Source organism: Dunckerocampus dactyliophorus, chromosome 10 (assembly GCF_027744805.1).
Source record: "Dunckerocampus dactyliophorus isolate RoL2022-P2 chromosome 10, RoL_Ddac_1.1, whole genome shotgun sequence".
NCBI classification, from domain to species: Eukaryota; Metazoa; Chordata; class Actinopteri; order Syngnathiformes; family Syngnathidae; genus Dunckerocampus; species Dunckerocampus dactyliophorus.
Genome location: NC_072828.1, coordinates 23,804,535 through 23,920,642, shown reverse-complemented (window position 1 = coordinate 23,920,642; position 116,108 = coordinate 23,804,535). Strand labels below are relative to the sequence as shown.

General features: G+C 41.0%; 5 protein-coding genes and 1 long non-coding RNA gene across 12 annotated transcripts; 2 read left to right on the top strand and 4 right to left on the bottom strand.

The window, feature by feature from the left end:
• Positions 1–480: 480 nt before the first annotated feature.
• Positions 481–14,641, bottom strand: gtpbp3 (GTP binding protein 3, mitochondrial). The gene is made up of 11 exons (XM_054789735.1): positions 14,336–14,641; positions 13,847–14,112; positions 13,494–13,580; positions 12,884–12,966; positions 12,359–12,478; positions 8,092–8,164; positions 6,972–7,115; positions 5,414–5,579; positions 2,006–2,136; positions 1,734–1,917; positions 481–1,341 (listed from the first exon to the last, which is right to left on the bottom strand). Exons 1-11 carry the CDS (start codon positions 14,398–14,400, stop codon positions 1,110–1,112), a joined length of 1,551 nt encoding a protein of 516 aa, XP_054645710.1. The 5' UTR covers positions 14,401–14,641; the 3' UTR covers positions 481–1,109.
• Positions 14,642–17,347: 2,706 nt separating this feature from the next.
• Positions 17,348–66,187, top strand: ano8b (anoctamin 8b). 2 transcript variants are annotated; one of them, XM_054789490.1, is made up of 19 exons: positions 17,348–17,758; positions 40,985–41,095; positions 42,911–43,043; positions 49,008–49,146; positions 49,212–49,308; positions 49,431–49,547; positions 49,620–49,747; positions 50,392–50,553; positions 50,636–50,788; positions 53,963–54,089; positions 54,203–54,258; positions 55,867–55,941; positions 56,454–56,701; positions 57,409–57,568; positions 57,636–58,028; positions 58,936–59,127; positions 59,249–59,380; positions 60,104–60,214; positions 61,834–66,187. In XM_054789490.1, the coding sequence occupies exons 1-19, from the start codon at positions 17,587–17,589 to the stop codon at positions 62,569–62,571; spliced, it is 3,444 nt and encodes a 1,147-aa protein (XP_054645465.1). In that variant the 5' UTR covers positions 17,348–17,586; the 3' UTR covers positions 62,572–66,187. The 2 variants fall into 2 exon arrangements, with proteins under 2 accessions (XP_054645465.1, XP_054645466.1); XM_054789491.1 differs by lacking the exon at positions 17,348–17,758 and adding an exon at positions 38,688–38,839.
• A 72-nt stretch (positions 66,188–66,259) lies between these two features.
• On the bottom strand, positions 66,260–70,648 carry dda1 (DET1 and DDB1 associated 1). Of its 2 annotated transcripts, XM_054789493.1 has the most exons (6): positions 70,423–70,648; positions 70,277–70,344; positions 69,792–69,872; positions 69,622–69,673; positions 67,830–67,891; positions 66,260–67,739 (listed from the first exon to the last, which is right to left on the bottom strand). In XM_054789493.1, the coding sequence occupies exons 2-6, from the start codon at positions 70,283–70,285 to the stop codon at positions 67,635–67,637; spliced, it is 309 nt and encodes a 102-aa protein (XP_054645468.1). In that variant the 5' UTR covers positions 70,286–70,344; positions 70,423–70,648; the 3' UTR covers positions 66,260–67,634. The 2 variants fall into 2 exon arrangements, with proteins under 2 accessions (XP_054645468.1, XP_054645467.1); XM_054789492.1 differs by having other exon boundaries at positions 70,277–70,648.
• A 449-nt stretch (positions 70,649–71,097) lies between these two features.
• Positions 71,098–85,489, top strand: abhd8b (abhydrolase domain containing 8b). Of its 2 annotated transcripts, XM_054790180.1 has the most exons (5): positions 71,098–71,445; positions 78,646–79,438; positions 80,793–80,963; positions 82,573–82,789; positions 84,462–85,486. In XM_054790180.1, exons 2-5 carry the CDS (start codon positions 78,648–78,650, stop codon positions 84,738–84,740), a joined length of 1,458 nt encoding a protein of 485 aa, XP_054646155.1. In that variant the 5' UTR covers positions 71,098–71,445; positions 78,646–78,647; the 3' UTR covers positions 84,741–85,486. The 2 variants fall into 2 exon arrangements, with proteins under 2 accessions (XP_054646155.1, XP_054646154.1); XM_054790179.1 differs by lacking the exon at positions 71,098–71,445 and having other exon boundaries at positions 78,474–79,438; positions 84,462–85,489.
• LOC129188989 (uncharacterized) lies at positions 76,136–82,508 on the bottom strand. Of its 2 annotated transcripts, none has more exons than XR_008572723.1 (3): positions 82,254–82,508; positions 80,808–80,958; positions 76,136–79,341 (listed from the first exon to the last, which is right to left on the bottom strand). It is a non-coding gene; the product is annotated as an uncharacterized LOC129188989 (long non-coding RNA). The 2 variants fall into 2 exon arrangements; XR_008572722.1 differs by having other exon boundaries at positions 76,136–79,159.
• Positions 83,556–115,029, bottom strand: ptprc (protein tyrosine phosphatase receptor type C). 3 transcript variants are annotated; one of them, XM_054790178.1, is made up of 32 exons: positions 114,474–115,029; positions 114,197–114,380; positions 113,989–114,082; positions 106,547–106,561; positions 104,909–104,989; positions 104,801–104,818; positions 102,960–103,226; positions 102,641–102,865; positions 102,436–102,552; positions 100,432–100,566; positions 100,181–100,345; positions 99,947–100,096; positions 98,521–98,735; positions 98,345–98,405; positions 98,121–98,223; positions 97,929–97,966; positions 96,490–96,587; positions 96,318–96,408; positions 96,128–96,204; positions 96,002–96,038; positions 95,820–95,917; positions 93,706–93,831; positions 93,429–93,586; positions 92,355–92,490; positions 90,998–91,147; positions 90,010–90,100; positions 88,865–88,998; positions 88,626–88,757; positions 88,437–88,556; positions 88,188–88,348; positions 86,767–86,902; positions 83,556–86,523 (listed from the first exon to the last, which is right to left on the bottom strand). In XM_054790178.1, exons 3-32 carry the CDS (start codon positions 114,050–114,052, stop codon positions 86,215–86,217), a joined length of 3,708 nt encoding a protein of 1,235 aa, XP_054646153.1. In that variant the 5' UTR covers positions 114,053–114,082; positions 114,197–114,380; positions 114,474–115,029; the 3' UTR covers positions 83,556–86,214. The 3 variants fall into 3 exon arrangements, with proteins under 3 accessions (XP_054646153.1, XP_054646150.1, XP_054646152.1); XM_054790175.1 differs by having other exon boundaries at positions 98,115–98,223; positions 114,474–115,027; XM_054790177.1 differs by having other exon boundaries at positions 98,115–98,223; positions 114,197–114,376; positions 114,474–115,027.
• Between the last annotated feature and the right edge of the window lie 1,079 nt (positions 115,030–116,108).

Sequence of the window (116,108 nt, the reverse complement as noted above, 5' to 3'; positions counted from 1 at the left end):
CCAAAGATGGCAAAAAACCCAACTTTTCCGAGGGGTCGATTTTTGCACGTTTTTTCAGATTTCACTTGCGAAATCGCATTTTTTTCAAGTTGCTGAAACGACACTTTTACGGCCTGGGAGGTCGGCCAAACATTCATTGGGGGTCCTGGCAGGACCCAAAGATGGCAAAAAACCCAACTTTCCAAGAGGTCGATTTTCGCCCATTTTTTCAGTGCCGCGAAATCGCATTTTTTTCAAGTTGCTGAAACAACACTTTTCCGGTCCAGGAGGATGAAATTGACAACTGCAATCAAGCGTTTGCAATAACTTGCAATGAGTGATGTTGTGGGGTCTTTCGTGACCTCTTGGATGAGTCGTCACTGTGCTCTTGGGTTAATTTTGGTTGGCCGGTTCACCACTGTTCCAAGTTTTCACTATTTGTGGGGTGGGGGGATGTTTAAAATAAGGGGAATTCAGCATATGATTATAAAATGTGTTTTATTGAAGTACAATGATGTGTTCATTCCTTTTTCACTCAGTGGATGCTGACAGTACTTTAAAATACTGAATAACATAATCAATGACTCAGCAAATTATTCAATCATTAAGCAGCCAAATACAATTTGGAATTGAACAGAATGCCATATTTCACACAGGAAAAGAAGACGAGAGGAACACGTGGATGCAGCTGAAATCACATCTGCTCTTCCAAGTGAGTCTCAACAAAACAACAAAAAGAAATATTTATTCCGAGTGTGTGACCTTGCAGTGGTCAGCTGCTGCTGCAAATTTAGCACGGTTGGACCCAGGGGCCTAATATTCACCTATCAAAGGCTTCTCCATTGTGTTTTGAAACATGACTAAAAAGTTGCCAAACACATGCCCATAGTGTGTGTGTGCGTGTGTGTAGCCTGTTACATCACATGGAATATTTCCACTCCACTCTGTTAACAAAAAAAAACACACATTTGTGTGTCTTGGGAGTTGACTGCAGCCAAGAACATGGATTGTGTTCTTTTTATGCCACGAAGCCTGGCTTTGACTTTCCCCGACTAGTACTCTGGGGCGGACTTTATTATTAAAACATTATTATTATTGCGAAATGTCACATAGAGCTGCAGTCCTCTTTACTATTTGCCAATGCAGAAGTCTTTGAAGATGATATCCAGGATCTCCTCCGGTCCGATCTTTCCGGTGATCCGACCCAGGCTGGTGAGAGCCAACCGGACACCCTCTGCTGCCAGAGCAAGGTCCAGGTCACGGTATTGCTGGTACTGATCCAGGGCGGCGACACACTGTTGCAGGTGGGCCCTGTGGCGAGCCTGGGTCAGGGTGGGGGCACCAGACAGGGGATTGCCACACCTACATGGAAGGAAGTTTGATACTAAGCTAGTGCAATATGTGACTTTATGAAAAAATCATCCATTGATAGCACAGGCATTCTACTTCCTCCTGCCGGATAGTTATATAAAATCTATTTTTAGAACATACCAAATATCCTCAAGTAATGGCTGTATCTCAGTTAATCTGAGGGAAAACTGATAAACGGCTGACCTGAAATGGAACCTTTTTTCATCCCAGGAAGATGCCTGTTTGAGTAAAATCTCTACTTAAAAATGAAGGTGCTCCGATTACATAATAAGACTGAAAACAGTAACAGTTGAACTAAGAAGAAGTTAGCCTTCATCTTTGCACTTTTAATTCTTAATTAATATTGACAAAGAAACAAACTGAAATCAACACTGCAGACTCACAGTGTCTTGACTCGGCTGTGGAGTGTCGTGAGGAAGTCTTGAAGTCCTTCATTAGTGCGACAGGACATCACACACAGCGGGAGCCTAGAGATGCTCCCGAGCTCCATTTTCAGCATTCGTCTCTGCTCCTCCGGCAGCAGGTCCACCTTATTCAGTACAAGTAGGCACTTGTCAGTCTGTAATGCTGGGATAGAAAAAGGAAAGCAAATATGACTGAAGCGGGAAAGTATCCTGCAGTGCCTGTTAAATGTCCAACTAGTCTCGCTACATACCTGTGTGGATGTGCTCCCGAGGGGGCAGGACACTACCCAAGTGGTCCTGAAGGAAGGCTGCAGCTTGCTGGACATCCATGGGGAGACAACTGCAGTCCACAACCACCAGAGTCAGATCAGCTTGCTCAACTCTAGAAAATAAAGATATGCACAATACGGCTTTTGAAGATTAGATGCTGCATTACGTACAATAACACTGTCTATATGCAGTATATATTTATTGTAGTATTAGCAATAGTGTAGTTGAAGGAACCATACCGTATACATATAATAGCATATTTATTATCATCTGCACATGCAGTCACATGCATAAGTTTGGGCACCCCTGACAATTTTCATCATTTTCATTAATAAATCGATGGATATTTGGATCTATTATTTCATTTTGATATAGCACATAACTGATGGCCACAGTAGTATCTCAGAAGTGAAATTAGGTACACAAGATGTGCAATATGCATCAAAACAAAATTACAGGTGCCGAAATTTGGGCACCCCTGTCATTTTGTTGATTTGAATACCTCTATCTACCTAGTACTGGTTAATTGGAACACAAAATGGGTTTTGTGAACTCATGAAGCCTTGAATTTCATAGGTGCATCCAATCATCTAATTAAAAGGTATTTAAGATGGCCAGTTGCACGTTGGTTTTCTCTTTGAATCTCCTGTGAAGACGGGCAACATGGGGTCCTGAAAACAGCTGTCAAAAGGCCTGAAAATGAAGATCGTTCAACATCAGGGTAAATGCGAAGGCTACAAAAAGCTATCTCAGGAAGAGTTTCCACTGTGAGGAACATAATGAGGAAATGGAAGACGACAAACACAGTTATGGTTAAGGTCAGAAGTGGTAGGCCAGGGAAAATATTAGCGAGGCAAAGGATGGTGAGAACTGGAAACCCACAGACCGCTTCCAAAGAACTATAACATCAACTTGTAGTTCGTCGCCTGAGGCATGCAAAAGAACATTTGGACTAAGCAAGCTTCATTTTGGAATAAAGGGCTGTGATGATGCATATTGCACATCTTCTGTTAATCCGATACACCACATTTCACTCCTGAAATATTGCTCTGTTTTCAGTTATGATACCCTAAAATGAAATCGTGAACACCCTATGATTTATAAAATGAAAATGATGGAAATTGTCAAGGGTTCCCCAACTTTTGCATACCAGTGTATGTAGGTTTTTCATCTACGGGGTAACTTTTTTCATTCTTGAAGTTCTTCATCTCTCTTTTTTTCTTAGTGTTGTTTGTGCCTTTTTCCCAGCTATGGTTTTTGCTCCTGTAGATGGTACATGGCAGCTGAGTATGACTATATACCAATATATCAATGCAATGTCATATAAAAGGATAATGAACAAGATTTATATGGACTATTTTTTGCAGGTGTGATGAATAACAGTCTATAAAAACACTCAAATGTATAAATTTCACTTATGATGGTAAATACAAATGACAAACGTTTTGTTCTGCAGTAATATAGGAAGAAGGAATTAAAGGAAAACAAAATATACATTATCCACAATTTCAGACATTTTTTCCAAGCTTAGAAATACAATTTAAATCAGACATGATAAAAAAATCTTGGAAAAAAAAAAGACTTTGGCTGCATTATTCGTTCTATTTACTTTTATTTATTCAATTAGGTGGCCGCTGAAGAATCCTGTAAGGTTCATATGGTTAACTCATAACAGACCGTTTTTAATCAGGAACTATACTCTCTAAGGTTGCTTCCTTTGAGCAGCCGCCAGCGCCACCCCTGGTGCATCTCCATCCCATGTGAGGAGGTGGTAGCAGCAGCGGCGGATGCTTGTACTTACCGTGTCCTTCCTGTAGTGACCCAGGTCACAAGTGTCTGACCTGCTGCATGCACACAAGGTTCTTCTATAGAACACAAACTGCCTGCCCTTCCTATCCAACCTGCAGCTCCCCTGACCACAAATACTGAAAAGTGCTTTACTGTCTTTCATTTGTCTTTTGGTGATGTTTCGCTTGTCACGCTAATCTCGCAAGATATACGGAGACTTAAAGTTACATGATAATGTAATTTTACAAACATAATAGACTTATCGGAGAAATATTGGCAGGAAAAACAAAGGTAACACTTTACAATAAGGTTAAAAAATACAGTAGTTAATGAGGAACAAACCTATGTAACCCTAACCACTACTCATTCGTTCCTCAGTAACTACTTTCAATTTATGTTTATATTTTCAGTAACTACTCTGCTCATTAGTTCCTCATCAGTTCTTCATTAGTACCCCAGTAACTAGTCGAAATTGATGTGCCTTAGTCATTAGTTCCTCATTAGTTCCTCAGTAACTACTGTATTTTTGTGTACCTTATTGTAAAGTGGGACCAAAACAAAACCCAGCAAAGGCTGATATGTTTAGTGAATGCAGTATGACAGACTAAACCACTTTTTATGGTAATGTATTTAAAGCAGCAATAAATTGGAATTTGCATCTAACAGCTTACAAATCATATTTATATTTATTGCCTTGAATGTGAATGTTAAAAATGCATATGCAATGATGTGGATTTATTTTAAATGGGACTTATAGTTACTATTGTTTTCCTATTGATACATTAGCATTGAACAATAGGTTTATTTGGCAGGTAATATGTACTATTATAGCACTGAAACCTGTCTCTGAGAACGATGGATGTCTGTCAAAATACTGTATTATTACTCTCAATCATCAGTTACTAAAAAAAAAATTCATCATGTTCTTTAACCACATTTCTGAGTAGATAGAAATGGTGAAATGAAGAATTTCATCATTGCCATCCCAGGACTGTTAAATATCACAAACATATATTAAGTTGATGATACTTTTTATTTGCTCGATGTCTTTCCCCCCTCCCCTACACTCGTTGTGCATGCTGATGGGTCTCCATCTTTCATAAGATTTGTTTTTTTTTTACCAATTTCAAATGTGCTTAAAACATGTCACATGTGCCTGAAAATTATTCAAAGTCGTCCGAACGTCCGTTCTTCTGCGTCTCTCGTTAGTAGGGGATTAAGCGGTGATGACGGGTGTAGCAAGTGCTGCTATTCTTCCTCAGTGTAAACAGGGGAAGCGGTTGTCAGAAGACGTCTCTCAAAGTGTCCATTCTCTACATGCGGTGTTGTAAATACATTAAGGAAAGGTACCTCCTCATTATCCAACCTCCTGGGAGTGTTTTTTCCATGTATTTATATCCATGGCTCAGCAATAATGCAAGTTGTGTCGGTCACAAAGCGGTCGGATATGTACAGGTTGATGTACACAGGAAAACTAATGACTTATTTCTTCCTTTCTTTGTTTTAGTTCACATCGGCTGTTGGTCACAGCGATAATTTGTTCTGTTACCTGCTGTGGACATAAGGACAGGGTATGAGCTGTAATGTAAACATTGTACTACCTTTCACGGGCTCGACGGACCCCCTCTCTCTCCACCAGGTCCAGACTGTCTCTGAGGCCTGCTGTGTCACTCAAGAGTACAGGAAAGCCACCGATGTCCAGAGCTGTCTCTACTACATCCCTGGTGGTTCCGGCAATGGGAGACACAATAGCTGCAGGTCTCTGGCCTAGATTTAAAAAAAAGAAAGACATAAGGTATTACATGCATTCTATAAACTGAACTCATGTTATGAAGCTTTTCTACTTCCTCCCCCTGCTCTAAATCCAATGTCACCACATTTGTTCATATCAACAAACTGTACTTTGTTGAAACACCTTTTGCTTTTGCGACAGCATTCAGTGTTTTTTGTGAGATGTCTACCAGCAGGACATATTTTTATTTGATTCGATTTTATGCCTAAGTTGTAGGTTTGTTGTAGGTCCAACAAAGTCACACACACACACACACACATATATACATACATACATATATACAGTATGTATATTAAACAGGATCTCTTTCATTACAGATGGTAGGGTGTCTATTACATTAAAACACTAATCATAATAGGAAACTCTGACAACCTTTGAAAAATAGGCCTATTATTGTAAACGGAAACTGTGAGGAGACTATACAAGACCCCACTCATGATAGTTTATGTAACACAATTCTAAATGCTTTCAGGATACAATATGCCAAACAAATGCAAGCTTGCAATATAAACATCACGTGTGTGATAAGATGGCATGAGGCATGAGGTGGGGATCTAAGCCTGCAATAGACAAGAAATTCTGAATAATGCATGGTTGCAGGCGGCCACACTGTATCGGGCATCCAGCAATTGTTTATGGATACTGTATATGTAAAACATATGTTCCCTAATGTTGTTCAACAAAACAGATTCACTTTCTTCTTACACTGACTGACCACAACTTTATGACTGCCTGCACAATCTGAAACAATAATGGTACGTTTTGAGTGACTGACACTGTAATTGTGGTTCTAGTTTGCACTGGTGTAGAAATACTGACATTTTTCTGACAGCTGTTTCTAATATTTTGTCCATCTTATACAGCTAAAAGAGGTAAGCAAAGTATTATCCAAGGCTGTCAATCATGTTAAAATATTTAATGTTACATCCTGTTTACTTTTTAAAAATGTATGTACTGTATAAATTTGACTATTTTTACAGTATATATTATGTGTTAATGTGAATAAACTAAGTGGTTAACTCTGAATATAACAGGGGTTTTCAAAGTATGGACCTGGAGCCATTTAGTGTCCACAAATTGTTATTTATTGACCACCGCTTTATTGAGTGAAGATGTAATAATTCTCACCGTCTTCATCAAAATGCTGGCACTTGCGACATGGATTATTTTGCAGCCGTGATGCTCTTTTTGAGATTTTCTCAATTTTGTGTAATGCATGTAAAAGTAATCAAAAGGGGTAGGAGAATAAATTCAAAATGTTTTACGTTGCTGATAATAGATCAATTCTACCTTCTTTCCCTGCAAATAATGCTACTGTGTAATATTATTAATACCCTCATGGGCTGGGTGTGTGCTGCTTGTCTTACAGAGCGTGTTGAGGAGGCTGCTCTTCCCAGCATTGGTGGCTCCTGCGATGACCACCTGCACGCCGCTGCGTAGTCGTTCACCCCTCCTCTCATCCTGCAGGTGTCGCGCCATCTCGCCTTGCAGATCACGGACAATTCTGTCAACTGTGTGGGTGGGAAACACAGGAACAGGACATGACGGCCGTATCGTGCTCAACATCACGTCCTTGTCCATTTCTGAACTCCGAAGAAAAAAGAAAAAAAAAACTTCTGTTGAAAACTGGGTCACAGTCACGGGAAAATTCAGCAAAAATAATTTTCAAATTGTGCAATTACTCATAATCCATTCACTTTCTATGCCGCTTAATCCTCACTAGGGTCACGGGGTTATTCTGGAGCCTATCACAGTTGAATTTGGGCGAGAGACGGGGTACACCCTGGACTGGTCGCCCGTCAATCGCAGGGCACATACAGCCAAACTCATCCATCAATTACAATGACTAAAACCTATGTACAGTACTGACAAAGTTAGAATACTTATGCCCTTGTCCTTTGTAGCCTGCTTGCGTGTGGCAATGGAAGGAATTTGTGCCAGGCTTACTATTTTTAAACGGGAGTCTATTATTATTTGTACCTCTGAGGCGTGAGCCCACATTCCGTGCCACCAAAACAAACAAGAGTTCCCAGGCTGTATTGTGTCGAAACTTGACAACATCAGAGGGGTTGAAAAAGATCCGCAAGTGCCAGACAGCAGGCGACACTCTGGGGAGACATCCCTCACATACACACACACACACACACACTCACGCACACATGGGAAACCTGTGCAGACAGAGACAGTGCCACTGACAGTGCTATTCTTGTGAGCACTGTGGCAGGTTGGCCTTTGAAGGCAAAACAAATGCCTCCACAGTCCCAGTGCTCTTCTCTCCACACTTCCTAAAAGGAAGCTGTCTTTTGAACAGTTTAATGTCTACAGCTTCTCCCTGTGGCGCAGCCAACGCACACGATAGCCAGTTGAATACCTAAACAGGAAAGCCAGCCTGACACCCCTCTCCTTAGGGAGTAACAGAACCCTCGGACCCTTGCATCTTCCTCTGAAGCCCTGTGGAGAACTGTCCTGTTTTTAAAGTATACACACCTTCGTTTAAGACGCCGTCCTCAATAAGCTCATCCTCACTGAAGTCTATGAAGGCTTCCACGTGGGCAAGACACTGCAGAGACAAAAGAGGGGAGAAAAGGGAAGAAGCTGGCATCAGTGAGCATCTCTTGAATCCGGTGACATTAGCTTGAAAAAGTCCAAGTTTATCCCAAGTCTCATTTCAAAGCCTAAACGGAACGTGGATAGCTACCAATTGAGCTAAGAGTGAAGCCACACAATGCTTTGATAAATATCTTGAAAAGGGTTATCATCTGACGATTACAAACATTTCCTTGCTGAGAACAGACAGACACTCTTTTATTATAAAACTGCACAAGCTAATGAAATCCAACACAACTGCAGTATCAAAACTTCCATCTTTCAAGATAATAATGCCCAGTCTTGGCTTACACTGTCACATAGGTATACAAACATCGAGGAGACTTCAGCTCAGTGAGCATCTGGATGATGAACTCCACAGATGTGTTTTGCTACAGCACTACAACAGTGTGGATGTATGATGAAAACAAATAACAGCAGAAGAGAGGCTCTGGCTGCTCAGTAAAAAGTAAGCAAAACAATGAATTAAACAGTTGCATACGTAAATAAATGTATATATACTATATATGTATTATAAATAGCTGAAGGCTACTGACTAGCATGAAAATGACCAGAGAAGCAGCACATTTTTGAGCTGAAAACATGTGTTTTTGTATTGCACACTAACCCGTGTATCCACCTGTTGCCATTCATACAACATTTTTGTTTGGTGGAGTGCTGTGACATTTTTCATACAATCTTTATCCTGTATGATGGTTACGGCGGACAAGCGGCTTGGACCGGTCATGCTTCCAGTGTTGATCGCCGTTTCTCACCTTTTTGAGCATTGTTACAATGTCTAATTTCACTCCCACGGTGGTGGCTTTCCTTTTCTCTGGCACACTGACATCTGGTGAGTCTGCCTTGAGCGTAGGGAACTGGATGAAGTGTGGGAGGTTGGCGAGGGACAGCTATCCTTCTTCACTGTAGCGACGCATGACTACGCATTCTTCCGCTGCGTGTGCATGACAAATTTTTGTTTATGAACCAAACTGCTTAAGTCAAAACTAAGTAATTTATGAGAGTGTGTCGTAACCACAAACCACAAAATGCCAGAAACCGAGGACCACCTGTGTAGTTAATAAAGGTAATACCTGTCAATATTTGCATTTGAAAATAAGTGATTTCCGGGAAAATAAGAGAAAAATCCAACAGGCCACTCACAATGCGCTGCACTATTGTCCTCAAGCGTGGTTCCCGACACCATTGTCACCTAAAGGCTCTATGATGGCAATAGTTTGAGCCTGGAATGAATAAATTCACTTTACATTATTTCCTACGGAAAGATTTGTTTTAACATTAGAGCAACTTGGAAGTCACTCAGTGTTATGAAACACGATACGTTCAACTTTGGAGGTTCCACTGTAGATTGTGTGTAGATTGATGTGACAGGTCGGCGTGTTAAGAAAAAGTCATCAAATATGTGTCAAGCATAATGGAGCAACTGATTACCACTTGCAAAAAGAGTTCAACTACACAGTAAGTACCTGACGGATAATAGAAAGCAAAATATAAAATTGAATGTCTTCCAAGGTTTGTTTTGGAAGCAAAATCCAGATGAAGGAAAGCCACTTCCACCATACCACAAATCAGTATCTTGATTGGCATTGCGGAACACACACAATAGTAGTATAGCTGAAGAAAAACAGGAAGCCTCATATTCCCATACTCAAATCCATACACACATGCAGGGTTGTGTCAGTGGTTAAAAAAAATTGCATTGTTTGTCGAAATAAGGTGTCAGCCAAAGCTTCACACAGCGTACTTTGTGATTTATCGCATTCCCAGAAGTCTGAGTCCAAAATAAAGAAAGCCGCTACTAAGAAAATCGCAGAGAAAAGACTCAGGAAGTTCCTCAAGGAAGAACACCTGGTGGACGAGTTGGTCACATCTGGTTCAATAGCATTGCACAATCACAGGAGGCCTTGGCCGGAATCCATGAAGGTCATCCACATGGAGCGAGCTGCTTTATGGAACCACAGTTACCGTACATGATGTGAAGAGACAACACAAAGTGTTTCCAAACAAGCCAAACATCTGTCAACATTGCCCATCAGATGTGTATGGCAAAAACTCCTGCACTGCTCCTGAAGGAAAATATATTTTAAAAAAAAGCAAAGGCACAGCAGAAAAAATGACACCTGTAACAATTACCTCCAATGAAACTCACTTCAATAGATTAAACTGATTGAAACGTAACAAGATTTCGTGTTCAGAAAAATATCTTGTGGGCGGTAGGCCTGGAACAATAATAAATTACTTAATTAATCACACAATAAATAAAAATGAACTCAATAATTTTGTTGGCCTCAATATATTGCCATGTGCATGTGTGTCTGCTTTCCTTGTCTTTCGCCTCCAAACAGGCATGGAGAGGTTTCACTCTGTGCTCGGGATGTCCCAATCCACATTTTGTGGCTTCCGATGCTATCCGATTTTTTTTAATAGTCTTGCCGAACCGATCCTGATCCTTTTTTTTTTTCCCCAATAAGAAGCTTTTGTTACAAAAATGAATTTGTAGAATTTAATATGGTTATGAAAATAGCACTACAAAGCATTAAAAATAATACAATATTGCTGAATTTACTTTTTTTGGGGGGGGGAGCTTTGTAACAAACCTCTGTGAGTCAGGTCCCAAATCCAATAAAAGATAAAATTGGAAAAAATGAGCGCACAAAATACTTTTATGGTAGGACTAATCATTTGACATGGTTATAGATCAATTTGTGCTGTGATTTAGAATGACATTTTGTTAACAAATTCTCTTCAATGCAATAGTAATTTATTGACGGTCCCTAGTATAAACAACCAGCAGTTACAGCGGCACTTCCCGTGCAAGCTCCCCGCACCATGACACAGCAGTCCGAGCACAGTGAGGGGGAACTACTGCTGTAGCTACAGAGCCAAATATCCAACATCCAAAGTGAAACCAACTCCATCACGGTTCACCGCGGACATGTGTGTATGGTGTTGTTGCCTTTTCTTCTTTTTGAGGGTGGCGAGACTCGAGTGACAACCAGCTTTTAGGCACATTACCGCACCTACCATGTTGGAGTGTGGACCAGAGATGAGAACATTATACGGAAACCGGATCGGCCCAATCTCGTGGTGGAAGCCGATTTTATCCGATATTCAAAATACAGCAGATTGGCAGCCGATCCCAATTCTAAAGATCAGATTGGGACATCCCTACTTTGTGCTTTGATTTCAGCACCTTGACGCGTTTGTTCCATAGAACAACGGCATGAACGGAGTGAGCCTTTTTGTCAGTCAGTCTCTTTGTCTGAGTGTCTCAGCCCGGTAGCATACACCCAGATGCAGAAGGGTGTAACGTTGCATAAATTAAGTAAGTAAGATTGCAATATATGGTCTTTTTTTTTACATTGTACTTTTCTTAGAAGTAATGTTAAAATCTCATCTTGCCCTCGTAGACCAAATCTTGTGTATCGTCTCGTCTCGTGAACTGACGGTCTCGTGACATCCCTTGCAAATACACATCAAATCAAATACTGCAATTACTAATCTAATCATCATCAACACGGTCAAAACTTAATGCATTTCGGCGTGTTGATGAAGATTTAATTGAGAAATAAAAGTAACTGTATTTTTTGTTGCCTGTATCAGACTGACTGGTCTGAGTGTTGCATAAACTGATGATCTACTGCAACACTCATACACAATACTTTACAGCGTTTACAAACAATGTCAGATAAGAAGAAAACATCCACGTACAGAAGTGCAAATTCACCAGGCATAAAAATAATTCTTGCTGATAGCTGAGGTCAAAGGAGAATAACCAAACCTCTTTGAGTTGAATCAACAATAAGTCAAATAACCACTCGTCACACATGAGGAAGCGGTCTCATCTAAGTTTCCATCATTTCTGCTGAAACATTCCAATGATAGGGTCAAAATTTGGCAAAACCAACATAAAGTGTGGTTTCATTCTGTCCTCACTTTGAGCCCCCCTTGGAACCTAGTACCATGGTTACTTCAAGAAGCACCGTGCACCATCACTTCATTACATCATGGATGTGCAGCACAAAGATCAGCATCAAATGCATGAGCGTATCATGTCAACATGACGTAAAACCTCTGACAAATGTTTCCAGCATTTTGTTCAATGAATGCCAAGGCTGTGATGGCAAAGTGAGTGAAGCCAACTTACCCGTTTCAGTTTGTGACTCCAGCCCTGATAGAGACGACCGAGTTCTCCTGACATTTGCCTGAGCGCCTGTCTCCTCTGGGCCTCCGTCTCAGCGTGGATCAGATCCCCGAGCCCCTCCACCTTCAGGAATCATCATAATAGATAATGAACTCGTAGACTATAAAGCTTCAGAAAAACAAAAAAAAAATGCAAACACTTCTGAGCTGAGGGGGAAATGCTTGAGGCTTTAGATGCTTAGTTTTGATTTGTTTTGTTTTTAAATCATATAAACATATAACATGGGAGCGTAATGTGACCTGACTTAGGCTATGTCCTCTATCATGTTAATATGAAGATCACTGGAATATTCTATGAGAAACATCATCATCGCATACATGTCCACCATACATGTCTTATTAGTTCTTCTCATGTGGGAAGTGACTGAAACATTAATAAAAAAGGTACTTTGTGTTTGTCATACCCTTTTTGTTTTTGCACAAGTGCAGTGATCAGTTTACATGTTTTCACTCGCTGTATTTGGCCTACCTCTGTTAGGCCAAGTTTCCCTGCTTGAAAGGCTCTTCGCGTGAACTCCCCAGCCTCAGCAGGCCTCATGCCAGGCACGCTTCCTAAAAAACAAACACACACAGCATAAAAACAAAATACAAATGAATACACCATAAAAACCGGAGACAATCAATCATAGGGTGACGACTCAAGCAGGGTTCACATGAAGCGATTCTGCAATTAATAGTTCATGTTTTAATAGTTTCAACATGCACTTTATATTGATTATCAAAAGAACTAAACTGTCACCACAATCCTGGTCTTCAAATACAGCAAGATATTATAAGGTATTTTATAAGTATTTTAAGTTAGAAACAAAATAATAGAGAGCTATTTTTATAGAGCATCGGTATGCTGACTGGTGAACAGTGTCCTTCTAACTGATACAATACTGCTCTCTAGAGCACCAAAGAAGGAAATGCAGTCAACCGTTACTCTGCCCACTGAGCTTGTAAAAGCTGAGAAGGCCTCAAGATGGATGTGTGTCAGTTCTCCGTTTTAAATCACACTAACCTCTGGTCAGAGAACTCATGATATATTATTTATTGATAAGAGTGTCTAATATTCCAAATGGAAACAGAAACATTACCGAGTGCTTGTAGGACAGCAGCAGTAACAGCGGGACCTCCATGGATGTGGAACTCAACACTGTCCTCTCCGGTGAAACTGTGGGGAGCTAAAACCATGAATGGAAAACACACAATTGTCAAAAAAACCCTCCCATCATTTAAATAGCACACACAGTGTATACATACAGCAGAAGTAAGGTTAGCTCTTATTCCAAAAATGTATCCCAAACAGAAATTATTTACTGTAGCTCCTTATGATGGGGGGCTACTATAAAGATTGGGGTTAACACTATGGTCTATATGTATTGTCTGCATTGTGGCACTAATAAACGATAAAGACTTCCATTTGTACAATCTAAAGTGTTTTAACCACCTGGGAACCATAGGACGAGGCCACGGTCCAGCACCTCTTCGGAATGAGGATGTGTGATGCTCCTTAACAAGGCAGTGCGTGGAGCAGGCAGGCTGCGTGTCTGGCCGGCCATACACCTGAGAGCTGTGGTGGATGCAGGGCCACTGATGCGAACCACAGCAACCCCACACTTGCCATGGCCGGATGATAATGCAAAGATAGTTTCAGCATCAACCAGTGCAGAAGGAACTCCATCACTCAGGTGTCTAAAGAGTCGAGTCCAACGGCTGGAAGAAAGGCATGAGGAGATATTATAATGACATATAATAAATGGCACATTAGTGATGTAACATTTAAATAATATAAACATCTATGAATATGTCAATAAACACATTACAGTTGTGAAATATAGGGAGCGACAAGTTGTTTTGGAGAGACGGCTGGTAAGAAACGTAACTTTTTAACTTCTATTTGCTAACATATTAGTAGAAAGTGACATGAACCACAAACCTTGTCTTAAGCGCGAAGACAGTAGCTCTCCATATTCTGTAATGTATGGAACGTAGGAGAGGCATCTTGTTTTATCACGTAAAAGACACAAAATACTTCATTTCCTTTTTGCTTTCAATGAAATTCTGACGTTATCTGGGTAGGACGCCACATATAAGTACACGGGACGGTATCTCAACGACGGAAAGTCAAACATCTATTAATCTATTAATGTCACGGATGGGACTACAGAGGACAAACAACAGTGGACATGGTCATGTTCCTCCATCCTTTACATTTCGCTCGATGAAGCGTGTTGCTTCCTTGTCGATCGTGGTTGGTTTATTTTCATCAACAGTGGCAATTCTGAAACTCCATTCGTTTAATAGCACGTCAATCCAAATAAGTCCCGCCTACTGTGCTCCTTTTATTTCCTTCCGCGCTCCTTATGTTCCTCGCCATCGGTCCAGATAGAGTTGGGGTAAAAAAACACTACAGGACTTGCAAATTAAACACACACACATACAGTCATGTAAAAAATTATTAGACCACCCTTGTCTCTTCAATTTATTGATTTATTTTAATGCCTGGTACAACTAAAGGTACATTTGTTTGGACAAATATAATAACAATAGCTCATAAGAGTTTAACTTAAGAGCTGATACTAGCAATTTCCATGGTTTTCTTCATCCATCCATCAATACATTTTCTATGCCGTTTATCCTCATTAAGGTTGTGGGGGTATGCTGGAGCCTATATGGTTTTCTTGATAATAAACAGAATCGCTTAAGTTCCTACATAAATAGCCATAGCATTGTACAGCCAAAAAATTCCAGTGAATGTTTACAGGAATATATGTATTTTGTTGGATATGTTATTAATGATGCAAACATAATTTATGCAGAACTTGAAATTCCACGTGTCCTCTGGTGTGTGGGACCTCCAGCAGACATTCAGAATAAATCTGACCAAGCACAATCGCTGCTTGCCATTGATGCCCTTGTGAAGAACCATACAAGGTAGGTTTGCCTGCACGGTTAAACACATCATCCAGTGTATATATTGTGTACACAACAAAGGTACATGGCCTTAGGCCCAAGAGCCGTCTTCACCCTAGGATCTCAATAATTTATTGCTGCTCATTGTGTGCACAGAGCAGGGCAACTGTCACCCAACAGCTGCTGCTCATCAGCATTGAACACGCATCCTTGTCGACAGCCACTGTTTATGATGATCCTAATACGTCACAAACGCACATACTTTTTGGAACTAAACATAAAAAAGTATCAGCTGACAACCACGTAATCACCACCAGTGCTTGTTTTGAAGCATATTGGTTTACATAGGGTGTCAACTTGCTATATGTAAACTTTGCTTGCCTTTTTTGAAAGGAACAAGGTCTTGCCGGCTTGAGCAAACACTACATTGTGTCCTGTTGTTCTCACATGTTTCAACTGTAATAATATAATAATATAGGCAGCACAGTGGTGCATTGGCACTCTTCACTGCAAGATGGTTCCCAGTGAGTCTAGGTTTAGACCTCTTGGATGTTTGAGTGGATTTTCTCTTCTCTGACTTCTCGTAGTCCGACTTCCTCCCACAATGTTAATTTCTTGAGCATAGCTTTAGCATTATGTCTGTTGTTATAGTTGTTGTTCGCAGTGGTGTAAAAGGTAAACAAAGAAACCAAAATATTTGACACCCCTTACAGTAGTGGCTGTACAGCTGTACAGGAGTATACAGCTACAGAACTGTGTCTAGCATCAGTGTGAGATCAGGCTCGCAAAAGTTCCTCAGCATGTGTAATGTATCCTCAAATTTGCAATATTACTGTTTTCAGATGTTGACGCAATCTAAATTGCACTTTTGGATGTAATACATGTGGCCCATGATAATTTGATTTCATATTCGGAGATTTCCCAGTTAACCATCATCATTTTTTTTCATTACATAGGCTAATGTGGTGAATTGTCCTGAGGTGTGTGCGGCACAGCCCCCTCCCCTTCCCTTTACCCCTCCCTTGTAGGGGTGGGCGATACTAAACATTTAGTTAATGATCCGATACCAAGTAAATACAGAGCCAGTCTCACCGATACCGATACTGAAACTGATACATTTTAAAAATGTTTTAATGAAGATCATTAAATGATGTTGTGATAATCACTTTAATTTGTTGATCACAAAACACATCTTCAAAGGCCTTGTCTACTTCAAAGCCACAAAACTGCTTGTTTGAATTTGCATGAGAACACCATTGGATATTGAAAAGTGGAAGAAAGTTTTATTCTCTGATGAGAAAAAATGTAACTTTGACAGTTCTGATGGCTTCCAACCTTACTGGCATGACAAGCAGATCCCACCTGAGATGTTTTCCACATGGCACCATGGAGGCGGTGCCATCATGATCTGGGCTGCTTTTTTCTTCAATGAAACAACAGGTTGTGCAGGGGCGTCAAACGGCAGATGGCATTGTGAAGATATTTCAGGGGCCATCCCTCATGACCGAAGGCCCTTGTCTGTGTGGTAATGACTGGCTTTTTCAACAGGACAATGCTGCAGTTCACAATGCCTGCATGTTCCTCTGTTCTAACTCAAATTGAGAACATTTGGGGATAAATGGCAAGGGAAGTTTAAAAATGGAAAAGGTTTAAAATATTTTATTTTTTGAGCTATTGTGTTAAATTTTTGAGCAGCTGACGAACAGCCTCTTCCAGTTTAATGGTTGTTTGCAATAAACTGCTTACTCAGAAATGTTTTTTATCTCACTCCCATTACTTCTTTTTGCATTTTGAAGCTCTACTTAGAAACTTCTTAAGATCCAACAGCGTAAAATGTAAATTCTTGCAATTTTTCAACTGGTCTGAAAATTTTGATCAGGATATAGCTAAATGCTAACAATATCAACAATGTAGCAGTATGAACAAGAAAAAAACTGAATACAACGTAAAAGAATCTATCTTATCATGCTACTATCGGTGGAATACTGATATTACATTGATATCGACATCGACATGGCGCTCGATCCTCCCGCCCCGACTCCCTTGTAGTCATCGCTGGGTCGCTCTACATGGAGCCAAGCATCCTGCTCCACACTCCCACCGCGATGATCCACTGCTACACAATCTCCAGACAACCTTCACTTCACTTTCACTCGCCTTCAACCTTTAAGTCCACCACCGCGCCGTTCCCATGCTCTGCACTCATCCTGAGATGCGACACCCCTGCTCCCGGAGAATAGCCTGATCTCGCGTCGCTCCTCGCGGGTAGAGAGCATGCCCGACGCGGGGACGCTTGGCGCAGCAGCCGCGGCGGCCGCCGGTAGTGGTGCGGCCACGGTCGGCGACGGAGCTGAGAGCAGTCGCCACCGACATCGAACGCAGCAGGGAGATGCAGAGAGGCCGGAGTCGTCCGCTGCCCCACCGCAAAGCTCCTCCGGTGTACTGGGTGAGTGTGACTGGGGCAATCAGGGGAGTGAGCAGGTGGATTGTGGGATGGCTGGAAAGAAACGAGACGAGGCACCCTTCTTTTGTCTGCACCATGCTGTCTAAAATTAGCACCAGATCAGACTACATGACTATAAATAATGACTTTCACCTGTTCATGTCGCTGCTACCTTTACACGTCCCCTTTTACACTTTGTTAAATGGACATTTGGCGACATAGTCTGCCTTTGACCTTCTGGTGTCTGTTATTGTGTTTCCCTCATGGCTACACAGAAGACTGTTTCCATTGCATTTATGGGCTACATGGGGCTATGTTTATTCTAAAAGGGTTTTGTTTTCATTGTGCGGTAATTGTGAGATTTTTCATCCCTTCCTGGTAACCAAATGTTGATGAACTTCATGATGTCATCCAGGGATTTCTAAACTATGCACCGACTGGCTGCTCCTCTCCGCCACTGTTACTGCTTCAGTCCAAGTTGCTACGCTATTGGATGGCAGTGCAAGTGCAATTGGTTTACAAACACTACATATATTCACTATGTGGCATGGACATCTTATGTCTATTTTAGGGTGGCTTGAGCCCTTTGAAAACGTTCCAAAGACCACCTAAAATTATACCTAACTTTTTTTCATATAAGAAATTAGTTAAGGCATGCACTTAACACAAAACCAGCACAAACATGGCTTGAACGAGTAAAAACAAATAATAAAAGCTATTTTATTAAAATGATCATGAGCATTCCTTTTGTACAGTTGATTAGCATAAATCGTGCACAGTGACTTCCTGTGCTAAGTAAGCATCAAAATAAAATCATGGTTGTGTTAACCTGGATTCTACTATACCAGGCAGAAACTGCATGTCATTGCATCTCTGTCAAGTAAAGATGAAGCTCCTCAAATCGACGTTTTGTATTAGAAGAGCAACAGATCTTTCAAAAAAAAAAATGTAAGTTGATGTCAGTAGTTGTTAATAAAAGAGAGAGCCAGACCCAGGTGCTCTTGAAATAATTAATTGATTAACCCTATGTTGGTGACATGAAAAATTTCCATTAATAGACACCCGCCTCAGTGCTACGCCCACCATCTTTTACTCCTGGCGTCCCCCGCTCTGTGTGTGTTTTATGCACCTCATCACATTCACGTAGATTTGTCAACATAGGTGTCTCCTTGCAACAGTAGCACAAGGCACTATTTTCTGATGTACAAGGTCTTGTCTGAGATATGGGGCCAGTCTTGTTTTCCTGTGTGCAGGCTGCAGCCTCTGTGCTCCCTGCAGGTGCTGCTGCAGAGTGATGCAGTGAGCTGTCAGATGCCGAGTGCCTGTTGGAGGTAACCTGAGAAGACTGCTTCTGACTGGAAGAGCAGACTGATGTCACTGTGTGGAAGGTGGAAGGTGGCACCCAGTAGGTTTCGACATAGTGTTAAGTTGAGCCAACTTTGTTTCGAGGGACAGACGTGGACTGGTCGCTCGGGTCTGAATCCTCTAACCTGGTGGGTGGCGTGTGAAATGCACTAAATGCAATTTAGTGTATGCACATACAAGACAATAAAAAAGGTGTTACAGCTATGTCAATACTGTGTATTGTAGGATAGTTGAGGGATCAGTGCAGTATGTTCAGTAGGTGGTCGTTATTAGTTTGTAAATACACAGGACTTGATGGAAACTGTACTTTGTGCCAATAGATGGTAATCACATGAGGCGTGGATGTTGAGAGTGGCGTGGGAACTTTATCTCAGCCATGGGAAGGATGTAAATTTTGGCACACATCATCAGTAGTGTACCTTTGAACCATGCCAACGACAGGGCAGCATGAGTCTTTGAGTAAATGATAGCTTTTGTTGGTGATGCAGCTTGTCCAGTAAAACACCAGAAAATCATTGTCAGATCTGCAGCACTACATTAGTAGTACTGTCTTGCTCTCTTGAGAACTGTTACCCCCACTTGGCGGTAGATTTTCTCACAAGGGTATTGGGAGTTATCCATATTAGGGAGGCTTCAGTGAGAGTTCCATCATGATATCACAGCCATGACATGCGTCAGTGTCAGTCATCCAGCACGGCAGCAAAGCTGCGTAATTTCTCCAACTCAGATTTTTGGGTGCTGCCTGTAAGGATTTTCCTCAGCGGAGGCTTGGATCATTGCCTATATTTGCCTTCGCCGTTTTTCTAATCCCATCACAGCAGACTCGGAGGACTTTGATCCTCTCTCCCAACTTTCAACAGACAAACAGCATGTTTTCTGCAAATATTAATGAAGAGACCGTCATGAGGGGAAAAAACAAAAACAAAGTTTCACCAATTAGTTTGTTTGTCCTCTCAGGCCACAGTTGATAAGAGTCTGTGTTGTCGAAACAGGTCATGGAAGTTCAGATGAGATGCAATGTATGAAAAGATCTTAAGTAATAACTTTCCTGTTTTTCTTATCTTTAGGATGCATGATGTGGACATGAAGGCAAAATTGTTTTTATGAAGGTTAGGTGACCTTTGATGCAAATGTGTTATTTTCAAATGCAGTATTTTAAGACTGATGTTTTTGTCCCTGATCAAGAGAGAAGACTTTTCATCATACCCAATGTTTGCAATCATGGGGATTTGGAGAACTTCAATGGCCGAATTTTGCCGAATTTTTCTATCAAGTCAAACCATCAATTCCTTTGCATTTGGCTTCTGTCAGCTTGCTTTGTTCCACATATCTGACATTATATTGTAACATATTCTTTGTCTAGGCAGCTGTTTTACAAATCCAAATTGCATTCAACAAAAATACAAATGGTTAGCATGTTGGCCATACAGCCAGGAGATCTGGAAGATCTGGATTTGAAGCCTTAGGATGGCCACAATAAATGGCGACTCCAAATGTGCAGTTTTATCACACAGCACAATACCACTGGTGTTGCAGGTGTTTAAGGAGCGTGCAATAGGCATGCTGACTGCGGGAATGTCCAACAGAGCTGTTGTCTGTGAATTGAATACAGTAAAGCCGTACATCTTGGAGTGTGTGGGGTAAGCGTGTCTTGGGCACTACTTGGCTGCAACCAGCAGTGGCACTGCTGATTCAGTCTCCACTCTTTCCCATCTGTGTTTCATTGTGAACGTCCATTATGAGGAATTGAGGGGGATCCCAAGGTTGACTTCTATCTGTGCAAACTTGCAGTATTTATGCCCTTCATGTCTAGTATTATTAGATACACTTTACAGTCTGCAAAATGCATGTGCAAAATGTGTCAAGCAGAGATTTGCTCTCATGCATGGTCTCTTGGCCAGGACTCTTCTTTCCTAAATTTGCTTTGTGTCTGACAGTTTGAGTCAGGTTTCTTGTCACACAGGTCAATGTACTGTAAGTACTGCAGACTAAGGCAGAACACTGCTGAGAAGGAAATCAGCACACTGAATTGTTTTTTACTCAGGAGCAGTCATACTGAGCTAATAGCTTTGTGTCCTCCTATTGCTACTAAATGAAAGGGATGATGTAATGTAAAACACTTTGGTTGTGCTCTAATGACTCGCAACTTAACAGATCTCGTATCCTATCTGACTCATATCTGTTACATCCTCCACAGAGACATGTTTCCCGTCCTGTCCTTTATTCCCCCCCTGGACTAAGAGCTGTGCTGCTCATTAGGGTTATTTGCGGTCACAGAACATCTTCTCCGTTGGGATGACATTGTTTTTTGTAATTTCATTGCTTTATTAACCCTAACTGTTTTTTCAAAACAATACTGACAGGCTGACAATGTTCACGGCAGGTCATGAAGCGAACTTGCAAAACAACCAGCCTGTTGCATATACTTGTTTTACAAACCCATTGAGACTATAAAATGTGAAGTAGGAGTTGTTCAAAGGTGGTAAACGTACAGTAGATGTGCTACAATCAATTAGATAGATTTCCTGTTGATGTCTTTTATTAGACGTAGTGGCTGGAGTATGAAGGGGGAGGCACAGCCTATTCTGTAATGCCTGGATATTGAGCAAATGATTGACAAAAAGGTAATTTTTTACTGATTCAAGTTTCATTTTAAGTTTTGGGTAAAAAGCTTTTGTTTGGTTTATACTAGGGATGAGCCGGATACTCGTTTTTAGATGAGTATCCGTTACAGACAATGCATTTTTGCCAAGTACGAGCATGAAACGAGCACAGCTTGTCATTATCCGTATTATCCTTGGGTAACTACCTATGTATTCACTCTTGATGCTCTGTGATTGGCCAGTCACAAACAGCGACCGCCCCTCCCTAGACAGACTCCCTACAGCCAGAGAGAGGAGTATGTGGTGCATTTGACAAGACAGAGTTGAAAACGGCTTGTGTCATGTTGGTCACTGCCTCTACTCCGGATGTTTTTTGTTTTTTGTAGGTTTTCCTCAGCTCAGCTTGTATCTGAAGTTACTTGGTAAACTTGTTTCGTTACGTACATGCTGCATTTGACAAGCGAGAGCTGTAAACGACTCGTGTTGCATCGGTCACTGCCGGGTGTTTTTGTTGTTTTTTCGTCTGCTTGCTTCTAATTTGGCTGGTGATATAAAGTCATTTGGAAAACTTTGCTCATAGTACTGAATGCGGAGCTTTTGAGAAAACTACAGTGAACAAGGCTGACAGATTATTTCCCTGTTTGCCATCACTGGATGTTTGCATGAATCACCAACTTCACACAGATCATTAAAAAATAATTAAATAATAATCTCACAGATCACTTACACATGTAGCTTAATAATAAACAATAAATATAGCAACTTCTGATCAATCAATGTCAATTTCAGACTTAAAATAATGTACCAATTTAAGATCTATACAAAAGGTAAAATAGGTTAAATAAGTCATAACATAGCATAACATAACATAATAAAAATCATGTTGGTATGTGTGCTTGCTTGTTACCAGCATCAACGTTGTGAATGGATTTAGATGTAATTTGATGTGTAGCTGCGGTGTGACCAAAGGACAAATCAATTAACTTTTGTTGATCATGTGGAAAATTCCACAACAATATGAGGGCACAGACACACACAGAGTGTGGCTGATCCATGAGAGATGTGGCTGCTGTTGACTGCAGCCACATCTAATTCGGGCTGCCAAAATGAATGTGTTAATCCAGATTAATTTGTTTGCATGATTAATTGGAAAATTTTACATGCACAATGACTCAAAAGCCCACAGTTCCAACTGCAACGCTATGTGCCGGCAGAACCAACTCAAATGAGAACGACTGTAAGCAACATATTGGCCCTCTGGATGGGAAGTTCGAGTACAAAAAACCCCCAAGACAGAACGTAGTTTGCACACACATCAACACGAAAAAGTATTTGTTTGGGATTCTTCTGGAAGTACTTTGGCGGCTAATTAATATCATCAAGGACATGGCCTTTACAAAAGTAAAGCATTGTTGCATCTCAGGATGCATTGTACAAGGCACTATCAAGAAGCAGAAAAAATAAAAACACATCACAGTTAATAATGGATGGGTGTTAATCACGATTAATCTAAATTAATCTGACAGTTAAATAGGTAACAACCCCTGGCTGTTGTATTGTTAAATTCATCGTTATTGCTAGGCAGTGTAAAACAAAAACAAACAATATATTATTTAAACATGCACACAGTGACTTCTTGTTCAGTGCAACTGTAAGCTTCAGAATAAAAGCATGGCCATATTAACCTGGATTCTACCACAGCAACGAAATGCACACATTTATTGTTTGATTTTTAGCCTCTGGAAGAAAAATTTCTACATGTAATTGTATTATTATAGTGAAGACATGCAATGAAAATAACGCAGTAGCTCTGTTCAGATAAGTGGATAAAATATGATGAAAACCGAATAAAAAAATATGCACAAATGGAGGAAAGTCATGCCAACAAAAATCCTTTGGTATTGCCCATTTCCTTATGTCTTTGGTGAAAGTCACAAGTAAATGTGCCAGCAATGGTTAGTATTGGTTATATCAACACCCTCTTATGCCGACATGAGTCAGCCAGTCTGAGGGGCATCGACTTAAACAAGTTTGAGGGTGTTAGATATCTGTACTGTTCAGGAGGTTACAAACAGTTGTGATGAAGCAACTGTTGTGCCAGTGGTGATTAAGATGCCCTAGATTCTTAATTTTCAATGGTTTAATCAGCGCGTGATATTTATATTGATGTGATATTTAGCCTCTAGCCCTCAAACTTTTAAATCCCCCTTTGTGCCCTGTGGAGGTTTCCAAGTTTGTGATTATAGCTATGAAGTTGATCAAACTGTACACAGCAGAAAGTGATATATATTGCAGAGGCCACAGAGTAATACGCTGGAAGGGCAGATTGCATGCGTCTTGTGTTGCTTGCCTGACTGTTGTGTGCAGAACCTCCATCACATTGCATTGATTTCATCTGTGATTTTAGACTTCGTTCCGTGTAATCAGAGCAGAGTCAGTAACCATCCTCCTGTGCGTCATTGATATTATGAAAGCAAATGCATTTGGTCAGTCTGTCCTTTTAATCCTGTGTGACTGTGCAAACTAGGTTTTTTTTTGTAGTTGCTAAGCAAATCCAGGAGAAATCCAAAAACCGTGTTGAGGAATGCAGTGTGAAGTTTCTCCTGATTACCCACTTGACCACCTCCATATAAGACAAAAGGAATGAAAGTATGTCATACAGCTCATAATAGGAGAATCGGACAATGATGAACATTCGAATTTTGCACCAAGCAAAAATGCACAGCAGCCCACAGCTAACATTATTAATGCTCACCTCTGTGCATTTGCACACAGCGTTAACATTTGTGAACAAGGACAAGGTGAAAAGAAGAGTAGAAAATACACGTCATCCACAATGCAACATACAACACAACAAAGTCTTCGACGACACGCGCAACTTTCAGGGAGAGAGCACATTTCACGTCTTACCTCGTCCACACGTTTCTGATGTGGACACACGGCGACGTGACTACGTCACCACACTCACACACCACTCGCACCATACAAAACTAGTACATATTAAAATATGTACACATACAAAATATAACAGTAATGCTTTAAGTGTTTTGGTGAAATGAACAATAGTTTTTAAACTAATTAAATCAGCGTAATCAAGTATTTTATAATCACTAAGAAAATAACGCTCAATATATTACGGATATGAAATATGGTTATTGACCATTTGAGTTCATACATTTAAAAAATAATACAGCATGTGACGCCGCAGAAGCGCTGTCATAAAAATTTGGAATGGAGGAATAGACGTAGTCTCGCGCATGTGCAGAACCGATGGCGTTTTCCCGTATGGATCGTGTAGTGACAAGTCCAACTCATCAACAGGTGAGCAGCCACACATGGTTGGATGCCAAAAGTATGTTATATTGATACTAATGTCACCCCAGTTGGAGTCTGCTCTCAATTGAGCACCATTCGAGTTCTTATTTTATTTCTACTTCCATTCCCTGAACATATTTATTTGGTAAGTGAAAAAGGGCAACCATTATTATCCAGTAAAACAAAAAAAGCAGGTTGCCACCAACTCTGTGACTCCGGTCTCCTGGAGTCAGCTTCTGCTCTCATCTCATTTTTAGACTGTCCTGCTGGTCTCAGTTCATAGCTGTTTTGATGGTTGTCAGGTGTTTGGTCACACTGTATTTGTGGAACAGCATCAGTGCTGGTCAGCCCCTGGGCTGTATAGCCGACTGAAGATTGTTGAGAGAGTGAATTTTATGCAGCTCTGCAATGGGTAAACAACGCATTAACATTAACAAAAGAGTTCACAGCTGGAGATGACAGATAAAAGCTTAGCCCTGGGTTCTCTGCTAGAGGCATCCCAGAGTATTTCTGGAGAAAGTAATTTTCATTTTTCTATTTTTACAAAATTTGTCACATACTACAATGCACAGTATTTTAAACCTTCGGAAATGACCAACCATCCTATGCATATGTTGGACCATACCATCTGGTATAAATGACATAAACACTACTGTACTACTGTACTGTACTGTATGTAACACAACAACCCCAACAGGTACATTTTGGTGAGGATCTGGATAAAGGGGCTAACACAGGAGCATATAGCATCAAATGAATGTTGGACTCCCCAGAATCATAACTGCACCCCATTTTTTTTGTTTGTCCTCCTCCATGAACCAGAAAGCATCCATCCATCCATCCATCCATCCATCCATCCATTCCATTTCCCTCCGCTTATCCGGATCCGGGTCGCGGGGGCAGCAGTCTCAATAGGGAAGCCCAGACATCCCGGTCCCCGGCCACCTCCTCCAGCTCCACCGGGAGGACACCAAGGCGTTCCCAGGCCAGCTGTGAGAAATAAGGTATCCGGACTAGCACCTCAACTGGCTCCTCTTGATGTGAAGGAGCAGCGACTCTACTCTGAACCCCCTCCCAGATGACTGAGTTCCTCACCCTATCTCTTAGGGTGAGTCCAGCCACCCTACGAAAGAAACTCATTTTCAGCCGCTTGTATTTGCGATCTCGTTCTTTGCGTCACGACCCAAAGCTCATGACCGTAGGTGAAGGTGGGAACATTGATCGACCGGTAAATTGAGAGCTTCGCCTTCCGGCTTAGCTCTCTCTTCACCATGATGGCCCGGTACAGCAACCGCATTACTGAGGCTGCGCCGATCCGCCTATCGACTTCACGCTCCAACCTTCACTCACTCGTGGGTAAGACCCCGAGATATTTGAACTCCTCCACCTGGGGCAGGACCTCATTCCCAACCCAGAGGGAGCAATACCCCCTTTTCCGACCGAGAACCATGGCCTTGGATTTGGAGGTGCTGAGTATCATCCCAGAAGCTTCACACTCCGATGCAAACAGCCCCAGGAAACGCTGAAGGTCACAGCCCGATGAGGCCATCAGGACCACATCATCTTTTTTGTGACGACTTCCACGCAATTTTGAAGAGACGTGTCAGCCAAGTCAGTCCCTCAACATTCAGAGCCTTGAGGAATTCAGGGCAAAACTCATCCACACCCGGAGCTTTGCCACTGGGGAGCGTTTTGACTACCCCAGATACCTCTGCCACGGTGATGGAACTATCTGCGTCTGTGTCCTCTGACTCTGCTTCCTCTATGGAAGGTATTTCAGTGAGCTTGAGAATGGCCTCAAAGTATTCCTTCCACCATCCAATTATATCCTCAGTCCACGTCCGACCACCAGGCGCTCACCTGCGAGCCCCTCCTCTTGTGCGGCCCCTCCTCTTGTTTTTATTCATAGGGTCTTCTGACTCACTCTTGGTCTGGCCCGTCACCTCGGACCTGTTTGCCGTGAGAGATCCTACCAGGGGCACATAGCCCCAGACAATATAGCTCCTAGCATCACTCAGGCACTCAAACCCCTCCATCACGATAAGGTGGTGACTCACGGAGGAGCAGGAAGTATCCTCTTAACTAAATAACAAATGGACAAATACATGGTGGACAAACACATGGTCGTGTGCCATGTTGGAGCTCTGCGCTCTACTCAATGGCATTCTTGTTACAGTGGTGCCACAGTGCTACAGTAAGTCTGAAGGCTTATGTTTTGTTGTTAAAACCAGAAGTAACTGTTATGGATGTAAAATGAGACAGGCAGAAACACTGAATGTCACCCTCAATGTGCCGCCAGGTTGATAACGGAGTAGATGTGTGTGCACTCAGCCGATGACGGTGCCACGACTGTCACATTTACAAAACTCTGAAATGACGATGGTCTGCTCTTTAAGCCGTAAAATTCGGAGGTCTTGCACCCTTGTCTCGGTACGGTCCATCGGCTTTCTCTTTTGTGCGGTCCATGTGTTTGTTCCGTCGTGCGCGATCACATGCAGGTGTCACAAGATTTCGATTTCTGCGCATAAACAAACCGGACGGTATTTTAGACGCTAAACAAGCGGGCGAACGTAAGCCCAGGCAAAATTTTAGCAAAAATCATTATTGTATGAGAGCCGCTGGTACAGAAATCTATATGTTGTATGTAAGCTGTTTTTTACTTTGCTATACAGCAAAAAAAATATTTTGTCAGAGATTCGATGCAGAATTTTAACTTGAATTCAGAAGTCTATTATTTATTTGTGAATAATGGCAGTTTTTTTTATGTTGGTTACTCAGAATATGCTGAAGTTTATTCATTTTATACGTGCTGCCACAGGTGCACTTTTACTTTTCCTGCTGGTTCTGTGCAATGGGAAATATGTAGGTAAATGTGTGTTGGTAGAGATTCTCAACCCTCTTGTTAACCGAAAAACGCGCTAGCCGGAGCAGACGTTAACTGAGGTACCACTGTATAAAGTATGTGGTCATTAAATGATTGCTGAAACAACATTCTATATCTAATGGTGGCCTGCCTACAGCATTTTGTCAAATGGTCTTGCTGCTTTTCATATCCATTTCCTAATGTTTCAGAGTAAAAAAAGATCGCAATAGTCAATATGTGAATGAATGATTAAGAAAATAAACTGCATGTGTCTTAAATCTGCATTTGATAGAAACTGGCCTTATTTGTTTGAAGGTCACTGACTGTGATTCTCTTTTCAGATGAATTTGTGTCTTCAGAAGGTTAATTTGCATGATGCTACAAAGACTCCAGACTGTCATATCAATTGCTTAGTTCAGTAGACTTGCAACATCATCTCCTTTACATGCTTAAGTTTATCATTTCCATTCATTCGCTGCTGTCTGAAATCCACTGAGCTAAGTGAGTCAGGAGGAAACGCTGCATTGATCGCGTTTAAGCTTCTCTTCTAAAGGCGCAGGGAATCAAAGCTGCCTCAGTCGTTAATGGTATCTTCCTCTGCTTGCCATCGAGGCTGCAGGGAAATGGTAGGAATGATGTACTAATGCACAATAATTACTGGCTCCTCCGCTTATTGATTTCCCTCACTCTTATCTTTCCCATCAAACAGAGAATCACACAATCACACAGATTGGTTAGGTCACAGCTGTCAAATTGTACTGAAGTAGCTGGATTGATTTGATTTTGTTGCTATAGTGCTCAGAAACATTTCTGATGGTCTCACTTTAACAATGTGGGATTAGAATTATAAAGGAGCCCCAAAGGCAGTGACAGAAAATGGAGCCAAACTCACTCTTCTCACTTTAAGACCTCTCCTGTAATTCACTCAAACTCCATAACCAAGGTCCAAATAGGCGTGATTTAGAAAAAAAATGCCATTATGACCAGAATTTACTGCACTTGAAGCTTATACGGTGAAATGTATTGTTAGATGCCTATACAGCAAGGATGGGCAAACGTTTTGACTTGCGGGCTGCATTGAGTTAACATAATTGACCGGGGGACCAGACTATAAAGTCGTACTTGTTTATTGCGATTAATTGGTTCCAGACTGGACCGTGATAAGTGAATTTACGCAAAGTAGGATTCAATATTAATGAATGCAATATTTTTGTAGTCAGAGCATAGAAAACCTGCTTGAGCTCATGAGCTCCCTCTGGCTGCCATTGGCCATTGAACTGCTGTACTGGGAATAATGCATTATGGGAAAAAGTTAAAATAGTGGCTGGTTTTTATTTTGAACTCGTATTGGTACTTGTTTTGTATATTTCTTAGCTACCTTTTGAGTGTTAAGTTGCTGTGTGATGATTTTAGCCTTCTATCTAAGATGACACAGTGAGTCAGACTGTTATATAGAGTAATAACCTCCTGCGATTACACTAGTTCCCTTATAATGATTGGCTCCTGCCGAAGAAAGAGCGACTGTTTCCTCACTGACTCGCAAGTGGTACAGTATTTAAATGATTAGTTGTAGCTCTGAATTATAGATGTCACAAGATTAGAACATGGTCATAAATTAACTGCACCACTATATATAAGCCACAGGATTTGAGAAAAAGTAGCGTCTTATATACCGGAAATTACAGTGCATATATATTAGGGCTGTCAAAGTTAATGCGTTAATAACGCTTTAACAGAAGTTCCCTTTAACGGCACTATTTTTGACGTGCGATTAATGTGCACACACCCTGTTTGACCCACGGCCCACATCATTGTCACTCGACGACAGCGAGGAACATTCAGCGACACTTCGGACATCACAACACTGTGTGTTTGTTTGGTCTAAGTAAATAAACAGAAAGACAAAGAAAAACAGTAAGCGGATATTCCTATCACTCACTAGCGTAACTCTTACTGCGGAAGTACAATTTGCTGCATTTAAGTATGTTGAGAAATCCCAGAAATTATAATCTACACTCAAAACAGTGCAGTCAAGCTAAAAAATGATATGGTGTCTTTGAATGCAACCTCTCAAACCCCTCAACCCCTCAAAACCCCTATAAAATTGTGTCTTGTCGTTTATCTTTTTGTTAATAAAATACAGTTTAAAAAAAGGGAATATTTGAATTTGCAAACGTTGAATAATCAGGATGAATTATTTGAAAATGGATTAATTTGATTAAAATGTTTAATCATTTGACAGCCCTAATACATACATATACATATATTACTGTATGGACACACATTTTGGGACACTAATTAAACCTGCAGAATGGAACCTTGAGAGTGGCTGCTCGTGTGAGTTTTCATATTGTTCTGTGTAGTGTAATCTGCTTTCTGTTTTCTTGTGAGTTTATCAGAAACCCTTCCTCCACATTGGCAGGTGGCCACTGTGCAACAAGGAAGCCTGCTTGCTGCACAAAGGCTGCTATTCATACGACTGTACTCATCATCACCACTGCCTTATTCATAATATGTAATCCCCATATGAGACTATTCCATTCAGCCTGAGGGAATAGTGTGTGTGTCTGCTTGGCATGTAATGGATTCAACACAGTTCTGGTTTGTTACCTGGCTGAATATAGACAGCTCCTGTTCTGTTTTCACCTTGGCTTTATAAAAGATAACATAGATAAATCCCTAATGGTTTTGCAATGTCAACCTAATAAAGCGGCTAATGGTGGATGAACAGAGTGATGCAAAAGGAAAGAGAGACGACAGTGAAGTGGTACTCATACTGTGCTGTCTTGCTGTTTTTCACTCAGCTTCCTTTCTGTCTGTTTTGCTGACCATTGCCTGGTGTTGCTTGCAAGTGCATCCCTCAGGTGGTCTCGGCTGGGTCCACCTGTCTGGTGGACTGCGTTCACACTTGACCAAACAAACTGTACCAGCAGAACACCAAAGGCCGTATACTGAAAAATCGAAGGATGCAATGGCCACTTTGATATTTTGTACACCGACACATGTCGACGTGCTCAGAATTTATATATAGTTAAAAAAAATGCATTTCAGCTTTGAGATATAGGTGAAACACTAGTAAGATGACATTATTTTCCCCAATAATACACTCCTGATCAAAATGCTAAAACCAGTTGAAAAATTGCAAGAATTTACATGTTGCAGTGTTGGATGTGAAGGAGGTTCTAAGTAGAGCTTCAAAATGAACAAAAAGAATAAATGGGAGTGAGACAAAACATTTTTTGAATGAGCAATTTATTGCAAGCAACCATTAAAATGTAATAGTATGATATTGGTGTGAAATCAGTATTGTTATCAAATTATCAAATTATTATTGTAAAATTAATGCATTTTTTTCAGTTTGTATTGGTTTTCTTGTTAAATTATATTTTTACAACGTGCCGCGGGTCGCAAATGGCCCTCAGAGCAAAACAGACTAGACTTTGTTTTAACTAAACCAAAAATGACTAGTGTGAATGAGGAGTATTTTTGTAGGGGCAAACTTGGAATGAAGAGCAGACTTGATTACGGGCATATTGAAACGCAACGGGAAACTTGTTCTTTCACATTCGTCATTAAAATGGAACATTCATTACAGCCTTCTTGATATACATTCAGATTTTCTTTCGTCATGTGCCAATGGTTTTGACGCTGTTTGTACTACTACTGAACTGCTAAAATAGGTTTTCACAAAAAAAAAAAAAACAACCCTTCTGTGTGGATGTTGAGTTAGCGGAGCATCGGCACTCTTTCACTCTGGCGTTATTGTATTTTTTTTTTTTTTACATTTCCATTTCCGAAGGAAGTGTATTATCAAATAACAATTAAACCTCACTAATAAGGGAAGCAGGCAAAGGGATGAAACTAGCAGGGATGGCCAAAAAAAAACATAAAAAATGAGTGCTATTGTATAGAAGTGAATGATTGATGGTGCATAATGCGTTGCCAGTGGAACAGAAAGACATGGCATGGATTGTTTGTCCAAATGCCTGCAAAAAATTAATAGTCATCACTTCTTTATCCAAAAAATGAAAGTTGTAGTTTGTCATGCGTCATCTTTGAGGGTGGAACATTTATTTTAGACATTTCAGTCGAGCAGTTTCATTTGATGACTCACTGCATTGTATCCTGCAGTTCAGTCTGTCTGTGTTAATGTGTTTGTGTCTGTGTATCTTTCTCTATATGGTGCAGATCTGTAAGGAAACTCTTCATCAGCAATGTTGGCTGATACTTTCAGAGTGTAAAGCGGCAGAAACGATTCTCATTAAGCATATTTTGGGAGCCTCTTTTGAGTGATGTCTATGTTGAGGGTCATTTGTTTCATTTACAGCCACTAACCCCCTAGCCATTGTTGTCTGATGGGAGTTCTATTGGTCTCTGGCTTCATTATTGATGTGTCTTGGTGTCTGTCTGATTCTATTATTGTGCATAGATGAAAGTTTTTACCATGGAAAACATTTTTTGGTTTCACAAGTCTGCCACCGTGCCCAGCCTCCTGTTACCGGGCACATTTCCAAGAGATCTTTTTTTTCGACGTGGATTTTTACATCCTCATACCAGTGCACCAAACTTGGTATTCCGGCCTCAAAGATGACATTTTGTTTCCCCCAGAGACCGAATGCTATATTTAGACATTGAGAAGAACGACATCATTTTGTTCTTTGCTGCGCTTTTACATTCTGATTTTATTCATATTTTCTATTAAGAGTCGGGATGATGGATGTGCATGGCGGGGTTACGGTCTACTCGTACTAATACATGCCGTTGACAAGATGATATGCGGAGGCTGTTTTCCTGCGGCCGTAACCCAGGCCAAGCTGAAACTCAGCTTTCAACCTCCGACGTCAATTCCTGTTCGTCCCTCACTCAGCTCCTCTATCACCGGAACGGTTTTATTTATGACTTAAATGGCTTATTTACTCTTATTGTGTCTACTAGGTTGGATCATACGAGTGCAAAGGTGATTATAGTTGTGTTATTTCATGTCTAGAGGACTCTAATGATGTTTGAACTGTATTTAGAAGATCGTTAACAGGTTTTGTTTGCTCTAACTACAAAAGTATTCCATTTATAAATAAGGAATCCTGAACGGAAATTCACTAATCATGGTCGGATCTGGAACCAATTAACCGTGATAACCGTAACGAGACATTACTGTATAAGCTGGGCAACAATGGCAGCCTCCTCAGACGTTTGCATAGATGCTAACTTCGCAACAGTTTTATCAGAACTGGATACTTTATATTTTTCAAAGAAGTTCAACATTGTTTCCAGAAGAAATGATATTTCTTCGATCTTCACCGACTCTGAAGTGGTAGAAATTTAGAGAAAACATTTACATTCTTACTTAAGTTAAGTGCCACATTTACCAATACAGCCGCAAATTTGCTGATTTTTGGTCAAAACACTTATTATTTATTTATTTGTTGTCTGAAAAAAAAAAGTATATTTTCTTTGTTGTTGCATAAAACACATCCCATTCACCATAAGTCAGTAATAATTTATAAATGCATGATAATACAGGTCAAATATAATACATACATGATCCACTGCTTAAAAAAAGCCCACAATTTTTACATTTTTATGTCTTTATGTTTCACTGATTAATGTTTTTTCGTCAAGCACTGACATTTCACACTTTGTTCTGCGGTTCTTGAAGGCACCATGTGCTGTGACTGGCTACAAAGTGACTCTGATTCTCTAAATCTGTTCATCGGTCATCTTATCGTACATTATCATTCATTTGTGGTGAGTTCCCATATATTTCATACTTTAAATGCATTTAATAAGTGTGTAAGGCAAACTTAGATATTTTATATGTTTTTTTTATTACCTTAAATTACGAACTATTGAGTACACCTGATTATAAGGCGCACCCACCAACTTGTCTATAAGCCGCAGATGTCCACATTGTACCATGGGATATCACACTATAAACCTTGCAATTCTACCCAGACTCGGTGTTCCCAGCGTCACTTGTTAGCTCCGTTGACGAGACGTGAGACGCTTTTTTTCATCGGAGTTCAAGCAGAAGCTGTAGTAATCTGTAGTAATCCTACACTTGTTGAAACTTACTTAAGATTTGTCATATCAAAACATGATCGCTGCATAAAACTTCAGAATGTGATATAAGCATCCATTTCAGAAAGTCACTACTTCCTGACTCTGCACTGTAAGCAACATGGGAACTGTATTTGTTTTAGCCATTAATTTGGCGCATCATTGTTTAAGCCGCAGGGTTCAAAGCATGTGAAAAAAGCAGTGGTATTTGTGGTACTCATTTTTCGCCGTTTGCTTGTGGGCTACTGTATTCTACTTTGCGTTGTACATCCTTTAGGACTGTGATCTGATCTCAGATAACTCAAGTGTCTGTTGAAAATGTATGGCTTGTAAAGTTTTAGGTATTCATCATAAAATAAGTGCATTAGTATTCTTTAAAACCAAGCACAACTCAATATTTAAACTCTACCGGTATGGAACATGAAAGAAAATTGCTGCAGTCACGCATAAACACACTTATCAAGCCGACCCACGCGGCAGTCAAGGACTTCTAGAGTCTGTGACCTTCATTTTACAGCTTCATAGCTGGCTTCGACCTATTAATCTGCCACTTTCCATCTCAGGCTCATGGCCAAGCACACACACCTGAATGGTAAACCACATACACAGAAAACAGAAATGACCCCGAGAGAAACTCAGATCACAGAGAAACACCCTTATCATGATGCTTGGCGGATCTGCCATAACTTTACCCAGGATGTCTCTCGCTGAGAGTAATACAGATGATATCTGTAGAGGTCTATACTGTTCAGCAGCATTGATACCAATAGGGGGCAGTACACTGACAAAAAATTAGCTTATGAACACTGTCAGAACCATAATTATCAATACAGTGGCTTTCTTTCACATCCCAAAAACATGTTAGGTTAACTGGAGACTCTAAATTGTCCACAGGTGTGAATGTGAGTGTCAATGTTTGTCTATATGAGCCCTGTGAGTGACCCTGCCTCTCACTCGAAGTCAACTGGGATAGCTTCCAGCTCACACGTGGCCCAAATCAGGACAAGCAGTGTAGAAAATGAAATGCCTGTACCCGAAGTAGAAGAAGAGCTAAGGGCAAACGAGCATAAGCTAGAATTTGTCAATTTGTCAACAGATGAGGAAGTTTAAGCAATCTGCTGATATCAATCGACATCTCTCCCCCCAAAATGAATGAATGTGACTTAACGTGACCTCTCCTTGCTCTTTGTGTTCGGTCAGGTGATTAGCTCATCAACGAGTGATTCATTATGCGTTCATTTTGGAACAAAAGCCTTGTGACCACCCTCTAGGTCGGACCTGGGCAAAGTACGGCCTGCGGGCCACATCTGGCCTTTTGCCTGTCCCTGGAAATTCTAACAAGTTTACTTAATGCATGCATTAAAACGACAGTGCCTTTATTTTGAATGTGTATTTTTTTTGGTCCATGTACCGTACCTAGGCCACTTGTAGGTCCGTTGCCTACATGTGCAAACGTGAGTGTGTAACAGACGCCAGCGGGGATCGCTGTGCAAGTAAACCTCACTCCCAGACGCCTTCAGAGTCATGCTGGACATCGCGTTGACAGCTCGGGCTTTTAGCTTGATGGCTAGCCGCTCAACTCTCATTCTGCGGACCCTGCTTCAAACACGGGTGAAACTCGGGGCTGGCTGGATCAGTTGGGTTACATGTGTGCACACTTTTACCAAAATCATGACTCGCTGACTATTTAGCTTGTTAGCTTAGCTGATAGTACAAAATGGCAATTAAAGAGAGAAGGAGAGTGTTATTGCAGCTGGAACTAGTCAGTGTGTTTCAACAGGCACTCTTATTGCAAATGTTGACCTGAAATGGGAGGAGAAGGCATTCAGAAAGAGTTGTATATACACAGACATAAAGTAATATACGCAAGGTAAAATTTTGGGTTTTTTTTTAGGTTACATTTTCAACATGCACATTATGTTTTCTGTTGCTTTGAGACATTTTCATTGAATAAATCTTTTTTTTTTCCTTTAAGCTTATTTTCCATCGTTTAACCATCGCATTTACTCTTACCAGTTGCATCTTGTCAAAACAATGAATTTTTTTCTGCTTTCATATAGACGTATAAATGAGATTAAGCATAATTTAGTTCAGCCCGTGGGCCCAGCCTCCTTCATATTTTCTCTCTCTGATGTGGCCCCTTTGGAAAATTAATTGCCTACCCAAACTCTAGATGAAACCTCCAACTGACAGTGTTCTTTGAGACAGAAATGAAGAAGCCTTGTGGATGAAAAGGGAAACATCTTCAACCATTCAACCATAGAAAATGAAGCGCAGCTGCTTTAGGGTGCACTCACAGAAGGCAGTCTGTACAGCACTCAAGAGGTTTTAGGGCAGAAAAAAAAAATACCACAAGGATAAAGTCATTATATTGCAATAATGAAGTGAAAGAATAATGGGAATAAAGTGGAAATATTATAAGAATAGAAATGTAACTCAGTTATTTTTGTACTTTCCTTTCAGATAACCAGAATGACTCAGGGAGGTTTTAGTAATGCACTGTGGGATCAGCAGTGGACAAAATTCTAAATTCAAAATTAACCCATGGAAACTACAGTGGAACCTTGGTTAGTGTCATTCATTTGTTCCAGAAGGTCCAACTTAACGGACTAAACGGACGCTAACCGAATACATTTTTCCCATAAGAAATCATGCAAATCCAATAACTCCGTTAATACAAAACACATTTTTATCGTTTTACAAGTATAGTTATTATGGCTGTCAAAGTTAACATGTTCATAATGAGTTATCGGAAATTCCCTTTAATGCCTTCCAATGCCTGTTTGAACCTCGGCCCACATCATAGTTTGAGAAGGCGCAGCGGTGTTGCAGTTAATGTTGCCACAGGCAGGAACAAATAGTGAGCAGAAATTGACAAAGAAAAGGGTACCGTATTTTGAAGGGTAAGTTTAGCTTCAAAGCCCTGGCAGATGGCTGCCTCCACAAGGCCAAAGTTATTTGCATGTGCTGTCGCTGTGATTTGAGTCGTCACCGGAGTTGAGTATCAAATTACACTTGCTGGACTCAGTTGAAGAAATTGCTGGATCACTGCAGGCATTTTTTTGTGTCATTTACACAGTGGTACCTTGGCATACGAGTGTCCCATCTGAGTGTTTTTTAGATGCAAACTGTCTCTCGGCTGCGAACTACAATTTGCTAGCTGCTAGTTACCTACAGGCATAGCTGAAGACAGCTATTTGGAGGTCTTGTGTCACCTTCGCAGGCGGGTACAAAAGTGGAAGTGAGCGAACACACACACACAGCGCTCAACGAGATGGCAGTAACGGCTCACGAGGGAATTTCTTAGTGTTATTATTATTATTTATTAGCGATATAATAGCGTTTGTGCTTGAACGGCTGTGTTTGTCAAAGAGGACCGACTAAAACTTGCATGTTGCAAGACCAGCGGTGTCATACTTCCATGCTGCTGAAGTCGCCAGTGTGATAGCGTATGTGTGTGTCTTTGTAAAAGAGTGTTTTGACGTGAAGTATAAGCTATAGTTTGACCGCATTACAATATATGAGCACGGTCCTAGTTGTGTAAACTACTGACTGTTCTTGAGTACTTTATTTTTTGTAAGTTTCACTTAGTTGGTGGGTGTTTTTGCAAACTTTTATTTGTAATGTTAGTCACAATTAGATTTTAATAACCCAAAAGGGAGCCAAAGAAAGTGCCAGAATTTTGATAAAGAAGGTGAAAAACACTACTAAGTTGAACTAAATTTAAAAAAATAACTCATGCAAAACATGAAGATGGTGTCCATGTTGTGTCTCGCTGCCACATCATGTCTTTGGCAATACTCGCATCAAGAATCAGGTCTAATGAAGGTAAACGTAACCTTAATTGTTTTATGGATGTAAAACTATGAAAACATGTTTTGTGTTACCATTTTTAAGAGTCAACCGCAGATGACATCATAGATGGGCAACGAAGCTGACCTCCGGTTCTTGTTGCCATTTTGTTAGCAAGCTAGCTTCTTTGTAAGAAGCTAAGGATGTTTTGTGATTTAAAAAAAATACATTAAGAACACAGTTGGACTTACACAGTGTATTAATAACACCAAATTGTGCGCTAACCAGAAAGTGTATGCAAACCAAGGAAAAATTGTGGCGTAAATTTTCAATGTTAACTGGAAAACACGCTAACCGTGCAGACGCTAACCGAGGTCACTGCATTGGGATTCATGGAAATGAAGGATAATACTGTATATTGTAATTATGGGGCATAACATGGAAATCTGAAGAACAGCAAATGGTTGTTCGCTGAAAGCCCTGGATTAAAGTACAATTAAAAAATTAGATGCCCAACGTTGTGCTAATGTACTTTGAACTAAACTTTCACAACCGAAAGTTTTGAAACATGTTCCACCCCACTGCAAACCTCACACACAACTATTGTAGTTAACAGCAATGAGTTGAGATCATTTTTTAAGAATCTTTGTTACATGTAACCTATTATCAATCGTTTCTGTAGGGACAAAAAACACCTCCATGACTGGCAGGCGGTGTGGTCTGGAGTGGTCAGTCAAGAACAAAAAAAAACCAAAAAAAAACTCCACACACTCAAACAGTGTTGAGGCTGATAAATTGAAGCACGATGAAAGCATTTAAAGTGGTCTGATTGCCGCTGCAGGATTGTGTTGCCCTCAGCAATGAATACAGGACTCATTAGAATGGCTGTCATGCCGCTGCACTGCCTGCAGCATTTCGGCCAAGGCACAGTGTTGCGGCCAGTCACATTTCAGTATCCGTGAGTACCTCTCAAGATTACCAACTTAGATATCCTTCTCCTTCTCCTATACGTCCTTTTGCAATGTTTGAAAAAGACCTTCAGGGTGGAAGAACAGCGCAGAGCCAGATATGGTTGTCCAAACCTCTTTTGTAAGTACAAAACCAATTATTTTAATAGCAATACTCTTTAACCTCCCTGTCCAGTTCTTTTAATAATTCTTTTCATGTAAATATTTGAAGTTGTCACCCTCACAATGTTACCAATGGCTTAAAAATAAATAGGAAATAAACATTTTGACTATTTATACCTGTATTATAGTGACAATTGGCTTCACATTCCCAAGGGTCTTTTTGTCTGAACAAGCGTTCAACCTTAAGTCTTTTAATTTTAGATTGTGGGGTACAACTGGCTTGATAAAGTGTGTAAAAGTTCTGCTTTATTTGTGATACACAGTAAATGGGTTTAATAGTTTGAGCTGTCTCGACTGTGACGGCAGCTCTTGTCTTAAAAGCCCTAGTTTTTTTTCGACCACTGTCCTGTATATACGCCACAGAAGATGAAGGGGAATTTTTCTGCCTTCAAGGTAGGAACAGAGGCACAAAAGAGACAGGAAAGTGTCCGTTTGAAAATGTATTCCCTCATGTCTAGACGGGAGTGTGAAGAGTAACATCCAAGACTCGCTTGTCTCGTCCTGCTGTGTTGAAAGCAGATGTCACTGTGTAACATACATTACTCAAAAAACAAGGACATATAGGTACAACAAAAACACAGACAAATTTAAAAATCAACAGTAATTTTACAAGAATAAAATATTAACGGAAAAAAGTTCTCTAATGAGAAAAAGTCCTGCGTTTACGAGAATAACGTAATTTTTTGAGGAAAGATAACACCATTTTAATAGCATAAAGTTGAAATATATGAAATATATATATTATATATATATATATATATATATATATATATATATATATATATATATATATATGAAAAGCAAACAAAACAAAATAAAGTTGTAATTTTTGGAAAATTAGGTCGCTTGCGGGTGTTGCTTTTATTTTGTGCAGTGGTAGACGCACGTGCATGCACTTAAGAACTGGGGCTGCCAAAAATAGAACGTTAACGGCAGCAACTCGTTTATTTAATTAATTACGTTCAAATTTTTGGCGTAATGAACGCATGCGCGCCATGTCACGCCTCCGCTCTCCGCTATGACAGCAGATGGAGAAACAATAGTCATCCCTACACAGTCTGACTCTTTTATAACTTTATTCTGACCTGAACACATCAACAGCAGTGCAATTCCGACACCATATACAGTATGTATCGCCAACTCACAAACATGTCTAGTTCTCCTTGGAACGACACTTCCTCGTTGTCACGACAGCGAGGTGCATTCAGCGGCACTCCCAACATCACAACATCTTTATTATACGTGTATGTGTGGTCCAAATGAATAAAAAGACAAAAAACAGTAGGTGGATATTCTTATCGCTAACTAGCGTAACTGCGGAAATGCTCGGAAATCCCAGAAAATACAGCTACACGACGACCAGTGAATTCAACTTAAAAAAACACAACATTGATGATGTTTCTATGCAAGTAGGTGCTGATTTGAAAGATAATGTGCATGCCATTGTATATCTAATATGTCACTCTATTGATGAACTGATGCGTTATAATGGGTGACCAAGTCGGTTGCATTGTGTGCATATGAGGTGTGTTACAATGCCATCTACTGTACGGAGTTGTAATGACAAACTACACAGACAATGTCAATTTAAATGTGTTTGCGAACAATTTTTTTTTAAATGCGCCAAATCTATGTGTGGAAGTCAAAATTTGTGAATGTGTAGCAAACAGATTATATCTAAAAACATAACAACAACAATGTGCTAGTAAATAAACTGTATGGTGATTCATCAATGGATTGTCCGAGTCAAGATAAAGACATGACATTTAATTAATATTTAATTAATATCGTATGACATAAAGACTTTGATGATGACGTCAACTTCACAAAATAAATCAGGTAATGATCACATCTGAATATGATATTAATGTGTTATATGTGGCCTTTAAGGTAATATTTTATCATTCCGGTAAATGTGGTAATCTCATATTATGATACAAGTGGGCCGCATATTTAAATCTGTCCCGTGGAGAGGGTGTTGCCAAGCGGTGGGGCAGGATGATTCCGGATTTTCCAAAAACATTGCTCCTCCCACTGTGTGCTTGTGAAAAGGTGACCCACTCTCACTGAGTTCTTCCCATTTGTGCTCTTCTCACCCACACAGATAAGTTGTTTGGAAAGAGGCTGCTTCAGGCTGGCAGACACGTCATGTCTCATAAGTCTTGGATGAAAACGGTGCCCACGGAGAACTGTGATGTCCTCATGACATTTGCAGGTCAAGCAGCCAAACACAATAATACCTTTATTTCAGTGTGGGGATGACTACATGCAGTAAATAATAATAATTCATTATTTGGATGCAAAAAACTATCAATGTATAGTTCTTGATATTGTAAGGATATGGGAAAAACTGGCAAAGGTTCATTCTTGACCAAGTTTGTTCCAGTTTGTCCTAACTCATACACAAACATATCATACAATTTACCGTCATAGCATCTAAGTATATTATTTTGAATTAACATTTGTTAGCACAACGCCTTTCTTGTGGCATTTTCAGGTAAACGACACCCATTAGCCAAACAAAAATACACTTAAATGCAAAGGGAATGAATACATGTAGCAATTTGATAGAAAAAACCTTTATAAAGTAATAATGTTTATTTTTTTGTAATTATAGTACGGTGATAAACTTTTGAACATAATTCTGCTAAATTACTGTGTGAGCAGGCTTCTCCTTAATTGCTGAGCGATGTTTATGTAATAAAATGTAACGGGTTGAACATTGCTGAAGGGCTTTAATTATGAAAATAACAGACAATTAGAGGATAAACGTAGTGACTGAAGATGATTATGTAATAATTACAATGTCTTGGTCAGTGTTCTTTAGGGATATTCTATAAATCAGGAGTGTCTAAAGTATGTTCTAAAAAGACAGGAAAATAACATTTTAATGTAAAAAAGAGCAGTGATTTTTAGGACTGTGCATATGACAATTGAAAGTATTTCATCTGCACTCTTCAATTTTAATTAATATTAAATTTTTTGTTTTGTGGAATGATTTATAGAATTTTATGTAGTGATTTTAGAATTATGATTTTATCAAGTGATTTTACACTTCTTTTCTGTAAAGCACTTTGAATTACCGTGTGTACAAACTGTGCTCTATAAGTTAAAAAATAAATACAACCATAAAGTCCAAATATTAGGAAAAGGAAGTCATAATTTCAAGAGGAAAAAAGTTCTAATCTTGTGAGAACAAAAGTTGGAATTTTACAACAATAAAGTTGTAGTATGATGACAAAACATATATAAATGTTAGAAGCATAAAGTTGAAATATTAAAGAAAAATATAAATGTTTTTAAAGATGTAATGTTATGAGAAACAAGCAGAACAAATAAAGTTGCAACTTTTGAAAAAATGGGTTGACAAAAAACTTCGAAATATTGTGGGAAATAAAGTCATGATATTACGAGGAAAAAAATTTGAGAAGAAAGTTGAAATATTTGGAAAAAAACACAAAAATGGGGGAAAAAAAGTGTAATGTAAAGAGAAAAAGTTGATATTGATCATAATAATACGCTTTGTCACCTACAACACAGAGCTGAGACGCAGGTTGTTTTTTTTCCACAAGTATTTATAACTTCTTAGCATATCTACATGGGTTGGTTTAAGAGAAGTAAAATATCAAAGCAGCCCCCGCATCCTGATTTTTTATTTTCTATAGCATGCGGACCTTGGTGGAAAAAGTTTGGACACCCCTGATATACAGTAAATGGTCATGGGAATAACAGTTCTTAAAACGTCATGCAAAAGCTTGGACATTTTATGTGGAAAAATGTGGGAACTGAATGAAGTCAGGAGGAACATGCTACTGCTTTTTCAGTTCTCTAAGTCATTGCCTGAAAAATATTTCTAACCAGCCTAAATCCCCAAAGCATCTGAGGAAGTGGAGCAGAGTGGGTTGTTTGTACATCACTTAACCTCCAGCTGCTTCTTCAGCACACAGGGACAGACTGCATGAGTAGTGTGTGCTGAGAGGTGCGTGCATGGGGATACTTGAAAATATATTATCTCTTATCTCCAACACAGATACTACAGATGACCACACGTTGCTATGGCTACTCAACCACATCCGGCTGGGAATTCCAGAGCTCATCATCCAAATCCGTCACCATAAGCACACACGCGTCTACGCATTCTTCGTCACCGCCACCTATGAGAAGTAAGAACACGTAAAGGAGGTTGTGAACGATATCTTGTGAAATAATAATGTTCTCATAATGGAATTTTTAAAATCATGATACTATAGACATTTGGAAAAACGTCTCACATAATCTAAATTATACAGTCGTGTTAAAGTACATCCATTTTCTTTACTGCTGGACTGAGCTGGAGCTATTCCAGCTGACTTTGTAGTGCTTCCCACAGGACTGCAATTTATTTGTGGTGTTGGATTGAGTAAAAAAACATGAAAGGCAAAACAAATGGAGAAATGCAAATGAAGTTTCTTCTGTTCACAGGGAGTCTCATTATAATGTGTTTATGAATGAGGGCGAACGAGTCCCGCCAAATCTATTTGTGGCGGTTCTGAGAACACTAATTTGGGAAACACTGATTTGGGTGAGGTGTGGGGTACACCTTGGACTGGTCTCCAGTCAATCACAGAGCACATGGAGACACTATTCACACCTCCAATTAGCAACATGTATGTTTTTGGACTTTGGTGCGAGGAAGAGTCAGTATCCTTGCTGCCACTTAAACTACCATAATTTCCAGTGCATAAGATGCTACTTTTTTCTCACGCTTTGAACCCTGCGGATTGTACCGTGATGCGTCAAATTTATTGGCTAAAAACTACATTTACCATGATGCTTAGAGTGCAGCTTCTGGAAGTAGTGACATGGGCGAGTGAAGTGGAAGCGAATATCACATTTTGAAGTCTTATGCAGTGATTTCCGACACATCTTAAGTAAGTTTGATCAAGTGTAGTATTACTACAGCTTCTGTTTAGACTGCTTCGACCACCAACCATCCACTATCACCAACGCGTTTCAAAAAGCTGGACTACTGCGTGATGAAGAGGATAGCTCAAGCTAAATGGCTAATTTGCCTTAAGACAAAAGTAATGCCAACAGCGACAACGAAAGAGAGAAAGACAGAGGCTGACAGAGTGTGTGACGAAGGAATTATGAGGCTGTTTAATTGTGATGCTGAAGAAGACAACTTAAGTGGTTTTAGTTCCCAGGAGGAGTAGAAGGACAGCAATTAATGATTGTTCTGGTAGGCTACTGTTTAACTAGTCATGTTAAACCAACTATTCGGCACTGTTTGGAAAACAGCATTTATTTCATCAAAAGTTTAAAAAATCTTTCTTTGTATACCCCATGTTACGACGTGGAAACCTCCACAATCAGTTTTTCTCAGTAAGGAAGTCCAGACTTCCCCGTCTCCAGCCACCTCTTCCAGTTCCACCGGGAGGACTCCAAGGATTTCCAGCTGTGAGACATAATCCCTCCGGTGTGTTCTAGGACAAAATTTCTGAAAATTCCTGAAAATTTCATCCAAATCCATTCAGAACTTTTTAAGTTATTTTGAATGCAAACAAACAAACAGATAAACGCTGGAAAAAACAAAGTCTCCTTGGTGGCGGTAATCACGCAGGCTATTGTTGCGGCCGTGATCCAATCCAAGCTAAAACCAACTCTGAACCCCGACATCACTGTCCTGTCCTCCAACACATTTACTGCAACAGACACGAGCCAGACTCTTATTTATGTTTAAATGTCTTATTTTATCTGATTATGTCTGTTGTTTTGGGTAATACAAGTGTAATGGTGACTGTAGGGGTGTTATTTCATGTCTAAAACGCTCTAATAATGTTAAAAACTTTAGAATATTGGAAACAGGTTTTCTGTGCTGTAACGACAAAAATATTTCATTTATAAATGAGCAATCCTACTTCACGGAAATTCACTTATCACATTTGGGTTTGGAGCCAATTAACCGCGATAAACGAGGGATTACTGTAATTTATAATGGGAGTTAATGCAACTGTAGCGCAACTGTAGCATAAATGATGAGGCGTACTGAACCATTTAAATGATGGCAAATGCATCATGGCACAAGTGTAAATCTGTTGCTGAGTATAAATTGAGATTTTATGATCTATTAAACGCCAACACATTGATTATACATTATTTTATATGCTATGAAAAGTTCAAAAATAGTAGTAAATAAGTAACGGCAGAGGTCAGTAGTTGTAGCTGTAACAATGTGTTATTTGCAGAGCATGCTCGTTTTATTTTTTCATGGAAGCAATTTACAAGTTTTGGCTAGTGTAGTCACTTTTTATCGCATCCGTTCTTCATTTTTGCTCGAGAAGCCAATTTTCAAGGAACTGGAATATGTTGTGACGTTAAAGTCAGAGATGTTGCTGTTGTTGAGTAGCCCTAATTAATCATTCTTATATTTAGCTCACAGTCCTTAAGCTGTTGTGATGTCTCAGCAATGTTTCTCTCCTTGTGGCTGCAGGTTATTTAAGTTTCAATCAATCAAGCAGATGGAACTCTGAGTTCTCTTGTTGTTTTTTTTTTGTTTTTTTTAAAGTCATCCCCAGATGAGCCCAGGGACATTTTAATCTCAGCCTCGACTGAAGTGCATATTTAGGAACCCAACCCAAGAGGTCAGGGTGGCAAGCACTGTTCCATTTCGTTCTTTCTGCCGACTGTTGGCTGAAAATGGAATAAGACGTAGCAAAGTGGAACAAAGAGAGGTTAAAATAAGAGTCATCAGGGAGGTTAAGATGAAAATAATGGACAAGGCAGAAGTCTGCTAATGCTGTGGGAGGATAGATATATGTTTCTGGAAGTGTACCCTTGGGTTTTAGATGAAATGCTTTGGGAAAAAGATGGATGTGTCACATGAAGCACACACGCTCTCTGTCTTTCTCTCTTTCGCTTCTTCTCACACACACCTGCTGTCACAGAGGTTGACCTACATTCTGTCAGAGACTTTAACCCAGAAATGGTTCTATCCGTTCATAGTCACCTTGATAGTTAACATTTTCTTTATTACTGCACTGTGTATGCATAACGCTTCACAGTTAACATTTTCTTTATTACTATATTGTATGCACCATGCTAGTGTGTGTTGGTATTATACGGTGGAACCTGCTTATCTCGACCCCCCTCAGACTGGCTAACTGGCATCGACATAGGCGGTGGTCGATATAGCCAAAATCGAAACCGAAACTAACCACCATTTGTGCACAGATTTACTGATTTCCTTCTGTTTTCATATGATACCGTAGCGACCAGAGTACAGGTTCCAGAGCCGACGGTGATAAGTGAATTTGCGCGAAGTAGAATAACTTATTTATAAATGGAATATTTTTGTAGTTAGAGCATAGAAAACCTGTTTACGACCTTCTAAATGTTTTTTTTTACATTATTAAAGCGCTCTTTTAGACATGAAATAACACTCCTATAGTGACCTTTACACTCATATTACCAAATATTGTAGACAACATAACAGTCAATAAGCCATTTAAGACATAAATAAGACTCATGCTCATGTGTTTTGCTATAAATGTGTTCCCTTGGGGAGCTGAGTGGTGGGTGGACAGGAAGTGGTGTTGGGTATTCACAGCTGAATTTTAGTTTTGCGTGTTACTGCAGCAACAGTTCGCCATGTTTTTATTAGGGATTATTGTGCAAGTTGTTAGATCATTCAAACCTGCAACAAAACCCTGTTATCCCAGCGATCAAGTCTGGCATTTGTGTGTCTCACCGAACATTACTGACACCTAGTGTGACCCGTGTAGAATACTATATATCATTCAGAGAATCTTTGAATGTGTCTTCTATATGTATTTTACAGTAGTTCATTCAGCCATTGTTTGAAAATGCTTAATTTAGGCAAAAAATATGTAAAATTTGCTTCAAAATGCATATTTTTTGAAAAAAATATTCAACCAAAAACAGCATAATTTATTAATGAAGGTATTTTACAAAAACCATGATAGAGTGAAGCCACAAAATTCGAACTGCGAAGTGGCAAGGAACGACTGTATTGGGTATGGTTCTGAGCTGTGATTCAGGGGTTGGGCTGTAGGGGGCAGTGGCGTTTGCCTGCTTATTAGAGCTAGACCAAGAGAGAAGAAGAGTTGCTGAGCGCACTGGCCACATTGAAATGTGGAGTACGTCTTGCTATAAGGCAGGGGTCACCAACCCGTCGATCGTGAACTACTAGTCGGTCTTTAGAATTTTGCCAGTCGATCGTGAGAATATTAGAAAAAAAAATTATTATTATACGTATTATTACATCAGTGCCCTCCCCTCCCAGAGATCAACCAACAGACATATATATATATATATATATATTGTATATACTATATGTTTTTCAAGGTGTATCTATATACAATTGTATGTATATACAGTATGTTTACTGTATATCCTAATTGGGGTGGGGTTAGATCTTGCGCAGGTTCACGGCGGAGACCAGGGATCCGGGGCTCAAAAAGGTTGGTGACCACTGCTATAAAAGGTATACAATGTTTTGTAGACACCAATAAAAGGCTGATTTGTGCACCGTCATCCTGCCTCATTAAACATTACAATATTTTGCACTCTTATCTAACAGAGCAGCTGTGGTAATGTCGTTGTACGTCTTGACTACACTGACAATAAAGCTTTCGTACATGCTCAAATCTTTCTTCCACAGTGAAACTCATTGTGTCAGTGTCTCTGTCTCTGTGTTCTCTTCGCGCGTGGGTTCTCTCCGGGTACCCCGGCTTCTTCCCACAGTCCAAAAACATGCATGCTAGGTTAATTGGAGACTCGAAATTGTCCATTGGTGTGAATGAACCGATTGACTGGTGCCCAGTCCAGGGTGTAAACCACTGTGATAGGCTCCTGCTCACCCATGATCCTAATGAGGAAAACCAGTAGAAAGAATGGATGGATTTTAGGATATCTTGCTTCAAATGCACACATAATGGTATGAACCAAATCCCTTTTGGTGCCCTGGAGTTCTGGCTTAGTTCACAAAAGACATGCTTTTTTTTTTTTTTTTCTCAACCTTTACTGGGAGGGTCCTGCCCACTAAGCTGTGATACACAAGCTCCCAGCTGTTTTCCCCTGCTGTAATCCATCATGGTGTTGAGCACATATCAGTGTATTGTTCCTCCAAGAATCTGGAGGTGCATGATGGATGGATGTTGCAGGCCAACCTAGGCTTTACTCGTGTGTGTGTGTGCGTGTGTATAGACTAACGTGAAGAGGAGAGGTGAGCTGACAGCATGTAGGGAACAGAAGATGTGTGGCTGCATTATTACTGCTGATTTCAGCCTCTGGGAAGGACAGAGGGTGAGGAGGAAAGGATGATAGGATAAAGGGGGGGGGGAGGAAAAGAGCTTGAGATATAAAAAGGCTGAAGAAGGAGGGAGGATGAGGGCGACAGGAAATAGAACGACTGGGGGGTTGAAGGGAAATTAGATGAGGAGACAGGGTGATGAGAACGAAGCACAGAAGACTTGGAAAGACAATCATTCTACAGAAGGAAAGCACTGTCACTGAATGTGACTGCAGTCATTTATAACACCAACAATTAACAGTAGACATAAATATAGCATTTTTGTTCAATATGCAATTATTGTTATCTTGCCCAAGCAGCAGTGAATACTACGTCGTGTATGTTGCATTGTCAGTTTGCTCTTCACTCTGACACTCACTCAATCAGGATATTCACCACATAAGCGTTTTGCTTTCATAGCGTTGTACATGTCGAAGCATAAAGGCTCTAGGTCAGAGGTCAAGGTCACAGCAATGTAAAACATGTCCATCATGAAAAGTATGAATTTTTGTGCAGTTTACATCCGATCCATCTCCATACTGACCTTAATCTTAAGGAGAGCCCTTTAAGTCAAAGTTCACCAGTGAATGCAAAAATCCGATTGCAACAAAGCAAGTCATACATCAAATTAAAGGTGTTGATGAGATTCCACACCACGGACATACTGAGCTAGCAAGCATGCTGCTCTGTGGAGCATGTCATCACATCACCAAATGATACCGATATTATCCAATATGTAATTTTCATACCAATGTTGGCTGATAATATTGGTCACTCGAGTTAAGTTTGACCCATAATAGAAGATAACCAATAGTTTGTTATAAAAAAAATACAGCTTGCTGCGAGGTGCTGAAGAAATGGGCCTGAGGAAGGCGGTGAAGCCTGAGTTCGGAGGAGGAACCCGGAGCTTCTCCTGCGAGGAAGACTACATCTACGAGAACATTGAGAGCGAGCTGTGCTTCTTCACCTCGCAGGTGAGTTCTCACGTACATGCATGCACATGATTGCAACACATCGCCTGACTTTGTTTTCACATCAGGAGCGGCAGAGCATCATTAAGTACTGGCTGGATAATCTACGTGCCAAACATGGGGAGGTGCTTCATAACATCAACTTCCTGGAAGGTCAACCAATCAGTAAGCTGCATCAGTTCTATTTTTGTTTTTGTTATTGTTATTGTGCCTTGAACATGAACCAATTGCAAATTTGATCAAGTTTTGTTCGTTTAAAAGAGTTTATGCTGAATCATTCTTTATAGTTCCAGAGCTGAGTGCACGAGGTGTGATTCAGCAGGTGTTTCCCCTCCATGAGCAGCGGGTCCTGAGTCAGCTCATGAAGTCTTGGGTCCAGGCAGTTTGTGAGAAACAGCCCTTAGGTCAGTGAAACGCTACGCATATTTGGAGAGGACAAAACGTTCTTTTATTTGCATGTTTTCTTTTGTTTACAGATGATATCTGTGACTATTTTGGGGTGAAGATAGCCATGTATTTTGCCTGGCTGGGTTTTTACACCACCTCTATGTTGTATCCTGCTGTGATTGGATTTGTGCTGTGGATGCTCACCGAGTCGGATCAGGTGAGACGTTCTCATTCACATGAACGATCAATATCAGTAGATCAACACAGTCGTCCCTTGCCACTTTGCATTTTGAATTTCCCGGCTTCACTCTATCACGGTTTTTAAAAATATAGTAATTAATAAATCAGCGCTGTTTCATGGTTGACAATGGCTTATTATTAGGAAAAAATATGCATATTTAAGCAAATTGTATGTATTTCTGGCCTAAACTAAGCATTTTCAAGCAGCAAAACGGCTAAATTAACTCACATACAATTATAAGGCATTCAGAAGACGCATTCCAATACATGTTGATTTGCGTTGTAGTATTTTGCACTGGTCACTAGGTGTCAGTAAAGTTACGTTGATGAGACAATAACCACAGCAGGAAGTACAGGAAGTATAATGCAACTCTCCCAGTGTAAATATAGTGGCACTCAAAATGATTCAACCCCCATTTTAAGCTACATATATTTTCGTAATACACAATAAATGGACAATTTAAAAGAAATAGTGTTGGTTTGTAATTTATAATGAAATGAATGAATGTTGAGTGCAACTGTATGATTATCCTTGGTCACATACTCTACGTATGATGTATCATTTCTATAATTGATATTGAGGTCACTAAAGGCTGACTGGGTTTTTTTGTTGTTTATCAGACAAGCCGTGACATCTGCTGTGTGGTCTTTGCGCTCTTTAACGTGGTGTGGGCCACTTTGTTTCTTGAACGGTGGAAGAGAAGGGGGGCGGAGCTGGCGTACAAATGGGGAACTCTGGACCCGCCTGCTGAATCCCTGGAGGAACCACGTCCTCAGTTCCGGGTCTGAAATAGTCCAAGTCTTCATTATTTCACCTTCATCTTCTTTTACATTCAATGTAATATCTTTGTCTGTGTCTGGGTAGGGAGTGAAGCGCTGTAGTCCTGTCACAGGATGTGAGGAGTTCTACTATCCACCGTGGCGGAGACGTGTGTTCAGGTGGCTGGTCAGCTTGCCCATCTGTCTTCTCTGTCTCTGTTTTGTCTTCCTGGTCATGCTCATCTGCTTTGAGCTGCAGGTCAGTCACCTACCATTAAATTATGATGTACTTTGCATGTCCATTTCAATGTCACTGAAAGAAGACGTGTTTAAACGAAAGAAGAACAACCACATTTATAACAAGACAGTGTGATTCAGACTATATGCAAATGAACACTATTTAACTCTTGCCCATGAACTTATGCAGTATATGATGACATGCTGCCGATTAACGTCTGTCATGTCTTATTGTTAAGGTGGCCCTTCCCAAACTTTTTTGAGAAATAAAAGAGGGGAGTGGAGTGATAAAACTTAATCTAGAGGACGAAAAAGCGTTACTATACTACAACAACAGAATCTAAATCAGGGGTGTCGAAGGTGCGGCCTGAGGGCCATTTGCAGCCCACGGATGTTGTTTTTATTGGCCCGTGGCACATTCTAAAAATATCATTGAACAATAAAATGGAAAAAAACCCCAGCAAAAATATATTAGGAGACTAAAGCCACAATAATATTACAAGTAAAAAAAGTTGGAGTTTTCCTAACCTTCTCCAACGCTGCCACATATTAAGAAATCCGCCAAATAGAAACAAACTGCTGTGTTCTTTAACGTGAACACACACATCTATAGCAGTTCAGTCCCAGGAGACATCTCACCTTTTTGAGAGCCTCTCCGTTTTAACTATGTAACGATGTTCCGTCAGCGCAATATGGGCACCCTGTTTGGTTTGACCACACTAGTAAAGTCAATCTGGCCTCAAAACTTACAGCTTGCTCGCCTCTAGCTCTAGCCTGACGGCCAGGCTAAAGGCTACATACACCATAACGCAGATTCCATTGTTCATCAAACCTATGACATTATCATTCATTAGTAGTGAGTATCTATACATTTTGTGCTTTTAATGTGTTTAATAAGCGTGTGAGGCGTATTTAGGGAGTAAACCTTTATTGTGTGAATCCAATCCAATAGTCAAGTGCACTACTTGGCAGCAACCAGCAGAGGTGCTGCTGAGTCAGTCTCAACTAATTTGCAGGCTAAAGAACAACAAAATGAAGGGAAGTTGTTATATCGATGCAGAGCTCCGCTGCGATACAAGTCCTCTTGTTATTTTATATCATATAGAAGTATAGAAATTATAATCATATTTTTGAAAATGTACCCATTTTTCTCAATTTGCCCGATCAAGGGAAATTTGTCAAAAGCACATCCCTATTTTGAAACCGTTTTATCTTGTCTTTGCTATTACAAAGCCATTTCTGTCTGTTTTTGTTAAAGTACAAGAATCATTTTTGTGTTTCCAATCCAATCCAATCCACTTTATTTATATAGCACATTTTATAAACACTGTTTCCAAAGTGCTGCACAGACTAGCAAAACCATAAATAATAAGTAAATAAAGGAATGTAAATGTAAATAATAAGTAAAAACTACGACAATAAAAACTAAAAGATGAAATAGAAACAAAGAAACGTACTACAATAAAATATTTAAAACAAGAAATCGAAACAATAAAAGCCAAAAGTCCAAGAAGTAGGTAAAAAATAAATAAGTAAATTTAATTTAAAAAACTAAAATAAATAGAACCAATAAAAACTTAAAAAATAATAAAAGACACAGAGGACCACACGACTCACGCCGAGTTAAAAGCCAGAGAATAAAAGTGAGTTTTAAGACAAGACTTAAAGCTTTCAATTGTGGGGGCCGTTTTTACATGAGGGGGGAGAGTGTTCCACAGCTTTGGGCCGACAACAGAAAAGGCCCGGTCTCCCCTGGTCTTAAGTCTGGTCTTAGGCACCACCAGTTGGAGCTGGCCTTCGGATCTTAAAGTGCGCACTGGAGTGTAAATTTGGATGAGGTCCGAGATGTACTGAGGGGCCAGCCCATTCAAAGCCTTAAAAACAAACAATAAAATCTTAAAATCAATTCTAAAATGCACAGGCAACCAGTGCAGGGAAGCTAAAATTGGGGTAATATGCTCCCTCTTCTTGGTTGCTGTTAAAAGCCGTGCTGCAGAGTTCTGGACTAACTGTAAGCGAGAGAGTAATTTATGTTTTTTTATGTTAAAATGTCACACCATTAACAACACAATTCACAACATTTATCTGGCTACAGATGTACAGTATAGATGTCCCTCTTTTATTGCGGACGATTGGTTCCAGACCCCACCGTGATAAGTGAATTTACCGAGTTGGATTCGATATTGCTAAAGTGAATATTTTCGTAGTTAGAACATAGAAAACCTGTTTGACTTTCTAAATACGGGTTTTAACATTAGAGCCCTGTAAACATGAAATAACATCCCAATAGTCACTTTTACACTCCTATTATTCTTTGTTTACATCATGTTGCGCAGAATCACAGGGATATGATGGCCACCACTAGCATAGCAAGCTAGCGAGCTAACTCATTAGCCCCTCCAATTTACTTATTCTAAAGTTAGTGTTTCAAACGGAGGGGGCGACGAATGACAAACAAGCCAAAAACGTACCACTTCCACACGGAACGAGAAGAGAACCTTGTTTTCCGTCTCAGCCTTGGCATGTTGGCTCGGCTCTGCCGGCTCAGTAACCAGTCTCCATGCAGTGTGAAAGGTAATGTCATCTAACGTCACATCTCATAACATTACTGATGTCTAGTGACCAGAATAATACATACAACTTTCAATCATTTTTTGACTAATAATAGGCCATAGTCAACCACGAAACAGTGATCATTTATTAATTATTTTTTAAAAAGCCCTGTTATAGTGAGGGAGCGATATTCGAACCGCCATATAGCGAGTGACGACTGTACTACATTACTACGGATATTTCTGCAGTGAATCAGCTTCATTATCATTTCATCTTATTAGCTACTCTGCAATCTCAAATCATTGTCTTTACTTTGTCATTCACTGTGGAGTGCTCTGTGGCCAAACTGATCAAATATTGACAGTACGTGAGGTTGTAACTGTGTGCAAAAAACCCACAAAATCTGTTTTGTTTTGTTTTATTTTGTTGTAGTTTGAGATGAGGCCTCTTGTTCTGTGCTTTTGGTCCCTGTTCCTGACCAAAAGAGCAGTGGCCATGCAGGGAGCAGGAGCCTCTTTTGTTATCTCTTCTAATGACACATCTTCCTGTGGTTCAGCAGTTTCCTAAAATTGTGCTTCAAAAGTACAGATACCATGAATATGAACTTAACAAGTGAAGATCGATTATTGATTTGTGTTTGCAGGAGTTTGTAATGGGGATCAAAGAAATGCCTCGGCTGGCTCGCTTCATCCCTAAAATCATGCTCGCTATCACTGTGACTGCATGTGATGAGGTGTACAGGAAAATTGCCTGCTGGCTCAATGACATGGGTAAGAGTTTGTTTTCTGGTCCAAGTGCAAACTATGTTTCTGTTTAATAGACTACCAGTGAATTCTGTTCAGCGGCGTAACACAGAAGATGATGATTTGTACTGTTTCTACAGAAAATTATCGACTCCAGAGTGCCTATGAGAAAAATCTCATTATCAAAATGGTTCTTGTGAGTGATCTTCAGCAACATTTACTACGACAGTGGAACCTTGGTTAGCGTCATTCATTTGTTCCAGAAGGTCCGACTGTAACCGAAACGGACGCTAACCAAATCAGTTTTTCTTATGAGAAATAATGTAAATCCAATTAATCCGTTCCTTGCAGAAAACTTTTCGAAATGATCAACGAAAGGGATACGTGAACATTTAAGGTTACTTTTACCTTCACTGAAGATGTGATTTTTGATGTCACTCTTCCCAAAGACACGATGTGGCAGCGAGATCAACACCTTCCTCTTGAACACCACCTTCCTGTTTTGCCGTGAGTTATTTCTTGAATTCAATAGTGTTTCTCACTTCAATAACCAAAAATAAGAGCATTTTGATAAAGAAGGTGAGAAACACTATTGAATTCAAGAAATAGCTCATGATAAAACAGGAAGCTGGTGCTCGTGTGGTGCCTCGCTGCCACATCGTGTCTTCGGGGACATTCACGTCTTCAGTGAAGGTAAATATAACCTTCAATGTTCAATTATTCCTTTCATTTGTCATTTACATGCTTTTAGAATTGTTTTATGTATGTAAAACTACAATTATAAAACTATAAAAACACTTTTGAGAGTTAACTGCTGATGACATCATACATGGGCGAGATAGCTGACTTCTGGTTCTGGATACCATATAGTTAGCAAGCTAGGGATGCTAAACAAGGACATTTGTGATACAAATATAATAAGAACACAGTTGGACTCACGTAGTGTATCAGTAACACGACAAGACATGCGCCATATTCAGGGTTCCTGTGCAAGTATGGAAAAGTATGAGTTGATTTGATACATTTCCAGGTGTGGAAAAGCATGGAAAATGGAAACTCAAGGATGGAAAAATATTCATGTTTCCAGCGCTCTGTTTTCTAAAAGATACAGTTACGAATAACTAAAAGAAAGGAATGGATGGGTGTGTTTTTGGGAAGATTGACAAGTTGAATGGCCAGCCCTCGGCTCTTATCCTCCTCCAATCCTTTACATGAGCTACATTACCTAGATGACATAATGGCATACGTATTCACAATAATGAAAACAAACCATGAATTTCATCATGTATTTACATGATACTAGGGCTGCAACTAATGATGATCTTCTTAATCGATTCATCTAAAGCTTGTTGTTTCGATTAAATCGAGTAATTGGTTTGGCCCTAGACGAACCAAGTCATTATGAACTGAACACAAACAGTTAGAGGTTTAGTCTGCAACATACAAGCGAATCAGGAGGGGGCTTAATGTCAGCTGACTGACGTCATGTGACATCTACAAAGTGACAGTTATGTAATGGGCACCCCTGATATAGCATATATGTCCATTCATACACTGTATTAACATTGTTTTCATGTAAAAAAAAAAAAAAAAAAGCAAAAACAAACTAATTTCCAAGGTGTGGCGACTTTTAATGAGCTGTGGCATGTGGCATGTAGCGGAAACCCTGGGAAAATGTACGCAAAGAGTCTAAATTGTGGTGTACATTTTCGACTTTAACCGACGCTAACCGAGGCTCTACTGTAGCTCTATTTTAGAATTGTTTCCTTACGTCACTTTGATGGCATGTCATCTTCTCCTCCAGTTTCAGTTTGTTAATTCATATCTCAGCCTTTTTTACATTGGATTCTACCTCAAAGACATGGAGCGGCTCAAAGAGGTAAGAACTTTTAATGTTTTTATCAATGCTGCTTTTCTTGTCTGTCATAAGCAGTCCGCACATGGGGGTCAAGGCTAATTTGTAAAAGATAAGGTTGTTAGTTTGAATAAAACTCATCCAAATGACACGCAACAAGCGTTGACAACAAGCTTAAAACACCATTTTAGATTGAAAAAGTTGGCCCATACAGCACATAGTCCTGTAAATTGTCAAGGTAATGTGTGGACGGCGTGTGGAGGATTCATAAGCGAGCTTTAAGACAATTATGGAGAATTTTTCATTGTTCATATAGTGGAGTGGATATTACTTTCCTAGAAGAATATGAGGAGTTCAATGATGTCAATGATGTTGCAGAAAGAACTCTCATACCTAGATGTCTCTCATCAGTGATGAAAATCAGTTTATATTCATATTTGCCACAGAGTCACCCTTTTTTACTTGCATAACAGTATTCTGTGGCTGCGCGGGGAACATTAAACGTAGTTTTTCCGATATGTGGCTGTTCCTTTCAGATGCTGGCCACTCTGCTCATCATACGCCAGTTCCTTCAAAATGTGAAGGAGGTGCTGCAGCCTTACGTGTATGAGCGCCACAAGCTGGGCGAGCTCACTTTGCGAGCTTTGTGGGACCTCCTGCTCTCAGTGCTGCTAAAATACACTCGACTGGCAGCTGGAAAAGCCCAGGCCTCGCCCACTGACACGGGCATGCCAGGACCTGGTCTGAGGGGCACCAGGCCTGGGGTCGGCCAGGCAGACAGAAGGTTAGTTTTTTATAATCATGATCTGCAAGTTAAATACAATGCATATGACGATATACTGTATGATGCACTACACATTAACCGCAGTATTACAGTAACTCACATGCCAATGTATCTTCTTTAGAGACAATATCATAGAAATGAAACTTGGATGTATTTTGTATATGAAGTACTTCTCCAGGTAAAGTTCTGATGCTTTGTTGTAAAAGGAGTCACCTTTTGTTGAGTGTGGACATATATATTACTATACTATACTATTTTGGCAGTCAAATTCATTCATTCATTCATTCATTCATTAAGCAGAGCAAAAAAATACCTTGCATTTGAGCTGGTGCTGCTGTCAAAAAATATATATATATAATATAAAATACATATTATATATATATATATATTATAATAATATAAATATAATATTTACGTTACGTTATTATTCGTTTTTTGAATTTTTCATTATGACCGGTGGCTCTGCCTCTGGTGTACAGCTTGCATTGCCGTATATTACTACTTTCTTTTCCTGTGACACTGTACACTGTACATCTAGCTATACTGTTTTTTGCAGTCATTACTGTATTGGGAAATACTGTACTAACAAGAACTGGCACATTACAGATTAGTATTTAGAGAAAAGAGATTTTTAAAAACGTATCATTGCAATCATGGCATCAGCGTGACAGTTTGTCACACGTCCATTTGTCTTTATTCGATTGCAGGGAAAAGAAGTGTTTGAATGGGGGATGTGGGGTTCCTGACGAGGAGGAGTGTGGCGAGAGGGATGAGGCTGACAGTGGGAGGTTCAGTGAAGGCGAGACAGAGGAGGAAGGTCTACTAGACTGTGGTTTGAAACTGAGGAAAGTCAGCTTTATAGAGAAGGTAAACAGCTGTATGTCAACTCCTATGCCAAATAGTAGCATGAATGCTTTTATTGCTATTTCTTAAGATGGAAAGGAGGCCAGCATGCAGTGGCCACCCCATGGACAACAGTTTCATAGAGGAGGGGAGCCCCACGATGGTGGAAAAAGGATTGGACCCAGCCTCTGTGTTTGAAATGTGTGAAGACGACGCCGATAACGGCATCCATGATGTGAAGGAGGCAGGCGGGGGAGTGGCATGTGCGGCTGAAGGAATAAGCTACGCCGTTGGTACCGCCTGTGTCGCTCCACCTGCATCGGGGAGCGAGGGCAGCGCGTCGTTGCGTCACCGGAGAAGAGGAAGGAGCGCCGAACGGACCGAACCCAGAACGAGGCGGGAATCATGGATTGACCCTCCCGAAGAGAAGGAGAGCGCCACGCTCGCTCAGGCGGAGATGGAAAGCTGCATGCAGACTTATGAGGTAAATGGGATGAGAAAAAAGGTGTTGAAGTAGAAATGGATCGTAGAAAATAGCAGCACATCACCTGCAGTGGTATCCTGCCATGTGCACATACGGTACAATCGTGGAGAAGCAGCTTTGTGAACGCCGAGAGGTGAGGAGTCATACTAAAGGGATAGTTCAGATTTATTGACATGAAGTATGACATCCCCATCAGTGTTGTAGTCCAATAACAGCGACTTTACCCCCCACTTGGTCTCCTGAGTCCAGTTCTGGTCAGATTTCCGTGATGAAGAACGTAGTTCCATTTAGTTGCTGGGGACCATTAAGTAAAGACTTTGGCTTCTCAAAACAACATACGTTCAAAAGATTAATACATTTGTGTCACAAAAATGCCTTCTCAAAAAAAAAAAATCAGACCTCACAAAACGCTTGGCGTTATATTTGTCTCCCGCCGTATCCCTGCACCCTGTCGCCTGTGCGTTCATGTGAATGTGACAAAGACGCTCTTGTTTACGTATGTGTTCCACAGCGGAAGAACATGAACGCACAGGCGACCGTGCGCAGGGATACGGCGGGAGACAGATATAACGCCGAGGGTTTTATGAGGTTTGAGTTTTTGAGAAGGCATTTTTATGAAGCCAATGATGCCAAAGGTAAAAATCACTTCCACACCTTTCATAAAACATGAGGCTATTTTACTACTGTTAGTAGTAAATTGTAAAAACAAAATACTTGGTCTAGCGCTAAAAACGTCTGCTTACTTCATGTATCTTTGGGTGTATATTCCACACTGTTTTTGAGGCTGGTCCATGAGTAGTTTTGGGTGATGTCCTGAAGTGTGGGAATATAACTTGACAAAAGTGTGCTGCCGTGGTCCTCGAAAGTGCTGTACTATGTGGAGTAACAACAGACAATCTTCTCTCAGGACACCTTCCAGGATTACCAAGAGATGTTTGTCCAGTTTGGCTACGTGGTGCTATTCTCCTCAGCCTTTCCTCTGGCTGCCTTGTGCGCACTCATCAACAACATCATTGAGATACGCAGTGATGCCTTCAAGCTCTGCACGGGTCTGCAGAGGCCCTTTGGTCTCAGAGTGGAGAGTATTGGCCAGTGGCAGGTAAGAACAAAACCCCCGAAGTGACCCTCAGGCTTGTCTCAGACTAAATAGTTTTCTTCTCAGGTTTTTTCACTGTTCTTGTGATATCTTTTAGAAAAACTTTTTTTCTTTCATGCTGCAGACCGCAATGGAAGCCATGGGTCTGATTGCCATCATTGTCAACTGTTACCTGATCGGTCAGTGCGGTCAGCTCCAGCGCCTCTTCCCCTGGCTAAGCCCTGAGATGGCCATTATCTCCATTGTTATCCTGGAGGTACTACAGCTCTTCTCTACTTAACCTCAATTGATTTCTCTCAAGGCAACACGTTGGAGTAGTGGTTAATATCTGGGCTTGAATCTCAACTGGAACATCTCCGTGTGGAGTTTGCATGTTCTCCCTGTGCTTGCGTGCGTTTCCCCCCCCCCCCGTTTCCTCCCACAAAACAAACCGTATTCCACAGTACTTCTAATAAACACAGGCCACACTTCATAAACTGACAACAAAATAACTCCCCTACTTTTTTTACATGCCACCGCCTGCACTCAAATTTCAACCTCACTGTAGTTAGATCAGATTGGCTGCTGTGCACCTACTTTGAGCCAGTACTAGGTTTGGGCCTAAGATACCTTTCTCCAAGATCAAATCTATTTTTTTTACTGTTACTGTTAATGCACACCTTAGAGATGACATCAGCAGATAGAGTGCGGCAAATCTTTTCATTTGTCCTCAACTACCCGTAACATATTTAGGTTCTGGCTGAGTGAGCCCAGAGCTGTGCGGCTGCCTATAATAAGATAAGGTAAACAGCCTGCAGCGCTGTCTTAGCCTGATAAAGAAGTCCGTCTTATCTGCAGGAGAATTAAACAGCCTCAGTGTTGCACCAGAAATAGTTCAAGGAACACGCCATTAGTGTGTATGCTGTTTCATTTTGTTCCATATTGCATTTAAATTGTGCTTTTTGTAATCTCATCCTCCTGTCTACCTGTCTGCCTGCAGCACTTTGCCGTCCTCTTGAAGTATGTCATCCATGTGGCCATTCCCGACATACCCACATGGGTCAGAGAGGAGATGGCTAAACTGGATTATCAGCGCAGGGAGGCCTTTAAGGTGATTTATATACAGTATGGGGGAAAAAACAGTAGGGTGCCAACCACTTAGGTAGACTAGATTAATACCGCCTTCATATAAACCAGGTGAGATGAGAACGTTTTCATCAGTTGATACACAGAGCACTTGCTTCTAATGCAAAATCTCCATTGACTTGAAAGCCAATTGGTGAAGTTCAGAATAAGCCACGAGTCCCGTCATTTGCCAAAAAGGCCACAATATTTGCGTTTTGTGGGCAGTAGTCAGACCCTCCAGGATTTTGAGATGTTGCCATCATGCCAATTCTACTAATCTCCACGAATTATTCACGGCCTTGCAACTTTGTCCGATCGTCATCATCGAATGTGTCCCTGAGCAGCATTCAAAAATGCACATGAACTGTCTAACCAATTAAATGTGTCGCTGCATTACCTACCACAAGTCCTCACTTCTTTGTTAATTGTTTACAGTAATCCCTTGTTTATCACGGTTAATTGGTTCCAGACCCAACAGTGATAAGTGAATGTCGTTATAAAGGGAATATTTTAATAGCGCATAGAAAACTTGTTTATGACCTTGTAAATGTTTTTTAAACATTATTAGAGCCCTCTAGACACGAAATAACACCCCTGTAGTTACACTAGTATTACCCAATATGGTCGATGGAAAAAAACTCAAGACATGTTAGCATTGGGAGTCACATTATCACCAAGCACTTCCTGCTGTGGCTCATCAATAACATTACTGACACCTAATGACCACTGTAGAATACCACATATGAATACATGTTCTGAATGCCTTATATTTGTATTTTAGTTCATGTTGCGACTTTTATGCTTGAAAATGCTTAATTTAGGCCAGAAACATGTCAAATTTGCTTAATTATGCCAATCCTGCTCAAATAATAGGCTATAGTCAACAACAAAACATAACATATTTTGAAAAACCGCAGTAGAGAGAAGCCGCCCAAGTGGCAAAGGACAAAAAGACCAGAATGTCTGCATTAAAAAAAAAACGACTCAGAGATGGGAAGTCCCCCGGTGGTAAAATGGAGATACAACTCCCAACATGAATGTTCGCTGATTAAAATATAAAAGCTCTTAAATACGATTAAATTACTTAATGTGACCACACATTACAGTGACACAGTTACAAAGAACATTCTGAAAATCACAATCTGATGCAATGGGCCTCAAAACACAGCAACTTTTAGAAAAAGCTGTTGAAAAATCTGCATTTTAGGCTGCCAGAACGGCAACAATAACACAGCATCAAAACACGCAAACGGTGAGCTTCACAATAAAAGAACGGCAGTATTAACCTGCATTCTACCACAGCGACGAATAAAATGCAATTTTTCTCTTCGTTGTCATCAATGAAATTACCGCAGCAGGGTAAAATTGTATAAAATGAGTTTAAAATATTATGAAAACAGAAAAATGTAAATAATATGCACACATGGAGGAAAAGAATGCCATAGGTTCAAAAATCCTTTATTATCCATGACCCATTCTCATGTACATGTGCAAGCAATGGTTAGTTTCTTTGGTCATGTTGACATCAGCCAGCCAGTCCAAAAGGCATCGACATAAGCGGGTTCTGCTGTAGTAATTGAGAAATTTGTTTCCCTGCCTCTGCAGAAGCACGAGCGGCAGGCTCAGCAGCACTACCAGCAGCTGCAGAGGAAGAAGAGGGAGGAGGAGGAGAGGCAGAGGCAAGCGGAGCATATGGCCCGCAGGGAAAGGGACAGGGATGATGGTAAGGGAGACTCCGCCGGGGATCACCACCACGACAAAAGCCACAGCAGCAAGTTGCGTCCTGGCGGTGGCAGTGCGGGTGGTGGAGGCGGCGGGTCGGACAAGCCCAAGAGGCCCAGCTCTCTGTTGGCCAACAACAACGTGATGAAGCTGAAACAGATCATACCGCTGCAGAGCAAGTTCTCATCGGGCGGCGCCCGCTCCCCTCAGTCGCCCACTGGTAGCGAAGCAAAGCTGCCCGGCTTCCTCAGCTTCAAATTCCTCAAATCACCTGACAATAAGAAGGAGTGTGCGGCGGCTTCCGCTGCGGCGACCACCACCACTAACGCTGCAACGACGTCATCTTCATCATCAGGTAGCAGCTCCCAGGAGCGTTCTCAGTCACCCAATAAGGCCTTCAACCCTGGCAAATTGTTTAATTTCGGAAAATCTGAAGCGGGGACGTGCTTGAATGGGGCACCACCGCCCAGATCCGGGGAGGGATCATCTTCACAGACGTCCGAGAGGCCGGCTTCCAGGTCCGACTTAAACAGCATTCCGGACGAGATCCCCTCACCGGGAGGGGAGGGATCCGAGAGTGGACATCCAAATGAAATGGACCCTCCTGGCCCAAAAGTCTAGTAGCTTCTTTGGTGCCATCTCAAGTGAAGGACTAACGTGAGAAGACATGTGGCGACACCAGCCCCCACCCCCGTGATAGTACTAGAAGTGGAAATGAATGCACATTGTTTTGGTTCTGTTCAACAACAAAACAATGACATTGACCCTCCTATCATGTCACACACACACAATCATGTCTGCAATACATAAAGAAATGCATGAGCTGCGTTTCTAATATTTTTAAGCCTTCAAAGCAAAAAGCTGTGATTTTTTTATTTCTTCTATGGGTAATGGTGAGCATTGGAACGGGCTGCCAAACGACTCTGGTAGAGGAGAAAGACGTAAAGGATCTGTAATTGTACTTTAAGAATGTTTCAGTCATCACAAACCAATATTAGTACAATATTTTTAACTGTGAACTAGAGGGCCCTTCTTTTTATCTTGCAGTGGGGAAAATGATGAAAAGCAATATGAATAATTGAGTAATGGTGACAACCCCCCCCCCCTTAGTTGACAACTTCGCCAGCTTTATTTTCAAAGCAAAGGTGATGTCAAAGCTTTGTGCACATCTTCCCGTCTCTGGCAATGTGAGCTGGATTGGAAAAGGCAGATTAATGAGACCTGCTGTCACACGGCAGAGTTAAAACAACTGCATGGTACACGCAGTCCTGTTACTGTATTGGCTGTGGTCCGAGCCCATGGAGCTCCTCTCGCCAACAGATGGTTCTCCATTTCACAAGCTCTAACCACCCTTGGCAAGTGAGCGTTGAATTCAAGTTACTTTTGCACTAAACGCTCATGTGCCGCATCTCTGCAGGAGCCAACAGCCTGCCTCATATCATTATGCAAACACAGGACTGTATTGAGTTCCTCCTTTCTCACGGTACACTACATCTTTTCACATGCAGAAATACCGTCAATATATTCATTTATTTTTACAAGTTGCTCTTTTTTTTTTTAGCTCCATAACGGGATTGCTTTCTTAGTCCTATTTTTGTTTTTTTAAACCAAAGTGGTATTTTTCCATGATACTGTTAACAATATGGTTGGTAATCAACATGAGCGTTCTGCACATCTGCCAAAAGAGGGCGACAGAGAGTTCTGGTTTTAGAGCAGGGCTGTACAAAGTGCAGCCCAGAGGTCAGTTATGACCCGCGGCACATAGAAATAGAAATTTAATTAAACAAAAAACAGCAAAGATGTAAAAATATAGCATAATGCAACAAGAAAAAGCCGACATGTTGATATCAGCAACACTAATAATAATTACAGAAAGTTTTGTCTTCAAATATATAGCTCTGGAAAAATATGTGACCACCTCAAACTTTTGACTGGTGGAGGGCATGCCAGTGTTATTCCACCAAATATTGATTTCTGAACTCTCAGTATTGTGTTGTGATGAAATGAAAATGCAAAGAAAAAAGTTCAGCTTTTTTTTGTTGCATTTTGACCATTTTTGCTGTTTCACTCCTTGTTAGAGAACAACAAAAAGTGAAAGAGGTCAAAAGGGATAGGTCAGATTTTTTGACATGAAGTTGTATGACATCCCCATCCCCAATATGTCTAAACGAGGATACAAAAATGCTACAGTACAGCGGAAAAGGCACGGTCACAGGAGTGAAACACGCGTTACTTGTGTCTGACCTGTGGGGTGGATCGTTAAAATTCAAACAAAGGTTTGAACTTTGAGTGTTTAAACAAATGTGAGAAAGTGTTATTGCCCATCTGAGGAAAGTGTATAAAGTGTATGCTGAGGGGTTTTCCAGCCTTAAAACATATATAATAATGGTTTAAAATGAAGTTGGCTACTTTGTGGATTTCACTTATTGCGGGCTATTTTGGGTACCTATCCCCCGCGATCAGTGAGGGAACACTGCTGGGAACCTCCCAGCCCACGTAAATGTTTGGCTTTTCTGGTTGACCTGTTACAAACATATAAACAAAGCATCTCGGCTAGCGTTGCCAGATTCGCTTATTAGTGTCTTTGGACTTGTTTTAGTGTAAAGATGTTCGGAACTCCACAGGGTTCCTATATTTTGTAAAGTCGCTTGCAAATTCCCAAGTTCCCTGTTGTTTTCAGAGAGCCAGCTTCTCTTGCGAGACCTGGCAACCCCCGTGTCTCCGCTGCAAAGGTGCATGAGTGGAACTGTGCGAACAACATGCGCTATCGACGACGCAAAACCATAACCTGCCAGACACAACTGTTGCCCTCTATTCAATTTATGGCGATCATCTTGACCTGGATGGCTAGCAATTTGCACAGAAACAATACAGGTCGCTGCAGTGTGATGGCTACAAATCCATGCAATTTTTTTTGTTAGTGCATGTAAACATACTGACTGTTGATGCGCTACACTGCTGACGGGGATGCCATACAGTACAACTGCATGTCAAAAAAATCCCAATGATCCCTCTAAGTTCACCTTTAAAGGTTATAGTGCATTTCAGGTTCATCCTGAAACTTCACTCGAAAGCTGAATATCCCTAACTTTCTGTGAGTATCGTTGCCGACACTGTCTATCAGTAGGTGACACCGCCAGCGGTCAATACTGACGTTTGACATTGATATAGAGGGTCCAACACGATGTAGGTTAAGAGATGAATCATGACCTATGCATTCCCACATCACTATCAATAGCAAGGCAATAACAGCTGACACTGAAGTGTAAGGATTAGTAAATCCACCTATGTCACTCGTCTATGGCCATATTCTTTGTCCACTTCGTATTCTGCGTCAGTGAGGATGGGGGTGCTGCGCTCAGCAATCCAACCGATAGATAACCTGCTTCATTTGTAACCCTAGTCTGCTCTATGTTGTGTTGACATGGAACTTTGTGTTTAAAAGCTCATGCATAAAAGCATACTGCATTGCTGCAGTTGTAAGAGTAAAAACCTGCATCACACACATTACATGCAATAAGGGAATTACATCATCAATACATCACATACGTCAAGGGTCGGTATGTTTGCATAGTTTCTTCATTGGGGGGTAATTAAAAATAAAGCAGGACAGTGACGTGTAGCCGAGCTTTGGCTCATGACAACTTTCATTCTTCCATCAATGGACCATCACCTAATCGTCTATTTCAATGTTTGAAAGGAGTAAGCAGGGCTAATAGTGAAGTGGTGGACATGTACAGTTAATGACAACGAGTTTTAGAGTTATGCTTTCTTTCAGGGAACCCACAAGTTCGTAGTTATTGCTGGCATCCATCGTCTGATTTCTTCAAGTCATTTGCTGAGGCAGCGTCTCAGCATTATACAGTACATGATTAGAAGCGAGGGTCTTTGTACTGACACTGCTTAGTCAAATATTGGAGGATTTCAGGACAGAAACTCAAACGGAAGTTCTATTTCATATTTCGGGGCTTTGAAATCGGCAGAACACACCTTTGTGGGAGTTGACTGATTGGTAGGATCTGTGACCGTCACCGCTGACCCCATCATCACCGTCAGTCATTGAAGCCTCACTTACTGAACATCATGAAGCTCTTCCAACATACCACTGTAGAAATAATCTTTTAAAGAGAATAACTGGGTATTTATTTGTTTTAATTTATTTTGTCATATTTTTGTAAGATCTGGGGAAAAAAAAGTTAATAAAACTATTTCAAATGCATTTCATGTCTTATTGTTGCTACAGAATGTCACCAACAACGCATCGGTGTGTCAATACAACAAAAACACTTTCAAAAAGCACCACAGGACAGAAAGTGTCAGTCCAGTTTTATTTCAGCAAAGCTAGAAAAAAACCAACTGATCTAACACACACGAGATGGGGGGGGATGGGAAGGTTCCAGGCGTGGTAGAACAGTCTTAGCACAGACACAACATGATCTTATGACTGAAAAATACAGGATTATGTACACAGGCGGACCACAGATTGAATTTTTCACATACTGTATATTTTTAAAGAAAAATCTGGATGACAAAAAGAAGACAGTGGGCTAAGAGCAGCACTTGACTGCATGCTAAACACATAACACCCCTTTTAACCCCGCACTGAACTACTCAAAATGACAACGGGAGAAAGCAACAGGATCCAAACCGTGACGACCAGTCGTAAGGCCTCTAACAATACCTTCCACAGTCAAAGACAATCAAGCCACAATCCTAAAGCGCCTATGCTATCAAGGATGGGCCAGGACTGAAAATAACATGCAAGGCCGAAATCACATTTACTCTGCACCGAGGCCGATGTCTTTACTTCTATAGGGTCTTTCTTACATTGCACACAAACACAGCTGGCAATCTTTCAATACGTCATAAGACATTTTTCCTTCAGTTCCCAATTTCATAATGCTGTATCTCCAAAATCCACCATTAGGATGTATGAATGCATACTTTAAAGAGCGGCTAAAGCTCAATGCAAACCTTCAGCTTAGACCAAAGGTGCAAGATGGACTGTGTGTGGATTCTGGAGCTATGCACTGCTAACATACACATTAGAGTGGTGCTTCTACTTTGTGCCGTTTCTCACAGTGCATTCTTGGTTCTGTGGATCCAAACAGTAGAGGGAAACGTCGCCGTTGTTACAGAGTGGGCAGTGAAACTGAGAGGGTGGGCACTTTGGCAGCCAGGAAGCGCGTTGCCTTACAATAAAACGCAGTAACACAATAAAACGCCAGAAGTCAAACTTTGAAGACTTGATTTGTCAAGTCACACGCCAACTTGAAATCCGACTTTTTAACAAAGCATTGAACTGGGCATATACGGTACAATACACACACAGCTCAGCATGCACACACGCACACACACTATACACATGTTTCAACAACAAATGGCAGAAACACGCCCACCGCCCGATAGGGGCTCGTTTCAGTCCTCAAACAGTGGTTGAAAAATCTGTCTAAAAGTGTGGATTTTCAACAAATTCTTCACAGTAAAACCCTCCTTTAATTCGTCATAGGCTCCGAATTGTGTTGAAGAATGGCTCCATTGTTTACCAAACCGCCTCAAGCCACAGATTGGCCACAAGTCTTTAGTGAGGAGCGAATACCCTTTCTGTTTTTACTTGTTAAGATCGGCTACGCCCTCTATATACACAGGCATACATACATACATACATACATACATACACACACTTATGAGTCTTCATTCATTTCTTGGCTGTCTGTCCTGGCAATCTTTCTTGGGGGTGCGGGACTGTCACCTTCCCCTTGTTCCTGTTCCCTTTTCTTTGCTGCATTCTGTACAGGATAAAAGATAAATCATCAATGGTGCCATGAAGCTCAGCATCCACTCCAGGAAATCCATGGCACCCAAGTAAACACGCTCACCTCTTTGTCCCACTGGTGATGGAGGTAGCGCAGAAGGATGTTGGTTTTCTCTGTGACAATGACTGGCACAAACACAACAAGCTTTATAGGCGATAAGACACTGCGGAGTTCCCACGGAGCGGTCGCAAACTTCCAATGAGGACAAATTGGTTCAAAGTTGACACAAGTAGAAAATTGACAACGGATAACATGCACTGGTAAAAGCCAGCACCTGAGAGAGATACCTTAAAACATCGGAAGAGCACTTGAAATATGCACGAGTGCAGAAAAGGCTGCCAAGTGAATGGACGCTGGCCAAATGATCTTGTTTATAAATACATTCAGGACCATCACAGTTCATTTCCCCATCACCCCAACAGCCCTCTATTTTTCACCAGCTCAATAACACGACGTTCACACTGCAGGGTATGATGTCCAATTCAGATTTGTTTGTTATAATCCCATCTTTTTATGTAGTCTCTCACATTACCAAAAAAAAAAACATGCGACGTCACGTTTTGTGTGTTAACATGACACATAAGTACACGTCGCGGCTCAGTGTGTTTACAGAACTAAACAACGGCACCAGAAGGTGAGATCTTTGCCTACCGCAATTTGTGCAACGTCTGTTCCGAGGAGCCAGGAGTGGTGGGGCAGCGATGGACAGATTTTTAAAATCATTTTCGGATTACAAGAATTGTCGCCGACACCTCAGAGTACCTTTCCCCAACTCTCTTGTGGCAAAACACGCCTTTCGATGACGTGTGCGTCGGCCATACACGACCAAAACATTCAAACTGCAGTAGAATTGGATACATATCGAATTTATATAAACATACAAAAAAGGCCTGGGTGCTTTTTTATTTGACAAAACTAACAATGTACGTCTTTTGCATATTCCCCACTACATGCCTTTGAATACAACTACTCAAGGCATCCTGAGTCAGATAACTCATTCAAATCAGTCAACTTGAGACAGTCTGAAAACAAACAGTCCTTTTCGGGTATTAACAATAACCCAAACAACAACAAAAAAAGACAAAATGGATAAAAACTGAGCATGCATTCGTATGTTTTTGCTACAGAACCACTAGTACGGTACAGCGGCATACCGATTTCGCTAATGGTGCACAATAAAAGTGAAGGACAGGAAATGTACATTTAGAATAGAATATGATGCCTTTTATTGTAACTATACACAAGTACAATGGGATTTAAATGTTGCTGTTGAGAGATTTGATGTTGCAATGCACCTCCACAAGCCAGGGAAGTGTGCCTACCAGCGGACGATAAGGCGAGGCATTCAGCAGACGAAAACAGTCCGGCCCAGCCTTTGACTAATGGGAGTGATGGCTAGCGATAATGCCAAGGAGAATCCAGACTCCGGAGACCCTCGTACGTCTCCTGTTTTTTGAACACTTGACGGTGAAATACGTAAACGGATAAAGACAAGTGGATAAGACGAAAGCAGTGCGCTGACGTTGTTCAGGAGAGATCAGGAACGTGGCTACATGCTGGAACTATTAATGCTTACTGTTGAAAAGAAACGCTGTAGGCCGGAGGTGTCCAAAGTGAAAATTACCTGCCAGCCGTTTGCACTTACCTATTTAAATTTAAAAAATCTGTTTACACAAAAGCTAAGCAGTTTACTATTTTGCATTTTTTCCCCCTCATTGTACCAAAATTGAACCGAACCGCGATCTTACAAACAAGCTACGTTTGGAGCCGTTATTTCGGCATACCATTTTACACCCGCAGGAAATAATACCTATTAACACAAAGGCCTGTTTAATAAGTGCAACTTTGTACTCACTCTGTTCAGAAGGGTATTCCCGTGTTGGAAGATAGACAGAGGGCCTCCGATTCTGCAAGGGACAGTAAAAGTCAATACAACATAACATTTTGAGCGAAGAAGTGGCAAAATGCTCACTCAAGAGTGGCTTGCATTGGAGAAATAAAAAGCACTAAACGAAATGTACTTACAGATGCTTTACAAACGGAGTCTGCATGAAACCTGCTGAAGTTGCTTTTATTGTACACAGGAAGCCCTTTCAAAAAGTCTGCCTGTGACAAGAGAGAAGTGTGAGGATAGTCTTTTCAAACATGTTACAACTGCTTATAGATAAAATACCGTGATGCCGTTTTACTGTGACGGTTAAGACAATTTTGCTGAGTATGCTTTGTGTAGTAGCGAAAGTAAGAGCTGGGCGTTCCCCCCTACAACGCCGACACACAGACCACTCTCCTACCTTCCTTGCACAATAAAATATGAATATCAACAACTAATTTCAAATTACACCAAGGAGCTAAGTGCAGAATGATGCCGGATTGACATCAGTGATGAGGCAAATGACGTGAAAACAGTGGTGCAGCAACTGGCCGACAAGCGGCTACCGGTTAGCTAAGGCGATGTGCTTCTCCAAGGTAAACTAAGGCGGCAGCACTACATGGGTATGTAAGATAGATACCTTCTCCATGACAGTGGTAGAAAAGGCCAACGTGGATACGCCGGTCGATGAGCTTGTTGCAGGACGCGCTGTAAACGCAGTCGATATGTTTACGAGTATGTTACCAATAGCCGTGCTAGTTTACGGAATCTAGCTAGCTTACTTACGCTGCTCGTCTATTTTGGGTGGCACTTGCCACAAAAAAACAAACCTCGCACTCAAATTGTTATTGTCATTCTATATTCCAATTTCAAGTACAACTATATAACTCAAGAACACTCCCAATTTATCTGTAAATGAGCAGAGCTAGTTATTCTGGACTTCTACAGCTAGCATGATGGCATCGCTGCTTCTTTAGACCACGCCCGGAAACAGACGTGCGCATGTAAACGTTCTACCAATAATATGGCGCCCCCCAACGTCTGGAGGTCCAATCTGAAATATCATGTGTATGTTCGGCAAAAACACACACACACACACACACACACACACTTTTTTTTGCGGATCATTACAAATATCTATATATTCGCTTTAACTGGTCTACAAGCATAGTTCTTGTTGATTTGGCCCACAACTATCGATTGTGTTTGATCAATTGCAGTCTACCTTCTAAATAATGGCAACAATGTTGTTTACTTTTTTTGTGTGTGTGTTTCCAGAGTCACATCAAAATACTGAACATGTGGGATACATAAAGTTGTTGATAGAAGACATTTTTGCCCCTAAGCAAAATAATGTAAGTACATGTATAAATGATGTGCCACCTACAGTAGATACTGCAAACTATAGACAGTATACTGTAAGTACTGGTTGGAATAAACAGTTCATTACTGTGAAGGAGAAAACACCAAGACGTTCAAGAAACTTTGCACAAATTGAATATACTGTGCGGTAATCCTGCTGCTTGCATCAGTAGAGGGCAGCCTTCCCTTCCACGAACCAACCAGATGATTCTAGAGGTTCTGGAGCGCCACATTAAATGTGTTTATGTGACTCCAAGTGCTTTAAATATTCTTCCAAAATTCTTCCAAGGCAGGGCTGGAGCCCCAGAACACATAGAACTAGAATAGAATAGATTTGTGAAGGACTGCACTAGAGATAAACGAGATTATTGGATTGACTTGACAGATTATAGCTCGCCGACTTCCTCGAGGCTTCATGAGAAAACCACATCAGTCGGAAATATAAAGGTATGTTGTTGTTGTTTTTTAATTTATTTATTTATATGGTTTATTTGTCATGGACTAGGATTATTTGAAAGCACTCGTAAACTACACTGCCTGTTCAGCTAGACTGTAACTATGAAAGCCACCGGGACATTTATTGGAACTAAAGAAAATGAAAATATAAGGTTTGTTTGCGCCGAGGTTTCTGTAGACTTACAATAATGATGCTGAAGAAGAGGTTAGGTTCAAATTGGGAGCTTGTAACAAAGCGTCCATAAATGATCAACATGCATGCATAACCTAATCTCTCAATCTAATCTGCCACAACAATATATGCATGATTCCAATCATGTCTCACACACATGGTTTTAATGAGTTATAATATCTTGTGGGGTGAAAATGGAGAGACAGTTTTTGTACTGGGCACGTGAAGTTTATTTGAATTAAAAAGGGATGATGTCACCGTCACATTAATCAATTATGAAAGGCAATTGCAGGCAAGAAGCCCTCTGCTGTCAGTTGTGTTTGATATGTTTTTATTTTCACTGACTTACGCCCAGTTAGTAAAACATTCTGTACGTTTGTCATAACTTGACGTGTCATAGAGCATTGGTTCTCAACTGGTGGATCAGGCCTCAAAATTGTGTCCCAGGTCTTTTTTAAACTAATGTAATGACCCAATGTGTGTGAATGCACCACACGTTCTTGTCTGCGCTATACACTTGCTGTGCCACCGTAAGGTGCAAGCCATTTTCTGGGCGACTTTGTCAAGTTTGAGTGGGAGAGGAAGGACATCGAGTGGAGACTTAACGTGCCGTCCGTCCGGCACACTGCTGGAGAAGAGCACGCCATAAAAGTGTCTCAGCACTGCAGCTCATGTTGTGTTGCAAACAGTCCCTTGAAATATGCGATATCTGAGATGTTTGAGTTGAAAAAGTCCTGCAGTTCGGGTCACCACTTGTCATTGAGGGGTGACGGTGGGTCCTGCAGCCCAAACCAGTTGAGAATCACTGATGCAGAGCACATGCCGACTTTAAAGTGAATCAGATTGTCAGTGAGGTATTAACATAATAATATGTTCAGAATGTTACTGTGTAGGTTTAGAAAAATGGAGTGTATTGTGTGCTGCAGTTCGACCTCACGCACCAACCTTCCCACACTCGTGAACAAGACCTCAAGATACCTGAGCTCCTCCACCTGGGGCAGGACCACATTCCCAATGCGGAGGGAGTAATTCACCCTTTTCTGACTCAGAACCATGGCCTCGGATTTGGAGGTGCTGAGTCGCATTCCAGAAGCTTCACACTCAGATGCAAACCGTCCCAGTAAACGCTGAAGGTCACAGCCCGATGAGGCCATCAGGACCACATCGTCTGCAAATAGCAGAGATGAGATCCCAAGGCCCCCACACTGGACTAGGCTGCACCTAGAAATTCTGTCCATTAAAATTATGAACAGAATCAGTGACAAAGGGCAGCCTTGGCAGAGGCCAACGTTCACCGGAAACAGGTTAGACTTACTGCTGGCAATGCGAACCAGGCTCCTGCTCCGGTTGTACAAGGACCGAATGACCCGTAGTAGCGTCCCACCAATCCCGTACTCCCGGAGCACTCTCCACAGGACACCGCGAGGTACTCGGTCGAATGCCTTTTCCAAGTCCACAAACCACACGTAGACCGGTTGGGCAAACTCCCAAGTACCCTCCAGTACCCTTGCAAGGGTATAGAGCTGGTCTAGTGTTCCGCGACCGGGACGAAAACCACATTGCACCTCCTGTAGGCGAGGTTCGACTAACGGTGGTACCCTACTCTCCAGCACCCTGGAATAGACTTTCCCAGGGAGGCTGAGGAGTGTGATCCCCTATAGTTGGAACACATCATCCGGCAACCCTTCTTGAAAAGGCGGACCACCACCCCAGTCGGTCAATCCACAGGTACTGTTCCCGACTTCCACGCAATGTTGAAGAGACGTGTCAGCCAAGACAGTCCCTTAACATCCAGAGCCTTGAGGAATTGAGGGTGAAACTTGTCCACAACCCGGAGCTTTGCCACTAGGAAGCGTTTTGACTACCCAGATACCTCTGCCACATTGACGGAACTGTCCGCGTTCATGTCCTCTGACTCTGCTTCCTCTATGGAAGGTATGTCAGTGGGATCCCACTGACCACCAATTGTGTGCATGAAAATTGAGATTGTTTTCTTTGTAAAAATAGATTTTCAAAACACCCGTCATCATCCAGCCTCATTTCTGGATAGTGACTGCCTTTTGATGTAATAAATATTCAGGATGAATCATATGTGCCGTTTATCCTTCGCGAAGGTGCAGTTTAGATAAAGCACAAAAGCCACAGAAGAGGCCTGTAAAGCAAGAATGCTGACAAACACTGTGTTGATAACAGGAGTGAATGGGATGGAAGTAAAGTCACAGATAACTCAGCCAAGGCGTGTTGCCAAAGAGTGTGACTGTTTACATCAGGAGAGGCCATAGACAGATTGTGTTGTGTGGACTTAAGACACAAACTATAATCCCTTCTAGTCAGGGAGGAAAGTAACAGGAAGGGTGGATAATGCCACGAGTAGCCCAGCAGACCCTGCATGGTGCACTGCTGTTGCCATGGTTGGTAATCACCTGACACCGTTTGTTGTTTATGTGCATGAGACCTGCCTTGGTGCTATCAGGACAGAGCAAGACAGACGCCAGGAACGGCTGATGGCGTAAAAGACAAACTGGAGGAGGAGAATGTTACTTAACTTTAAGGCTTTGGGAACTTTACACTAAATGAACAAGAGCACTTGTGCTGTCATGGTACACATTGCTGCTTCTCATGCAGATGGCGCGGGATTGATTCCCAGCCAGGGCCCCAACACCCAGCTACTGGAGATGTCTAGTGCCAGTCTCAAGCCCAGATAAATTGGATGGTTGTGTCAGGAAGCCATCCGGTGTAAACCTAAGCCAAACAAATCATGTGATTGACATTCTATGGCAACCCCTGGGGGGAAGCTGAAAGTACAGTAATAGAGTGGATAGTAATAGAGTATGTCGCCAACCTGTCTATATTGAATAATACATAATACATTGAAAAAGTCCTGGTCCACCGTGATATTGTTCCGTGTATGCTGACGTGGGTGTAGTACAATGGACCCCCCCCACATTTGTGTTTTTCTCCAAAAATAAGCAGCTTTTTCCACAGAAAACACAACTTAGTCACCATTAGTCGGTAATCATTTATAAATATGTGATATCCATCTATCTATCTTCTTCCGCTTATCCAAAGTCAGGTGGCGAGGGCAGCAGCCTAAGCAAGGAAGCCCAAACTTCCCAGGCCTGGGTCTTCCCCGGGGCCTCATACAGGTCGGACGTTCACTGAACGTCCCCCCAGGGAGGCGTCTGGGAGACATCCTGACTAGATGCCAGATCCACCTCATTTGGCTCCTCTCAGTGCGGAGGGGCAGCGGTTCTGCTCCGAGTTCCTCCTGGATAACAGTACTTCTCACCTTATCTCTGTGGGAGAACCCAGCCACCCTACGGAGAAAACTAATTTCAGCCGAAATATGTGATGATACAGGCAAAATGTACAGCCTGCATGTACCGCTGTTAAAAAAGACCACCATTTTTGGTTTACATATTCCGTGATAATGTTTTTTTTCATCAAGCTTTGAGATTTCACACTTTTTTCGACGGTCTTTTGAACACAACATAGTTGTGCACTCTGAGATGCAAAAGTTTGTTTGGCTACGGTCGACAGTCAATCCGGCCTCAAAACTTGCAGCAAGGTGAACACAAGTTCATATATGATGAGAAGTCGTTACATGGATCACAACAAGGCAAGCAGTGTGGATGTAGATGTGGCTTAAAGAAACGCCTTCTTTAGCCTGGTAGCCTGCTAGCCTCTAGTCTGACGACCAGCCTAAAGGCTACACCGTGGTTCTGAGTCCATCTGTTCATGGCTCATCTTACATGATCATTCATTAGTGGCGAGTACTTACACATTTTATACATTAAATGCATTTAAAATGTCTGAGGCATATTTAGGGCTTAAACTCAGATGGATTGTGTCACGAGTCAATAATGGCAATTGAAGAGAAAAGGGTTCTGCGACTGGCTGGTGACCAGTCCAGGGTGGACCCCGCCTTTCGCCCAAAGTCAGCTGGGATAGGCTTCAACATACACCCACGACCCTAGTGAGGACAAGCGGCATAGAAAATGGGAAAAGGGTTCTGGATCTGAATCTAATTTTATAATTACAATTATAATTTGCACTTTTATTGCAAATGTTGATCCAAGCGTCAAAATCAAGCTAGCAGGAGGGGTTTGGCCCTTTATCTTATCTAAAGGGCAGCGCTATTCAATAAAAAATGTAAGGGGATTGATTATTACTCTTTTAAACATTATATTAGTCTTAAATTCCATCGTCACAAAGTAATAAATTGACATTTCCCCATTGCACATCTTTATCATTTTTACTCCCAAAAAAATGTGGGTCAATTTGAACAAATGATCAGTAAATGCTGTGACACGGAGAAGGGGTAAGATTAAATAAGATCTGCTTCTTTTTACTCCTTTTCAGAGGAATAAACGACTAAACCATTACCAGTTGTCCCTCTATTTCACATTAACAATAACCTGCTCAGCTGTCAAGCATACACATGCATTTAAAAGAACATGCTTTATTTCTCAAGGTTATCTGGGGACTTCATTTACGTTGCTACGGCAGGGAGACAAAGCAGGCTGATGGAAGCAGAGTAAAGAAAAGACTTGTGTGTGTCTGACATCATTTTATTGTCTGAGCTTTGAGAGCTATGGCTTTGTAATTGAGATCAGAGATAGAGGCGGCGAGAAGGCCAATGGGTTTTTAGATGTTTATAGCTGAGTTTTTCTCATTTGGAATGGTTGCAATGGTGAAGAAATAACAGAAACACTGACTTTATTTAATCATTTCTGAGTCACCGTGTTTTATTTGTGTTAGCTCAATGTACCCAGTGATGGTGAGGTTGATGGCTGGTGAGGCACTGACTCTTTTGGAGTTAAAAAAAAAAAAGTTAATACAAACATTAAGAGGATAACAAGAAAAAAGACCAAAATAATTCACATTTGCTTAAAAATGTCATCAAATTGTTTTCAAAGACTTCTTAGTCACATTTATTTATTTTTATTAAGTGGAAATCATTTGTCTTCTTACCTTTAATCTGTACATGAAGTACATGCAGCACATCCTTCCCCTACTTGGCTGCAAAAGTCTGATATCGCCCCCTGGTGAGTTGGGTTTATAATCCTCCATCTTGGCAGTCAAACTGATTCATTCATTCAGCAGAGTATAAAATATCTTGAATGCAATGGGCTTTCTGATAGCTTGAGCTGCTGCTGTCTTTTCCTCTATGGAAGAATGGCAGCGACAAGACAAGCACCTTCCAGCTCACGCAAGCCTGACCCCTTCAGGATGCTGCGGTACTGCAAGTGCCTCCTGTATGACATTTTAATGTATTTTATAGTCCGATTAGCATGAATGCTGATGTCACACTGACATTAAATACATTACACGGGCTTTGTGGTGTAAGTATAGGCTCGTGGTGTATCGTAAATGCTTCTGCAACGTTATATTATTGGCGACATGCTGACAAACTGAAAGTGGCAGGATGATCCTATCAGCGTGCCGTGTGACGGGAGGCATGCAGGCGCGCTGGTGGCATCCTCGGGATCAGGAAGTGAACAAATTGAGCGATTTTTACTCAAAAAAGATTGGACTCACACTGAAAATAAATTTAGAAAATAGTTTAATGGACAAATATATATATTTTTATGTTATCATTATTCGGTTTTTTTTTTCATCATGGCTGGTGATGCTCTGCTAATGCCTACCCGACTGCACGTGACTGAACAAACCCAGTACATTTGTATGTTTTCACCAGTTTGCCGTCAATACAACCAATGTTTTTTTTTTTTTTTTCCCCCAAATTACAAGCAAATTAGTAGCCTATGGCAAGGCAGATTTATTGATAGCATTTCACACATGTAATCCCATGTTCTTAACATAAAGTTGTAAACAGGTAAAAGAATAAAAAGAATAAAAGGCACATGACATGACAACAGTTAGAAAAGAATGTTAAAAAAAAGATTACATAATAAGGTTTTAAAAAAAGATAAATTTAGCAAAAGGTGTCAAAAAATAGTTTAGTAGTTTGTCTTTATTTAAAACAGGGAAGAGTGGAGACATTTTTTGGGGTCTACCACTTGACTTTTTTTGTTCCATAACACTCAGGACCTTTTAAGACGTTTCAAATGACTGCGTTCAACCTGCAGCGCGTTGAAAGAGATAATATGTCCTCGCCATCAAGAGATCATGGCAGTGTGAATACCTGACAGAAAATGACATTAAATCCAAAAGATTTTAGCTTTTAAGGGCCGTGGTCTTAAACTTTTGATCAGCTGATGAACAGCCCATTTCACTTTCATGCTTAGTTGCAATAAATTGCTTACTCAATTTTTTTTTTGATCACTCCCATTTCTTCTTTCTGCATTGTGAAGCTCTATTTAGAACCTCCTTAAAATCCATGCCGCTCATCCTCACTAGGGTCGCGGGTATGCTGGAGCCTATCCCGGCTGACTTGGGGCGAGAGGCGGGGTACACCCTGGACTGGTTGCCAGCCAATCGCAGGGCACATATAGACAAACAACCATTCATACTCACATTCATACCTATGGACAATTTAGAGTCGCCAATTAACCTAACATGCATGTTTTTGGAATGTGGGAGGAAACCGGAGTACCCGGAGGAAACCCACGCACGCCCGGGAAGAACATGCAAACTCCACACAGAGATGCTAACCACTAGGCCACCGTGCGGCCTCCTTAAGAAAAATGTAAATTCATACAATTTTTCAAATGGTCATAACACTTTGATTAGGAGTGTGTTTCACTGATCAGCACTGGGGTTTTCTAAGCGTGAGGTGGGCCAGAGGACTTTTAGGGGAGACGCAGCAGCTTGAAAAAATAAAGAATACAATTTTTTCCAAACTTGCTGAGCTAACTTCAGTTAAGTCAAAGTTCCTCCAACACTCATAAGACCTGTACTGTATTTGCCTTGTGGATAGCTGTGGGTCAAATAGACATCTTGCATGATCAACCTAACAACCTATAGGGACAGTGAGTGATCCTTTAGGTCGTATTCCTGAAGTGTCCCTCTTCCGTCATGTTTAGTCATGTTTGTACTTGTGTGTTTGAATGCAGCCATGCTGACCAGCTTTATGGAAGGTCTTCTCTGCTGCCTTACCTCAAAGTCAACTAACGTCGTGGTTCCTGCCGAGCCCTCCGGACCCACCGACGGTTACGAGTTCGTCGAGGTGAAACCAGGCCGGGTCATTCGTGTTCGACATATAATCCCCGAGAGGTCTCTGGTGGAGCAACCCACGGGGCAGGGCGGGTGTGTCAGCTGCAAAAGAAGGATCTCAGTCTACTGTAATGGTCAGCTGTTCATCGAGAACTTGGGCGACAGGGCGGACGCAGAGCTGAAAACTTGCCAGAATGGAGAGACCGAGCCAAACAGCACCGTAGAGGTTGAACTGACAGGCTGCGGCAAGTCGTCACCGCCCGTTAACGTCCCTGATGCCGGGCCGGACTCGGTCACGGCAGGAAAAGTTTTGACATCGGAGACGGCACCAGGAGGAGATGCGCCTGCCGCTCTGCAGGCTGAAGCGTCACAGAACCGACGCAGGCGGAAGCCTAAGCGTACTGTGGTGATCGACTGTGAGAGGAAAATAACAGCTTGTAAAGAGACGCATCCGGACGTGGCTCTGTTCTTCATCCACGGCGTGGGAGGCTCTCTGGACATCTGGAAGAGCCAGTTGGACTTCTTCTCACGTCTGGGCTATGAGGTGATTGCCCTGGACCTTGCAGGTCATGGGTCCAGCTCAGCACCTCTTATACCTGCAGCATACACGTTTTACGCACTGGCAGAGGACATACGACTCATCTTCAGGAGATATGCACGCAAGAGGAATGTTCTCATTGGACATTCTTATGGGTAAACTATTTCCATATTACATCCACACACTGGCAGAGGCGTAAAACTAAAATGGCTCTCAGCAGAGGCCTAACAATGCTAATTTGGATCAGCACTAAACTGTTCACCCTGATCGATATACACACCTTCTGTATACGTCTGACTTTTGTCAAATTATGCATTAATCACTGAGGAATTTTGAAAAAAAAAAGTCAACAAAATGTCTCGAGATTTTGATGGGATGTTGCTGATATCATGCACCATCGCTTTGGTTTGCAAGTTATAAACTACGTCCTTGGCAGCGGTAAAAGAGTCAATTTCACTGTAACATTCCATGACAAAGCACAATCCAGTGGAACCTTAGTTAGCGTCATTAATCCGCTCCGGAAGGTCAGACTCTAACCGAAACAGACGTAAACCGAATACATTTTTTCCCATAAGAAGTGTGTTTGCCCTGTAACGTATCAAAATTGAGTGCCAAAACAAGGCACCATATATTGCAGACTCACTGTCCGTGCATTTTTAATTCAATGCGACTGCTAAATAACCCGCCATGGGGCCAAAGAAAGTTGAGAGTGCCAGCAATTTGATAAAAAAGGTGCCAAACAGTATTAAATTTCAACAGTCCGCACGACCAATAAGTTCCATCCAGTTGTCATTTACAAATGTTTCGCTTTTTTCACATTTTTGTAAAACTATAGTTATTCTCTTGAAAATGTATTTTTGTTAATATTTTATTATATTATTTATTATTTCCTGTAGGAAACATTGCCAAGGTTTTTGTACTCTTTGATTTTTGTCTGACCTTTTGGAACACATTACGGTAATAACGAAAACTGGGGTACAACTAGGCCTGTCACGATAACAAATTTTTCTGGTCGATAAGTGTGCTATAAATTATCGACGATAATCGATAATTTAGACCTTTTTTTGACCATATTATCATTAAGTTTATCATTGAATGATCACTGTGTCATGTCACATTTGAGCCACTAGATGGTACTCAAGTGTAGTGTATCTATGTGAGGCACAGAAGATGCCTACTACAGCACTTACGAATTGCGGGACGTTACCACTTCACGTACTCTGGGTACCGCCCGGCACATTACATTTACTTCACCGATCAGGTGAAGTAAACAGGTTTTGTATGCTCTATCTATGAAAGTATTCAATTTATGAACATTAACTCATTTAAAGCGGTCGGTTCTGGAACAAATTCACCGCGACAAACGAGGGCTTGCTTTATTAATTGAAGCCAAAATCCAATTTACCATGCATGTTTTTATAGCTGCTCTTCTCAGGCACAATGGGCACTGTGAAAACATTCATTCTAGCTACAAGAAGCGTAACCAGCATTATTTTCTGCCTGCCTAAGGGTGTCGTTCTGTACCTTCCTGGCCCACGAGTATCCAGAACAGATCCACAAGATGGTGATGATCAATGGAGGTGGTCCCACAGCTCTGGAGCCCAGCCTGTGCTCCGTCTTCAACTTGCCTACATGTGTACTCCACTGCCTCTCTCCACTGCTCACCTGGAGTTTTCTCAAGTATGACAAATTAAAACCAACATTTTGCTTCATTAATTCCCAACCACTGTGCCGCGGCACAGGCGTGTGCCACGACAGATCAAATTAGCTAAGACTTGAAATATTAAAAAAATAGTACGTTTGAAACGTAACATTATGAGAAAAAAACTAAACAAAATTGTTAATTTTTGGAAAATTTGGTTGGGGAAAATGTTACGCTATGGGAATAAAAAATTACCAAGATGATTTGAAAAGGAAGTTGAAATATTTGGAAAATTAAAAAATAAAACAACAAAAATGGGGGGGGGGAAAAGACAAAAAAACAAAGTTCCTGCTAATAATATACTTTTTCACTGATATCACAAAGCTGAGATGCATTTTTTTCTTGAAGTATATACAGAATAAATTCTTAGTACGTCCACGTGTTGCTTTACAAAATATCCAAGTGGACTTTGCATCCATTTTTCAGTACGTGGCCCCCTGTGGAAAACGTTTGGACATCCCTGCTTGTGTTGAGAGATGTCTCATGAGATTAGGATGAGGGCTGAGCTTGCAATATTCTACCAAAAAGCTAGGGGGCAGAGTATTCTTGAAAGTGAGCAACCACAATTCTTGTTGACTAGCTATTTAGCTTCCTGTGTAGCAGTGGTGAACAATGGCGACTGAATCCACATCTAGACTGTTATACAGGTACACAGTATCAGTGCATAATAATGGGTCGACTTGTCGGTAACGGTAACGGTGTTGTAACGTTTCAAATAATTAAATAGATTACCCGTTACTGTAAGACAATAATGGCATTAGTAACGCCCATATTTTTAACGCTGTTTCCCCAGGTCAGAAAAGCGATAGTGAAAATAGCACATGCAAAAAGCATCCAATGATATTGCTCAGATTTAATCGCTATACTGTTCTCATGATTTGATTTTTCATGGCATTTTGGCCATATTAAGATGCATAATCAGGGCTGCTACAACCCAATAGGGTTATAATAATAACGTTGTTGTATAGCACAGTGGTCCCCAACCTTTTTTGACCCACGGACCGGCTTGTGTTCCCACAAGGGGCGGGGTTGAGTGTTCGCACATTATAGCGATCTAATTTATCTTATTTATTATGTATTGTGTAAAACTAAAACATGAATACACATCAAATTAAAAGCACAAAATGAATGCCGACCCACCATCCACCAGTTCAAGTTCCAGCCAAGTTTTTCCAGAAAGATTATTACATCACTGTTTGACGTGCGCTAGCATGAATTAACTTGAGACAAATGTGCACATGAGCACTCAATAAGTCATCAAAACTTACCTTTATGCATTCCCACATAGTATCAGCATTTGACACCAAATATGAGGTGAAAGAAAAATGGTAAAAATACAGTAGTAGTCTATCTGTGCGGCATGAGATAAAGTTAGCAAACGCACAATGGACATGCGTCAAGTAAGACGGATGTAACAGAGAGAATCCGGCTACTTTTCAAAATAAAACATAAAAAAAATGATATGATGAAAATTATTTTTTCTTTCTGTGCGGCCCGGGGGTTGGGGACCACTGGTATAGCAGACTCTCCTGGAAAGACAATGTCAGCCAATCTGTGCTTTCTCCTCGGTGCCCCCACCCCCTCCAGGGCAGGTTTTGCTCGTCAGGGTGCAAAGGAGAAGCGACTGCTGAAAGAAAACAATGCCTTCAACGTGTCAGCTTTTGTGCTGCGTGCCATGATGAGTGGGCAGTACTGGCCTGAGGGGGATGAGGTCTACCATTCTGAGCTCACAGTGCCCATCCTGCTGGTTCATGGAATGCATGACAGGTTTGTCCCTGTTGAAGAGGACCAAAGAATGGCAGAGGTAACTGGCCAAAACAGTGTCAAAGTGGGCCATACTTCACTTACTAACCTTAAATTAGACGTCAAATGACGATCCTAAATCATCGGACCTGTTTGATTGAGAAATATACACGGCAAGTTTTTTTGCCGCCCGACTTGGGCCTGAATCAAGTGGACTGTGATGGAAGGATTTTCATTGAAGTTCCCTGAAGGGCGTCTTTGTTCAGATCTGCACCAAAGAGTTTTGTTGACCTTACTTTTGTAGTTTTTGGGTTGCAGGTTTGTGTAATATCTGATAATATATGTCATTATCCACACCTCCTTCAATTTAAGTAAAGGAATCAACTTGCTGGAGAAACTTGTTGGAGAGAAAACCTGCAGAGTCCGGGAGTCATCCAGACTCTGAGCCCCTCCCGGACGCCTCCCTGGTGAGGTGTTCCAGGCATGCCCAGCCGGGAGAAGGCCGCAGGGCAGACAGCCCCTGTTTATGGCCTTCTAAATATATATTTTTTGCATTATTAGAGCCTTCTAGACATTAAATAACACCCCTATAGTCACTTTTACACTCATACTAACCAATATAGTAGACATAGTAATACAAAATAAAACAGCTTACATAAATAAGACATAACTGACTCACACATTAGTACTGGCAGCGTACTTCTTGCAGTGCCTATTGTCTCATCAATGTAATTTTACTGCCACCTAGCGGCCAGTGTATAATACTTCTGTAATGCCGCTGCTTGTGGTTAAAGAGAGACTCACGATACACTTCAATTGCTTTATTAACAAGCAGAGTACACACATGCAACGTTCAAGCAGGAGCTGCTGTCGGCCACAACCAGCGTCTTTGCTGCTAACCATGCTAACACTCAGCTTAACACGCCACTTCCAAGGCCCCGCCTCTTAAAGGCAATATCTCTGACACAAGTCAGAGATATTACACTACATATTGAATGCCTTATATCCATCCATCCATTTTCTATACTGCTTCATCCTCATTAGGGTCGCGGGGGCATGCTGGAGCCTATCCCAGCTGAGTTCGGGCGACAGGCGGGTCGCCCGACAATGTCAATCGCAGGGCACATATAGACAAACAACCATTCACACTCACATTCATACCTATGGACAATTTAGAGTCGGCAATTAACCTCACCTGCACGTTTTTGGAATGTGGGAGGAAGCCGGAGGGCCCGGAGAAAACCCACGCGCACATGGGGAGAACATGCAAACTCCACACAGAAATGCCCAGAGGAGAATCGAACCGAGGTCTTCCCAATCTCCAGGCTGTTCCTGTATTGGCCATCGTACTAACCACTAGACCACCGTGCAGCCTGAATGCCTCATATCTGTATTTTTATTCATTTAGCCATTTTTATGCTTGAAAGTGCTTAATTTAGGCCAAGAATATGTACAATTTGCTTAAATATGCACACTTTTTACTAAAGAAGGCCATATTCAACCACGATACAGCGATGATTAATTAATAAATTTTTGAAAAAACGCAATACAGTGAGGGCGCAATGTTCGAACGAGGGACGACTGTACACAGAAAACACATTTGTTAATCCTGATATTAATTTTTGTAGGCCAGGCTCATAAGTAACAGATGTTTTCTAAAAGAGATGTACGTATTTTGAATACCAGATTGCTTTAAGACATCACATTATTTTCTTCCTGTTCGCTTTTGTCAGATCCTCCTCATCGCCTTCCTAAAGGTCCTGGAGGACGGCAGTCACATGGTCATGATGGAATGTCCAGAGGCTGTCAACACGCTCCTGCATGAGTTCTTCCTCTGGGAACCTGCAACCCCTGTACCGTCAAAATCCAAAACCCGCCCAGAGACTGCCAAGGCCCAAACAGACAACACCAAGGCTGCAGCGGACCCCGCCAAAGTTCGACCTGCTACGGCCCGGCAGGCCCCATCAAACAGCGACGCAGCCACCGGGTCAGACAGAAGAGACAAAAAATGAGGGACGTGACATGAATTCAAGTTGAAGTTTGTTTCATTTGAGCCTCATGAACTGAGTTGGCTTGAGTTTAAAATATCCAGTTTATTAGAAACGGGCTGGTTCAAGGTCCCCGAAGGTGGGGCACAGTCGGGACACGTGTCAAATCAAACGGAATATGAGAAGGATAGGGTGCTTCAGTCATGGTAGCGTTAGATGATTTGGTGGTGCCTTGAGTTGGTGCACGCTCATTTTGGCAATGCTTATTACACTTAGAACACTTTGGTCATTCTTCTTCATCTTGAGGATGACAGTATGTGTAGACTACCATGTTAATACTGACTCTCAGCTATTTACATCAGAAAAATGGCAAAAACTGTGGCTCAGCACTGACCTGTGACCTTACACAGCGCACATAGCTTGAGTAAAATGCAAATGCAATATTTTTGTACCACATGCATGTAACAGTATCCTTCTATGTAGCTTAAAATGTCCACGACAGCACACATTAGACTGAAATGCACTGTATTTCCTGCAAGACGTTTGTACACACAGCTTTTAAATACATGTCATCAAATACAAACACATAGAGGCAGGTGTCAGTCAATGCCAGATTTTTTTTTGTATTTCGTATTGTTTAATTAAGAGACTGTTTTTATATGATCATTTTTATACATGGCATCTGTACTTGTGATGGATATTAAATCTTCTATTGTTTCATCTTTCATTGTTCCACTGAGGGCTGTGTTCTACAAAAAAGGCCACAAGGGGCCACTTTTATATTTTTAGATGCATTTTAAATATTGTGTATATATATATAGTTTTATTTAAAATATGAAGCTTATTATGTTATTAAAATCAACATTTGAGCTTTTTCTTTTTACATTGTGCATTTTCCCTGTCCTGTTCCTATATTTTTTTGTTTAATTTTATTTCCTACAACGAGCCAGTAACAAAACGAGCCGCAAATTGCACTTTGGACACCCCTAACTGAAACAATTAAATGTAGCTATTTGAGCCCCTTTTTCATCATTAGCTCCCCAACCCATCTGCGAGCTTCAGCGAGTTATAGAGTAGAAAAGTCCAAATACTCTACATGCTAAACATTGTGACGTTCATAGGCATTATAGAAGAGGCACTTATGGATAATTTAATTATTACTTTTATTACTAATTATTACTTCATGACCAATGAAGTAATGCAGTATTCTCTAACTGATGTATCTCATATGAATTATTTTCTCCATTACTTCAGCCAAGACAGTTTGCAGCATATTTGTCATATTTGTCTTGCCTAAATTCGATAGAAGCATTTTAAAAAACTCCACTAGGAAGCATTTGTAAAGAGGGGCCGGCCATCTTGGATCTAACTTGTATACTGTAGATGCCCAATAAAGTGAAGCTTTGCAGATCTTATAGTTTAAAACATGATTCCTGCCCAAAAGGAAAAATCCAATTAAAGCGCTTATTGCTGCAAATAAAAAGGCACCTGCGACTCCTCAGGCCTCTAAAGAGACATTGTCCTCAAGCGGTGTTGTCTCTGTGGGGATGCTGGATACTTGTTCTGCCTCCTTTTCATCCTCCTTCCTTGTCTCAGCCACAGGAGTACTGCTATCTGCTGCCCCCTGCTGGCCCATCTCGGTAGGGCCGGTTGTATCTTCAGCCTTTTCTCCAGGTTGTTGCACTGCTGGTTGGGTCTCATTGACCAACAGGACAGAGTCCACTTCAGGGGCCTGGACTGCTTTCACCTCCCCATTCTGGACAGGATAGACTCCGTCCAGTGCGTCATACAAGAACTTGTACTGGTCCTGTCCAAAGCGCACAATGGTTTTGAGAGGAAGGCTAAAAATACACATTGTATTTATGCTACAATATGCTCATATATTGTGCAGCATGATAGGTGGCACAGCATGATGATGCAGCCACACAGACACTCTGTTTCAACCAGACCAGACTGCAGACGAGTATTTACGTAAATGGTGACTGATGATGAACAATATTCGCCATGATTTTGTCATTCGGTGCAGGACGGCACCCGCTTTAATTCTTACCAGACTTGCTATCATGCCCTGTCGCTCCTTGCGCAGGCTTCTGGTCACCTGGAAAACATCCACCATCATTTCAGTCTCAGCGCTGTCCAGAAGGCTCCACAGCGCACAGAAAACACCACAACGGGACGAGCCATCACTGAGGAGACAACATGCACACACATCATCACTTCACTCGTTTCTTCATGACCTCTTGTGACACGACCAGTGTTTCCCTTACTGTTATCCCTCGTTTATCACGGTCAATTGGTTCCATCCAACCATTTTCTATGCCATTAGGGTTGCGGGGGTATCCCAGCTGACTTTGCCGAGTTTGCATGTTTTTGGAATGTGGGAGGAACTGGCCAAGATGCTAACCACTAGGCCACCGCACGGCCTGGTTCGAGACCCGACCGAGATCAGTGAATTCCCGCAAAGTAGGATTCCTTATTTATTAATGGAATATTTTCGTAATTAGAGCATTGTAAACCTGTTTACGACCTTCTAAATACGTTTTTTTTAACATTATTGGAGCTTTCTAGACATGAACTAATACCCCTATTGTCACCTTTACACTCTTATTACCCAATATAGTAAACATAATAACAGAAAATAAGCCATTTAAAATATCTGATAGGAGAAGAGTGGTGGGCAGACAGGAAGTGACGTTGGGGGTTCAGAGTCACCGGTAAGTTTTTGCTTGGCGTGGATGACGGTCGCAATAGTAGCTCATGTTTTTATTTGGGATTATTGTGCCTGTTGTTAGATAATTCAAATCTGCAATTAAATCCTGTTGTTCAGGCAATGAACTTTGATGCTTGTGTGCGTCAATGAACCTTACAGTAACATTACTGACGCCTAGTGATACTGCATATCATTCACAGCGTCTTTGAATGTGTCTTCTGAATGCCTTATATTTGTTTATTAGCTCATTTAGCCATTTTTTTTTCTTGAAAATGCTTCATTTAGGCAAAAATACGCAACATTTGACTGTTTTGACTAATAATATGTTGTCATCAACCACTAAAACAGCACGATTTATTCATTAATACTGTATACTTTTGAAAAAGCGTGATATAGTGAAGTGTGAGGTGGTGAGGGTCCACTGTACAATCAGTTGTGGTGGCCCACTACAAATAAATGTGGACCGCCACAGATAGATTTAGCGCTACCTAAAATTAGACGTTGACGTCGCCTCCCCCTGTCCCCCAAGATTGTAGTCCTGTAAGAAGCACTGATAACCTGTAGGAATATTCAGAATATTGCTTGGTCTATGAGTCACTACTAGTTTGGTGGTCAGGTGATCAGTCCAGGGTGTACCCCACCTCTCACATTAAGTCAGCTGGGATAGACTCCTGCTACTTTGTGATCTTCAACCAAAAAAGCGCTATAGAAAATGTGAAATTGATTCAAAAGGTTCTAAATTCAAAGGTTGATTACTGTACCTGCAGTGGACAACAACTGGAGCGCCTCCTTGAGGCTTGCTGCTGTCAGGTCTACGCTTGACATCCTTAATCATGTCAGTCAGATCTTGAGGTTTCTCTGGCAGCTCTCTGTTACCCCACTTCAGGAACTGAACGTGTCTCACCCTGCGATTCTCTTTCCTCTATTCACCAAAGTGTTAAAAAGAGACAAAATACCCAGACGATAATGTCCAAGGACAGAAACGACAGAGTGGTTGGATGTTGTGGTACCTTGACATGACGAATCAGCATGATTCGATGGATAACATTTACAGCATCATCTTCTGATTCCACTTCCACCTCAATATCCCCGTAAGTGTTTGTCCCCCTGCGTCCCCAATACACAGATTCCTATGAACAACAAAGAATGCATTACAAACACGTTTGATGCTGTACGGCCATTTGTGATGATTTCAGCACCTTTTCTTCTTCGTGTGCCTCCAGCATGATGATGGTGGATGCTTTCTTCTGGTAAACCATCAACCAGAAGTCAGCCACTGTGCTTTCTAGAGGAGTCTGTGCTGCAATGAAGGTGCATGGCCCCGAGTAGCCCTGTGCACACAAAAGCTGTCCATGAGCGTATACGATTGACCATAAAAGGTAGTTAGTTACTGCTCTACCAAATAGCCAAAAAGTGACAAATTCCTGTAAACACACACATGGATGTTTGAAGCATTGATGTATTTAGTGGAGTCCTCCTCTTCATCAGATGACTCTTCCTCCTGGTCCTCATCAGGGATGCTGTCACCACTGGACCCTTCACCCAACCTCAGCAACACTCTGTTGTAGTCATCTGGTTTGACATGTTTACACACAGGAGGTGATTTGAGCCATTCTTTGACAATGTGATCATGAAAAGGCTAACTATACGGTCAAGGTATTGAGACACAATTTTGAATTAAATGAATAATCAATTCCCGTAATTTCTGGTGATAAGCCGCTACTTTTTCTAAACTTTGAACCCTGCGGCTTATACAGCAGTGAGGATCATTTATGACCGTGTTCTAATCTCGGGACATCGCCTTTACTTCAGAACTACCACTAATAGCTCTTTAGCTCTTTCATTAGCAGGAGCCAATCACCAGCTACAAGGGAGGGCTCATGAGCTCCCTCTGATGGCCCGGCAGCCAAGCTAAGTCTGCTGGGAGAAATGCATTATGGGAAAAAGTTAAAATAGTTGTTGCTTTTTATTTTAAACTTGTATTGGTACTTGTCTTGTATATTTTTTTAGCTACCTGTTCAGTGTTAAGTTGCTGCGTGATGATGCTAGTAGCCTTCTATCTAAGAGTCAGACGGTTATATTGCATGATGACCTGCGATTTCCAATGGATTGATAAGCTTGTGGTGAGTTTTCTCATAGTTCACGACTGTTTCCTGTCAAATAAAGAGCTGCCTGGTCCTCACAGACCCGTGCGTGCCACAATATGTCTTTTTATGACAGCTTATAGTCCGGTACAGCTTATATGTACAAATCTGTTTTTCTCTTTAAATTCAGTGGGTGCGGCTTAAACACTTATCTTATACACCAGAAATTACGGTAAGTGTGTTGGGATGAATTAGAACAGAAATGGTGACTCAGTAGGCCCTCTTTCAGTGGCCTCTGACCCCAAACATGTTCTTGTTCTTGAAAAATGGACATATTTCCCACACTCTCCCAAATCTTGAAGAATGTATTTCCAAAAGAGTGGAAGCTGCTACAGCTGTAAAAATGGTGGACCAAGTCCGTATACTGATTCATTTGTACTTTCTGCGACCCAATACTTTTGTCTATATAGTGTGTGAAGAGTATGAAGCTCATATTTACAGGGAACGATAGACGAGCAGCGGTTCTTCGCTTTGTTTTCCTCTGTGATCCCTGTGTTGAATGTCTTCCAGTTCTTGTAGGTGGGAAGTCTCTGCATTGCAGCACGGCAATATTTAATATTTGATACAGAACTATGATGTCATTACAACATTTTAAGAACAAAGGATTTAATCACGACAAGATTAGGGATGCTCCAATCGATCGGCCACCAATCGGTATTGTTCGATTTTTCCGTAAAACAAACACGTGATCGGCATACGATTGCCTTACGATTGGCGTGCAGCGGCAAACCCTACATGTCATGGGGAAGCCACAAGTGGACATCGCGTTCATGGGGTACATACAAACTTTTTCAAGCGTCACTTGAAACAAACAACTTTATTATCTTGTCGTCATTGTTGTCGATGGCCGCACTCTTTGAGTGGAGATCTGCTTGGTAAATAAAGTAGCGTACAATTGAAATGTTACCAGTCATAAATAAAACACAAACAGTTGACAGTTCTAAAAGTGATGAAAGTTGGAGACCCCTGCGACCTGCACACTCCATTTCTTCGGTTTTAAGTTAAGCAGGACATATTTGTAGTTAATAAATATATTTATTTGTATTGTTTTATTCTGTTAATGTTATCTTAAACTAAAAAATGAATTATTGGACAATTTATTTCCCATTTATTAGTATTACTCCAAAACACACATCAAACTAAATTCAAGTTTGTGTCAAATAGCACAAAAATTGTTTCACACAAAGGCAGAAAAAACAGAAAACAACAATCCACCCAAAAGTTAATTGTTTCATAATTACCTATTTGGCAGGTGCCCTTGTAAAAATGTAGTTAATCCACGTGATTGGTATTGGTTTCGGACGATGTCACTCATGGATGATCAGTATCGGAAGTGGCGGCATAAACCCCTGATCGGAGCATCCCTAGCTAAGATCCAACATACGATACTATCCAGTTCCATTCTAGTCTGCAATGTGAGTCCATACCTCAAACTCTTCCTCCAGTAAAGTGGGTTCATTGCCAGTGCTGGTATCTTTTAGCATGCTCAGCGCACTGTGCAGCTCTGACAGTGAGATCTCTGTTTCTCCAAACTGGTTGTGCTCCAGTAGGGCCTGGTGAATTAGGATGTACTGGGCCTGTGGAGGGATCAACACGCTGATCAAACCATGCACACTTGGTGACAGAAACATCACACATACTTTAGAAAGAAAGAAAGAAATGAACATCAAGATTGGACCCATGATGCAAATGCAGTAATCCCTCACCACTTTTGCAGCTTCCCTCTCAGTTTTCCAAAAATATATCAATTAATAAATCATGCTGTTTCGTGGTTGACAGCCAATTTACAGCCAATTACTAGTCAAAAATATACATTCTTAAGGAAATTTCAATTATTTATTTGCCTAAATTAAGCATTTTCAAGCATAAAAATGTCTAAATGAACTAAAATACTAATATAAGGCATTCAGAAGAGGTATTCAAAGTCATTGTTATATGTAGTACACAACACTGATCACTAGGTGTCAGTAATGTTACTGTAATGTTCAGTGAGAGCACAAGCACTAGACTTAACCACCAAAACAACAGGCTTTTATTGGAGCTTTGCATGATCTCACAACAGGCACAATAATCCTTACAAGGGCTACTGTTGCAGCCATAACCCACGCTAAGCGAAAACTCAACTCTGAAGCACTGTTCTCACTTGCTGTCCACTCCCCACTCAGCTCCCCTATCTTCGGAACACATTTACAGCAACACACACCAGCACAAGCCTCTTTTATGCCTTAAATGGCTTATTATCTCCTGTCATGTCAAGTGTGAAGGTGACTGTAGGGGTGTTATTTCATGTCTAGAGGGCTCTAATAATGTTAAAATCCATATTTAGAAAGACGTAAACAGGTTTTCTATGCTCTATGAAATTATTCCATTTATTAATAAGGAATCCTACTTTGCGGAAATTCACTTATCACTGTCGAGTCTGAAACCAATTAACCGCGATAAATGAGATACACACGAAAACAACATTTTACAGAGTCATTTTGGTGCAAGGGGTATAATAACCCCGAGGGCCAATAAAAAGCAACTCAAGTCAGTTTGTTTCATTTATGTAGCGCCAATTCACAACAGAAGTTACATCAAGGCCCTTTGCACATGGAGCAGCTTGAGAACACTCCTCATGCGTGAAAGAAAAGCACCTGAACCCCACGGGGACAGACACCATAAGAGGAAGAAACCTCAGTATACGGCGGCTGTCTGCCTGACAACCATCAATGAATCAATGATGCACACACTCAAGAAGAAGAACTCACTACAGTGAATATATGGTTAAAATGGATGGTTTACCTCCACTTGAACCATGAGGCATCTCTGTTTGCGGAGTTTGAAAACATATCCGTAGATGTCCACCCTGCTTTCTGCCTCCAGACACTCCATCATGGCATCAATGCCGATATAGGTGCCCGTCCTGCCCACTCCAGCACTGCACATGAGAAAATGAATTCAACTTTTGTCAAGCAAAAGCACACATAAATGAGTTCAGTGACAAACAGAGGGAGGAAGTAGCTCGATGAGACCCTTGATTTATGATTAAATACCAGAAATAAATCATTTAATGTTCGGTCATTTGTCACGTAAAATTGCTGGAAAAAAAAAACAAACTAAAATGTTCGCATAATGTTGCCGTGGTTCGTGCACATTTCTTGGCAAGCTATAGTCATTAATACATGTGCATACGGTATTTTTATCACAAAAGGTCCCTGTTAGCAGCCTGTTACTGTTAGCATGAAAATCAGAACCGGAAGTCACTGTCCCTCATCTCCGTCGCCCGTCTATGATGTCATCAGCGGTTGACTGGAGTTTGTTGCTTCCTAACCCAATTGAGCCGCAAGTCTCTGCCTTTTTTTTCTTGATCACGGCTGTAAAATAACCCACCATGGAGCCAAAAAACTTTCAAGTGCCAGCACCTTGATTAAAAAGGTGAAAAACATTATGGAATTCAAAAAATAACTCATAGCAAAGCAGGAAGGTGGTTTCCTGTGGGTCTATGCTGGCCCCTGGCCGCTGCCACATAGCCGTCTTTGTCAACAATCAGGTCGTCAATCGAGGTAAAAGTGACGTTAAATGTTCATTTATCCTTTTTATTCGTCGTTTATATGTATTTATATGCATTTATATGCATTTTCTAAATGTAAAACTATAATTGTAAAACTATAAAAAAGGGTTTTGTGGCTTTCTGTGACAGATTCATTGGATTTGCATGATTTCTTATGGGGAAAAACTGATTCGGTTAGAATCTGGAGCGTATTAATGACGCTAACCGAGGTTCTCATTTGTCTTTTGGTATGAATAAATGACAAATAGAAAACAATCAACGTAGTCATGAAGAAATGAGCACCACCTTAATAAAACTTGACTTACCTGCAGTGGACAACAATGGGTCCACTGAAGATGTTTTTAAAGGCGTTAACTCGCCGTCTGAGCTTCAAGAGGAGGTGGGGCTCCCCGGGAACGCCGTGATCGGGCCAACTGATGAACTGGATGTGGGTCACCTCTCTCTCTGTGCTCTTCTCTCTCCTCTAAAACACACGTAAAGACATGCAGAATACCACACGGCTCAATGGATAGCTCATGGGGCGAATACATCTTTCTGCAGCATTAATGCACATTTTCACAGTTTCATTCGAGGCAGACTCACATTAGTCAGGCTGAGATTGCGGATAGTATAATCAGGGAAGTGATCCTCTGAAGTGAGCTGGACAACAAACTCCTCATATATTTCTGTCTCTCGGTCAGCAGAAGGCCAGTATTGTACACACTTGACCTGCAATATGACACAGATGATGAAAACAGTCTTATCACAACGTAAAACATCAACTAAGGCTGATGGGGTATGTTTCTGATACGTCATGTCAAAATATACTGTACGTCATTGCTTGGTCATGTATGACATATTGACAAATCTATTGCCGAACTGGTCAGCACAGGCTTTAATATCACCTGTGGGTTTTTTTTTGTCACCAAAAACAAATTACGTCCTGTTTAACTACCGTAAATTTTGGATTATAAGCTGCAGAGTCAGGAAGTAGTGAATAGGAGTTGTGAAGTAGACGCTAATATCACGTTTTGAAGTCTTACGCAACGATCCAGATTTGATCTGACAAATCTTAAGTGAGTTTGATCAAGTGTAGAATTACTGCAGCTTTTGCTTGGACAGCTCAGCTCAGGTCAAGGTTTAGAGTGTGTCTTTCTGTGTAAATATCCCATAACGTGGACACCTGCAGCTTATAGGCAAGTGCGGCCTATACATGTACAAAAAAGGTTTTCTCTTAAAATTTGGTGGATGCGGCTTATATATAGATGCGCTTAATAGTCCAGAATTTATGGTACTATAGAGTATGCACACCAAGTTTGGAGACAATCATGTTCATAATTTTGAAGTGCCAAAAGACTTATATGGTCTATATTAACTGTTACCTACCGTACATGAACAAATGGTACCTCCAAATGTGCCAAAGGTCGTAAAATTTCAAAATCTACCAACATTTTGGGGAAAATAAAGTCACCCAAATCCTTGAAGTTGAACTGTCATCATGCGTCATTATCATCTGTTTCTGTGGCTTTTTACGACATAAGAGGTAATGGAACACACCTATGCCGCCTACAAAGACCGCTATTAGAACACCTCCAAAATGGTTTTATATACACGGTGTGACCATGTAGTAACAGGTGCATTCATGATACCATGTAATACTTACAATATTTTGTCCTATTTTGCTCCTTTTAAGCATTACCCAAACTTCCTTCGTGGGTGCATTGATTTCACATAGCAACATAGAAACGAACGCCTACACTTGGCATTAACTTTTCCAAACTCAAAAACAAAAACACAGCAGCGGTATTGGCACCTCTGCTAGATATGTAGTGTTACCTTTCGTTAGCGGTCTGAGGCGCTGACGCACTGCGGGCGAGTGTGTGGTGAAGCTAGTCGCTTAGACGGCTAGTCACTAGCCGTGTGGTGTGGCAAGGTGTCAATACACCAGTAACGTAGTTCTTCAGGGTAACAATGTTAATAATAATAATAACAATGTCGCTGTAGCTTGATTAATATGCACGTCACATTATACGTATGTAAATGGAGCGTTGCTGGCGCTTTTTGGAGGTTTTTTTCCAGAAGGCTTTACAGGCGGAATAAGTGTTTCCCGGTACATGCATTCTTAGCTGTGTCTTTTTAGCTGTTTTTCTATCTTTAGAACACACAGAAAAGAGAAAGACGTATGTGTTCATTCCTCACATACGGATTGTGGATGAGGGGCAAAATAAAATTTAAAAAAAGTGCAGTTTTCCTTTAAGAGAATAAGAAAACATGAGAAAAACATTGAAGTTAGCAGAGCATGGAAGTGCATTATTGTTGTTAATATGGTAATATTGCAGTGGTTAACTTATTTATCAATAATACCACAATAATGACATGTTAATAGAGTTAATAATGGTTTTGTGATGATAACAGCTTAATTATGTGCCTGCCAGCCCTTATCATTTCTTATTATTTTTCTTATATATTAAAGAGCCCTATTTATATTGGGTAGAATTTTGTGTAACCACAGTGACGTAATTGAGGACCAAAGTTGAAAACGACCTTTATCAGGAGCCCACCCTTCAGGCCATACCACGCATATAACACGGGGGTATACCAGACGTAAGCAACAGGCAGGACCATTCAAAATTTCTGTATTATTTTCAATGGCAATCCTATCTGAGGCCAACCTTTGTCCCAAATTGAACTGTGTTTGATGTTTAATGTTAAACTACCTTGTTTCCCTCTTCGCAGCGTGTTACCATGACAATGATTGAAGATTGCTGCTCCCAGATCATTCTCCAGAAGTCACACACAGTTTCCTCCTTCGGTCCTGTAGCACACATGACACGCACAACCATGCACACTTTATACACATTAAAATAAGGCAAGTGCAAGACGGAGAACATTTTGCTACCTTGAGCTGCAATGTATTTCTTGGATTCATTGTAGCCCTGCACAGGAAGAAACATTCGTCATTTTTTTTTGCCCAAACATGCGCTTTTCACGCAAAATGCAAGTAAGGGCCACTTATTTGCCGTACATCAATGAAGCTGGCGTTGATGTAGTCACAGCCGGCTTCTCCATTTCCTGTACTCAGCTGGACTCGGTTGTAATCATCTATTCAAGAGAGAACATGTCTATAAATAGACTTTGGCACTATTGTTGTAAACTGTTTTTGTTTTTTTTTTAATCACTCTTAATAAGACACTGTACCAACAAAAGTCACATACACGGTAGGATGTCCACGTAGCGGTTCTTGGGGGTATTGCAGGGTTTTTTGGCCTCTTTCATGGAGTGGCGTGTAAAAATTCTGGGGATGCTCTGAAAGCATAATAAAATGTGTCATGGTATGCCCTCCCTCAGTACCAAATGATAATATCAACCAAAAAGAATGCACAAAACCTGAAACTCATCCAGAAAAAGGCGTCCCTCATCAGCCAGCTTCCTTTTGTATGCTTCCAACAATGTGTCGGCTTCAATTGGTTCCACAGAAAGGCTTTCTACAAGAAGACACCATTACGCAAATGAGAAAGACTTTAAAACAGGAATGTTCTTAGATTACATGTGCAGTAAGGGGCCTATTCTCCCGTTTGCGCTTAAGTGTTTTTCGACGCACTTGGAGTTACGCACGCTCCCCTTATTCGTGTTCCAGACTCCAGACTGTCCAGACTCCTGACACGCCCACCGTGCGTAACGCAGACCCATGCGTGCAAGTTATGAATGTCGTGAATGAAGGCGGGCTTATGTGATTCTTTGACTACTTTGCCATGACATCATTTTTGGGGGGGTTGTCTGAAAACCGTGGAACACGGAGTTTTCCTAACACTTGTGAATGTCATTGAAATCCGTGAAAACAATAGAACACACTTTTAATTTGAAAAGGTAATTGAAGGGGAATGTAACAGGTTTAACGGATATGTACATTCCACCAAAAAGAATAATTGTTGTTGAGGTGTCCAGGAGGCATCCCGACCAGATGCCCAAGTCACCTCATCTGGTTCCTCTCAATGCGGAGGAGCAGCGCTTCTACTCCAAGCTTCTCCCGGATGACAGTGCTTCCCACGGCCGCTTGTACCCGCAATCTTGTCCTTTCGGTCACAACCCAAATCTCATGACCATAGGTGAGGGTAGGAACGTAGATTCGACCGGCAAATTGAGAGCTTTGCCTTCCGGCTCAGCTCCATCTTCACCACATACCCTCCTCGTTCACCAGACCGAACACCACTAGACTTTTTGTCATGGGGACAACCAAAAGACAAAGTCTTCGCTATGAGATCTGCAACAGTCACTAAATTGAGTGCAGTCATTGAACGTGAACGTGAATCGTTTGGTGATGCGTGCGATTCCAGCGCTTCGCGTTGCCAGCAGTGCCTGGACCACAAGGGACGTCAGTTCGAGAAAAGGCAGTGACAAAACAATCAAATTATGTTTGTAGATGCCATTACATTTTGAAAATGGAACAAACACCATATATATATGCAGAACTATCATCTGAGAAGCTACAAAATAACAATGATTGCTAGAATGTGAGGGGTGTACTGACTTTTCTTTTCTTTTCTTTTTATATATTTTCAAATCTGTACAACTATAACAAATACTGCGTAGTACTGCTGCTGGTATTGTATTGTACATGCATTGAAAACACTTTTTTTTAAATGTACAATGATTTCTCTTGACGAAACCCTGTAGTATGACTTTAAAAGACAAAAAATGTAAGTGTTGATGCATTGACACTATATTGTCCATGTAACGCTGTCGTACCACATTATGTAAACTCAAGTGGGTTGGACACCTCTGGAGAAAGACACTGCGTACATGTCTATTCTATTTTATGTACTTACTTGCATTGGGAATAAGAAGCAGGTTTTCACTCATGTCTCTGCAAGCAAGCAAATCAAAATGAAATAGAAGTTCAGATGATGTCAACAAGGCCAAAATATCACATGATCACGATCACGACCAGTGCTGGAAAAGTTGTATGTTGCCAACTTAAGGAGAACATGACAAATGTTATGAAAAATGCTTACTGGGACCTTTGGCGTTTCACTACGTAGATCTTGTAGAGAACCACGAGCAGTGCTACGGATGTGAATATGATGAGGAAGATAAGAAACCCAGTGAGGGCTTTGTCATTGTCTGCAAAACAAAGGCGGTAACAACAAAATATCAGACACAATATATTTACAGTGCCAGTCAAATGTTGGGAGACATTTTCCCGTGCGGAAAATATATATGGTTTAAAAAAAAACACACATACAATGAGTAGTAACAGTGTCTTGGGAGATAGAACTGTTGAAATCCACGTTGGAGGCAAACACCTGAAACAGCAGAGCAGGCCTTTTACAGGAAGTATACAGCGCTCCCCAAAAGGAGGTGGAAAAAAAACATAAACTTCAAATCAAGCACAACCAAGTAGAAATGGAATGTACACACCTCCACGTGGTAGGTCGTAGAGTAGCTCATATCGGTGAATAGGAACTCACAATTTTCTTTTGTCTGTTTGCTTTCCTCAATGTTACCACTACCCCGACGGAGTATTGCATTGAACCTACTGAACGGCCCGTTGAACTGATTTGAATGTTTACAGATCACTTTAATCGCATTGTTGTTTTCAACAGTTACTTCCAGGTCAGTGACGTCATCTGGCACTGTGGAGAAAACAAAAGTTTTACTTCAGAAACTGTTGTGCAATATCAACATTTCAAATTATTTGTCACATTTTGGAAAAACAGCAGTTTTCACAGTTTAGCCCTAGCCTGGCAAGGCTATATACACTTTGGGCTACGGGCCATTTGGGGCCCGTGACTCATTTATTTTGGCCCGCAGCATGTTGTAGAAGTGAAATTAAACACAAAAAAAAAAAAAAAAACAGCAAAAATTGGGAAAAAAGAGCAAAAAGGCATAATGTAAAGAGAAAAAGATGAAATTAAATAAAAAATATATATATTTATATACAATTATATATATATATTTATATATAAATATAAATATATATACAGTAGCACCTTGCATAACATAAACCTCCTTTTACATAAATTCCACTGAACATAAAGAATTTATGTAAAGTTTTTGCTTCGTATTACAGAAGAAATTCCATATAACATAAAGCGTCAAGTCAGTGCAAGTCTTTTTTTTTTTCAATCAACTTTATTAATGCCTCAAGTCGGTGCAAGTTCAGAGTAACACTTGGTGACGCATCACGCTCTCATTGGCTGATTTTCGGGGCACTCTTAGACTCTTTGACTCAAGCTAGTCCTACGCCTCCTCCCTGCCTCCACTTGTGCTCTTGATCAAGACATCTCATGAACGGTAGGATTGTTTTTGTTTTTCAGTTTTATTTTATTATTTATTACCTTATTTTATATTGAAATGTTACTATGTTTATGCTAACATTTTTTTATATTTTCCCACCATATTTGGTGGACTTTAAATATTTTGAAGGGCCAAAGGGGTGAGTTTGGGAAGATCTTGGAACAGATTAGGTTATTTACATGTACTTTAGCTCCGTATAACATAAAAACACTATAACATAAAGGTTCTCGGAATGGATTATTTACGTTGTAGGGGCGTCTACTGTATACTTATATATAAATAAAAATAAATATATCAAAGTGATTTTTCTCTCACTGGAAAAAGCTTGGACAACCCTGAATTAGATTAGCTGTGACTGGAAAACAATAATAGTTAACAAGAACAATAATAACGCCGGCCAGTTTTCTCACAAAATAGAATAGAATGTGTACAAATATATTCAAAAGACACATACTGTACTGCTGACAAATAAATATACATCATTGCCTTTTTGGATTAAATGCAGTCCACATGAAGAAGCGTCCCCCAAAGAAGAGTTGCCACTTACCTCCAATGGCAGTACGCAATGGATATGTAGTTTTCGCTTGGCCAACATGCTGACTTCTGTAAGTGGGTTGGACAGTACACGTATATATAGTGTACGGATTCAGGCCGGTAACAGTGCAGCCAATAGGGTTTGAGCGTTGGCTCGGCATACCTGAAACGTATTATTTAAATCTTCAAACACATTTAATCGCAACAAAAACATCATCTATTCAACATCAGCGTGCATGTTGCTTACTTTTTCCAGGGTTGTTATTTTTTTCTCCTCGGGGCACACAGCTGCATTCATATGCGAGCTCCTTTAATTCCGAAACGACACTGCTACAATTTTTACTTTCCGTCGTCCATCCCAGTACAATGGAGTTCTGAGTCACGTCGCGCTTTCTAATTAGTATCTGAAGATCTGTGGAAGAACAACAGACATCTCTCACACTGAAAAGCATATTTTGCCAAGTTGTCACTGATTCGCTGTGGCTTATTTCAACATACCGCAGTCAATCCTGACCAGGAAAGGTGGTAGCTTTGCTTGGGTGACATTGTACTTCATGATGTGACCGGTACAGGTGTAGTTTGTGAAAGGTTCAAGATGAGCCACATTTACGGTGACGTTGCCGACGTCCATGTCTGAGGAGACACACAAGTCAGACAAATTCTTACTAGCATTTCGCACCATCCGTGTATCCATTTTCTACACCGCTTATCCTGTTCACAGTCACGGACGGCACCATGTAGTCACTCATTAGACTAGATGTGATCTTCTGCCCATTTCAGTATCGGATGATATCAGCCCAGCCGGACAATATCGGTATGTTGGATATTGGTAAAAAGCCAAAATCAAGCATCTCTACTAAATTCCTTGGTCGGTGTCGTTATCTGGATTTGCACCAAAATTCAAATGGTTCTATCTTTCATTATTATTCTAATTATCATTTCATGCACAGTTGTCCCTCGCTTATAGTGTGGTTCATTGGTTCAAGAAATGAATTTCCGCGATATAGGATTCCATGTTAGTAAATGGAATATTTTCATAGTGAGAGCATAGAAAACCTGTTTATGACTTTCTAAATACATTTTTTAACATTATTAGAGCCCTGTACACATGAAATAACACCCCTATAGTCACCTTTACACTCCTATTATTCTTTGTTTACGACACATCGCTCTATGCACTATGGAGTCAGCCACAGCATGACCGACACGCAACAGCAAACGAGCATCTTGTTGAGCCTTTGTAGCGAAATTGAGAGCCAGTAGCAGCCACTCTTCCGTCTGTCCCGCTGCAGTGGCTTGAGGCGTTGTGGGTGACGCTGAGACTGGCGGGGCGTTGTGTTACTCCGCCAGATACAGTAAATATAGTTTTTCGTGTTATCTGCTACAATAACAATATCGCTATAGCTTGGTTAATATACTGGTCAGTTGTGTAAATGAAACACTGTTAGCTGTTAGCTGTCTCATGCTAACTTGTTTTCTCTCGTTAGAACGCACAGAAAAGGGAAGGAAATATGTCTTCATGTGTCACCTAAGGATTGTGGATGATGGGGAAAAATTCCGCCAAAAAGTGCAGTTTTCCTTCAAGGTTAGAATAAATACACTAGAGGCTAACTAGTTAACTCGGCAGCTTGCTAATGCTTAAAACAGCGGCCGCCGCTTGTGTTCCTGTAGGGATCCCGTAGCCTGAAAGTTGCACAACGTGGTGCCAACAAAGATGGTGAGGATGGATCATAGACTCACGTAGATGCCGTGCGATCGTCCCACATTATGTTCGAGATACTAAAACAAAAATTACCTTTGTCAATGCTAACGTGAGTTATGTCTTATGATTGCGTATCATGTCTAACATATTGGGTAATACGAGTGTATAGGTGACTATAGTGGTTATTTCATGTCTACAGGGCTCTAGTAATGTTAAAAAAAGTTTTTAGAAGGTCATAAGCATTTATTCTATGCTGTAACTACAAAAATATTCCATTTATTAATATGGAGTGCTACTTTGCAGTAAATAAGGGATGACCGTAGGAGGCATTCAGAAGATGCATTCAAATACATGTTGTTGATATGCAGTATTCTACACTGGTCACCAGGTGTCGGTAATGTTACACTGATGAAACAATAGCCACCACAGGAAGTGCTCCGTGATAATGTGGCTCCCAATGCTAACGTGTGAGTCTATGTTATGTCCTATTTATGTCTCAAATGGATTATTTTAAGTGTACTATATTGAGTAATACCAATGTAAAGGTGACTATAGGGGTGTTATTTCACATCTCGAGGGCTCTAATAATGTTAAAAAACGTATTTCGAAGATCGTAAGCAGGTTTTCTATGCTCTACCTATGAAAATGTATATTTATTTGTAAACAAGGAAAACTACTTAGCGGAAATGAACTCATCACGGTCAGGCCTGGAACCAATTGGCCGCGATAAGCGAGGGATGACTGTCTATCAATACATGAACTAATGTCACAGCTCATCATACACCAGCTTATCTACTTACCCTCACAGGAGTAAGCGATGGAGAGACTGGTGCATTTGGGGGGTAAATGGGCTGTGATATTTGAAGGAAGTGTAAAGGTAAAAGTCTGTTTTATATTCTCTGGAGTTAGAAAAATATCTGTAAAAGAGAATAAACAGAAAGTACGGGTGAAAACAGGCAGCCCTGATGTACCTTTAGAAATACTGCACAGTTGAACATACTATACCCGCACTGAAGAGGGTCATCAAGGGGATGGAAGTACAATTTCTTGCGAAGGTCAAGTGTGTTTTGAATTCAGAGCAAATGTCACTGTAGGCTGGCTTGATGCACATGTCATTGCCACTAACCTCCACATGATAATTTTTTGGAAGTGACAGTGAAGTGCTGATGTTCCACTCAGAAGTCAACCAAAGACAGCCATTGGAGGTGTAGTAGGTGACTTCATTTTGATCTATAATGTGAGTAGAAGTGTCTCATAAACAAACATACAGTATGTCTGACGTGAACTGCAAATCCAATACAGTAAGACAGTGCTTTTCACTCACTTATGTCCTTCGTAAACCCCTTAGGTATAGGATTCATGAAGTTACAACGAGCTCCTTGTTGTTCTTTCTCGTTGTCGGCACTGTGATATTTAACGCTGTGCTCATATTCAGTGCAGGGCTTCAGGTGCGTGATGTTGACCAATGTGGCGTTCGAGTTTCTTGTCACTGGCAGGCCGTCTTTAATCAAAACAATGTCGTACATGCCAGTGGCAGAGCTGCTGATGTTGAACCTAAAACCATACTTTATCGGTGTAACGGTGTAGGAGCCTGTAAAGCACAAAACACAACAATGTCAATCTCTAAATTGGAACACCAACAGGAGATTATGTTTGAATCAATTACAGGTGGACCTCAGGTTACAAACAAGTTCCGTTCCTAGACGTTAGTTAGGCAATCAAAGTTTCTTTGCTCTCTCATGCGCATTTGTTTAGTCAGTGATGTGTCGGTCGCGAGCGAATCGACTCTAAGAGACGGCTGTTTGAAATGAACGACGGGAGCCGGTTTGCGTCATCGGGAGCCGATGAGGTTTTTCCTGGTCTTTTTTTCTGTTAAAGGTGAATGTCATTGGTGAACTTGTGTGGCAGCGTCTCTGTGTGCACACTGACCAGGGGGACGATGTGGTGCTCTTAGAGCCGGATTGTTCGTGAGAAATTTGCATGAAGATAGATAGATATTTTGACCTAATTTGTGTATTGAGATGAGTCTTTGCTTTTGTATATTATGATAAAACATTATAGTCTAATATATTTTTGTAGCTGTTCATTGAGGTTCGATATCAGGTATTTTCTTACATTAGTAATTCATTTTACATAATACACATCATTTGGTAAAACATTAAAAACCTGAGGAGCCACTTGGGAACCAACAGAGCCGACTCTTTTAAGTGAGCCAAGCCACATGAACCGGCTCTCTAAGAAGAACCGAAGTTTCCATCATTATAACTCATAAAGTTGTAGAAACTTACAGCGCAGGAGAGCGTTTTGCCTTGTCGTATCAGCACATACAGAGTTCACTTCCTGTTAACCGGAGTTCAAAATAAAACATACGTCTCTGACAGGAAGTATGGCATTTTCCAAATAATAATTACCATGAGCTGCTACCATGAACATTTCTATTGCCCTTCTAATGTAACCAATAACGAAATAATAACTTCCTGCCTTTTTTATGCTTAACACAAAATAGTCACAACACTAGCCTGTGATATAAGTCGAATTTGAGTGTAAATCGTAACTTATTCTTAAATTATACCTAAGTTAATTCAGTCACATTGTACAGAGAACACATGAGGAGATATAAAATACAGCAATAGAAGGATAAAACACAAAAACGAACTGAAATAGTAATAAAAACTTTTTACATTTATCCCTGTGGTTGTCCTACCCTCTTAAAATATTACCCAGGCTAGTCTGGAAGGATAACCGCTTCTTCTCCCAGATCTCCTTGTAACAGTGCACGGAATCCATGACCCCTCTAGCATTCATTAGCAATTAATAACCTTTATACTTAATGATGGGAGCGACAGTTGAGCTAATATTGGTGGGCATTTCACCTCTCACTGTGCTTTCGATGATGTTCATTTTCACTTCCATGGTGATGGCTTTCCTTTTCTCTTGCGCGCTGCCGTTTGGGAAGCATAATGAAGCGCAAAAAACTTGATTAATGTCACAGGCACACGCAGTATTGTTTCGCCGCGCTTGCTGTAACTAGATCTCGAGCGAGTCTCGTGTTTACGGACCAATATTGTGTTTTTAATTCACGCACGGGAGCGTGACGGTAACCACGAAATGTCACAACACGGAATGTCGTAAATCGAGGACCACCTGCAGTCAAATGATACTCACACTGGATGGGTTTGGAGGCTGTATATTGATTGGAAAAGGACAGGGACAATATCAGCTCATCCTCACGTAGTATCCAAAATGATCATTCAAAATAATGACAAGACTCACTGTTTGTAGCATTCACGTCATTGGTGGCCAGAGGAACATTCTCTGGAGGATCGACCGGGCTGCGGCTTGAATCATTTGTGTCTGAAAAGAATGCGATTCATGAGATTATCGAGTAACTTGTCAGATCAGCAAGAATAATGATGTCACACACTTACATTAAAGACATTGCACAGGCTGCACATGCATATAATAAACCTTATACCTCTGGTGTCTCTCCTGTTTTTGAAATACGTGCATTTAGTAACTGTTACTTAGCTACTAAATGATTGGAATCGCACAGAATATTTTATATTTTATGTTATGGTTATGTTTTCATTTTTCATGACGCTCTTCTTCACCTCCCTCCCCAGACATCACGTCACGGCTCAGGAAGCGAGACAACAGACGCAATCAGAATAATAATGAAAGTTGCATTTCCGTGTGTCGCTTGAGACGACATCTGTCCATTACTTAATCTTTGCCGCGGAGGAGCAACAGCGAAACAGGCGGGGACCTTACTGTCGGATGACTGATGTCACATGACATCTGCAAAGTGACATTTATGATGTTGGCGACACGTGCGATCGGCCCACGCTACCTTCGTGACATGCATGTTTAAGCAAACGTGACTAATTTATTTGCCTATGTGAAGTATTTTTAAGCATAGAAATTGCTGAATTAACTGAAAGACAAATACAAGACATTCAATAGACGCATTCCAAAACGCTGTGTGGTTGGCTTCCTCTGCCTTTTGGGTGCAGTCCGTTTCATCAAGATTGTGTGTTTTCTCAGGGAGAAAACTTATGAACATACTGAGTTCAGAATCACACAGTTAGCTTCTTCTTCTTCTATTGTTTATTGGTGGTTGACAAGTAGCTGTTTGCTACCACCACAGGAGACGGCACAAAGGAGATTGATTGACAATGGTGTACAGCCAATCATATCACAGAACACAATGGGCGGGTTCTCCCTTAGCCAATAAGGACGCAAAAAAACAACGGACGGCTTCTCCCTTAGCCAATAAGGACACAGAACACAACGGGCGGTCACATGCTGTTAAAAAAAAAGAAAAAACATGCAAAATTGCACACAAAAAAAATCAGCAAAGCAGCAAGGCCGCGAAAGGTGAACCACAATGTAGCGAGGGAACACTACAATACAGCAGAATAAAATGTGCCATCGAAATTAATGTTATCGCCCCTATAATTAATTAATTAATGACAGTGGCAAGCTTGCACAAAATAACCAGAACGACTCAAAATAAAACTGTAAATAGCCCACAAATTCAAAGAAATTGCAGAAAACTGCATAAAAGAATTGATGTGATAAGCAAACCGGCCACGGCGCCAACTCATGCGGGGCCGCCCCTGGTCAAATTCGGACCATAAGCAGAATTTCATGTAGAGCCCCTCCCCCCCAATGTTTTGCAGCAATACAAATACATGGGGAACAATTTTTTTAGCACAAAATAATAAGGCAGCAGCTGTACCATTACATTATATTACATGTAACAATTTGAAGTAAGTGGAGTGTGCAGAAATGTCCTGACTTCAGGGGACTGTAGCATAGTATAGCACATAATAATATGACACAAGACATTGATCTACATCAGGACATGGACATAATAAACAACCTTAAATATTATGAACTGTCACTCACCTGATATGTTTTGACCTGGAAATAGAAAAAGAGAAGATAAAGTACTCATTAAACAAAGTCATCGTTTGTCAAGAATACACATACACTGGCCACAATTTTGCAGACAGTAATAAATGGAATTCAAACATTTTACTTGATTGTCAGAGAGGTGCTAATTTCAGGGCATGTGTTCACTCCCTAACACTTTTTTTTGCGTTGAATTGTATTTATATAGAAACAGTGCAGTGGCCGCACGGTGGTTAGCACGTTGGCCAGCACGTTGGCCAATACAGGAACAGCTTGGAGATCGGGAAGACCTGGGTTTGATTGTCCCCTGGGCATTTCTGTGTGGAGTTTGCAGGTTCTCCCCTTGTGCGTGTGGGTTTTCTCCGGGCACTCCGGCTTCCTCCCACATTCCCAAAAACATGCAGGTGAGGTTCATTGCCGACTCTAAATTGTCCATAGGTATGACTGTGAGTGTGAATGGTTGTTTGTCTATATGTGCCCTGCGATTGGCTGGCGACCAGTCCAGGGTGTACCTCGCCTGTCGCCCGAACTCAGCTGGGATAGGCTCCAGCATGCCCCCGCGACCCTAATGAGGATGAAGCGGTATAGAAAATGGATGGATGGATAGAAACAGTACACTTACGCGACTGCCTAGATGCCGCTCAGTATGTAAGCCACGCCCCACATAACAGATACGCACAATGTTTGTCAGCTGATGATAGCGATTTGGCAAAGTTTAGCTACTAACACGTAACGGACATGTATACCACGCAGCCATTTCATTCAGAGTGCTCGACAATTTTTATGCAGTTTAATTTGCAATTGTGAAAAATATTGACTTTTTTTTTTTTTGGGTCACTCTATTGTATTGGTAACATACAGTATACTAGCCGGTGGTGGTGTTCTTATATTTATCGATTGAAAAAGAAATCTAATTTGGAGGGAGATGCATACGGTACGGTCCCTTTAAGAAGTGAATCTAAAAGGACGAGCGCAGCCAAAATCATCATCTCAGAAAGCAGACCACAATTTCCTGCTTCGCACTCCCACATTTGGTTTCACTTAAGAAAGAAAAAAAAAACACAAGCTCACATTGATTTTTTTGGTAAATTACTGATTCAAAAAAAATATCCTCAAAATATACAAACTTGGATGCTACTAACCTGTGAGAGGTAATGAAATAATAGTATTCAAATTTTAAAATCATTTCAGTATTGTATTTGTGTTTTTTTTTAAAGACATTTCAATTGAGTCATTCACTGGTACCATAGTTACTTCATGTTTAGGGTGAAGGGTGCACATGAGACCAAAATCAAATGAGTGACGATGTGAACTGTGACAATCAGGATGTGGTTTCGTGCACTCCTGTTTTTCTGGGGTGATGCATGCTCCCTGCACTGACATTTCACCACCTAACACAAACATACGCATGTCTTTGTCTTGTAGTTACACGGGTGGCTTCTGTGAGAGGTTTCAAAATGTCAGTTCATTGAGAAGGCAGAGTAAATTTGCTGTCTGCCCACCGCTCTTATTTTTTTTGTTCTCCATCAAATGTTTCCGTCTCCGCATCCAGCATTTTGACACGTACACTCCCTCAAGAAACCGCTTCAGTTGTACAGCAGGACCAACATTTCTGAACTTCAGTCACTTCTTCATTTTGCGCTTCCCCTTTTTTTTTTTTTTTTTTTTTTTTTTTTTTTTTTTTTTTTACACTTCTCAAGTCATTTACTTGAGTTCTGTGTCTGTCCGCTCAGCCCTCGCTGCTCCATTCAGCCAGGAAACGAGGACAACTCAGAATTCAACACGGAAGCGGTCAACTTTGTACTCACGTATGTGCGCCGCCGGCTTGAGCCGACCCACCCTCATGGTTCCTTTGTCCAGGCTGGCAATGACCAGTATTACATATATAAAGTAAGAATTTACGAGGCTTGTAAATCTCTTTGAGACAGACCAATCCACACGCATCGAGACACACGTTACGATTCAAAACGCGAACGATTCGATACAGTGTACGAACAATAACGACTCGATGCAATTGGATTCTATGGCAAACGTTTGCTGACGTAGACATTAATCTTACATTATAAAATAAAGAAGCCAATTCCATAAAAGTGACATACAGTATTTTCAAGTTTCAAGTAAGGCCCTGGCAAAATGTCAAAAGACAAACCACGACAGGATCGCATGTCAAACGTATTTATTTTTAGACATGGACCCAAAAATAAGACTTGCTGAATATAATACTTGCTGAGTATATTTTTGTTTGATGGGATCAATATAAATTATATATCCAAAAAAACAGCTTTGCTGATGCGTTGAAAGTCTTTTGCGGTGACTAGGTAGCGCTAGCACGCTGCTAATATTCACATCCATTCTCGTCTTCGGTCACGGTAAGCCACAGCACATGCGCGAGAACTGTTCGTGGGCAGCCCAGGCTCTCACCTTGTTTTGGAGACGCACCGTCAGCCGATTGCAAGTCTCACCATACCATGTCTCTACAATCGTTTAATCTACGGATTTATGGCTGATTCTTATTGATCGAGGAGGCTGCTAGCGATGCAGCCTGATCTCTCGCTTAAAACCGGATGTGTGGTTGTATTGGTTTATCGTTCGCAACCCTTGAATTTATGATCATTTTTACAAATATCTACTTTCTGCTGAGTGTGTTGAAATACATCATGCATATACAATATATATGTATGTTATGTATATATACCTGTATATATATATATATATATATATATATATATATATACATATTATATAAATATATGTGTATGTGTATAATGTATGTATCTGTGTATATATACTGTTCATATATACACACTATCTATAGTCACATGTAGGAGAGCGCCCTAATGCTGGTCAATGTACTGGTCCAATGAAAAAAAATAAAACCAGGGCTAAAAAAAACAAAAAGATGACCAGGACAGAACATGGAAACATGGAAACAGGACGTGTCCTGGGAAAACAGGACGTTTGGTCACCCTGGCGGAGAGTATCAAAGTTAACACGTTAATAAAGCCTTTACGGAAATGTCCTTTAACGGCACAATTTTTTTTTTACGCGCAATTAACGTGCGCACGTCCTGTTTGACCCTCGGCACACACCGTAGTTTGAGGAAACGCAGCGGTGGATGTGGAGCCCCAAGCGGGAACAAAGCAGAAATGGACAAAGAAAAGGGTATTTTGAATGGTAAGTTTAGCTTCAAAGCCCTCAAAGACAGATGGCTCTTGCAACACGGCCAAAGTTATTTGTATCGCCTGTCGCTGTGAGTTGTCACGGACTACATCGACTGCCACAGAGAAGTGAGAAGGTACTGGAGAATTGCTGGTATTTTTTATTGTCATTTGTACAGTGGTGCCTTGGAGTCCCAAATAACGAGTGTTTTTTCGATGCGAGCAGTCACTCGGCTGATTTTTTGCTTTGAACTCCGAGCTAAATTTGGGTTATGAGCTGCTAGTTAGGACATCTATTTAGGGGCTTGTGTCAATGTGACCATGACTGAATGGATGTAAATAGCATTAGCAGCTCGAGCATGAGGAGTGCGCTAGCTAGTCACTGGGAAAGATTTTCAACACATCACCAAAAAATATGTACACTATAGCGATGTAATTTATCTTATTTATGTACTTTGTTGGAATTGGTAACTGTGTCTCAGACCAAAAGGCTATGACCTGTGTGGTACCCCAGGGGTCAATCCTGGGACCCCTATCGTTCAATCTGTACATGCTTCCTTTAGGCAAAGTAACAAGCAGCTACAATTTGTCCTACCACAACTGTGCAGATGACACTCAGATCTACGTGTCACTGACGGCTGGTGAACGTGGTCCTGCAGATTTACTTAGTCCCTGCATCAAAGAGATCAGTGTGTGGATGCAAAAGAACTAAACTCAGGCAAAACTAGAATCATTGTCTTTGGCCCACAGAAACAAAGAGAAAGTCTTACGAGCCACCTTGAAACTCTTTCTCTAAAACCTCATCAGCAGGTTAGAAATCTATGGGTAATAATGGACTCAGACCTGAACTTTAACAGCCACATTAAATCTATAACATCAGCAGCTTTTTACCACCTAAAAAACATTGCCAAAATCAAGGGAATAGTGTCTACGCCCGATTTAGAAAGACTAATCCATGCCTTTGCCTCCAGCAGGCTGGACGACTGTAACGGCCTTGTCACTAAACAAGCTGTAAAACAGCTACAGTTGCTGCAGAATACTGCTGCTCGAGTCCTGACTAGAACCAGGAAATATGACCACATCAGTCCAGTACTTAGGTCTCTGCTCGGGCTTCCCGTCGCTCAGAGAATATTAAAACCATCTCGGGCTTTGAGAAACTCATGAAGTGGTCTCCTGCGGGTGCCCAGAGTCAGGACCAATCACGGTGAGGCTGCGTTTGAGTTTTGCGACAATCCTCAACTTCGGCAATGCTCAAATCCAGGCTGAAAACACTTCTATTCAGCTGTGCATATGGCAACCGAACGTATTTTAGCTGCACTCTTCATTTTTTTATTTTATGGAACTTTATGTCATGATTTTAGAATTATCTTATGTTTTATGGAATGATTTTGCGCTTCTTTGTAAATATGTACGAATTGTGCTCTATAAATAAACTTGCCCTGCCCTGCCTTGCCTAGGAGTGCATAGCTATTAGGAAGCTTCATTATCTCAGCTAAAATGGGCCAAAACAAAAAAAAAAAAGACTTACATAAAACGGAGAAGTCACAAAATGAAAAAATAACTACTGAGATGTGAAAACCTGACACAAACGTGTTGTAAATAGTAAACAAAACTCTACAAAAGCCTTGAGATAAATTAAACGTGAAGCTACCAGGAAGCCATGATCGTCCAGTGCTAATATATTCCAGGACTGCAACCCACCCAGAGAATCTAGCAGTACATTAAGATGTCAAACGACCAACACTGAAAAAAACTCACAGTTTGAAGCATCTTGATGGTGCCAAAAAACACCCAAGACCAAAATTTCAAAAGGTTTTATGAACTGATGAAATGAGAGTTCCTCTTGATGGACCAGATGGATGGACTAGATCACTAGCTGTCAGGAAGGTGGGGGGGCGAGTAGCCGTACGAGGCTGCTGGAAGTTTTAGGGTCAAAGGCGATGTTCTCCACTGCTTGGCTAGCGAACCACGACCTTAAAGAGGATCAAATAACAACCTTGGCCCTTTTTTAGATGATATAAACCCAATAGAAAAACTGTGAACACAATATTTACAGTGAGGGAAGACAAACAGGCAGTGCTTCCTGTACATACGTTTGTGGCGGCCCGCCACAAATAAATTTAGACTGCCACACACCGATTTGGTGCTACCAGTCACGCATAAACACGTTTGTCAATGTAGCTTGTCGTTCCAATGCCATACTTCAGATGGCAACGTAACTCGTATACACCCGGTCTGCCAGAGAATAAGAAGATGTAGCAGGAAAGATCAGTGTTGCCAACTTAAAGACTTTGTTGCCATAGTTAGCGGGTATTCAGCCCCCACTAGATTATGTTTAAAAAAAAAAAAAAGCGACAAATGTAGCGACTCGAACATGAAAGCATGTATCATTCTTCTTAAAGAGCAGCGGGTGATGCTGGGGGGCCGCGCCCCATCTAAAAGCACTCCCAGGCGGCCTGGTCTTGCTTATGACATAAAAAAAAAACACAAAAAGAAGCGACAGAAGACATGTGTATTTCTAAACATACAGTAATCCCTCATTGATCGCGGTTCGTTGGACCCGACCATGATAAGTGAATTTCCACAAAGTAGGATTCCTTATTTATATATTACTTATTGCTCTATAGTCACCTTTATACTTGTATTACCCAATATTGTAGACATAACACAAGAAAATAAGCCATTTAAGAATAAATATTGGAAGACTCATGCCTGCATGTGTTACGGTGGGGCAGACAGGAAGTACAGAGTTGAGTTTTAGTTTGTCGTGGGTCACGACCGCAACAGTAGCCTGTGTTAGGGATTATTGTGCCTGCTGTGAGATCATTCAAACCTGCAATGGAAGCCTGTTTTTCCAGAGATCAAATCTGGTGCTTGCGCGTCTCACCGAACATTACAGAAACATTACCGACACCTAGTGACCAGTGAAGAATACTACACATCATCTCAGTGTCTTTGAACGCGTCTTCTGGATGCCTTAAACCAGTGGTCCCCAACCTTTTTTGACCCACGGACCGGCTTGTGTTCCCACAAATCCCCTGCGGACCGGGGGGAGGGGGGCGTACATTATAGCGATCGAATTTATCTTATTTATTATGTATCGTGTAAAACGAAGACATGAACAACAACTGAATGCCGACCCACCATCCACCAGTTCAAGCCTGGAGTTTTCCAGAGAGATTATTACATCACTGTTTGACGTGTGTGGGAAAAGGCAGTGCGCTAGCATGAATTAACTTGAGACAAATGTGCACATTAGCACTCAATAAGTCATCAAAACTTACCTTTATGCATTCCCACATAGTATCAGCATTTGACACCAAATATGAGGTGAAAGAAAAATGGTAAAAATACAGTAGTAGTCTATCTGTGCGGCATGAGATAAAGTTAGCACACGCACAATGGACATGCGTCAGGTGAGACGGATGTAACAGAGAGAATCCGGCCACTTTTCAAAATAAAACATCATGGAAATGATTTTTTCTTTCGGTACCAAATGATCGGCGGCCCGGGGGTCGGGGTTCACTGCCTTACAGTATATTTGTATTTTAGCTCATTTAGCCATTTTTATCCTTCATGCTTAATTTAGGCAAAAAATATGTACCATTTACTTAAGTGTGAATATTTATTTTTTTTACTAAAATGCATTATTTACTAATTATAATAAAAACGAGATGAGTGAAGCCGCAAAATTCAAGGAACGACTGTATTTCTTTTGCTTTTCATGTCACTTTTTGTCTCTCGCAGCGTCCATAAAAATAACATTACATGATGACATCATCTACCCTCCCACCACCACAGCTAGATCGCAGTCCTGTGGGAAGCACTACATACCATACCATGACCCCTTTTCCACCCCTTTAAAACGACTGATGTCAGACATGCATCGTATGCGGCAAACGTACACGCATTTGCACGTTTATCGGCTCGGATCGCAACGCACTTGACACCCAAAAAAAAAATCCTCTCCATTACCTTCCTTCGCACACATACTGTATGCCATGTCACACCCACAACCCCGGACAAAGCAGAACAGAAACACAACTTTGTCCAAACATCATTATATTTGCTCAAGCTGTCCTTTTTGTGAGCGTGGAAAACGGAAATAAAATAATCTACCACCAACTGTTCATAATAATTGATCATTAAACCACTGTCCTGTTTAAAAAAAACAAAAAAAAAACAAGTGAAGTTCAGAAAAGCACAGAACTTTGTGGAAATAAGTGGACACTGACACAAGGAGTGCCTCCCACCCCCTGAGGGTCAATGGTTACTTACCGTAGGACAAAGAGATGACAGCAGCCCACAGCAGCAGGGTCCTGAGCCCACACAGACCTTCCATGTGTGCCGCCAAACACCCTACACAAGTCACCTAGCGGGGGCCGACAAAAAGGCAAAAATACTCACACACCACACTCAACTGGTTGTCGTCCAACTACGAAGTCAACATCAGGAAAGGAAAGAAGACACTATTTAAGGGACATACTCTTTAAGTCTTATCTGTTGATGCAGCTTCCTGGACGCCAAAAAACCTCGCCTCAAGTGAAGTGAGAGTGATGTCACGCCGAATTAAGCTGCCTTCACCTTAACGTTTGGTGACAGGAAGCTTCATTTCAGCACTGTCACCCAGAACAGGAAGTCCTCATCTAGTATGTGTGAAAGCCATCTGACTGGAAAAAAAATAATCAGTTAAGACTTTTTTGTTGTTGTTGTTGTTGTTGTTTGACACAAATGATACTTTTCCAAAATTCGTGTTCACTCACGTGTGCCTTGCTGGAAATCAGACTTTTAGCGGAACGTTTCCAAATGAGACAACAGGCGAACAGAAGTGAAACATCTTCAAGGTCCTCTTCTTTTGGACTCCGCCCTCCTCAGCGTCCAACACTGGCGCTGTGCATTGTTAGCCACCGTGGCCATGCTGTTATTATTTTTATTCTCAAGAGCCAAAGCACCCGAGTTCTAGGGATGACTTTCCTCATCAATTTGTGTTCGCTGCATGATGTTATTATTCTTTTGACTTTATTTGACACACAAATGTTAAGTCGACTGCTGTCAGTTTGGATTCAGTTACGTTCAACACCTGGAATACCTTGAGGTTGTGTTTGGAAGGCATGGACGTGCGTTTAAGTCTGAAATGTACGACCTTTATACTTCAGATAATCAGATCACATTTTTAGCATGTCTAAATATGGACTTCCTGTGTTAGAGCTTCCGCATCTTGAAATCGGGAACAATTTGTCACACTTGGACCAAAGAAACAACAACCATAAAACCATTTATATTGCATTATTATATATAAATATTTAAATGATATACATGCATATACTGTATAGCACCGGGACACAATTACATCAACACACGTGAGTATGAGTCTTATTTATGTCTTGAATTGCTTATTTTCTATTATTATATGATACTGGGTAATACGAGTGTAAAGGTGACTTTACAGTTACAGAAAAAAATTATTAAATCACCCTTGTTTCCTCAGTTTTTATTCTTTTTAATGCCTGAAACAACTAAAGCTACATTTGTTTGGACAAATATAACAATGACAACAACATTGGCAGTACAATGCTAGAGCTATTCATGGAAGAACTTAAGTGATTTGGGTTATTATCAAGAAAACCATGGAAGTTGCTTGATATCAGCTCTTAAATTCAACTCTTATGAGCTATATTTGTTATCATCATTATGTTTGTCCAAACAAATGTACCTTTAGTGGTACCAGGCATTAAAATGGATCAATAAACTGAAGAAACAAGGGCGGTCTAATCATTTTTTCCATGACCGTATGTGTGTTATTTCATGTCTAGAGGGCTCTGATAATGTTTAAAAAAATGTATTTGGAAGGCTTTCTATGCTCTAACTTCAACAAAACAATTTCCATTTATAAATAAGGACGGGTGTGGAACCAACCAACCACTATAAACGAGGGATTACGGTATTCTATTTGTATGAATGTCTCTGGGTGCTAAGCTCGTGAAGCCTGGGCAGGGCTCGAGTCAGAGATAGGATGAGAAATAATGTCACAACTTCCACAATTGTTGCTATTTATACAGGATGTTTACCACACAATTGATACTCTATTTACTAAATATATTGAAGCTGTGACTGACAAGATTTGTGTCCTCTCTGCTTTGTTAGGTGTTCACGCTCACGTCTTGTAATTGCAAAGATGGCAGGAAGCGTTTTGGGGGGGGGGGGGGGGGGGGGGCTGCATTGAGTGTTCAAGTCAAGCAGTGACTGAGTTCTTCCATGCAGCCACAACTGTGATCACAGTGGGAAGAGATTAAAGCAAAGACTGCTGCACTTACACCCTGTAGGTGTATTGTGAGTCTCTGTAGACAAATATGCACAATGATGTGTGGGTTTATTGGCAAAGTTACGCTTGCCGTCAG

Coding starts and splice junctions, on each gene's coding strand:
- abhd8b (XM_054790179.1), top strand. CDS start 78,618: ATGTTTGTACTTGTGTGTTTGAATGCAGCCATGCTGACCAGCTTTATG. Junction 80,964..82,572: donor CTCACCTGGAGTTTTCTCAA/GTATGACAAATT, acceptor CACCCCCTCCAG/GGCAGGTTTTGCTCGTCAGG. Junction 82,790..84,461: donor AGGACCAAAGAATGGCAGAG/GTAACTGGCCAA, acceptor CGCTTTTGTCAG/ATCCTCCTCATCGCCTTCCT.
- ano8b (XM_054789490.1), top strand. CDS start 17,587: ATGCCCGACGCGGGGACGCTTGGCGCAGCAGCCGCGGCGGCCGCCGGT. Junction 49,147..49,211: donor TGTGCTTCTTCACCTCGCAG/GTGAGTTCTCAC, acceptor TTTTCACATCAG/GAGCGGCAGAGCATCATTAA. Junction 54,259..55,866: donor TCATTATCAAAATGGTTCTT/GTGAGTGATCTT, acceptor CTTCTCCTCCAG/TTTCAGTTTGTTAATTCATA.
- gtpbp3 (XM_054789735.1), bottom strand. CDS start 14,400: ATGCCTCTCCTACGTTCCATACATTACAGAATATGGAGAGCTACTGTC. Junction 13,581..13,846: donor CCTCGTCCTATGGTTCCCAG/GTGGTTAAAACA, acceptor TCATGGTTTTAG/CTCCCCACAGTTTCACCGGA. Junction 12,479..12,883: donor GGAAACTTGGCCTAACAGAG/GTAGGCCAAATA, acceptor TGATTCCTGAAG/GTGGAGGGGCTCGGGGATCT.
- ptprc (XM_054790175.1), bottom strand. CDS start 114,052: ATGGAAGGTCTGTGTGGGCTCAGGACCCTGCTGCTGTGGGCTGCTGTC. Junction 96,039..96,127: donor TCAACGCCAGCTTCATTGAT/GTACGGCAAATA, acceptor CTTCCTGTGCAG/GGCTACAATGAATCCAAGAA. Junction 88,349..88,436: donor TGCTGATTCGTCATGTCAAG/GTACCACAACAT, acceptor TTTGGTGAATAG/AGGAAAGAGAATCGCAGGGT.
- dda1 (XM_054789492.1), bottom strand. Junction 69,674..69,791: donor ACTCCGTTTGTAAAGCATCT/GTAAGTACATTT, acceptor TGTCCCTTGCAG/AATCGGAGGCCCTCTGTCTA. Junction 67,740..67,829: donor ATCACCAGTGGGACAAAGAG/GTGAGCGTGTTT, acceptor TATCCTGTACAG/AATGCAGCAAAGAAAAGGGA.